General features: G+C 32.7%; 10 protein-coding genes and 1 non-coding gene across 16 annotated transcripts; 4 read left to right on the plus strand and 7 right to left on the minus strand.

Annotated features, from left to right (window-relative positions):
• The first annotated feature begins 9,191 nt into the window (after positions 1 to 9,191).
• On the plus strand, positions 9,192 to 10,692 carry LOC107902627 (uncharacterized). The gene is made up of 2 exons (XM_016828775.1): positions 9,192 to 9,845; positions 10,006 to 10,692. The coding sequence occupies exons 1-2, from the start codon at positions 9,192 to 9,194 to the stop codon at positions 10,690 to 10,692; spliced, it is 1,341 nt and encodes a 446-aa protein (XP_016684264.1).
• A 25,219-nt stretch (positions 10,693 to 35,911) lies between these two features.
• Positions 35,912 to 37,707, plus strand: LOC107905345 (putative homeobox-leucine zipper protein ATHB-51). Its single transcript, XM_016831991.2, has 3 exons — positions 35,912 to 36,308; positions 36,402 to 36,748; positions 37,235 to 37,707. Exons 1-3 carry the CDS (start codon positions 35,957 to 35,959, stop codon positions 37,481 to 37,483), a joined length of 948 nt encoding a protein of 315 aa, XP_016687480.2. The 5' UTR covers positions 35,912 to 35,956; the 3' UTR covers positions 37,484 to 37,707.
• A 2,210-nt stretch (positions 37,708 to 39,917) lies between these two features.
• On the minus strand, positions 39,918 to 41,788 carry LOC107905344 (60S ribosomal protein L24). Its single transcript, XM_016831990.2, has 5 exons — positions 41,602 to 41,788; positions 40,925 to 41,000; positions 40,736 to 40,837; positions 40,354 to 40,502; positions 39,918 to 40,262 (listed from the first exon to the last, which is right to left on the minus strand). The coding sequence occupies exons 1-5, from the start codon at positions 41,610 to 41,612 to the stop codon at positions 40,106 to 40,108; spliced, it is 495 nt and encodes a 164-aa protein (XP_016687479.1). The 5' UTR covers positions 41,613 to 41,788; the 3' UTR covers positions 39,918 to 40,105.
• A 2,076-nt stretch (positions 41,789 to 43,864) lies between these two features.
• On the plus strand, positions 43,865 to 50,791 carry LOC121214031 (SRSF protein kinase 2). The gene is made up of 5 exons (XM_041087639.1): positions 43,865 to 44,326; positions 44,731 to 45,699; positions 47,608 to 47,655; positions 47,749 to 48,173; positions 50,407 to 50,791. Exons 1-5 carry the CDS (start codon positions 44,117 to 44,119, stop codon positions 50,630 to 50,632), a joined length of 1,878 nt encoding a protein of 625 aa, XP_040943573.1. The 5' UTR covers positions 43,865 to 44,116; the 3' UTR covers positions 50,633 to 50,791.
• A 4,079-nt stretch (positions 50,792 to 54,870) lies between these two features.
• LOC107905341 (probable glycosyltransferase At5g03795) lies at positions 54,871 to 59,287 on the minus strand. Its single transcript, XM_016831986.2, has 4 exons — positions 58,720 to 59,287; positions 56,991 to 57,268; positions 55,719 to 56,067; positions 54,871 to 55,636 (listed from the first exon to the last, which is right to left on the minus strand). Exons 1-4 carry the CDS (start codon positions 59,032 to 59,034, stop codon positions 54,953 to 54,955), a joined length of 1,626 nt encoding a protein of 541 aa, XP_016687475.2. The 5' UTR covers positions 59,035 to 59,287; the 3' UTR covers positions 54,871 to 54,952.
• Positions 59,288 to 66,774: 7,487 nt separating this feature from the next.
• Positions 66,775 to 69,521, minus strand: LOC121214032 (pentatricopeptide repeat-containing protein At5g03800). Its single transcript, XM_041087640.1, has one exon. It carries the CDS (start codon positions 69,470 to 69,472, stop codon positions 66,821 to 66,823), a length of 2,652 nt encoding a protein of 883 aa, XP_040943574.1. The 5' UTR covers positions 69,473 to 69,521; the 3' UTR covers positions 66,775 to 66,820.
• A 1,711-nt stretch (positions 69,522 to 71,232) lies between these two features.
• On the minus strand, positions 71,233 to 74,059 carry LOC121214033 (adenylosuccinate synthetase 2, chloroplastic). Its single transcript, XM_041087641.1, has 4 exons — positions 73,669 to 74,059; positions 72,155 to 72,847; positions 71,747 to 72,058; positions 71,233 to 71,647 (listed from the first exon to the last, which is right to left on the minus strand). Exons 1-4 carry the CDS (start codon positions 73,960 to 73,962, stop codon positions 71,477 to 71,479), a joined length of 1,470 nt encoding a protein of 489 aa, XP_040943575.1. The 5' UTR covers positions 73,963 to 74,059; the 3' UTR covers positions 71,233 to 71,476.
• Positions 74,060 to 77,303: 3,244 nt separating this feature from the next.
• Positions 77,304 to 81,008, minus strand: LOC107905337 (UDP-glucose 4-epimerase GEPI48). Its single transcript, XM_041087642.1, is given in 9 exon segments — positions 77,304 to 77,670; positions 77,770 to 77,861; positions 77,941 to 78,023; positions 78,107 to 78,185; positions 78,262 to 78,489; positions 78,572 to 78,701; positions 78,818 to 78,952; positions 79,038 to 79,087; positions 80,217 to 81,008. Coding segments are annotated over 9 exon segments (1,074 nt in total). The 5' UTR covers positions 80,400 to 81,008; the 3' UTR covers positions 77,304 to 77,576.
• A 5,278-nt stretch (positions 81,009 to 86,286) lies between these two features.
• TRNAA-CGC (transfer RNA alanine (anticodon CGC)) lies at positions 86,287 to 86,359 on the minus strand. The gene has a single exon. It is a non-coding gene; the product is annotated as a tRNA-Ala (tRNA).
• Positions 86,360 to 95,610: 9,251 nt separating this feature from the next.
• On the plus strand, positions 95,611 to 104,330 carry LOC107905334 (E3 ubiquitin-protein ligase UPL7). 6 transcript variants are annotated; one of them, XM_016831976.2, is made up of 15 exons: positions 95,611 to 95,745; positions 95,884 to 96,006; positions 96,105 to 96,345; positions 96,489 to 97,081; positions 97,770 to 98,747; positions 98,827 to 99,161; positions 99,425 to 99,703; positions 99,796 to 100,048; positions 101,105 to 101,275; positions 101,355 to 101,447; positions 101,589 to 101,696; positions 101,810 to 101,926; positions 102,159 to 102,248; positions 102,386 to 102,495; positions 103,789 to 104,330. In XM_016831976.2, exons 1-14 carry the CDS (start codon positions 95,722 to 95,724, stop codon positions 102,467 to 102,469), a joined length of 3,489 nt encoding a protein of 1,162 aa, XP_016687465.2. In that variant the 5' UTR covers positions 95,611 to 95,721; the 3' UTR covers positions 102,470 to 102,495; positions 103,789 to 104,330. The 6 variants fall into 6 exon arrangements, 5 of the variants coding, with proteins under 5 accessions (XP_016687465.2, XP_016687466.2, XP_016687467.2 ...); XM_016831977.2 differs by having other exon boundaries at positions 95,624 to 95,745; positions 103,794 to 104,330; XM_016831978.2 differs by having other exon boundaries at positions 95,624 to 95,745; positions 103,815 to 104,330.
• Positions 102,929 to 105,466, minus strand: LOC107905335 (GDSL esterase/lipase At5g03820). Its single transcript, XM_016831980.2, has 5 exons — positions 104,965 to 105,466; positions 104,739 to 104,869; positions 104,393 to 104,626; positions 103,803 to 104,058; positions 102,929 to 103,390 (listed from the first exon to the last, which is right to left on the minus strand). Exons 1-5 carry the CDS (start codon positions 105,206 to 105,208, stop codon positions 103,197 to 103,199), a joined length of 1,059 nt encoding a protein of 352 aa, XP_016687469.1. The 5' UTR covers positions 105,209 to 105,466; the 3' UTR covers positions 102,929 to 103,196.
• Between the last annotated feature and the right edge of the window lie 1,764 nt (positions 105,467 to 107,230).

The raw sequence follows: 107,230 nt of genomic DNA on the forward strand, positions 1-107,230 counted from the left end.
CAAAATGAATAGAAAAGTTAACATCTGTTAACTTTGTTGATGTGATTGTTAAGAGTTAGTTAGTGTTCAGCTAAGGTAGTTAGTGAGCTGTTAAGGGAGGTAGTTATTTTCTAATTCTATAAATGTATCATCTGAAGGTTGAATGAAACTAAGCAAAGAATTCTGTTTTCAAAGAATACAAGTTTTCTTTTAAGTTTGCAATTCTACATGTATTTTTTCATGGTATCAGTTGCTCGATGATTATTGGGTATGGCTATTGCGACTTCTACTGCGTCTGACACCGTTGAGCAGCATGGTGACGTCTTTGTTGCGGATCGTGTTGTCAACTCCTTCCCACGCCATGATGTGGTAAAGCTTGATGATAACTCGTTTGTGCAATGGAAGTAGCAGGTTAGGCTTATTGTTAATGGTTATGGTCTGTTTGGTTTTCTTGATGGCACTGTTGCGGCTTCGTCGCGATTTGTTCAAGCCTTTGATGGTGCGCTTGTTGTTAATCCGGCTGCCTCGGTATTTCAACAGTAAGATAACTTATTGACATCGTGGCTTCTCTCCACCATTAGTACGTCTACCTTGTCTTTCTTCATAGGTGTGCAGTTGGCTCCGGATATGTGGATGATGGCGGGTGCGCTTTTTGCGGCTAATACGGAGGTGAAACAGTCTAGGTTGCATCACAATTTACACTTTTCAAAAAGGGGAATCTTTCTATTTGTGAATATATAGCTAAATTGAAAGGCATCTGTGCGATTTTAGATGCGTCCGATTCTCCTGTTTCTGCGACTAAACGCACGGTGGTTTTACTTACGGAGCTTCCATCGGAGTTTGATGCCGTTGTCTTCGTTGCCTCTTTTTCGTCGACTCTGGTGCCATTTCAACGCATTGTTAATACTCTTCTTGACTACGAAAGTTGTCAAACGAGAGCCATACAAGAAATCGCGTTTGCCGCGAATCTCGTGGAAGATTCATCGCCGTTGGTTCTGGATGGGTCTGTTCGTGGTGGCCGCTCGATGTCGCGGGGTCGGGGCAGGGGTTTTCGGCCTCGTCTCCAGTATCAAATTTACGCAAGATTTGGTCATGTTGCCCGACGATGCTTTTATCAATATCGACGTGATGACCCTCCGGTGAGTTCTCCAGCAGGTTCGGCTCGTGATATTCTTGTTCTGCCGATTGGTCTTTTCCACTGCACACACGGCCTAGGGTTTCAGATCTTCAAGTTTGGTAAAGTGGGGCTGGTCAGCATGGTTTTGGTAACGGTCAAGCTTGGCAGGCGGGTCCTGGTTGGGGTTTTGGTGAGCCGAATGTTGACTATTCTACATGGTGTGGGCCAAATGTTGGTCCTTATGCTGGTGGGCAGTTGATGCCGCAAGCTTCTAGGTCTCCTCATAATGGGTCGCCACAATTTATGTTTAATAGGGGCCGTCTAATTTTGTGTATAATAATGGGCCAAATGGTGATATTAGACCTGATCATGGGCCTCAACCATCTGCTCCTTTAGTGGCCAATGAGCCTGTGTCCAATAATGTTCAGTTTGATCATTTTCGTTTTTTCAGGTCTTCGGGTTCGATGTCAGGTGATGTTGAGGTTCCGTGGCGTACTAAACTGCAGGCTCGTGTCAATGTTAGGCTTCCTCGACTTGGTGATCTGCATGCTTCTGACTATTCTGACCCGACTATAAACACCACTCGTTATGGGACTAGTGATGATGGTAATGCTCCTGGACCGGTTGGCACCACGTCTTGGTACCCTGATTTTGGAGTGAGTAATCACGTGTGTCGGGCTTCTTCTGCATTGCGTGATGTTATTCCGTATTCAAGTAAGTCTTCTCTCTTGATGGGTGATGGTTCGCCTGCTATGATTTCGTCCATTGGTCAAGGTATTTTACCTACAACTTTTAGGATGCTCGATTATCTAATATCTTGTGTGTTCCAGCTATACGCAAAAATTTATTGTCAGTGTCTCAATTTGCAACTGAAAATAATGTATTTTTTGAATTTCACTCTACACATTGTGCTATTAAGGACAACATGACGTAGGAAATTCTGCTGACGGGGCATATTTATAATGGGTTGTATCAATTTTCTCTACCATAAGGGCCTACTCCAAATATTATTGATCCATCTACTGTTCAGGTTAGACTTCAGCATCGGACTGATAATAGTGAGGTTTTGTTGTTATGGCACAAGTGTCTTGGCCATCCTTCTACTTCGGTTGTCAAGACTGTTCTTAATAATTATCATATAAAATTAAATAAAGTTTCTATTGATTGTATATGTATTACGTGTAAAAAAAGGGAAATTTCACAAGTACCTTTTTTTTATTCAACTACTGAGTATACTGATCCATTTACTTTGGTTGTTTCTGATGTTTGGGGACCTGCGTCTATTGTCTGTGCTAACAACTGGTATTACGCGACGTTTATTAACATGTGTACTCGGTTCACTTGGATCTATCTCATTTGGCAGAAATCTTAGGTTGTGGAGTGTTTTGGTTAGTTTTGAGCTTTTACCTCAGTATTAGCTTCTCAAGGTATCATTCATCATCTGTCTTGTCCTCATACTTTTGAACAAAATAGAGTTGCGGAACGTAAACATAGACACATTGTGGATATGAGACTTACTCTTCTGGCACAAGCAGGCCTGTCTATGGAATTCTAGGCATATGCGTTTACTTGTGCTATACATCTGATCAACCTTCTTCCCACTCCGGTGCTGCACGGACAAACTCCGTATAAAGCTCTTTATGGGCATGATCCCAAGTATGATTATTTGTGAGTCTTTGGTTTTTGTTGTTATCCTTATTTGAGACCATTTTAGCGTCACAAGTTAGAGTTTTGGTCGCAGCCTTGCACTTTCTTGGGATATAGTGCTCGACACAAGGGATATCAGTGTCTCTTGGCTGATGGTAAAATTGTAATTTCTCGTCATGTAAAGTTTGATGAACAACAATTTCTCTCTTAACATGCACGGGTCTAGTCGTGAGTTGGTTTCTTTACCTACGTTTGTTCCTCTGGTCAAGGCCATCAATTCTCGGTCCGAGGTTCCTGCTCATCAGGGGTTGTCGAGCAGATCTCCTGTGGTTCAGGATGGGGCAGTTCAGGATGGGGCCACTTGTAGTCCAACATCTATCGGTGGTAGTTTGCCAAACACTGACATTATTGGTTCCCATTCTACGAATGGTCAATCTGATTCGCCTGTTATTGAGATTCCATCTGCTCCAACATGACCTGATCTTTCTATGCCCACTATGAATGTTCATCCAATTATTACTCGGTCCAAGGTTGGTGTGTTTAAACCAAGAGTCCTAATTGTTGAGGCTGTGGAGCTTTCAACGATTGAGGAGGCATTTGCTAGCTCTGAGTGGCGTGATACAGCTCAAGCTGAGTACGATGCACTTGTTCGTAATAATACGTGGGACCTTGTTCCTCTACCGTTGATGCGCAAGATTATAGGATGTAAGTGGTTGTTCAAGGTCAAGAGGAATCCAGATGGGTCTATTGGTCGTCATAAAGCATGCTTAGTTGCAAAAGGATGTTCTCAAGTTCCAGGTTGTGATTTTCAGGAAATATCCAGTCCAGTGGTTAAACCTGCCACTATAAGGATTATTTTGTCTATTGCGGTATCTAGAGGGTGGTCACTTTATCAAGTCGATGTGAACAATGCATTATTAAATGGTGATATTGATAATAAAGTGTTCATGCAGAAGCCTCCAGGTTATGTGCGCTATAGTTCTGATGGGAAACCTTTGGTATGTCGTCTTAAGAAAGCTCTGTATAGTCTTCGTCAGGCTCCACGAGCTTGGTTTGAAAAGCTAAAGGCATTTCTTGTGTCTGTTTGGATTTGTTGGTTCCAAGTCGGACGCATCTTTGTTTGTTCGTGTAGAGTCCAATTCTACACTCTATGTGCTGATCTATGTCGATGATATTATTGTTACTGGAAGTGAGTCTGCTTCTATTGACTGGTTTGTGAAAATATTGAATGATGAGTTCTCGTTAAAAAATATGGGTGATCTTCATTATTTTATTAGGGTGGAGTTTACTCGGTCATCCTCAAGCTGCCTTCATCTTTGTCGAAAGAAGTACATATGTGATATTCTTGATCGAGTTTGTCTGTCTACGACTAAGAGTGTTCATACCTCGATGGTTAACTCTTTGGCTCTTTCCAAAGATGATGGTGATCTCCTGTCTGATCTGACTGAGTATAGGAATCTTGCTGGTGCATTACAGTATGTTGTTCTTACAAGGCCTGATATTGCGTATGCGGTAAATCGGGTTTGTCAGTTCATGTGCAGTCCTACGTCTGTTCATATGGTTGCTCTCAAACGAATCTTACGCTATCTGTCTGGCACGATTGATTATGGGGTGATTTTTCGCCCGTCTGATCGATTGTCTCTAGTTGGGTATGCTGATGCCAACTGGGGGTTGGATTTTGATGATCGCCGATCCACGTTCGGATATTATGTGTTTTTTGGTTTGAATCCAGTGTCTTGGTCATCCAGAAAGCAGCAGATGGTTTCTAAATCTACCGCTGAGGCTGAGTACTGGAGTCTTGCTGCCGCTACTAGCGATGTCATATGGTTGGTATCGTTACTTCAAGAGTTACATGTTAAGTCTACTGATACACCTCACATTTGGTGTGATAGTTCCAGTGCAGTAGCTGTTGCTGCCAATCTTGTGTTACACTCCAAATTTAAACATGTAGAGTTAGATTTGTTTTTTGTTCATGAGAAAATTGCTGATGGCTCAGTATTAGTTGGTGAGGTCCCTGCGTGTGATCAAGTTGCTGATGTTCTTACTAAACCACTTTCAGTTTCTTACTTTACTCGGTTTTAGAGTTTTCTTCGGGTCTTACCTGTCGAGAAGATGGATGAATGTTAAAAGTTAGTTAGTGAGCTATTAAGGGAGGTAGTTATTTTCTAATTCTATAAATGTATCATTTGAAGGTTGAATGAAGCTAAGCAAAGAATTCTGTTTTCAAAGAATACACAAACAATTATAGTGTTTTTTAAGTTTGCAATTCTACCTATATTTCTTCAGTGATCTACATGTGAATGTCATATTAGCAATTAATTAATATTTTTAAATATAAAAAATTCAAAAAATATAAAAATTATTTAAAATTTGTAAAAATAATTTTTATTTTTTAAATTTTAAAAAAAATTAATTATTTGTTAATGTGACATACATGTAGACTTTCGCGTGGATGCCACGTCAGCGAAATTTAAAAGACGTTAACTTTTTTATCCATTTTGAGTGATTTGACAAATATTAAAAATTTAATGGCTAAAAAAACAAAAAAAATATGGAAGGCTAAAATAATTTTTTTTATAAATGCATTTTTTTATAAAGTTGAAAGGCAGATAAGTCATTATGCTTTTTCTTTTTCAAGAATGAAATTTCTACTTTTAATGGAATTAGTTTTTATCATATGTGATTTTTTATGTGTTTGTTTTTTAATTAATTAATCACATGTAAAATAATATTATTTAATTATTAAACATAAAAAATATTAATTATTTTAATAATTAATATATTAAAACAATAAAAATATTCAAACCATACTGTAGAAGCCCAAATTCACTGGCCTAGTAAAAATAAAAACAATGGCCCAAAACAAAAATTAAAAAACCTAGCCCAACTAAACCCAAAACCAACAGCAAAAAGATAGCAGAAAAAAAAGAGAACCCTAGGTGCGCTGCACCTAGGGCCACCCTTAGGCCTGCCATTGCCACTGCCTCTGTTCGTCGCCGCCGCACGCCTCCTCCACGCGTGTCTGACACCTGCAAGAGACCACAAAACAAAGCAACAACAATAATAAATGGCAAAGGACAAGGATTAGAAACAGAACGGTTTTTGTAATTTGGCTATAAAAAAGCCACAATATCTTTTTGTACTTTTTTACGAACACCCATCAATAAATCGAAAATCAGAAACTGAAGTTCCAAAAGGTTGTTCTTCTTTAAAAAAATTGTTCTCTTCGTTCTCTTTTTCATAGTTTTTGTTTTTTTTTTCTTTTATTTTATTTCAAATCTATTTAAAAGTAATTAAAAAACAAAAAAGGGAAAACAAGAAGGTTACCTGAATCGGCCCCTAGGCCCGCCGTCGATGGTGATTCACCGTCGCCGGATGTGGGTTCAAGGAGGGGCCGAAGTTCTTCTCTTTCCCCTCGTCTCTTCGTTCCATGGCCTCGTCCCATGAGCGCGTTTCAAGGCGCCGATAGGAGCCGTCTTCGCACGGCTCCGATCACTGGACAACGGAGGCATAGCGGCAGCGGGGGGTTTCCCTTTATTTTTTCTTTTTTTCTTGCGTTCTGTAAAGAATAAAGCAGCAGAAAAATAAAGCAATTTTTTTTAGTTTTTATTTTGATTGCGATACGGTGCCGTTTAAAGGAGGAGATTTAAGCATGCTTTGCCCTAAAAGGGTAGTTTATGCATTTAGTCCCTCCGTTTTGCGCTGAAGCGCAATCCAACTTTCTGTTTCTTTTAGATTTGGGCTGCGAATTTTGTTTTTTGTTTCAATCAGGTCCTTTGACCATGTGCAGTCGTTTGCATTGAAACGCTACACTCCGGGACTGGGGCATATTGCCTGACCAGTCCTCCAGCCTTTAGGCACATCCAAGTTCAGTCCCTGAGCCTTTTTATATACGATTTAAACCCCAGATTTCGCGTCTGTTTTCAAGTCAATCCTTAATTGTTTTTTATTCATTATTATTTATTTATTTATTTAAAAAAAAGGCTTTATTTAATATTTCATTTAATTTTTATGTACTTATCTATTTGCGATTTTGGTCATACTTACATTAATTTTATTTATTTGTTCATTATTCTTAATTTGGCTTGTTTATTTTATCTTTGTCATTATTATTACAATTTTATTTCATCTTTTGATCCTTTGTTATTTTTTAAATACCCTTCAAAATTTAGATTCATTAGTATTATCTTTATTATGGTTGTTATTATTGTTGTTTTTATATCGTCATTTGCATTATTATTATTATTCATGCATGTAACATTGGGATTTATTAGTATCAATGCTTTGTGAATATTTTGTATTATGTGATGGATTTTAAACGTATGTTGTATATTCATTAATGGTCGTGTACGACGTCCTTCCTTTTTAAACAATTTCCTTGCAAAAGTATAATCAGTTTTTTTTTTCTTTTAAATATTCCATTAATTCGCACCCAAGTCAAAAGGGTAAAATTTTAAAAATAAAGGCAATATTCTAAATTTAGAAAATTCAAGAAATCGTACCCTAACTTATTGGGTCTCGATCTTCTCGTTAAACCTAAATAGCAAAATATTCTTTTAAATTTCCAAAAACATAAAATTTCCAAAATAAAGGCAATATTCTATATTTAGAAAATTCGAGAAAATTGTGCCCTAACTTACTAGGTTTCGATTTTTTCTCGTTAATCCTAAATAACCGAATATCCTTTTAAAATTGAAATAAATGAGGTTTAAATAAAAAATAAAAGGCAAGCTTACACTCAAAATACGAGATGTCGGGTCCTAACTTACTGGATGTGACATCTTGTTACTTCGTGATAAGGAAGCATTTTCTATTTTTTATTCAAGTAATTTTAAAATAACACAATAAAGAGGGATCGTATTTTTAAATTCTTTTCGAATTTTAATTTTCGACACCAAGACATTAAGTAATCAACTAGGTACCAATTTTGGGCGTATCAAGGGTGCTAATCCTTCTTCGTGCGTAACTGACTCCCGAACCCATTTTTCTGAATTTCGTAGACCAAAATCGTTGTTTTAATAAAAAATAAATCGTTTATTAAAAACAACCACTTTTCGGTGACCCGATCACACCTCATCAAAAAAGATTGGTGGCGACTCTCATTTTTGTTTTCATTTTCAAAATCCAATTCGACCCCGTTTTCATCAAAAAAATGGTGTCAACAGCTTGGCAACTCCACTGGGGATGAGAAAGAGAGTCAAGCCACGGTTGATTAATTTTTTTCTTTTTGTCGAAAATTAAAATTTGGTTTAAATGTACGATCCTTTTGTTGCATTTTGTCCGTTGTTTCTATGGTATTTGATATGCTACTTTTTTATTCAAGCCGTTTGATATTTCTGCACATTGCATTGCATGCCCGCGGGTCACACCTTTTAAGTGGGAGCGAGAAATTAGTCCTTCGTGAGGTTTTCACCTCCGTGCAGGATAGTAGATCGTTTTCGGGATACATCCGTACCTATGTCTTCGTGAGATTTTCATCTCCGTGCAGCCATAGGGAAATGTATTCCCCTGAACTGAACTCGGTCCATATGAGCCTATAATGGGTGAAGATCGAGGAATCTGCTGGTTCGGGTACCTCGACTTTAGAACCAAACCGCACATAGTGAACCTAAGAGGCTACCCTAGGTAGAACCACTTCAAACCCCTAGTGGTCACCCGAATAGACGTTTCATTTATTCTTGCCTGCTTTTGCTTTGTACTAACCTGTTTTCTTTTTTGTTATGATTGCATTGCATTTTCATCATAAAAAAAGAGAGATGTTGATTCACGTTCAGTTGCTAAATAGAGAGCTTGTCATAAGAAAATGGGTTTCTTGATAAAGTGGATGACAATACAGTTGTCCTAATATGGTCCAAGAAAGCGTGAAAAGAGAATAATGATAGTTTACTGGAGGAGTATACGACCTTGCCTTGTTGCCCGAAGACTCAAACTAACGAAGATTATTCAAGAGTTACTAACACAGCTAATGACGCAAGGACGAATGACCAATGGGGCCTGACCCAGATCAAGAAAACATGGAGATAGAAAAGGCATCCATTTAGAGAATTCGCGAGATTTGATCTTAGCATTTAGACATAAGGATCGATGTCTTCTCTTCGAGTATTAGGGAAATATATATATCTGCTTTATGTAAAGAGATTTATTTTCTAGTAAAGTTGTTCTAATAGAACTGAATCAGAATCAACATCTCTTTTTGCATTCATGCATCTACATTACATTTCATTACATGCATTAAGGTTCATTAAAAGGGCCCTAATTAATCAAAATTGTCACAGTTACCCTGGAAACCAACAAAAATCCAACCAGATATCACTACGATACTCGACGTCAAACAAAAGCAATGGATCAGAGGTTAGAAAGGCTGGAACAAATGCAAAAAGAAATGCAAGATAAGATGCAAGAACAATTGGATAAAATCCAACAAGATGCGCTGGAATCCCAAAGAATTATGAGCCAACTAGCACAATTATTGGCTGATAAAGGAAAGAGCCCTGTAATTAATTCGGGAGTTGATCAGGAGGACCCTGTTTATCGTCCAAGTTTTACCCCGACAAGCGCCCAGGCACGACTAGATATGTGCCCCCAAATAGCACCTGTCAGTATTAGACCTCAATATCGGGTTGGCGCCTCGGTACCAATGCACTTTCAAGTAGGCTCGGGTTCTAATCCCGGGGACAACCCTACCAACCCTGTGGTCCCTGATCTCGATGACATGGCAGAAATGGAAAAAGTAAGAATGGACCTGCCAAAACAACTCGAGGACCGGTGTAGATGGCTAGAGGAGAAATTTAGAGCCATGGAGAACACCGACTATCATTGTGGAGTTGACGCCAAGGATTTGAGCTTGGTCCCTGATTTAGTGCTCCCACCTAAGTTCAAGATGCCGGAGTTTGAAAAATATAACGGGACTAGTTTTCCTGAAGCTCATATAACTATGTTCTGTCGAAGAATGACGGGATACGTTAATAATGATCAACTGTTAATTCACTGCTTTCAGGATAGTCTGATCGGGTCTGCAGCTAAATGGTACAACCAGCTGAGTCATTCCAACATCCATTCATGGAAGGACTTGGCACGAGCTTTCATGAAACAATACAACCATGTAACAGACATGAAGCCTGACAGAATCACACTGCAGAACATGGAAAAGAAGCAAAGTGAGTTTTAGGCAATATGCTCAAAGATGGAGAGAAGTGGCAATGCAAGTCCAACCCCCACTCGTGGAGAAAGAGACAACCATGCTTTTCATCAATACTTTGAAGGTTCCATTCATTAACCACATGTTGAGAAGTGCTACTATGGGCTTCTCAGATATGGTAATGTCTGGCGAGATGATTGTAAACGCCATAAGAAGTGGGAAGATAGAGGCGGGGGAAGGTGCCAAAAGATCAACCCCAAAACACAAAGAAAATGAAGTGAGCAACCTGAGCTTGTATAATAAAGGGTATTCAAAAGCGGTCACTGAAGGCCAGCTGAGGGTCGTAACCACTGGCTATCAAGATACTTCAAGGCAAGAATCCAACTCGAGGCCTAATACAGAAAGACTCCAGTTTACACATATCCCAGTGACGTATAAGGAGTTATATCAGAAACTATTTGATGCACATGTAGTAGCTCCCTTCTACTCAAAACCCATGCAACCTCCATACCCTAAATGGTACGACGCGAATGCCAAATGCGAGTATCACGCAGGAACTATGGGGCACTCAATTGAAAACTGCACTACATTTAAAAAGTTGGTCGAAAGGTTCATTAATATGGGCATCGTGAAGTTTGACGATCCATCTGGACCTAATGTGGCAGGAAATCCGTTACCCCGTCATCCAGACCCAAGAGTAAACACGATAGCTGCGAATGGAGGAAAAAGAGCCAAAACCAATGTTGCAGAGGTAAAAACCCCACTGAAATGGGTTTTGAAACAAATGATAGACGTGGGATTAGCCATTTAGAATTTGGAGAAGAGGCCAAAAGGAATGAGGAGCTACTGTGAGTTTCACGCTAAAGAAGGCCATAAAATCCAAGAGTGCACCGAATTCAAAGCCTTGGTGCAAAGTCTAATGGATAATAAAGAGTTGGAATTCTTTGAAGAAAACAAAGGCCCGAAAGGAGTGTAGGGAAATTCAAACACTAACGAGGGAGCTGGAGAAGAGAATTTATGAAGGGTCTGCCCTTAACACACTTGGGAGTGTTTTGAACAATAGGACTGTGGAAGAGATACTTGTATTTTAGACCTAATTCAAAGTAATGTCCAGAACATGCTTATTGCTCTAAGCCTAGGAGCAATAAGGATCCTTTTGTGAGATAGGCTTATGTTCAATATCTTTGTTTCAATAAAAATGCATCTTCGTTTCTCACTTTGAGCAAATATTCTTTCACTATTTACATTTCATTCATAATCATACTGTACAGATAAATATTCTTAGATTCTTTTATTCTTTGATCTACTTCCGTCCCTACAACAGGTCTCCAGATATCAAGGACATGAGCGACACTGCTATTGACTCAGAATCTCCTTTTGAGCAAGATATGTGTCCAGATGAGCCTCAGGACTTTGAAGATGACTGAGATTGTAGCTCATTCCCTGATTTGTTAATAATGGTAGAACAAGATCTTACCTTACAAAGAATCAATGGAAGTCATGATTATTCTCTATGTGGGGCACGAATATTATTGAGCCAATCTCGTCTAAGGTTTTGGTGATAATCAATTCATCTTTATGGTCGTCGATTATCACTAAGTGGGTAGAAGCTTTCATATGCCGATGTCACAAAGTCGACGGTCAGCAAATTTCTGAAAAAGAAATCATATGTCAGTATGGAATGCCAAAAGGCTCATATTAGGCTATGTATTAAATTTAAGCAACAGCACGACATCAGAAGTTTGTAGTCTGTTCAAGATTAACTCCATGTCGCCCCAAAATGAACAGTTCAGTGGAAAAAAAAGAACAAAAAAATAAAAAACCAAAAAAACAAAAGCAAAAAAAAAACAAAAAAATAAAAAAATAAGAGAAAAAAAACCTCTACCGGGGCAACTCATTTCTCAATGGCATATAGGGACAGTTTTACCCATCGAAGTTGATATTCCTTCCCTTCGAGTCTTGTCAGAGCTGAAGTTGGATAAAGCAGAATGAATCCAAGCACGATATGATCAGTTAAAATTTGATTGAAGAGAAAAGTTTGAAAGCTATCCGTCATGGTCAAATGTAACAAAAGAGAATGATGCGAGCTCACCAAAAAGGTTTGCCCCAGAGAATTCTATGAGGAGAACCTAATATCGAGAAGATCCTTCCTATACAAAGGGGACTTCAGAAGAAAGTGGATGCCAAGCCTGAAGGACCTTATGTGGAAAGCCTTATCTGAAAAAGCATCGATATTGACCAAGATGGATGGCAAAAACCTGCCTAATCTTGAGAATTCTGATTCAAGCAATAAATACTTCACTCAAAAAAAAGAAACGAAAAAAGAAGAGAAAAAAAAGAAGAACAAAAAGAAAAAGGAGAGGCCAAGGTGAAAACCCGCAAAGGGCGCCTTGAGACCAAAGGGGTTTTGAATTGAAAACCCAAGAATGAGCAGTTCAAATTTTGATCAAATGTGGGGCATGCAGTAGTCTTGCCCTCTCCAAATTAATAAGAAAGAGAGATGATATATCTTGGGGCATCAACAAAGTCTTCTAGGACTTCTAAACACATATCAAGTTCAAAAAGGGTCCTCAAGAAGTTTGTGCGGAGAAGCTCATACTGCGATATCTGGGGCACCTATTTTTATCTTATTCATTTTTATATCTTAGCAAAATTTACTATTTGTTCATTTAGAGCTTTGCTCTCAATAAATTTCCATCTTATCCATTGTGATAATCTTTTTCATCTTATTCATCTCGTATCTCAGCAAATTTTGCTATTTTGAATGATTCATTCGTTTCGAGCTTTGATCTCAACAAAATTTCATCTTGTCCATTTTGATAATCTTTTTCAAGCATTTTGCATTGAAATAACGATTACTGGACTGACAGTATTCAAGCAGAAGGAGTTCTGCATATTACTCTGAAAGTTTCTAAATAATACGAGGACCTAAAACAGGACTACTGTTTAGAACTGACCAAACCTGAGGGTTGAAAACATTTGAGAAATGATAGTCTAAATTGAGACTATTTCTTTGAATCTTCTGTCAAAGATACTTACTGAACGAGAAAACATCAATGATAGAACCTTGATGAACAATGAGGAATGACAACCCAAACATTAAAAGGGATCATTCTCATGACATTTTGCATTCATACAAATATCATTCCATGTATATATCATACATACACATCTAGTTAGGAGCATTTGGTTCATTTTGATCATGACATCCTAATCACTAGGCATAAGTAGTTCCATGAAATGGATTCTACAGGTCATGTTCCCCAGAGAACAGATCAATGAAGTTACCTTTCCTGGCGATGCAATGGATCAGATTGAAGCTACAACGGCGAATCTTGTTCCCCGACATTGCAATTAAAGAGATTGAAGTCACAACGGCAAATCTCACTTTTTTGGCAGTACAGTAGAGCAGATTAAAGCTACGACGGTGAATCTTGCTTTTCTAATATTGCAATTAAAAAGATTGAAGCCGCAACGGTGAATCTTACTTTCCTGGTGATGTAGTGGATCAGATTAAAGCTACAACGGTGAATCTTGTTCCCCGACATTGCAATTAAAGAGATTGAAGCCACAACGGCGAATCTCACTTCTCTGGCAGTACAGTGGAGCAGATTAAAGCTATGACGGCGAATCTTGCTTCCCTAACATTACAATTAAAGAGATTGGAGCCACAACGGCGAATCTCACTTCTCTGGCAGTACAGTGGAGCAGATTAAAGCTACGACGGCAAATCTTGCTTCCCTGACATTGCAATTTAAAATATTGAAGCCGCAACGGTGAATCTTACTTCCTTGGTGGTGCAGTGAGACTGATTGAAGCTACAACGGCGAATCTTGTTCTCCGACATTGCAATTAAAGAAATTGAAGCCACAACGGTGAATCTCACTTCTCCCTAAGTAGTAGTGGAGCAGATCACATCCAGTCTTATCTCCCTAAGCAGTAGTGGAGCAGACGGAAGAAACCAATCCTATCTCCCTGGAGTTGCAGTGGAGCGGATTAAAACCACAGATCTTATCTCCCTAAGCAGTGGTGGAGCAGATCACATCCAGTCTTATCTCCCTAAGCAGTAGTGGAGCAGACGAAAGAAACCAATCCTATCTCCCTGAAGTTGCAGTGGAGCGGATTAAAACCACAAATCTCATCCCCTGAAGGCACAGTGGACTTGAATGAAGCTACTTGAAGAGAAGCACCCAAAGAAGTCAAGTCTCGGCGAGACCAGGCAAATTTGGTCCTTCTTAGTCTTTGCTTTGTTCTCGTTACACGAAAACGAGCAAAGAGGGGCAGCTGTAGAAGCCCAAATTCGCTGGCCCAGTCAAAATAAAAACAATGGCCCAAAACAAAAATTAAAAAACCTAGCCCAACTAAACCTAAAACCAACAGCAAAAAGATAGCAGAAAAAGAAAAGAGAACCCCAGGTGCGCCGCACCTAGGGCTGCCCTTAGGCCTGCCATTGCCACTACCTCTGTTCGTCGCTGCCGCACGCCTCCTCCACGCGTGTCTGACACCTGCAAGAGACCACCAAACAAAGAAACAACAGTAATAAATGGCAAAGGACAAGGATTAGAAACAGAACGGTTTTTGTAATTTGGCTATAAAAAAGCCACAATATCTCTTTGTACTTTTTTACGAACACCCATCAATAAATCGAAAATCAGAAACTGAAGTTCCAAAAGGTTGTTCTTCTTTAAAAAAACTATTCTCTTCGTTCTCTTTTTCATAGTTTTTTTGTTTTTTTCTTTTCTTTTATTTCAAATCTATTTAAAAGTAATTAAAAAACAAAAAAGGGAAAAAAAGAAGGTTACCTGAATCGGCCCCTAGGCCCGTCGTCGATGGTGATTCACTGTCGCCGGATGTGGGTTCAAGGAGGGGCCGAAGTTATTCTCTTTCCCCTCGTCTCTTCGTTCCATGGCCTCGTCCCATGAGCGCGTTTCAAGGCGCCGATAGGAGCCGTCTTCGCACGGCTCCGATCACCGGACAACGGAGGCATAGCGGCGGCGGGGTTTCAATCTTGGAACCCTAGCAGAGAAGGGGGGTTTCCCTTTATTTTTTCTTTTTTTCTTGTGTTCTGTAAAGAATAAAGCAGCAGAAAAATAAAGCAATTTTTTTTAGTTTTTATTTTGATTGCGATACGGTGCCGTTTAAAGGGGGAGATTTGTGCATGCTTTGTCCTAAATGGGTAGTTTATGCATTTAGTCCCTCCGTTTTGCGCTGAAGCGCAATCCAACTTTCTGTTTCTTTTAGATTTGGGCTGCGAATTTTGTTTTTTGTTTCAATCAGGTCCTTTGACCATGTGCAGTCGTTTGCATTGAAACGCTGCACTCCGGGACTGGGGCATATTGCCTGATCAGTCTTCCAGCCTTTAGGCGCATCCAAGTTCAGTCCCTGAGCCTTTTTATTTACGATTTAAACCCCAAATTTCGCGTCTGTTTTCAAGTCAGTCCTTAATTGGTTTTTTTTATTCATTATTATTTATTTATTTAAAAAAAGGCTTTATTTAATATTTCATTTAATTTTTATGTACTTATCTATTTGCGATTTTGGTCATACTTACATTAATTTTATTTATTTGTTCATTATTCTTAATTTGTCTTGTTTATTTTATCCTTGTCATTATTATTACAATTTTATTTCATCTTTTGATCCTTTTTTATTTTTTAAATACCCTTCAAAATTTAGATTCATTAGTATTATCTTTATTATGGTTGTTATTATTGTTGTTTTTATATCGTCATTTGCATTATTATTATTATTCATGCATGTAACATTGGGATTTATTAGTATCAATGCTTTGTGAATATTTTGTATTATGTGATGGATTTTAAACGTATGTTGTATATTCATTAATGGTCGTGTACGACGTCCTTCCTTTTTAAACAATTTCCTTGCAAAAGTATAATCAGTTTTTTTCTTTTAAATATTCCATTAATTCATACCCAAGTCAAAAGGGTAAAATTTTAAAAATAAGGCAATATTCTGAATTTAGAAAATTCAAGAAATCGTACCCTAACTTACTGGGTCTCGATCTTCTCGTTAAACCTAAATAGCAAAATATCCTTTTAAATTTCCAAAAACATAAAATTTCCAAAATAAAGGCATATTCTATATTTAGAAAATTCAAGAAAATCGTGCCCTAACTTACTGGGTTTCGATTTTTTTCTCGTTAATCCTAAATAACCGAATATCCTTTTAAAATTGAAATAAATGAGGTTTAAATAAAAAATAAAAGGCAAACTTACACTCAAAATACGAGATGACGGGTCCTAACTTACTGGATGTGACATCTTGTTATTTCGTGATAAGGAAGCATTTTTTATTTTTTATTCAAGTAATTTTAAAATAACACAATAAAGAGGGATCGTGTTTTTAAATTCTTTTCGAGTTTTAATTTTCGACACCAAGACATTAAGTAATCAACTAGGTATCAATTTTGGGCGTATCGAGGGTGCTAATCCTTCTTCATGCGTAACCGACTCCCGAACCCATTTTTCTGAATTTCGTAGACCAAAATCATTGTTTTAATAAAAATTAAATCGTTTATTAAAACAACCACTTTTCGGTGACCCGATCACACCTCATCAAAAAAGATTGGTGGCAACTCCCATTTTTGTTTTCATTTTCAAAATCCAATTCGACCCCGTTTTCATCAAAAAAATGGTGTCAACACATACAATTTTAAAGATTTTTTGTTATGGTAAGTTATAGTTTTATATTATTAAAATACTAATAAAGTGTAACTCAAAATTAAATATTTTTAAATTATAGTAAAAAGTAATTTAAAATGGATATAAAGTATAATTTTATATTTAATAAATTATTTTTTAATATTTAAAATTAATGATAAAACAAAAATATTATTCTAATGTTAATGTAATAATATAAATTTGAGAAAGGATTGTATAAAACTATGATTCCATGTCATCCCTATCCTTTTTCAATAGGAGAATGACAAATCAGATTTTTCTTCCTGATTTTTAGCAGTTTTAGTTGGATTTGAATTTTTTTCAGGAGGAAAAATCTGATTTGTCATTCTCCGAAAAGAGATAGGGATGACATGGAATCACAATTTCATACAATCTCTTCTCCTCCAAATTCATGCTTTGAGCTATTTAAAGCGGAAGAAATATATATACTATTTTTTAGTGATTAATGAAAAATAAATAATTTAAATATAAAGTAATTCAATATAAAGTAATAATGATATGATATTATATTTTGTTCACAAATAATACATAAATTGTACGTTACCAATGCATTAAGTATTAACTCATATATTTATATATTATCAAATATTAATAAAGTACTTTTAGACAAGTATGTTTATTCTTAAATAATTAACGTTGCTAATAAATTGGGGTAATGTGTGTAATGGAATAAAAGTTCGTGTATCAGCTAAACACACAAAACAATACCTATTAAATACTTTTAGATAAATTCAGGGCTTAACTTCGTATTAACTCAAATTGGTTTAGTCGATACTCTATCCCTAAACTAAAACAATACCTATTAAATGTAGGTAAAAGAAGTCTTTTGTATTAAATACAAATGTTAATCCATCAAAAAGCAGTTAAGCAAGGCATGGGAAGAAATAATCGTGGCAAAGTTAGAAAGAAAATTTTTTAAGGGACGAAATTAAATTATATATTTTTATGATAATAAAATTTTAATTTTGTCATTTTAATAGCTTATATTTTTATAAATTGTAGAGAATTAAATCAAATTATTATCATTTTTGGGAGGTTAAAATGTAACTTTGCCATTATTAAATTAAAATTTTATAAATTATAAATAGTCTAAATGAAATTTTTTTCCATTTTATTAGTCGTACCGGCCCAAGATCCACCCCTGAGCAAAAACATACTTACATGGCAACTTCATAAATTTTAGTATAAAATTTTTTTCCTTTCTATATTCTTTAGATTTTTTAATTTTTATAATTCTTTAAAAAATATAAATTTTAGAATTTTTATAAATATTTTGAATTTTAAAAATTATTTTGAATTTTTGAAAATTATTTTGAATTTTTTTTGTAATTTTTGTTGAGAGAGACAAATTTGCTCATTTTCAAAATTGGCAGGGACCAAAGGGGTATTTATACCAATCTATTATTTGAGTTATTTGAATTGTAAAATTTAATTCTACTCAAACTCGAAACTCGAATTACTTCGATTCGATTAACTCGAAATTTGAATTTTTTTATTTTTCGAACCAAATCGAGTTTTGCTCACCCCTAACCATCATCATCTTCCATCTTAAGTTCTCATCCATGCTTGAAGAAACTTTCCAAGCTTTTCTTCCATACATTCGACCAAAATTACTAGAGGTAGCTAAACATTTTCTTGAATTTTTTATAGATTTTGAATCATGAGAGCTTGAGTAAGCTAACCATTCCATTAATTCTTTAGTATACATTAAGTTACCTTTAAAGAAATTGTTAGATTCAAAGCTTAGAGATGACAGGTAGTTCAATCCTAAGCTGAAACCATGTAATATTATGTTAATGGGTAGTGAAATTAGCTTAGATTTAAAAATTAAATTATATAGTTGGTTTTGATATTAAGGACCAAATTGAATAAATTGAAAATTATTAGAAATTATATCATGAACTAAAAGCTAGAGGTCTCTATACTATATTAATTAAGTGTGGATCTACATTTGATCAGATAGATTGTGCAATATAGATGTTTCGAATATTAAGGTTGTAAAAGACTAAATCGAATTAAATGCACTTATGTTTGATTTTGTTGAACTGTGCGGCTAACGACAATTCCATAATTGTATTATCGAACATAGCCAAAGACGACGCTGGAACATCAAAGGTGAAAGGAAAGGAAAATACGAACATCATCTAACTTTTGCAGTTTGTGCTTCTATAATTCAATTTCAATTTGCTTTCATAAACTAATTAATCGTTATAATCAATGTGACTATTCGTCGAGGTAATGGTATCTTTCTCTATAAATTATGAATAATGGATTCGATTGGTGATATTTGGATATGTGATAAATACTCGAATCGTGTTTGCTATGTATATGAATGTTGATGTGTTGATATTATCATTATACGTGTAAAAAGATGATTATGATGTTAATGCCTCGTTAAATGATGTTAAATGTAGTTCGAGTATAGTTGGCATGCCATAGGGTCATAAATATAGTGATTTACTAGCCATCGTTGCTGGGGAATCCGAGATGGCAGAATGAACAGTACATACAAATAGTAAAACCCATCATTGTTGGGCAATCTGGGTTGGTAGAATATTCAAATTCTAAAAGTCATTGTTGTCGGGCAACCAGAATGAAAAAATAAAATAGATCTGAGTATCCATCTTTTCGTCCATTGTCAAATAATAGGGGCCAAAATGAATAAACAAAAGAAATTCATATTAAAATGTGAAATTCAAAAGAAAGTTGGATGATTAATATGGTTAGTTAAAGTAACAAATATAAATGTAATTGATACTTGTGAATTATATTAGCATAACTGAGTATGCAATACTCAGGTACGATTTTGTTTATTTTTGTGCGCAGGTCTTGAACGAAGATTTTCGTAGGTTGAAAGTGTCAAAGCAACCCATTCTCAATAACTCAGCTTGGGAATCATTTTGCTACCTCTTTTGTATGTATATAAGTGTTTAAGTTGGAATAACATGTACCTAGGTTGTTTTGGTCATGTTGTTTAAATGGTCATTTTGGCATCTTAATATTTAGCCTATGAAGTTTTATAAGTTGAATTTTGAGCTTTAATTAGTAGATAAAAATGCTAGTTTATATAAGTTTTGTATGAGAAACAAATAGTTAAATGCTGATACATTGGTGATTATGATTTGATGTTGTTTGATTGTGTTTAGATGTGTTAGATTGATGGTGCAACTTTGATGAAAAGTTTAAGTACACTTAATGTGTCATTTGGTTTAGTTTGGACCTTTGAAAATGTACATTTAGGGTAATTTTACCATTCTGTTTTGAGATAGTATGATCATGTCTCAAGACCATTAATTAGAACAATTTTTACATTTATATTTAGACCTACATGCTTAATGTCTTGAGACTTGTCAAATTAGTCTTGAGACAATCCTATTTAAGTCTTGAGACAAATGGCCTTTGTCTTGAGATAAAGAAATTTCGAAGCTAAATTAGTTTTGTCCTGCTACAGGTTTCAAGACAATTTTGTCTCGAGACATCCAAACATTGAAGCTAAAATAAGAAAACATGGGTGATTGGTCTCAGTACCCAGTCTCGAGATATAAGGGGTCTTGCCTTGAGACACCACATCTAGTGTCTCGATACATGTTGACATAAAAACAAAAAAAAGTACCTAAAATAAAATGAGACCTATCTGGAGAGAGACAAGTAGTCTCTGTTTCAAGACAAAACATTGAAATTTTATAGTTGAGTTTGGATTCGAGTCCTAACTCTAAAAATTAACCCGCATAACCCTGTAACATAATGATTTTGAATTCTAAACAATATAAATGCGAGTCTGAGCATGATTGATGACTAAATTGGTTTTAATGATAATATGATCTAAATTTTATGATTATGTAATGAGATAGCCTTAATTGCTTTGGCAATATAACGTGATATCACGTATTAAGATCCGACAATCAAATTAGGTGTGGAATACTAAAATGGATATAATTCATGAGCCAAATAGTAAATAAAGCCAAAAAAATCCAACTTCATTACAACACTATTAATTATGAACCATTCGAAATCTCATCACCTTATCTTGCACCAACAAATAACAATGGGTTTCGTTAAGTAACCATATATACATGACTATTTTATTTTATTATTCGAATCATTAAAATAAATTTGTGGTTAGATTTTAAAATGGATGCTCGATAAAAATGTTAATCATTTTTCTATATAAATTAAAAAATTTATTATTGTTATTTTATTTAGTAAAGCTTCGCATACATAAAGTTATTGAGTTTGAGGTGTTACACTAAATCATCTAAAAAATCCAATAAATGCGAAATTGGGCTGAATAGTAGAGATAATATGGAGCATCTCTTAGTGGGTCAAAACAAATCATAATGGGGCCGAAGATGTTGAGAACATTGGGTCCTGTTAAGAGCTTGAGACCAGTCTTGGTGTTAAGGTTAGGCCTACTAAAGTCATCATCAAAGAGGGGAGAGCAATTGGTTTAATCGGTCGGTTTAGTTGATTTTTTTACTTGACTTAATCGACTTTAACATAAAAAAATTTAATCCAACCAAATTTAATGTTTGAAGGAATTATATATATTATGATTAAAATATTTCTTTTTTCCTGTGGCTACTACTCATAATATTGTTTTCAAAATTAGAATTTGACTCTTTTTTTATTATTATAAATACTATATGTTTTAGAGCTGCACCCAATTTTTTACTGGTTTTGACTATTGCTATATGAAGGAATGGTAGGAGAAATATTTGGTGATGTTGATAGCTTGAAACAGGTGTGTGTCTAGTTGTTTTGGTGTTGTATTTAAGGTAAATAAAAATTTTGGCACTTGATTTTAGTTTTAAGTTTTAATTTGGTACTTTAAGGTTTTTTTTTCTTTTTTGGTTCAATTAAACATTTGAACTTGTTTTTAAGGTTCAATTTAGTACTTAAAGTTTTTTTTTATCTAATTAGATACTTGAACTTGGTTTCTTAGTTCAAATTGGTACCTGAACGTGGCTTTTTAGTCCAAATTAGTACTTACAGTAAATGACATATTTAAATTAATTTGAACTGCGAAGTCAAGTTCAGGTGTCTAATTAAATCAAAAAGAGTTTGGGTACTGAATTAAACCTTAAGAGCAAGTTTAAGTATTTAATTGAATAGAGAAACTAAGTTTAAGTACCAAGATATATATCTACCCTTGTATTCAAGTATGGTATCTCAGTTGAAGACACTTCAAGCACTTTGGTACTCCTTTAATATTTGGAATCCTTTTTTCCTTTTGGCCGACAAAAGAAAGCTGTAATGTCTTACATATGTTGAACTATTATCATTAATTTGCCGGATTCTAGCATAGATGTGACCTTTTTGACATTCAAAATAATATATAACTTGTTTTTTTTTTCTTTTTTTTCTTTAAATAGCACTTAGACATTGGTCCACAATCGGCGCTGCCGCCCTAATTTTCATTGTCATTTCTCAACCCATCGGCCATGAAATTAGTCCCCCGTAGGTTCAAAGTGTAGCATCTAACAATACTCACAGGCTCCATATAATCTATAAATTAAAGTAATTTGCCTACATTTCAACCACTGCCACTCACACAACTTTGTGTAACCTATTCAACGGCTTACTACCTTATTCTTGGTGTTTAACACCCTCGGATGATAGCCAACCTAATCCCCATTCAAGGCCACTTAATGGATGAAAATTTTCATGTTATATTGTATTCTATCATAAACTTTTGGGTCTGTTGTTTATATTTAATTTTTCTACATTCATTAAGTTTTGGGTTAGAATATATCATCAACTAGTCTCATAAATAGTTAAAGGTGGTACTTACAGAGTATCCGTCACATGACACTACTAATGAGACTCAAACCCTGTTACTTGCCAATAAATTAATGAATATTTAACTAATTAAAATATATCATATTCATGTCATTTTTTGATTAATTTTTTGATGTTGGGTTTTTGTTTATATTTTGATTTTTCTAGATCACTAAGCTTTTGCATGAAATAGAAAGCAAAAAAAACACTTATTAATGGCTACCATAGAATTGATGAATTTGGTAGCTCCCGAGTCCATCAATTTGGCGTCTAAATTTTACAGCTAGAAATTCAATTAGGTCCTCCTCTACATCTACTTAGGTTTTGAGAGAACCAAAAATATTTATGCTCTTTGTAATTAATGTTGGTGAACTATTTTCAACTAATATTTGCAAGAATGAATAAAGTCATCTACATAGCTAGCTCATGGTGCCAAAAGCAGTATCCACATCTCTTAGGAATCTTTGTACTTTCTTATTCTGGTTTCTAGATTTCTCTTTCAAAGGTCAAGTTGTTTTCATCAAGTGTTTTGATGTATTTATAATTTTGTCACATATTTAGATATATTTAAACAATCTTATTTTTTTTCAAAAAAAATGGTATTTTTATAAGTAATGAAAAGCAGCTGATTGAGCTCTAGCTAAGTTGATATCATTGTTATTGTAGCAATTAGTAAGACATGATTTGAGAGTGCTTAGGTGGGTTTTTGCTCCTATTTAAAGGTTGTCGAGTCCTTATAATATGAACTTAAGAGTAAATTAGTTCATCTATTATAACTTAATCTTTATTCATTTAATTTTGAAGTCAATAGCTACAAGTGTAAACTACATGAAATTCAATGGTAAGGCATATTGTATTTCAAGGAGAGATGTAGTTTCCATCATTGAAGATGACATTATTGAAAGGGACCGTCACAATCCTCGAATATAGACAATTTTAAAATGATATGAAAAAAACAATGAGCAATTTAGTCCTTATAATGTTTAAAGAACGGTTAAACATCGATTTATTTTCTTGTATCTATAATAGAAAAATTAATTTGCACTTCAATTTCGGGTAAAATGCCCCCTAACCCAGCGGATAAAGTATATTACATAGTCCGTTTTAGGGACTGGCGACTTACTCATTTCGTGACTTTGACACAGGATGTTACAAAAATAGGTACTATCGGGTCGAGTGAATTCAATAATAGATGTCTGGTGGCATTTCAGCTTTTCTTCTCCTTTCAGGACATATTCGAAAGAGAATCTAGTACTTCTCGATCGTGAATATTCGAAAGGGAAACCAATCAAGTGGTTAAATATTTCATGTGATTTAATTAGGTTAAAAAAATTTCAAAACTAAACTCAAATTTAACCCGACTCGATCCGTCCGATCCTAATTTAATTTTATTAAAATGAGGAAGGAAATAATAACCTCGGTTCCATCTTTTTGCTTAAATGCAATCATAACAGTTTCAGACTGAGATGTTTGCAGTTGGTTTTGTAATAAAATAAGGAAAAAGGCATTGGGGACGACCACACATTGTTTCCAGCCTCTCTCTCTCGTGTGTGTATATGATAAAAGCTAATTGAGAAGCTCTGCCTGCAATTGCTTTAAATTGATTCGTACCCCTACTATGAAACCCCTATTGTTTTACCCTATTGTAATTAGCTTTACTGACATTCATCCCGTATCTGTAAGGGAAAAAACCCAACTTTTTTAGGTAAAAAGGTGAAGTTTTCATTTGATATAACATATATTTTACCGAATAATGTCAAGGAAATTAAGTTTAATCATTGGGGTAAATTACATTTGTAATCAGTAAGCTTTTTTTGTTATTTAATTATAAAAAGTTATAAAATAGTCCTTCAATTATTCAAATATTTTCCTTTTTAGTTACCATGGTTAGTAGAAAGATGATGTGGTACCTTTTAAAATTGACATAATAACAAATTTAGCCCTCAATAATTACATATTATGTCAATCTAATCTTAATTTTTTTTTAAATTTAACCCTCAATGTTTATATATTACCTAATTTTATCCTTTTTTTTGCATGAAAATATTTTGTTTAAAGAAATCCGTTTATTATTAAACTAGACTATCCTCAAATATGTTACTTTTTTTTATATTCCAAATGACTAAGAACTTGATATCTTTCAATAATAATTAATTCATTTTCTCTGAGTTGATCACCGCCATTGATGAAGCAAGTCAAAGATTAATTTTTTTTTTAAGTTGATAGACTTATAATTGGGTTGAATTAACAATGCGGTTTTTTTTCAAACAATTGAATTGACTATTTTTCAAATTTTGGGTCGTTTTGTTTCTTGTTGTTGTTTAATTTTCCCATTGACTCAAATACAAAGACGTCAAAAAGGGTCACAAAGAGCAAAACTGCAAAAGGATCAAATTAACAATGTGTAAATTTTGAGTGTTCATTTTTTTAGAATCAAGACTAAATTGGCTCAACTTATAAATGTTGAGGGTTAAAGTTATTATTATGTTAATTTTAATAGTTACCACGTCAACTCTGTGTTAGTCATTTAACGTATGGTGACCAAAAAAGAAAAAAAATCAAATAGTTTAGTGATCATTTTATAATTTTTCATAGTTAGGTGACCAAAAATGAATTTTTTTAATAATTGAGTGACTATCCATATAATTTACATAATTATTTATTATATTTGAAATAAACCCTAGAAATATAATAAATGAACAAAAAGGTGTGGTCCAAATTGAAATTTTAAAATCTTTTGGGATCCATATTTATGGTTTGTATCAAATCTTTAACCACAAAGAATTTCAAATTTTGTCTGTGCATTTGGTGTACATCTTTATTGTACATAAACAGTTTTTGAATATATAAAAAATATCCTAATTTAATTTAATTTAATTTATTTCTTCCTTGTTTGCAGATGTCATAAATTCCCAATGTTCATGGGAATTGAGAATAATGACTTTTGTCTTCATTTGGAAGAATTGTAAATTACTTTCCCCCATGATAAAAACTTGTCGATTCATAATTGTGATTCAAAACATGGCGAAAAAAAGTTGTTACACCCCACTAGATGGTTCGGGGGGTTAGGTCCGTAAGCAATACAAGTAGATTCCATAGATTTTCATGAGTGTTACGTGTCAACCTCTCGTATGAATTTTTTTACTTATAATTTATTTGATAAATGAATTCATTCATTAACTGTCATATTAATGCTTAATTATCACGTTCCATCTAAGATAACTCAAGACACATCATAACACTATTCTACTTAAGCTTATGACACCAAATCACTTGTCATTTATCTCTAATCTACCAATAGTGAATCAACACGTGACACCTCGAGACGAGAGACTCAAGGCACGTCATAGCACCATTCTACTTAAGCCTATGACACCAGATCACTTGTCATTTATCCCTAGTTTACTAATAGCGAATCGACACGTGACACCTCGAGATGGGAGACATGTAATAAGGCTCAAGGCTTAAGGTCAAATGCAGGCAACCTACGCTCGACTTTCTCCTCCTTACCTCCTATTCCGGCCACTTAGTCTTCTTTACATCAACTGAAGTGTTACTAAATATTTTTGGTACTGATTAAATTCAAATTTGAACCGGGTCAGATCTCTAGAAGTAGGGTAAAGTCCTCTCAATTATGTTTTCTCCATCCATAAAATTCAACCCAAACTTTACTTAAACTACTCCATCCAGGAACCAACCAATAAGACCCAAAAAAGAGGTTCCAAAAATCTCTCCTGTTTACTGAAGTTCAATGCTTGATTTCATTTTTGAGGAATTGACTTTGGGATTAGAGGATCCGGCAAGGTATCTAGAAAGAAGATATAGTTGTAAAACTGTAGATGTTCCTGAGCTTTGCTTTTATGAAAAGTGCAAGTTTCTTGCTATTAAACTAGCAAAAAAGGACTGAACATAAGCATTTAAAGCACGAAGAATCCACATTTTTTTTTTCTTTTTATTCTCTCAAACAAAATCTCTTGGGTTTTTCTTTCTACTATCGTTAATGAATATGAAGTGTTGTTGTCACCTTAATTATAATAAAATAAATATATACTTTTTATATATAGTAATTAATTTTGGGCTCAATGAATATATTATGGGATTGAGTAAACAAAAATTATTATAAATTAATGCATACTATATTAACACTGTGTATAATATGATTAGAGGTAAAATATAACGTATTATTACACTCGACATTTTGTCGAAATTAAAGTATCTATCACCGACAACAATAACTAGAAGTAAACATTTTTCATGAGTGAAAATCTATCCCTAATCATATTATTAAAAGACGAAATAAACTACATCATACCACATCTCCTGATTGTATTTCTGATATATATAATCAAATCTTAGTTCTTACCGTTAACTTGTATTCGCAGAAAGACACTGTCATTGCAATCTGCATGCAGTGATGATAGGTATAGGGACGAGCCCACACTAAATCATTGATTTCAAATTGACATTTGGGTTTCAACCAAATCCAAACCCTACCCACTCATCCGTACAAGATCACTGAGGGAAAAAAAAAAGTAGAATGACAGATTTCTTGGATCTACATACAATCATTTTTAATTTGGTTTATACAATCATTTTAGGGTTAATATTACAATTGACTCCTAAACTTTTATCCAACGTGCAATGCGGTACAAATACGAATAAATAAATATCATGTGTCATTATATGATTTGTTCTGTATTGTGAATATAATTTTCGCCATTTAGTTTTCAACGGGTAAGTTTTAGGCTTTTTTTTGTTTAAAGTTTATTTTCTTTAGCTTATTGTTTGAAAAGAAAAATGGAAGGAAAATATTAAATAATTTAATCAATTTGTAAAAATCATATTCAAAACCCCAAACCAATCAAATAAATGATAGAGTTGTGTGACCCGAATCCTTGTTAAAGAAATAAAATACCACGCCGCACAAGTTGACTCCGTATAGAACTACACTTCTTCTATTTGACATTGATTAGAATAGGGCTTTTCAACTTTTAAATAGATGAAGTCAAAGCTACTCTTGTATCATTTAATTCTCAACATTAGTAAATTTCTCCTCCTCTGCTCGTGGTTTTTTTCCGAAAGGGTTTCCACATAAAATCTGTGTGTTTTATTTTTCCTTTTCTTATTGCTTTGCGATCGTTCTATATTGTCATTATCGATATTTAGTTTTAACAATAAAAAAAACATTGTATTCATTTATTTGTTGTTGCCAAGTTAGCATATAAATTAAACCATGTTAAAATTTTGGGATACATTGATATATATGGCAGATTCGTATTAAATTAAACATTTTCTTTATACAGTATCAAATTGCACATTAAATGAAAGTTGAGAGGCGAACTTTGATACAAACCTTGTTTATCTTATTATTAATGTAAACTCCACGTTTCTTTGTATAGAGAAAAGAGAGATTTATTTTACATTAATTAAGGTGGTATTGGAAGGTGAGGTGAAAAGTATAGGATGAGCCCAAGTTATTTATTTATTGTGCTTGTCTTTGTTCTTTATTGTTTGCAGCAAAGACTAGTAGTGTATTGAATTTTCAAGCCACCTCCTCTATCTTGAGGTCGCTTCCTAATGTTGTAATGTGGCCTCACCTATGCCTCTTTTGTTCACTTTTCTGTCTTCACATGTATTTTCTCTCTAATCTTTTTTTTTAATTTTAATAAATAATATAATGTAATAAGTTGATATTCTATGGTTTTAATTCTTCTTTCTAGACTTAAATGTATCATATATATATATGAGAAGAAAGATTGCACGATATTGTTTACTATTATAAAAGATTATTTAATTTAAAAGTGGTTAAAATGAATCTTTTGTTTAAAAGATTAAAATTAGTTAGGTTTATGTTATCAAATAAAGTATAGGTTGAATATGTATAGATACTTGAGTAAATAATTTCTAATTGATGATAAGATAATTAGAAATTAATGTAAATGTGTAAGTGTTACATATTAGGATTGTGGTCTCCAAATTATGTTGGAAAAAAAATCTCGGTGTGAAAACATTTTTGTTTCACAGCGGAAAATTAAATTAGTTTGTGATATTTATAGTAATAAACCTTAACCGAACTTGTACCTGTGTTTTTGCCTTAGTGGACGTTCGTTGTTTCCGACTTTCAACCAAACGATTTTCTCCACTATTCTCGTACCACGAACTATTTTGAGTGTGGGCTCGAACCAATTGAATCGAAACACAGAACTAGAAAAGGTTTTCTCTCCTTTTGGGGTGAAAACGAAAGTTCTCTTTTCTTTAATAAAAACCGGTAAAATTGTTATTCTCAAAAAATATAGATGTAACAATTGAGAATAAATTCTCTCTATTTTTCGGCAGAATAACAATCTCTCAAAATTGTGTAAATAGCTCTATCGGTGTCATCTATTTATAGGAAGAGAAGCTAGAACTCTTATAAAGTTGTAAAAGTTTATTTCCACTAGAAAAACAATATCCTAGTTTATCTAAGATATAGGGGTTGACAACCCTAGTTAATGATACTAGGGTTTTGTTGTCCCACCTCCTTACATAAGGGGTTTTGGGCCTTTCTCACATCAGGTCCAATTACGAGTACTTCTTGGGTCTTTCTGACCTACTACTTTATAATATGATCCAACCCGATTCAATTTTTCTATTTCCCAAAATAAACTTTAATATCTACATATTAAATAATTTTCTCACCCCAATTTTACCCCAGTAAAATTTTGACAATTTTACCATCGATAAGATTTTGACGATTTTACCCCCAATAAAATTTCGAGAAAATTCGTTCAATATGTCACAACTCAACATGTTCACTGTGATAGGATGATTTATTTTCATTTTCAGGCTTCAAAACAGTCCAAAACATAAACTCATTCTTCCATCATTTTTTAAGTACTCCTATATAGGATTGCAAGTTTCTATTTCCATTTCCATTTCCATTTTTGGAAATCTACATTCATTTTCAAATGTTTCCATTTCTCCATTTCGGAGAAAACCATAATCATTCCTGAATATTTCTCATTTCTCTTTTTCTATTCATTTTGTTTATTTCTATTCAAATACGCAATTCATTTGTGGTTTCAACGAGTTAATGAAGGGATCAGTTGGATATATGTGGTTGAGGCTCAAATGATTTATAATTAAGTTCCAAATTTTCACCTATTAATTATAAACTTATTTAGTCACGAAGTCATTCCACTATAGTATCGTGACTAAGCTCTCATCAACGACATACCATTACGAAAGCAACTACTCAGTGTCTGTCCAATGACCTTGTCATAAGTGTGTTACCCTCATAGGATATCATTGATCTCTTTGGGATAATATTTGTTCTCCCAATATGATCTTATTTTACCTCATGGTAACAATTACATCTTCCTTCATAAAAAGTCAATTATAATCAAATAATGATCAAGTCATCCATCACAAAGACAGACGGCCCGTAACCACATTTACTTTTCATCAATCATGTAATGCAAATAAGATGATATCATTTACATATGTTTTGGACTATGAATTCCACTATTATGAATGGCACTACATACTACAGAAGTCGTACACCCAACGTACCAGCTTTTGATTCCTTATCTATTTGAACTTAGACTTTTACTTCATCAAACTGTACGAGCCACACATACATAGTCCGTCATCCATTCAAGATTTAGGTATGTTACATCATAAACGTCACAAGTGAATAAATCCATAAATGGATTCAGGATCTATTCTTCTTGGGTCATGTCTGATGTACTAATGACATGTTTAGGTTCGTCTACTAATACAAATTGTCTTTCTCTATTACGATCCGACCACGTAATACTGCTTAGTATTAGTTAAACTTTTAGACAACCAATGAGCAACATTTGCTTCCATTTTGCTTTGCGTGCAAAAATCATATGAGGAAAATTATACAAAGTATATTAATGTAATCAATGAATTTGTTTTATTAACCAATCTATTAAAAAAATTACAAGTGTATATTTACGAAAATATTACACTTAGGGCACCAAATCCAACAAATTATATGTAATGTTTCTAACATCCCGTCTTCATAAAAGAGAGAGCCACAATCTCTAAAAAAATGTGTAGAAAACAATTGCTTTTTTTAAGTTTTAAAGGAGCAATTATAATTAGCGCGTATAACAACTAAAGAACATCAACATAAAAATAATTGGTTATGTAGTTTGGTAAATACCTATATCTTTTGGGCCTTACCCAAAGAGTTTTCTCCTTAAAAACTTAACTTGTAAAACCAAGTAACCTGCTTATTTTACTTATAAAAAAAATGCATTCACTAAACAAATACATAATGAACAGATTAAGTGCTAAAATGAACAAATTAAGTGCTAAAACTCTCATATCTTTAACCTATACAAGTCTTGAATATATAAACCATGACAACTAATATTCTAATAAAGTCAAGGGTAACTCAGAGGTCACCAAGATATTCCTTTAAGCAAGTTGTGCCAATTTCCCTCAAACAAGGGATTTGATTTACTTGATCTGGATTGATTCAATGTTTAACGATTTATTTTTTCAATAGACCAATCTTCATAGACGGGCCAACATACTTCCATGAAATCAACTTTAAGTCATGCCCCAACTATTTTTGGTTCAAAAGATTGCCAACATCAAATGAGGGAAGTTATGAATCTTTAGTATTTGGCATGGACATCCAGCTTGAATCGTTTAGCATGAGTCTTCAACTTCTCCACAGCTTTCAACTAATTCTTCAAGTAAGTGATGGCCTTGACATGTGTTGCAATCTTAGCAACCAAGTGCTCAATCAATGGCGCCCCAAATATTGAATTGTAACAAGCATTGGCAGGAACAATTATAATTAGTCTTGTATTAGCTCTCGTAGTTGTCTCTTGATTTGGTTCCTCCTCACTAGCTACAACTTTAATGTTCACTACAACATGTTTTTGACACCCCACATCTGACCCAAACGACGAGTCTGAATGCAAGATGTCACATTATGTTGCCAAAGTAACTTGAATGTCTTTCGTTCATTAATTGGACTAAGAAATTAAATTTAAAAACATTTGTACAAAATTATGGAAAATAAATAAAATAAATTATAGGACTTTAAAATCATTTTAAAATACTTTAGAATCATTTTCTAGGTGTGTAACACCCCTTTCCCAATCCTATTATTGGGTTTGAGCTACGAAATGCTACAATCATTGCCGGAGCAACTACGGACAATTAACAATCACATTAAAGCATAATTCATGAAAACACAACCATTATAGATCATAAATTCATTATACAATCTTTCTCAGGTCTTACACGAGCTTATGTATGCTTTAGAATTAACCCAAAATCACATTAGGACCAAATTGCAACATTTACAAAATTTCAAAATGATGTTGCAACATGAGGAGTTCCTCGTCGTGACGTGACCTCCTGTTTTCTCTTGTTGTGATGACGGGGTTTCTCGTCACGCTTTGGCCCAAAAATCAGATCTCGTCGCGATGACTATCGCCTGACGTCGCGGCGTGAACTCTGTTTTTGGCACAAAATAGGTCTTTTAGCACCTAATTCAAGCCAACTATACCATTAATTCATTTGGTGCATAATTACACCTTTATTCCTGCACAAAACCAACTAAATTGCATACTATATCATCATTTAATCTTTACCAAAATCATTCAATTCAACATGCCTTAATTTGGCACCAAAACACATCAAACAACTTGTTAAAACACAAACTAATTTTCCATGCTTCTAAGTCATTCAAAACAAAATTTAACCATATCATTTTCATGTTCAAATCATACCATTGCACATTTAAATGTGTCATTTAAACACTATCCATATGGTCTCAACATATGACCAAATCATGTCATAATACATGTATAAGCATTAACATCTCATAATTCACATGCTAGACAAACTCAAACCAAGCTAATAATTCGAAGTTAATACATTTACAGCACCTATGTACATGCCACAAAATCGAGCCTTTAAAATGTTTAAAAGACTATCGAATCAATAACAAGATAATGTGAGCTTCTCGTAGATCCAATCAACACATTTCGCAAAATGGTAATTTGACAAGGAAAGTGGAAAACAACGGGATAAGCATAACAAATGCTTAGTAAGTTCATATGTATTTAAACGATAAACTTATCTCAATTTACAATTTAACGACTCAAACTAATAATTTTGCAAAGATTGTCTAACATAAAATATCACAATAACAAGGTGAGTGTTAATACAAAATCAATCATGTAATGTACCAAATTTATGATATATATATATCAATACATTACATTTGAGTACTCATAATGTATACCAAAGCTTTACGTTCAACCCATTCTTTAATATTATCTGTATTACTCGATGAAACTCAGTAAATGAACTCGAATATACCGGCGTTATCACATTTTTTGCTCGTTCGAGCTGAACATATAATCATGTCAGGTTACACGTTTGAGCTAAATCTTTATGTTGACACATCAAATAGCTTGGCCAAAGCTATACATGTACATGACAGGTTACTTGTCCGGGCTAAACCTGTGTCACATGTATCTTTGAGTCCGCAACAAATGCTAGAGCTCAATAATCACTGGTAATTAATCTTTATCTGTATCCATGTGTATGATAATTTTTCAAAGTTTCATCAAGGTAATTTCAACATTTAAGTTCATACTTACTTCTTTACAATATAGTCCAATTCTCACCTTTTGTACTAAATTGTAAACAATTCAAATTTAAATAAATTATACATATATTCACAATATTAAATACATAAAGATTTAAACACAATTATACCGTATGAACTTACCTGAAAAAATCAGCAAACAAGTTGAATTGCAAGGACTATTCGATAATTTTACTTTTTTTCGGTTATCCTCGATTTTATTCAAATCTTGATATATATAATAATTCAATTCAATTTATCAATTTCAAATAGTTTATAACAATATACTAAATGTATAAATCAGCTCAATTTTCATTTTGTGAATGTTCCTAAAGTTTTACATTTTATTTAATTTAGTCCTTAAAATCGAAATTGCCAAAACTTTCAAATTTGAGTTTCGATTTTGAAAATTGCTCTCAAATTTATCCTTCTACAGCCCTCTATTATCTATAATTATAGAAATTTAACATCAATTTTGAAATTCTTGCACTATAGTCCCTATGTTCAAAAACTAACAATCAAACTTTACAAATTAGTCATTTTTCATATCTAAGTTTAAAATCTAAAAAATTAACACCAATTTCATCACTCATTCAATAGTGACAACTTTTTAAAACTTTAATAGTTTTGAAAAATAATGTTCGGATTAACTAAATCAAGCTTCCACAATCTCAATTGTGGAGATGATGAAACATGAAAAGAAATGGCTTTGTTCATTTTTATTTCATGTTTTTTAAATAAAATAATAATATAATTATAATAATAACCTTATTTACATATAAAACATCACCTAACCCTCCACTACCTTCTGAAGTGGGCTAATTGCCCTTTTAGATCTTGATTTAATTACTATTTTAGTTCTTTATCAATTAAAAATTTATAGTGATTGAACTTTTACCACTTTTATAATTTAATCATTATACCTTAAATTAACTACTCGATTGACAAAATTAAAGGGTCAAACTTTAATTAAACCTTATACTAACCACATAAATATCAAATAATAATATTTACAGACTCACTCATCGAAAACGGGGTTCTGAAACCACTATTTTCGACACCATTAACTTTTGGATCGTTACAAGGTGTACAAGACCAAATATGAGCCTTGAAGGGTCAAAACAACTCAAAACTGGGGAGGAACCCTGTTCTACCGTATATGTATCAGTACAAGTGGGGAGATGTACCAATACATCTCCCTACTACTATAGCAATTGACACACTGCTTGACTTGTTGTGTTACAATTGGGCCCAAGTATCAATACCTTTATGCCATGATCTAAAAATTGCCTTAAAACTCACTTTTTTTTACCCATAACAACTACATACAAAACCTTGACTTATAAAACTCAAAAATCAAGTTTAAAATATCAAAAACACATACCATGGCACTTCCAAACATGATGAACATATCAATATTCATCTTAAGACATGCTCATCATTTAAACTTACATGTAATCAATAAATAACCATCATTTACACCATGTTAATGTTTCATTCAAGTGCTCCAAAACATTAAAAAAGAAAAAACTCTCATTGTAACCTATACTTAGGTACATGCTAAGCCATTAACTAATTCAAAAAGAAGATTACATTGATTTGATTGAGCTGAGGAGTGAGCCTTTAAATGCCACGTCGATTTCACGGGTGTGTGGTAGGTCGCTTCGATTTCACAAGATTACACACCGAACAAAAAAATCACAATTTTTAGGTTTTTCGGACATTCTAAGACATATATATGATAAAAAAAAAAGAAGAAGATAGGAGTGAGCCGTTAGAGAATATTAAAAAAATAACTCGAAAAATATCATTGAAGCTAATTTTTTGAAGCAGATTTCCGTCAAGATTGAAGATTCTCAGTTTATTTCTTAGTAAGTTATCACGAGTTTCTTTATTTTTTTCGGTTATATTGTATCTTGGATGTTTCTATTTTCAAGCATTAAGTAATTTTCTAAATACCTAAGGGAGATGAACCCTATGATGGATTCTATCGCTTGATTTTTATTTTATGCAATAAATATTTAGTTTCTTATTCTCAATTATGTGTACTTAATTCTTGGTTTAATATTTCTAGAGTATTGATCCATGTTCAATGTGCTTAAATCGGTGGTTGAATAAACCCTATTTAAGAGTAGATCTTGCATAATTGAGAGGAGTTGCATACAATCCTAAAAATAGGGTGATATAAATCTACCGGATTAGAGTTAAATCTAATAGGGGAATCCATAGCATGAGTTATGCGATAATAGAGGTTTTAATTAGAAATGATTTCAATTAATCAACTTAGAATTAGTTGATCTTATGTCATAATTTAGGTATTTCTATGGATCAATGTGCTAAGTAAAAGAAATTGTGTAATTTAGATTAATAGTGATAGATGAAATCTAGGCGAATTATTTCCCGGGTATTGTTTCGCTTATTGGTTGTTAATAAACTATTTTTCTGATTTGTTCTTTGTTGTGTTCGTTAGTTAATTAAATTAATTCATTTTAGTATTTAAAGCAATCACTCGAATTACTCGACTAAATAATAAAAAGACAATAATTATTAATACTTTTAGTCTTCATAAAAATAATATATTTATTCACCATAACTATACTACGTGCAATTCTCTTAATCAAATTTCTAGTTATTTTCGTCACATTACGAATTTAACACTTATTACATACTTTCCAGCTCTAATAAATAAGACCTGATTAAAACCGATTCGATAACCGGTTGGAGAGAGCTAAAGACAGGTAAGGGTGACGCGTGAGAAAATGAAGGCATAATGTCAGTTTTGATGGAGGCAGGTTTACGGGACCAGATGGAGACCTGTGATTGCACGTTTCCATTTCTCTCTCTCTCTCTCTCTATCTACCTCTTTCCCCCATTTTCACTTCTTGTTATTAGCCGACAAGAGTCCAGCTATTTGCCCCCCCCCTTTTTCTCTCCCTTTAAATTCACACACATTAGCACATATTGGTTCCATGCACCCCAAAAGTGAAGTAAAACCCCTGCAACCCCCCCCCCCTTTCAGTCTCCCCCTCACGCATTGTTGCACCCCCAAAAGCCAATGTTTTAGACACTACCCTTTGTTAACTATCACTTTCCATGCTTCTTTAAGCTCACTCTTTGGTCTCTGCTGCTCTGGTCTGGTCTCACTTGGTGGTCCTTTTATATATATATATATATATTACAAACGGAGGATACTCTTTGGAATATATTGGAGAGAAAGCAAAAAAGAAATGGATTGGAATGACACTTTTCGACCCTTTGTTTCACGACCAGAACCTTCTCTTAACTTCCTTTATAGTAACTATAATTATGATCAATATCCAGGTAATATATACATGTACATATATACATATATATATGTACTCACTTTCTTTTAATTCTATAAGTGTTTATGTTTCTCTTTTTTTTTTTGGTAAGGTATGGAGATGAAGCAACATCAAGGGTTTATGGAAGTGGGTAATGAGATGGTTCTTCCAGGTTTGAATAAGAACAGCTTCAACAACAACGTTAATCAAGACAAGAAGAAGAGATTGACAAGTGATCAGTTAGACTCGTTGGAAAAGAGTTTCCAAGAAGAGATTAAGTTAGATCCCGACAGGAAAATGAAGTTGTCTAGGGAACTTGGACTTCAACCAAGACAAATCGCTGTCTGGTTCCAAAACAGACGTGCTAGATGGAAAGCTAAACAGCTTGAACGCTTGTATGATTCGCTTAAACAAAAGTTCGATGCTATCTCCCGGGAAAAACAGAAGCTTCAAGATGAGGTATGTCGGTTTTATAATTCATAATTCATGTTTGATATTCGTAATAAAAAAATTGACATAGGAAGCATTTATCATACAAATCATTAAACCCTGTCTTGGGGTTTAACCTATTTCTTTGCTTATACATATATATATATATGTAACTATGTATGTATATGGAGCAAGTACTAGAATTGTTCATGAATTTTGAGATCTCCTAGTCCTTGGATCTTGGAGGATATTCATTATTAAGTAAGAGACAATTTAAGATAGAAACTTTCACTAAAGAAATTAAACAATAACCCTAATTATTCCTTTTGAGTATGATATCTATTACTATTATTCAAGTAAATACATATACATATTCACATCTTATGTATAGCTTTATCCAATTTTATTTAAAATATTCGTACAATTGAATAAATAAAAACTTAAAAACATTAAAATATTTTATAGGAAAAATATATCTATAAAAATAAAAATAATGCAATATCTTATTATATGCAGGTCATGAAATTGAAAGGAATTCTAAGGGAACAAGTGACAAGGAACCAAGTCTCCACAGTTTATACCGAAATCTCCGGCGAAGAGACTGTCGAAAGCACCTCAATCCGTAGCTCGAACAAGCCGAAGATCGCCGGAAACAACCACCACCCCCACCCAGTCGCCGCGTGCAACTATCTTTTCAATGTAGACGAGTATAACCCAGTTTCATCCCCTTATTGGGGTACTGTTCAACTGCCTTCTTATCCCTAATAAGCTAATTAGTGACTTAAATTAATCTTTAATTAGATAATTAGCTTTAGCTTAATTAGTGTTTTGTTAGTAAGATGAGGGAAGATATGTAGTTGTTGAAAGCCATTGTTGAAGGGCTGACATAACATTAATGAGTAATATATATCATATGTATTGTATGTACTAAAATGTTTTAAAAAGCCAAAAGGCTGCTTTAATGAATATTGGATCAAGAGCTTGAACTACTTTTTTTTGCATGAATAAGGCTGAATTTTTGTTTCTTTTTGTTTTTATACTCTTTTTTCTCGTTTATTGTGCTATTTTTGGAAATTTGAATGAACACTGTGTTGAGAAAAAATTTGTCGTTTGAAATTTATGAAAATTTAATCTTATCTTATTATTATACTTAAAATTAAAATCTTTTTATATAAAAGTAATGTAGATTAGTTAATAAATGTATTAAGAGTTGAATTGTATTTTGCATTCTTTACTTAAGAATTGTTAAGTTAATTCCTGTACATTAGATTAAAGAGCAAACCTGCCATACGATCCGTTATATAAATTGGCAAATGTTCTTTTCCATTATGGATAGCGATAGTATGGTCGATCATTGTGGGTATAATGATAGATGTCCTGGACCAAGTTATTTCGATTTTTTTTAATAAATGATTTGCTACGAAAAGATTTTTTTTAGTGAACGTGTCATTTTTTTTACTTTAAATATATATATTGTCTTTGTAAAGACGAAGAAAGAAATAATCTCTCCTAAGTGGAACTTGACATGTCACGCATACCTCGTGCTGGCATGGAAGGACTAATTCAAGTAAAATGGATGAAATTTTTAATAGATAGTAAAGTGGATGAAATTTTTTATGTGGAGGGACTAATTCAAACAAGCAGACAGTAATAGGTCATCACTTAACAGTAGAAATGAAAGGGATTTGAAATTTTTAAAAGGGCTAGCTTGTTAGATAAAGATTAATTTACTCATTTTTTAAAATAAAAAATAAAATACAATTTAATTTTTAATACAAAAGTTCTCATAATACTTTTACTATAATTTAATACAAAATAACAAAATATATATAATAAATAAAAAAATCTAAAAATTTAGCAAAAGTGGGTCACAACTCCTATAATTTATGTTAGTAATAATCCAACTTCATTTCATTGGCTTTTCGCCCAAACATATCGACACTTCCATTGTCTTTTCGAAGGACATGAAAATATAGTCATCCCTATAACTTAGACCAAAGTTAACAATCAAATAACAACTCGAATAATAAATCTAATGACTCAAGTGAGTTAATCCGATGTTTAAAATCGAGGTTTAATCTACAAATTTGTCTATGTGAGTGTAATATGTGTGTACGTAGAACTTATACAGTAAAAAGAATAATCAAATAAAAAATAATAATAATGTTGTAAATACATTAAATGAATGTCTGTAAGCCGTTAAACATATTAAAGTAATGAGATAAAACTCTTTACTTCATTTATAATCAGGAGATCATTAAATGGGGTAATTAAGAAAGCTTAATTCATGGAATGTAATACATTCACTAATTGAATGTAAAGAAACTTATAAATAGCACCTTGTAAGTGAAAATTAAACAATGAAAATTCTCCCGTATTTTTCACCCACTTTTTACTTATTATTATTTTATTAAATTTTCTATAACAAATATCACATTTGATGCCTGTATCTAAAGTAGTATATGAACTTTCATAAATTGATCAATATGGTACATAAATTATCAATATATATTTTATTATGGTACGTGCTATAACACATTAGTGGATGGTTAAACCAACCAATGAAAACTCGACACAGAATTTTGTATTATTCATGCGAACTTAATAGTTTGAGTACTACATTAAGTATTTTCACAGTACAAATATCACATTAGACATTTTATGAAACAACATTTATCAAATATTAAATTTTAAAAAATTAGGAGAAATAACCAATATTGAATTTGAATTAACACAATAAATTTAGATATTAAACTAAAGCATCAAATATTAATCCCTTTTTAGCCTAATTGAGTTTTTTTAAATTATTTAAAAATTTTAATACAAATTGAGTACAAAAATCCTACTAACTCGATAAAATATTTGAACAAAATTCAAAATTTAAATCTAGAATTGAGCTTCCTTGTCAAGGTTATTTGAAATGGATTCAACAAATTGATCAAAAACTGACCAAAGCATCAATCCAAATTAAATCAAGCAATTAAATCGATTGAACTAATGAAACTAATTTTTAATATTTTTATTTTTTTAATGATTTATTTAATCAAGATCCAATCAAACTCTTCGAACAATATATATATTTACATGTTTGGAGGGGAAAAAAATAAAGGACTAAGGTGTAAGCTGAAAAACAAAATAAATCACTGAAAACGGCATTCTCAACTTGGTACAAGACCAAGTATGCATGGCTGAAAAAGTATAAATTCAAAATCCATAAAAGCACTTCATCACAAAACTTCCAACACTGGGTTCATAGTATAGGATCAAGCATAAATGCAAAAACATCATGGCCATCAATGCCATTAACTCCATAAAATTGGCTTCAAAATAAACATACTAACCCTATTTTTATCTGGCTAGGGAAAAACAGATAATAACTTTAGCAACTTAACGCTTTCCACCACCGCCACCAAGCTTGGGGCCTTTCGGTGCTCCACCCTTTGGAACGTTACCCTTGCCCTGAGTCTTTTGTTGCTTTGCCGCTACTTCTGCTTTCTTTGCCTTCTTTTCATCCTTAGTTTTCTTGATTCTTTCCTTGATTTCTCTGCAAAATTAAGATAAATATACAGATTATTTCCCATAAATACAAAGCTTAATACATGTGAAAATCAGTGATGAAAAAGATGGACACACACCGGAGAGCAGCTTCCCTGGCAGCATCACGGACTTCGGGTTTCTCACTTCTCTTCTTCTGGATAACCTCTAAGGTGGCACCAACAATGGATCGGGAGTAAGGCTTCTTTGCTGCACGTCTTCTCTTCTTCACGGCCTCTTGGGCAATATCCTAAATGCAAGTAAACATGGAGATAGATAAATGATAGGGCACAGAAATGATAAAATATAAACGGTAGCAATTTCTAATTCAATCAACTAATCATTCAACCTTGCCCCAACTTTTATCGTATCGATGAGACGTAGAGGAGATGCACAAATTTGCTCAAAAGTTACAAACTCATATAATTACTTCAAATGCAGAAATTTTCTATATAAACTCGGATTTGCAATGTTGAGACTAACCTTCTTATGCTGCTTCCTATACATGGCTGTCCATGTAAGTTTTGAGGGCTTCAGACGGTTGTGGAAGTACCTCTTGCATTTCGAATTGGAAAAGAGGAAAACCTAAAAGAATCAATAAAGATGATTATTCGTTACAAACACAACAAAATAATATTAACTGCTTCAAATCATAACACAATGAAAATTCACCTGAGAATCTCCACGAACAAATCTGATGCCTTTCCCAGGGTATATCTTGGCACCACTAAATCGGCAAAGCTCCGTCCTAACATGCCAACATCACGCAGTTTAGTAATGCAAGAGCATCAATAGATAATAACAATTTCCACAAGGTAATTTTAAACTGAATCTAATGTATCCAAGACACGAGCCTAATCTTTCACTCGATTATTACTTAATCTGCAGTTGAAATGAACACTAGCATTTTTCAGAGTAACATAAGCTGCAAAAATTTCGATGCCAGAACTAAACTAAAACTCCAATTCCACTCTCATAACACAAAATTAATTACATTTCCTGTTTCCATCAGATATTTTAGTAGCCAATCAATCTATTTTATTTTCTGTCATTGATTCAAAGCATTTAGCTTCATTAACTTATCAAATGGTATATTAAAATTAACCGATTTAAAATATAATAATACTTCAACAACAGAAATTTCTGGTTTAATGTTCTGACTAAAATCAATGAACATGAAACCTTCAATCACATTTTCAAAATCAAATCAAACCAAAAGCAGATCCGGGTATAAAAGATTGTTTATCCATAATGAAATGTAATTTTTTTTTTTAAGATCAGATCATTAAATTTCGATTAACGAACAATTTCAAAGAAAAACGAAATAGAGAAATAGAGAATAAACGTACTTGAGAACCATGGCTGCTGCTGCTGCTCTGTTCCTTTCGTATGGAAACCCTAGAAACCCTAGCGGGCGTTGCTATGTATGTATATAAGGGTTTCGTATAATCGGCCCTTATATCATTTTAAAATTACGAATTACCCATCACTGAGAGGGCTTGCTAATGGATGGGTAACTGGAAATGGACCAAGCCCAATATCTTAAAACAATTTTTTTTCTTTATTTTAATGTTAATACAAAGGGTGAATTGCAACCAAGGTTACTAAACTATCAGTACGTTTACATTTTGGTCACTTAATTTCAAAAGGTTTCATTTAAGTCATTGAACTATTCGAAAATTATTATTTAAGTCATTGAGTTATTAAGTTTTTTTTTTAAGTCTGGCTAACAAACTCCAAGCGACTTCGATGACTAATACGATGGATCAGTACTCATTGAAGAGTAGAAGAACATACCTTCGATCCAAGTCGATCTGACAGTCAATGTTTAAGATCAAAGAAGAAAATTGTTTGAATTTTGGTTCGTAAATTTGTGGCACTTAAAGTTGTTTTATGAAATACAAATTGAACTGTAGAAGAAAAGAGGAAAGAAGGACTTTTGATTAGTGCAGGTGTTGCGAATAGAGAATGACATACAATAGCCATTTTACAAACCCAATAATTTAAATAAAAATTTTCGAATAGTTCAATAATCATTTTGTAACTTTTAAAGTTAATTGACTAAAATGTAAACTTACTAATAGTTTAATGATCATGGTGTAATTTACTCTAATTTTTATTATATATTTTAATATATTAATTTTTTTTGAATAATCTCATTATAAGTTCTGATCATATCTGCTATTTTTGACACAATGCTTAGAACTGCTCATAACTTCTCCTCAACCCATAATATAAGAGGATAATGTGCTTTGACGCACTCGAACCCAGCTTTCTTACATTGACAATAATATTTATTCCAATTAAATTAAAACTCAATCGGCTAAATTTTATTATTTAATATTTTTTTAACTTGACAAGCATATCATTAATCTCCCTTGTAGATATAGGGAAAAAAATCCCACTAATGAGATAATTATCCTTTAGAATTACTATTAAAATGATACACGGCCGATATTATTGAGAATTCCCTACCTTGACCAGGAATCTCAATTATTAAATTATTAAATATTTTGAGAAGATGGCGATGACACCTCACTCAGCCAATCTCATCATCACGAAGGATCCAAGCCCCTCCTTAAACACCACTTGTTAAAATTTAAGGTAAATTACACTCAAGATCATTCAGCTATTAGATAATTTACACTTTAGTCACTTGATTTTTTTTTATAAGTTGCTAACGGGAATTAGATGTGGCGATGAGTAAATTTACAATTCGATCACTCAATATTAGTAATTGTACAAGTTGGTCATTGATTATTAGTAAATTCGTAAGTTTACACATTTGTCACTTAATCTTTGCACTGTCACTCCCTAAGTTGATAATCCAAACAATATTGACAACAATTCAAAGCCACAATCAAAGAAAACAAAAGTACAAAGAAAGAAAGAAATAAATTATATGGTTTTAATAAGCCCCCAGATAAGACGTACAAAAGGAAAGGGATATGATAAGATCATGGAAAAGAGAATCGAAATATTAAAAAATGAGACTCAAACATATCGAATTTAGTCAAGAGTTAGTCGGAGAATTCCAAGCAACGAGCCTCAATCCAAAAGGTCAATGAGAAAGTCTCGTTGAAAAAAGGAACATATTAGAGTTAGGTAGTCATCCGACGAAGATGTAAGGAGATCGAAGTGCTTCTTCATTAGGGCTTTGAGCTTAAACTAACGAAGTTTGAAACTATTTTAAGAAAAATTAAACCATAAGGTTGAAAGAGAGGGAAAAAGCTCTGGTTCAGTGTGTTTCTTTGTTGGAAGAGAAGGCTGGACGATGGCGAGATTACTGGAATATAACTGTGATGGAGTGACCTTGGGTGTGTTTTAGTGACAAACTTGTAACTTTTTTGAAATTGAGTGACCATAGTGTAAATTTACTAATAGTTGGTTAAAGTGTAGTTTACCTCTTGATGAGTAGTCAAACATCAAATATAGCAACTTAATGATAAATGACTTAAATGATAACTTTTGAATAGTTTAGTAATTAATTTGTATCTTTCCGAAATTAAATGATCAAAGTGTAAACTCACTAATAGTTAAGTGACCTTCCATGAAATTTAGCCTAAAATTTTAAAACAAGTTTAAGAGGAGGAAGAGGATCGTAAAATCAATAGAAAGGAAAAGAAAAACACCAAATTTCAAAGTCCCTCGCACCGGGGGAATTAACAGTAACACTCCCGCACATTTTCTTTTTCTAAATTAATTTTTCCTTCAATCCAAACAGAAAAAGAAGAGGAAATTTCCTTTCTCTTTCTTTAACAGTAGCTACAAGATCTACTAATCCAGCTGAATTTAATCGAAGAACTGTTGATTATTTTTTTGGTAAAAAGATAGTTTTTACTTTTTAGATTTGGAAGAGAAGGAATGGGGGACAAGAAGGAGGAAGAAGAGTGGAGTGGAAGTGAGAGTAGCGATTACACGTCGGAAGACGAAGGAACGGAAGATTACCGGCGGGGCGGTTACCACGCTGTTAGAATCGGCGACACTTTCAAGAACGGACGTTACGTTGTGCAAAGCAAGCTCGGTTGGGGCAATTTCTCCACCGTTTGGCTCGCTTGGGACACTCAGCTCTCTGTACATCTCTCTAGCTTTATCTTACTCTATTTCTGTACTTGTTCAGCTTAATTACGACATCGTTTAGTAAATCTGTGTACTTTATTCGAGAAGTTAGCTGCTGGCTTTTTAGCTGTAGTTCTTTTTGTTTCTTTCAGTAGTCAATCCTGTAGTTGAAGAAATTTATCTGAAAAAAAAAAAAGCAAATTATTCCTCTTTATTTTTTAGCAATATTTTGATTTGACTTAATGTTTAGAAATATACAAGAGGGAATATGCAGGAGTACAAGAACCATAAAACAGTGGAAAATCAATAGGAAATTTAATTTATTCTTTTTAATAGTTAACTTGCTTTTCTTTATGTTGGATTTTAATAATTCGCTGTTGTTGTTGTTGTTTTTGTTTTTTTGTTTTTTTTAATTACAGCGTTATGTAGCTTTGAAAGTACAGAAAAGTGCAAAGCATTATACTGAGGCAGCAATGGATGAGATAACAATCTTACAACAGATTGCGGATGGGGATAAAGAAGATAAAAAATGTGTAGTGAAGCTTTTAGATCATTTTAAGCATTCAGGTCCAAATGGACAGCATGTTTGTATGGTGTTTGAATACTTGGGCGATAATCTTTTGACGCTCATCAAGTACTCTGATTATCGTGGAATGCCTATTCATAGGGTTAAGGAGATATGTTTCCATATTTTAGCGGGGTTAGATTACTTGCATAGGGAGCTTTCCATTATACACACTGATCTGAAGCCTGAAAATATTTTACTCTTGTTGATGATAGATCCGTCTAAGGATCCAAGAAAGTCAGGCACCCCTCTTGTCCTTCCTAATAACAAGTACAAGATGTTGCTGGACTCTTTAAATTCAACTAATGGGGACTTGAGTAGAAATCAAAAGAAAAAGATTCGTAGAAAGGCTAAGCGAGCAGCTCAAGGGTGTGTCGAGAAGGAAGTTTCTGCAGCTGCCGGTATGGATCCTGAAACGTCTGGTGCAGCTGAGTCATCTCTGAGTGAATACACAAATGTGGATTCTATTGAAGAACGTCCCGCTTGTTCTAGTAATGCCAATAGATTGTCTGATGCTGATACTACCAAGGATACTGATCAAGCAAGTGTAGGTAATAAGAGAGGAAGCCGCTCCACAAGGAGGAAACTGTTGGCATCAGTTGACTTAAAGTGCAAATTAGTTGACTTTGGTAATGCATGTTGGACATATAAACAGTTTACTAATGATATTCAGACAAGACAGTATAGATGTCCGGAGGTGATACTAGGATCTAAGTATTCTACGTCAGCGGATCTTTGGTCATTTGCTTGCATTTGTTTTGAGCTTGCAACGGGTGATGTACTCTTTGATCCTCATAGTGGTGATAACTTTGACAGAGATGAGGTATTTTATTTACAAAGCTCGTATCTGTTTTATGTTTGTCTTGGCACTGCATATGATTGATGTTTTTGTTTTAATGGTCTCTCTTATGTACTTTTCTTATTCATGCTATTGAAAATGGGGTTGGGGGGATGGGGGATTTTCTTTGGAGTCATCATTAATACGATAATCTTATTCCTTTGATTTAGTTCCCAGCTGAAATCCTGTAATATGTTATTAAGGGGACACAGTACTACTTTGTTAGGTTATTGTTTTGTAGAAGGATAGAAAATGAGAAGAGTGAAAATAATAGAGGTGTCTTGTTTCTTCACTTTTGGAGGGATCTGTAAAGTTTAATAGTGGGAAATCTTTCATTGTGCTTATTCACGGTAAAAGTATCATGGAAGCCCTTGTACGAAGAGTCAGATAGCGTTTTGCTTCCTCTACTAAAAAAAGGGCAAATTAGTCCATATACGTTAGATCAAATAGCAAATTGGTTCTTCTTTTACATATTCCATCTATTTCTACTATTAAAAACTGGTCCTTGTACGTCAGAAAGAGGTACATGTGGCACGCCACATGTAACTGTTTGGTTATTCTATCAGTCACGCCAGTTTTTTAACAGTAGAAACAGATGAATTTTTAAATGAAATGATTAGTTTTTTCTTTGATCTAATATACAGGTACTAGTTTGCCTATTTTTTGAGTAAAGGTGGCAAAATGCAATTTGATTATTAGTATAAGGGCCTCTATGGTACCCTTACCGTCTATTCATTTATATTTTCATTTATTTGTTATACTTCACCTTCTTCACTTCTTTTTATCCAAGATACTTTAAATTCTGGTGTTCATTTCCACTGTGTTGTAACCGTAAGTTAGTAATTAGTGTCTTTGTTATTTAGACTTGGGTGTGATGGTTGGATACGGATAAGTCAGATATAAGTATGTTCAATTTTTTCTTTCTTCTATTCATTTGGAGAGTCATATCCATATCTATGGCCCAATATGTATTGGACACATGTATTCCAAGAAAAATAAAGAGTTGGAGGAGTATACTTTAGTATTATATTATTGGAAATGATAGCTGAGCAGAATGTAAGCTATTCATGAGCCCAATATGTATGCATGTACCTATGTCTGCATATGTATACACATATTTTGGCAGCATTGTAGAGTTTATCTTACGTTGTGCTTAGGCATGAGTTCCATTAAAAAAAAGTATGCTATTCATGTTTGAGATAAAAGTTGAATGATCAATATGGTCTTTTTTTCTGATCTAAATGGTTTGAAATGCCTGTATTTTTGCTTCCTTTTTCTGGACCCTAAACTCAATTTCATAAGAATAACATTTTTTGGTGTACGCTTATAAGCTTATGATGGTGCAAGGATATTGTTTCCGAGCACTATAATGAAGAGTGTTCCTTACTTTGGTTATGTGCTTCTATAACTTTTTGTTTTTGGTATATTTGAAGAGTAGTCACCGGTCAATGTAACTGATTCAGCTTTTAGTTTTGAAAGTGCTCACGAAGCGTTGAACATGCTAAATGGCTGAATGCCATATGTGGATTACTTTTAATTGTTGTTAAATATCTAGAATTTGCCATCACAGTTTATGATATGTTAATAATAATTTTCTGTATTTTGGAATATTTATGTTATGCATATGCCTTGTGTATGCATGTACCTATGTCTGCATATGTATACACATACTTTGGCAGCATTGTAGAGTTTATCTTTAGTTGTGCTTAGGCATGAGTTCCATTATAGAGGACAAATGAACTATGGGGAAAAGCTTGAACTCGAAAACTTAAGAAAATAAATGGGCCGAAAGTTGTTTGTTGTACGGATGTTTTGATTTTGCTTTCATTTAAACAAGCACCGATCAAAATATATGCTTTACATGAATGTAATGTTATTATCCCATCTGTTCAGGACCATTTAGCTTTAATGATGGAGCTTCTAGGAATGATGCCACGCAAGGTGAGAATTCTCATTTCGACCTATTAATATTTTTTTGCTTTCTTTTAAGACTCCTGCATTTCAACTTAAATCATGTATTGAATTAATGCGCAGATTGCCTTGGGTGGTCGTTATTCACGAGACTTCTTCAACCGATACGGTGACTTAAGACACATCCGTCGGTTGCGTTTCTGGCCATTGAATAAAGTCCTTATTGAAAAGTACGAGTTCAGCGAGCAAGATGCAAGTGACATGACTGACTTCCTGGTTCCAATCCTTGATTTTGTGCCCGAGAAACGGCCTAGTGCTGCTCAGTGCCTTGTTCATCCATGGATTGATGCTGGTCCCCGACTTTTAGAGCCATCAGGGTCTTCATCGCAAACCCAAGTAGCGGTTTCTGAGAAAAAAACGAAGGAGATGGATGATATGGAGGCAATGGAGGTTGCAATGGGGAATATTGCCATAAGTGCAGATTCTAAACATGCCAAAGATCACCAGCCTCCTTCGAAACCCTCCAACGCAGCCATTTCTTCTTCCAGGTAGGAGCTTGCCTCTTTATTTTATATATGCGTAGGCTAGTTTTGTGTCTGTATCTATGCACGGAACATGTAATTCTTTAAAAAAACATATTTTTTATAAAATATAACTGAAAATGAAATTACATTCATATGCACTGGAAATTTGCTCTTTCTTTTTAAATTATTTTTCATTTTCCAGAATGTTTTGTTTTCTTTCATCACTAGAAATAGATTGGATAAGTTATAATAATTATTATGGTGGTGTGGGAAGATAACAATAAACAAAGGTTTCAACTTTCTATCATTTTCTTTGGTTTTATTTTTCATCCTTGTATATTTTGGTATGAAAAAGAGTTACAATAAAATCATTGAATCTTAAGGATACAATAAAATCTAATGATTGTTTACCTTTTGTATCGATAAAAATAATTCATCGAGCATTCAGCAATGTATAACAAAGCTATTAATTTTTAGGGTAAACTATCATGTTAGTTACCCAACTTTCATAAATTTTCATTTTGAATTCCGAAAATAAAAAATTTGCAACTTGAATATTGTCCTTATATAGTTTTATCATTTTAACCATTTGTTATTAATTTGTCATTACATACTTGCCAACTTCAATAAATTTTTATTTTGGTCATTTTTTCTTTAGAAATATATATTTTTTTTAAATTTGGGCTTTTAGAGGAAATTGAGTTGTTTAGCTCTTGAGATGAAACTCAAGTTTACTAAATTCCATATAAATAGACCTGATCATAGGTCAGGTTGATACAAGGCATCTAAGCTTATTTTTTAGGCTTGGGCTGGGGTTTGTCCCAAAAAATAGGCAAAAAATTATGCTCAATCTCGGTCTAGATTTAAAATGTTAAACCCGAACTCGATTTGACCCGTCTATATTAAATTATTTTAGATTATTTTTATATAAAAATAAAATTTTTAAAAATATAATACATCAAATACATTAAAAATATTAAAATAAATGTTTCCCAACACATTGAAAATGCATTAAAAAATTATGCTTAAATAAGACTAAGATAGTTGTAACTTAGTAAGCAAATGTCTTTAAAATAGTAATAAAATGAACAATAAAACAAGAGCTATACAATATCTAAACAACAACAATAAAATAGTGACTATAATAGCGAAATAACAATATGACAGCAGCAAAACAACATTAAAAGTATCAGTGATTAAGATTCGGAGGTTGGGTAGGTTTTTTGGGTTTTAACTTTTGTGTAATAGATTTTGTTATAATTGAGTTAGTGATTTAGTATAATATATATAACTATATATAAAATTAATATAATTATTTTTTATAATATAATACATTTAGGTCAAGCTAAAAAAATTTTACTCGAACCTTAATTTTTATTCAAGTTCATTTTTCATATTTATATTTTTGTTTAAACTCTCCCACTTTTCAAAGGGGTCTTTCATTTTGAGTGAGTAGCTTAATCCATGATCAGGTCTAAATGTAAGTGGCCAAAAAAATTTCATGTAAAAAATCATTTTTTTCCTATAAAAATTCAAGCAGTTAAAACACCATACTTTTTTCTTTTTACTAAAAAAACTAAAATTAATTTTAAAAAATTAAAAATAAAATAAACTTTCTTGTAAAAAGTCAAGTTTTTCAAATAAAACCCCAGATAATTTCTTATAAAACCTCAAGTTTGTCCCTCTTACTAATAAAAACTAAAATTAATTAAAAAAAGAAAGAAATTGAAGAAGATAAATTGGTTCTTTTTTATAGTTTTTCTTGTAATTAAACCTCGTATTTTTTTTACACCTCTTTTTTGTATTTTACAATTCATGATTTTATGTTTAAAGTTTGCGGTTGTTCCTCCTAACGTCTTCTTCAAGGATTGAATTTGTGTTCTCTTCTTAAGAGTGTAATATTCCTTACTATTAGACTCAATACTCATTGAACTTTAAAAAAAAATTGAATTTGATATTCTTACGCAAGATATATTTAAACAAAGATATATTATTATAGTTCACCAAAAATCCTTTAAATATATGAAAATCTTGAAAAAGAAATAGTATACACCCAAGTTTGACACTCTTATTTAAATTCAGTTACCTAAATCCGAGTAAAAGAAAACCCATCACCAAAGTCTAACATTTAATCTTTTCAACCAAATAGAATGAAGTATCATATGAAAAACATCATATCTCTTTGGTGTAGAATTCAACTCAAAATGCCTTTTAACTTGAACAACTCTTTTTTGCATTCTTTTATATTGCCTTTCAGGTATCCCCATCAATCTTTTCTTCAACTCCTCGATTTCCTCGATCGGAACCGTCACCGAAAACGTTTTCCAATCCAAAACATCGCTAAACGGCGGCACGTAATCTTTCGATATCAAAATCGGGACGCATCCGTTGTACAAAGCCTCCACAACCCTGGGGCTTGCAACTTCGTAGCCACTGGGACAAAGGCAGTATTTACTTTTTCTCATCAAGTCAATGTAAGATAATCCTTTCGGAAGGTACTCGTAAACTTGGATGTCTTGATCTTTTCTTTTCCAATGCTTGAACAATATTGGTCTAATGGGACCATGGTTCCCTCCTGCAAAGAAAGCTAAGATCGAACGCTTCGATGGAGATAGTCCACCGTTATTGAGCCCTTCGAGTTTATTGCCTCTGATATTGATTTCTGGGATCGATACATCTTTCATCGGATCGAACCTTTCAGAGGTGTTTGCGTTGCATAAAGCACGAATTGAGTTTCTCACTAGCTCCGGAACATAGAAGCTACTATAAGGCCCCTGAAACACAACTGAAAAAAGTATTTAGAAATAGGCTAATTCATTAGAACTTCTATCAACCTAGCGCTAAATGTTAATTCGAATATAACGTAAAAAATATTTAAAATATAAGAATAAAAATTTTGAAATGTATGCTTATTGCATGAATAACTTGAATCTGGTGTATTAAAACTTAAAAGTAATAACGTTCCTAAGTTTTAAAGTTAAAATATACTTTAAGTCTCTATACTTTTCATATATTTAAAATTTAATCCTCTTACTTTCATTTCAATGAATTTAGTCCTTCTACTTTTCAGATTTAAAACTACAAATTCAATTGTTAACATCGTTAAAATTCTTTTGTTAAATTCAAATTCATTACAACATAATTTTTAAGTTATATGGTTATCAAGTAAGTATTTTTTTTTTAATTTCAAAATGTCACACCAATAAATTTAACAAAAAAACGATATTAACAATTAGACCTGAATTTTGAAATTCGAAAAGTTGATGACTAAATTCTTGGAAATAAGCGTACATAGATTAAATTCCAAGTTTACGAAAAGTACAAAAACTTATAGCATGTTTTAACCAAGTTTTAATAATACTATATGTTCTTTTAATTGGTTGATACTTTAAATTGATCCCAAATTTTAAAATGTTCTAACCGAGTTATCAAATTATTATATCAGTTAAAAATCCTTCTGTCAACTTAGGCTTTAAATGTCAAATTGATTCAGACATGGATCATATTTAGAAACATATAGATCAAATTTTAAACACATGTATCCATTGTATGGACAATTTAGCTTCAAGTATTTTAAGCACATTAGAAATCCAAATTGTCTATACATCAAATATACATGTGTTAAAAATTAGTTCCACATGTCTTACATATGATTAGTATCATATCCGAGCAAAGCATTTAATACTCAAGCTAACAAAAAGATGTGATTGCTTAAATCGATAGAAAACATTAACCCAAAATCATAAATGACACAAAAGGTAAAGTTACCCAATCATGGCAAGCAAGGATGAAGTGATCGGCGCCAAGGCTCCGGTTCCAGTGTGGGTGTTTAGCGGTGATAATGTTGACGTAGTCGGCGACGATCCTCCCAAAGGAACGCAAATCATGAAGGAAATGGCGCATTCTTGTGACACTGTAAGGTAAGAAGAAGGCATGGGCATGGTGGGGATTGTGGGTGCGAAATTTTGTATTGATTTCCATCTTATTGATGAATTGTCCTTCTATGGTGTATATCATCCTGCATGGACCGTCGTGAAATAATGGAACCTCCCCTTCTTTGTACACGAATATCTTAAACTGTTTCTCCATTTCCAGGTAGCTCCTATTTCCATATGGTGATTTTTTAATTAGTTGGCACAATAAGAAGGTGAACTCAGAAGTTATTTTAGGGAGGGTCGAAATTGAATTATAGATTTTTTTGTGAAATTAAAGTGTAATTTTATTTTATATTCACTAATGATTTCATCATTTTTATCATATAATAACTTTTAATTCTATCTTTTATTAAGGGACTAAAAAATAATTTTTCCATTTAAGGAGGGAGGACAAGGCCGATACCTACCCTCTAAATTCACCCTACATAACAAAGGATAACAATGTTAAAACAAGACGGGATATACTATAATGATAACCAACCTCATCGGCAATGCTCATTTAGTGCCTAACTTTTGTCTTGCCAATACGATTATCTGAGTGGCACTATAAGATAAGGAGTGACTCATTGTATAAATTCAGGAGCACAAGGGAGAGCGGGATGGATTCCACAACCTCCCTGCCTTCTCATTTTTTATGGCTCCTCGCCCATATAGGTAAATCAGCCTCACTTTGATCACCTCCTACTCTTTGTTGGCACTTGATATCAACAATATGTAAGAGTTCTCAAAGTTTTTATTATCAACATTGAATAAATTACATATTATGTGAATTGGATTGGTCAAACTAAAGTCTCGTTTTAAATTCAGAAATGTTTAAATAAAAATATTAATCAAATTTTGGTAATTGAATTGGTCACATCATCAATTTTCGGTTCGATCAAATAAATTATTAAAAATTTATAAAAATAAAGTATTATATAGAATTTGAGATTTAGTCTATGTGCTCTAAAAGTTAAAATTTCAATCCTCCTATGTTTTCAATTTAAAATTCCTAATTCAATCATTATCATTATTGATAGTGTCTATCAGAATTTGTTACTTTATCATGTTTACTTTCTGTCATTAATCATATGTATTATCATTTAAGGACAACTTAATCAAAATTTCAAGTTGACAAATTTTGACAGAAAATTCTTTACGATTTTAATAATTAGACGGAGACTTTTAAATAAAAAATAGAACTTATTTTTTAATTTTTTAAGTAGAATAACTAAATCTCAAATTTCGTCAAAGTATAGGGACTAATAGCATATTTTAACTAAGAAAAAACTGTTTCAACCAATTTAAGTGGTTTTTTAGCTCAGTTCAATCAATCCGTACTAGTTTATAAATCAACTACTTTAACTCATCTTTTTGAATTGATAACCCGACTAATTTTCAATCCAACTCATCCGATCCGATTTATATGGAAGTGATTGAAAAGGTTGTAAGATGCACACTTTATAAAGTTAGAAAAGAAAGAGAGAATAATAATATGATAACCTAATTATTAAAGTTAATTAGTGATGAAAATATATGAGTACCTGTGAAAGACTTTAGCATTCCAATAAATAGGACCATCTGGGCTATAATCAGGGTCTTTTAATCTACTCCCATTCATAGCTTCTTTAATGGCAGCTCTTGCTCTTTGTAGACATCTTTCCAACCTATCCAAATCACTCCAATACCACTGTCTTCTTCTATGCTTCAATGGCCGACATCATTTAACTATGAAATAACAGTTAAATCAACAACGAAAAAAAGCTTGTTTAAAATCAACAAAATCAAACATACCCTTTTTGATATACCACAAGTTGCAGCCAAAAATGAAGAGAGAAAAAAGTATAAAAGAATTGTTTCTTACAGTGTATTGAACATGTAGGAGCTGTTGCTGTTGAGCAACACTTGATGAAGAAGAAGAAGAAGAAGAAGAAATAGAGTTGTTTTTAATGGGGGTCTCATTTGAAAAACCTTCTTTTATGGTTTTTGAGTAAGGGTTAGTGGAACTGAAACCCCAAAAGGACCTTTTTGAAACTAATGAAAAAGATAGAAAGCTTGTAAGCAAAATCAATGGTATCGCCACTGATAATAATACTACTTTCATGGATGATGATGGTGATGATGTTTTAATGGAAGAGCAACAAGTTTTGAACCTTATCACCATAGCTGAAGCTTTAATGGGTTTTTTTAACTTATGGTGATTGCCAGTTTCTTTCTAGGAACTTGATCTTTGTGTTGGGATTTTTTTTTCTGAGAAAATTAGCTGTTTATGATATTCAGCCAATTACTGGTTCTAGAAAAGGATAAATATATTTATCATTGTGCAGGACAAAGGCTTTTTTACTGTTTTGAATGGTGATAACGGGGACCATTTTGCAAATATTTAAAACAGTATTATTGAGTTTGATTATAATTTTATATGTTTTTTGACAAATGAAATGATTTTCTATTTGGGTTGAAATGTATGGTTAGTTCTTATATTTAAAATTTTAAATAATTTTTTCATTTAATAGTTAATATTGTTAGTATTTTCAGTCAAAATTTGTCAACTTGACACGTTGATTAGGTTATTTTTGTATGATATAATATTTAATTGACGAAAAATAAATATAGTAAGTTGACAAATTTGACTACCAATAATGATAATGATTAAACTAGGATCTTTAAATTAGAAAAATAAGAGGATTGGATTTTTAACTTTTAAAATATAGGGATTAAATCTCAAATTTTATAAAATATAGAGACTAGTAGCATATTTTAACCTTCTATTTGATAGGGAAAATCAAAGAGAAAATCAAGTTTGCTGATTCCAGAAAATAAATCTTTATTTTAACTAATTAATCTTATTTTCTTTAAATAAAAAATTAATCAAACACGAATATATATTTATCAATTGGGCATAACATCGTTACCATCACTGACCCTAACATTCAATCTTCTTAGCCAAATGGAGTGAAGGATCATATGGAACACATCGAATCGCTTCGGTGGCGAATGAAACTCGAAATGTCTCCGAACTTGCAACACTCGCCTCTGCATTCGTATGTATTGCCTCGATGATATCTTCATTAGTATTTCCTTCAATCTCGGGATATCCTCGACCGAAACCACCACCGAGAACGACTTCCACCTCAGCACGTCACTGAATGGTGGCACGTAGCTTTTCGATATTAGCACCGGGACACATCCGTTGTAGAGTGCCTCGACAATCCTCGGGCTCGCAACTTCGTAACCACTAGGGCAAAGGCAGTATTTACTACTTCTCATCATTTCGTAGTAATTAATACCTTGCGGAAGGTATTTATGTACTTTGATCTCATCATCCTTACCTTCCCAATGCTCAAGTAGGATGGGTCGTATCGGTCCATGAACCCCTCCTGCAAAGAAAGCCAAGATTGGTCTTCGAGATGCCGATGGCCCGCCGATCAAACCGGTTAATTTTCCAGTTCGAAGGTTCATTTCCGGAATGGACACATCCTTAACCGGGTTGAATTTTTCCGAAGTGTTTGCATTGCAAAGAGCACGGATCGAGTTCTTTCCTAAGTAAGGATTCGAAAAGCTAGCTTCCGGCCCCTGTATTTTTCAAGTCTCGGACTAAATATCTACAATTTCTCTATAATATCCAAATTTGAATTAAATGAAGTCAACAACTTACCCAATCATGGCAAGCAAGCATGAAATGATCAGCGCCGAGGCTCCGATTCCAATACGGGTATTTCTCCGATACAACATTCACATAGTCGATGACGGTCCGTCTGATGGGACCAAAATCACGCGAGTCGCGCAAATAAACGAATCGGACCATCTTTGCTACACTGAACGGAAGGTAAAAAACATGAGCTTTTTCGGGATCGTTAGTTCGGAACTTCGTGTTGACATCCATTTGGTAGATGAAGTTTCCTTCCATTGAATATATGCTCTTGCAAGGACCATCATGAAACACCGGGGGCTCCCCTTCTTTGTATACAAACACCTTGAATTGTTTCTCCATTTCCATATAACTCCTACAAAAAATTACCAAGACATTAAAAACAAACCAGGGGCAAGATTGAAATTAAATTATATATTTTTATGAAAGATAATATGCAATTTCACCCTTATTTATGATTTTTAAACATTTTTTAGAGGCCAAATTATAATTTTACTATAGATTAATTTCAATGGCATGGGGGACGTAAACAGCAACTTAACAGTGTATTAGGCCCCCACTACCTCTACAAGTATAAAGGAAAATGACTATTCAAGTGTCAGATTATTCATTTATCTCAGCATATATTCGACTCATTTTACTATTCATTTAATAAATAAATATTTCGAACTTCAACTCGACTCGATCTAACCATGAGTAATGCGGTTTAACTGTGTCTATAGCTAGACCCGAGCCAAGTTTAGATTAAGTGGTATCCATGTTACCTATAGGTGCTATATAAAGTATAAATCTCACCAATTTTCTTAACGGGTGAAAGTGTTTTCTTTTTGTAAACCCGACGAGACTTTCAATGAAAACAAAAGAAAAATCTTATCGAGAACAATACCGATCAACCCATCGACGGGTTTATCGACTTCCCTCAACAAAGTCCAAGTTTAATATGGTCCCTATTTAGAGACCCAAAACTCATGTAATCATGCTTATTGGAAGATCCAGTTCAATGATGATGACTAATGATATCAAAATCATGACAGAGGAAAAATATAATTTCATAATGATACTGAATTTTGAAATTTAAAAAATATAGAGATTAAATTTTAAATTTATAAAAGATACAGGGACCTAAGGCATATTTTAACCCATATTCTTTTCACATGGCTGGACAAAAAATCATCAAATCAAGGTCTATGTCATTCCTTTTTCCACATATTTCTAATAAGATTAGAACGAAGAGTGGTAAAAAAGATGATACGAGAATTCTTTTGTTTTCCTTTTTACCTGTGAAAGGCCTTAGCATCCCAATACATGGGACCTATCGGAACGTAGTCGGGATCCAGTAATTGACTCGAGTTTTTAGCGTCTTTGATCGCGGCTCGAGCTCGTTGCAGTCCTGCTTCGAGCTTATCCAATTTGGTTCGGACTCGTCGGTTTCGTTTTAAAGGAAGAGATATCGACTCGTTCAGGGATATCGTAGCGTTCGGGACACCGGTGACGGAAATGTTTAAGTTGTTTAGCTCGTTGGTGGTGATATTTAAGCTAGCTTCCTTTGTTTCATCCTGTTGGATTCACCCAATGGCGGAGTGTCACAAAAATTCAGTGATAAAAATAATAAGAGCTTTATATTTATGTAATGGTTCAATTCGGACAGATAATATACAGTATTATAAATTTTTAATCGAAATTATATTAAATATCAAACATAATTGAACCGAACCGAACCAAACATTTCAGTTTAAATCGATTTTCAATTTTTTATTCAAATCTTTTTGCTTAACTTACCTCATATTTGTTGAATACTTGAATTACAACTTACTCATATCAATATTTTTCAGAAAAAGTATTTTTTTTATACAATATTGAAAATGAGAGATGAATTGATAGGGTTTGAACCCGTGTCAAACGAGTTTGTCTCATAAAAACTTCAACCATTGTTCCATACAAACCAAAATTCAAGAAATATTTTTATAGATCTAAATTCATATTAAAAAGAATTGTTTTTATTTAAATTTAATTATAAAAAAGTTCATGTCAAAAAACTCGAATTCGACTAGATCCCCGACTTAATTTTACTATTCATATATTATAAAATATTAAAAAAATTATAATAATAATTAAATAAAAATATTTCTTTATTATTTAATTTGAATTTAATAAAATATATTATATAAATCTAAATCGAACCTGAGAATCCGACTGGTGGCTCGGACAATATAAGTAACAAAATAAATAAAATTAAAAAAAAAACACCCAAGAGAAATGTTTGACCAGCGGCTGCTAAGGGGTATAATTGTACTTTCTCACATTTTCAATGTCAAATGCCAATCTTAGAAACCAATTAAAGGCTGCCGAACTTATGAAATAAAAATTTAAAGGTAAAAATATGTAATAAGTTCTTATATGTTTTATAAATTTAAAATTTAATCCTTATATTTCTATTTTCAAGAATTTAGTTCTTTTACTTTCTAAATTTTAAATTTTAAGTTCAATTGTCAATGATATTAAATATTTTGAAATAAAAAAATACTCATTTGATAGCAATATAATTAAAAAGTACATTATGCTAAACTTGAATTTAGCAAAAATAATTTTACTAGTGTTAATAGTTAAAACCTAAATTTTGAAATCTGAAAAAAAATTGAATGGACTGAATTCTTAGAAATAAAAGGTATAGAGACTAAATTTCAATTTTAAAAAAAGTATGGGGAATTATGACATATTTTAACCAATTTAAAAAACCCATTAAAATAAAATAAAAAACTAAAAAGAAACTTGATTATTAAGAGTTAATTTTTTAACACTAATTATAGCATGATTTACCCAATTGTTTTCTTTATATATATAATTTTTTCCAGATTAAATTATTTATTAAATTATATATTTTTTCCAAAAATTTAAAAAAATTAAAGGAAAGGGACATGCATTATATCCATATTAAGGAATATTAGGAATATAATTCCTGATAAGAATATCAATAAAAAAAATTTTGCATGAAAGAGAAATCACTTACAAATTCGTGAATTTCCATGACTTGAGCTTCAACATCAAGTGACTTATTAGTTGACCGATTAAGCGTCGCCTCACCCGACACAGCCACCGCTTCCGCCGCCGTTGATACTTCTTCACTAACTGCACCGAAATTCCCAGTACTGCTATTTCCAGAAGGAGAAACATAAACCCAATACCTTGAATTCCTTGGAACCAAAACGAAAATGACGAACGAAACAAGAATCAATGGAACTGTAATCATCAAAAGCTTGATCGCCGTTGATGAAGAACCCGCCGGCGTCGGAAGAAAACAGTTTTTGAACCTATCCCCATTCATTTCTTCCCTTTTTTTTTTTTTGGGTATTTACAATCTGTTTCCTACCAAAAAATCATCTTTCAAAGCTTTAAAAGGAGGTGATTTCTTGTTTTGTTCTTTATAAATTTTTGTTTTTGATAAGTAAGAAACAGGTGGAAAGAAAAACCAAGAAAAAGGGTATTAAAAGTACAAACATGAATGACAAGCGTCTTCCAGTTTATGTTCTCTTTATTCGAGTTTCTTCATGCAATTTTGTTTTTAATTTTCCAATTTCACCCTTCTCCTCCAATCACCGATTCTCTCTACTTATTTTGCCTTCACGCGCTCTGTTTTTTTCTTTTCTTTTTTTTCTTTTTGAGTTAATTAGCTAGTAATAAAGTGAATTTACTTTTTATTCAATGATTTCAGAATCGGATCGGTAGTCGTAACTCACAAATTCGGTTAACAAATTATTTAAAAAATTATAAAAATAAAAATAAATTGATTTAATCTGTCTGTATCGATTCTCAAGTCAATTAGATAAATACTTTAATCCAAATTGATATCTCGACCAATTCGATCCAGTTTAAACAACTTTACATTTTTCTTTCCAAGACTTCGATGTTACTTTTTCATCTATAAAATCTGAACTCGAAATTTTCCTTAAAAAATCCAACGACTTAATAGACATTAATGTAGGTAGTGGACTTATTTGTATGAGATTGGAATAAAACAACATTTAATCTTTAAATTTAGTAATTTTTTTTGTTCGTATTAGTTTTAGAATTTGACTTTTTTTTTTCAAATTTGGTTCCTACAATGATATGACACTTTAATATTATGTGATATTAGTAGCTAAAAAATAAAAATTTTAGGTGATAAGATGTCGTAATTTCATAGGGACATGTCATCAAAAGAACCAATCCCCCTAAAATAGAAAATTTTTCATTTAAGTTCTTTAAAATTTTAACTTAGTAAAGGAAAAATTGCACTCTGGCCCCCTAAAAATATAAATTTTTGATTTAATACTTTAAAATTATAAAAAAAAAGATATAGGCTTTTAAAATGATGAAATTATATTTTTACCATCGTAAAAATTACAATTTAATTTTGTCCCCCTAAAAAATTTTTCTGGTTTCGCCCCTAAGAACCAAAATTGAAAATTGTTATCAAGTTCCAAAACTAATTTGGATCCAAATAAAAATGTCAGTGACTAAATTCAAAAGATATTATCAAATTTAAGGATTAAATGTTGTTTTATCCCTATTAAATTTTTATTTTTAATAAAAAAATTTATTTAATTTTCAATAATTACAAAAATTATTCAATTTTTTGTACAAAATTTTTAAAAGATACTATATAAAAATTAAATAACTAAGGCTTCTATTAATTAAAAAAAATATTTTATTCGTTATTTTTATAATTTTTTTGGTAATTTTTTTTATTTTTTTTTGAACGTAAATAAAAGGTAAAGCATTAATAACACTTCCTATATTAAAGATTACATTAATTAATGTGATTAGGCAGATACTTTTCACATAACATAAAGTAAAGGAATTTATGAAATTAGGTCATACATAAGTTTCCTATTTTTTGGTATATTTTTATCTGGTTAATTTCTATTGTTAGTCTTTGTACTATGCATAAATTGTTAATTTGGTCCTTTTTAGTCTTTATACTTTTTAAATTTTAAGATTTTAGTCCTAACTCAATGGTAGTTATTAATTTCATTAAGTTGCGTTATGCTATTTTCAAACTTTGATGCGGCAAACAGTTAATAAATTTAATGATTGTGGTTTGTATTAATACTGAAATTTTGAAATTCGAAAAATATAACAACTAAGAATGATCTAATTGGAGAACATGTACTAAATCTATAATTTTATGCAATTCAAGATTAATAGCAAAACTTAATCAATCAGATTTAACTATAATTTTTTTATAGGGGCTAATAACAAAATTGATCAAAAGCATAGATATTAAATCCACAACTTATGCAAAGTATAGGGGTTAATAGAAAATTTTGACCTTTTCTTATTTTTACTACTGAGAGCCTGAAACAGCACGTGGGTCGACTTTCACCTTCATTATTACTTTATTGCACTTAACAGATTTTACTTTTACAGCTCCCAGCCATTCATCTTTAATTTTTTTTAATTTCGATATTGAGTAAATTAATTTTTTTTAAAAATTAGAGTAATTTAATCTCGTTTATTTCGAAAATAAGTAATTAAGTATAATTAATTATGATGCTAATGTTATTCATCAATTGTACATAATTTATATTAGTATAATAATAAATTTAGTCTTCGATATTTATATATTTTATATAAACATTGACAGAATGTGTAACTGTTGCAGGCTAAATTTATTAAATTAGAACCAAAATTGACAAATATGTCGACTTTAAAAATTAAATTTATTATTATATCAATAAAATATGTTATAATTGAGAAAAAAAATTAACGTTATGACTAATTACCCTCAACTGCTCGCCCTCAAAATTAGAAAATATTAAATTGCTCTAATTTTTTTAGAGGGACTAATTTGTTTAATATAAAATTAAAAGGACCATAGATGTTGTTTTACCTATACTTTTCACATTACAGACATTGATCAAACTTCTCACAGCACAGATCATTAAATTTCACATAGGAAGGCTATAATTGTCCTTTTCTTGTTATTTTTTGTTTGTTAGTACCACTGTCGAGAAAAACATGCAAGGGGTAGTTTGGTCTTTCAGACATGATTTTAATTTTGCATTATTTATTTATTTATTTATTTTTGCAGTGGGCAAATTTTATATTCAGAGTACAGAAGAGAGCCAAATTTGAAGCATTGAACTTCAAGCATCAGCACCCTAAATTTGTGCACTATTATTGCCTTTCTTACATCATACCCCTCACATGCAATTTCTTTTATTTTCCAAAAAGTCCACATGCAATTTTCAACTATAGAGGAAGTAACTAGTCCAACCTTTCTCCGAGGCGAAGTCAGAAAATTATTTTGGAGGAGGTCAAAAATAAATCATAAAATTTTGGAACATCGAAGTGCAAGTTTATCATTATATTAACTTGTAATTTTTTAAATTTTAAAGGGGCTACAAGTTAATTTTACCATTGGGAGGATGCCATCGCCTACCCCCTTGCCTATGCCTCTACCACATCTCATTTGAGATAACCCAATGCACATCATAACGCTATTCTATTTAAGTTTATGACACCGAACCACTTCCCTTCACCTATCAATAGCAACCCAACACATGGCACATCGAGAGAAGAAATTAAGTTCAACAATACATCTCCACCAGTTATCATTGTGTCAACAATGTACTTTTTTTTTAAAATATTATCAAACTTTGAAATTTTCTATTAATTTTTTATTTCATTCGAAATTTTGGAATTTCTTTATTAATTTTTGAATCTTATGATTATTTGTATTTTTTTTCAATTTTAAAAAAATTAAAATTCAACTAACATTGGTTGGATACATGTGTACTTTTTTTTAATTTTAAAAAAATTAAAATTCAAAAAAAGGTGAAGCCCTTTGAAGAAAGTAGCGAAGATGAAGGACATGATTAGACGATGTTGGATGTGGAAGTTAATTTGATAGATAAATGTATGATCACACTATAAATCTAAAACGATGAAAGTATCATGGTGGTTCTTATACTAAGACTCAAATTATATTTTGTCTCATTTACTCAAAAAATGAATAAATTACTCCTTGTACGTTAGATCAAAGAGTAAATCGATGTTTCTGTTAAAAAATTCATTCATTTCAACATGAGGTACACGTAGACGACACATGTCACTAGAGGTGCTCATGGGTCGGGTCAGGCCGGGTTTAGGTTGAGTCTAAGCATGATATTAACATACTTTATGCTTGCCCAAGCTCGGCCCGACCTAAAATTTTGCCCAAACCCGCCTATATTTGCAAAAGACTAACTAAAGCTCATTTTAGGCCCATCCATTTTATTTTTTTATTTTTTAAATGTTTATATTATATTATTTTAATATTTAATAATTTTTTATTTATTGAAACTTTTTATATAGTCATCTTAACATTATTTTAATGTTTACATTAGAGTAGTATTATATATTTAGTATAAGTTTTTTTTTAAATGTATTCTGAATTACATAATATATAAAAATAACATAATATAAAGTATTATAAACTTAAAATGGGTCGAGCTCGGGCCTTGAATGTTCAAGCCTGAGCCTGATCGCCTAATTTTTTTGCCCAAGTCCATTTTTTGGGCCTAATATTTTTATCCAAACCTTCCCAAATTTCGAGTCTGGGTGGGTAGCCTGGCCCATGAACAGATTTACATGTCACGATTTGGTTATTTCGTCAGCCATGCCAGTTTTCAACAATAAAGATGGATGAAACTTTTAACAAGAATGACCACTCTGCTCTTTAATCCAATATACAGAGACTAATTTACCCATTTATTAAGTAGAGAAGCAAAATGCAATCTAACACCTACTACAGGGAACTCCATGATATATATTTTTCTGATCTTAAACATAAGGAACTTAGAAAAGAGATGAACCAATATAAAGTCGAGTAAGTAAAACAAACAAAATCCTTACAACAATGCCAGGATGATCTAAAACGGTACATATACGATTTACCGAATTAAAATATAATAACATAATTTAACCCATAAATAAGATAAATTTTCTATTTTTCATCATAGGTAGTTTTGAATGGTACATCTCACCTTCTTATTTGGTGAAACATTAAATATTTTTGCAAAGAAATAGCATAGTATTGAATTGGGTAGTATCACAATTAGTGGAGTTATTTCCATTTATAGTCCCTTTGGTATTCGTTGTTTTCAAACTGATCCGGAAGTACATTTATAGAAGAAATAGCAAATCACATGATAATGTCACCAACAACACGACACTCTTTCTAGTAAGTACATCACATGCTTATTATCAGCATGATTTATAAATGTTTGAATATATACCAATAGTTGTGCTTCTAGAATTTGGATTTATATTTTAAATATAATGTAAATTATTCGAAAATTTTTATTTAAATCATTGAATTGTTAAAATTTTAAGAACGATTGATGTGGTCGTTAAATTATTCTTTAGCATATATAACATAATATATAGTAGACATGCAATTTCCACGTGATTTTTACAGTCACGACTAAAAAGACTCGAACTTTATCATGTATAATTGTCATGTGCGGGTTCTTTTAAATTTATTTAATATTATTTGTTATTTGTAATATATTTATACCTATAAATTATATATATAATTAATTACAAACCAAACATGAAACTTTTGGCAATTCCTTTCTAAAATTAAACTAACACAACATGTTACAATATCATTGAAAAATGAACTTCACAATCAAATTAATAAATTAAAATACAACTAATTAACTTTAACATAAATATCAATTTAATTTAGATAAGACTTCTCATGAGATTTTAAAAATAGAATTTCTATTTAACTTGTTTAACTAAATGTTTTGACTATTAGTATACATCCTCTTTAAAATAAAAAAAATTATATATTTAAGGTTAAAATGCGTTTTTAGGCCATGTACTTTTTATACATTTGAAAGTTAGTGTCTTTACTTTTATTTTCAAGCACGTAGTCTTTCTATTTTTCAAAATTTAAAATTCAGGTTGAATTATTAACATTGTTAGAATCAAGCTAAATAGGCAATATATGTCGAATTTTTTTATTTGGTCAAATAGGTTGTTTTTTTTTTTAAGATTTAAGGAAATAAGTCGATTTTGGAGAGAGTGTGTGAAAGAACGTCTAACTAGGTGAGTTTTATGCTAACATGTTGGGAGAGTACGCACAGCTGGAAGCGTTTTCTGAAAATTCCAAAGAAAACGTGTACAGCTGTACGTGCTTTCCCTGACATGTCAGCAAAAAGCTCGCCTAGTTGGAAGAGCTTTCCTACCAACTGTGTAGAAAGCGTGTCCAGCTGGACGCGCTTTCACGCACTCTCTCCAAAATAGACCTACTTCCCTAAATGCTGAAAAAAACGGCTTATTTGACCAATTAAAAAATTCGGCATATATTGCCTATTTAGCCTTAAAATCTTACTGTTATATTTGTTTATACGACATTTTGAATGAAAGAATACACACACTTAGCAACCATCTAACAAAAAAAATACATTGAATTGAACAAATTATTTTAAGCTATGTCAACAATTAGACTTACGTTAAATTTCAAATGTGTAAAAAGTAGAGGGACCTGAAGCATATTTTAACTAATATTAAAGAGTAATCTTTTTACTTTTTTGAAAAAAATAGAGCTTAATCAACTCTTAATTATTGAAGAGAGAGAAAAAAGTGAGTGTGTATGAAGCAAGCGTGGCATGGTTGCCACGTGTGATTGAAGCCAAATAAAGAATAAAGACAACACGTTGTCTCTCTCTCTCGTCGGTTCCCACACACTTCGTTTTCTCCGAATCGCTAATTATTTTGGTTAAATTATTTTATTGATGGAGGCTTTATATTATATTATTTTATTTTATTTTAAGATTAAATTAAATTGATTTTTTTATGTAAGTAAAATAATAGTTTAGAAGATGATAACGTGGAAAATAAGAATTTTTTTAAAAAATTCAACATTTTCGGAACACGAAAAGAAAAGAGGGATTAAAGTATAATTTTACTATTTATTAACTTAAAATTATATAAAATTTAAAAGTTTAAAAATTAAAATTTTCATTTTAGGGGCGGAGCCTCTGTTAGCCCCCTTCCCTCCGTCTTTGTTTCTAAGTTGATTCTCGATTAACAAATGATACTAATTTAATAAAAGATTTTATAATAAATACAAGTAAGAACTAAATTACTGGATTTTTTTTTTCAATGTCATTCTAAAATTGGAAATGCTAACATTTTTTAACTCCAACCTTATTGCCATTTACAATTTTACTTGTTTGCTTTAAAATTAAATCATAAGGATTAAATTGTTGACTTTAGGGGGATTAATCTACTTTAAAATTTATATTCAGGGACTGCTAGATAATTTGACCTTTTTCATTTTGTCGGTAATTTCTCAAGCTACTAAGCACGAACAAGCCTGACCGCGAAAACAAAAACACATGAACAAGCCTATTTCTGATATTTGAATCGGCTGAATCGGCTGAATCGGTTTGACCATCAATTCTTAGTCCATTCAGTTTAATCTATCGGTTTATCTAGTTCAATTAAATAAATTATTAAAAAAATATAAATATTAAAAAAAATTAATAAGTTAACCAGTCCAACCCTTTAGTCCAGATCGATACCTCCATAGGTTTCCAATTCTATTAGTCCGGTATGGTAGTGAAAGCAGTGGTAAAAACTAATAGGGTAAACTACACTAGTAACCACTCAACTATTGGGATGTTTCTTTTTTCTTTTTGCCACTCAATTATGAAAAATTACAAAATGATCACTCAACTATTTGATGTCGTCTTTTTTTATCATTAGCTGTTAAATGGCTAACGAAAAAATGATATGGCAGCTTTTAAATTTAACATAATAACAGCTTTAACTTTTAACATTTACACATTGTGTAAAGGTTTAAATTTTTTTAAATGAAAACTGAATTGATACAGTGTATAATTGTTGAGAGTTAAAGTTACTATTATACCAATTTTAAAAGATTCCAATTTATTAGAGGCTAGTGACCAAATAAAAGAATTTTTGAATAGTTAGTGATCATTTTATAACTTTTTATTGTTGAGTGACTGAAAAAAAAATTTACTAATAGTTGAGTGACTACCGGTGTGATTTACCCGAACTAATATTATGTATATTTCCATTGGAATCAATATATAGCAAAGATAAAATAATCACCAATAATCCTTACAACAACACTGCCCATTTCTAAAGCAATGAAAACCAGAAGCATCCCTCACTAAAATCTCTCTCTTTGTAATAATGGATACATATTTCATGAATGTATGGCAATCTCCACACATATGGATGTTCTTCACTATCCTTATGGGTTCCCCATGTTTGGTCATTAAGATCCCATATGTTGCTGCTAGTTTTGCACTATGATACAGCAAGAATTCCTTCTTTTGATGCTCCTCGACCTCGTGAAGGACGAAGCTTGTGTCTGGAACATACCCAGCTTTTTGGCATTCCATCACGAGTATTTCTAACCCCCGATAGATGTCTTTCGTTTGGGGATGTGATTTGTCCCTTGTGTAGAATGGGTGTATGTTGTTTTGATGAATGATCCAACTTCGAGCTGGGTTTTTCCGGAAACCCTTTTCTCTCATGTCTTCCCTGACTGTCTCGGAGCAATGCCATCTCCCTGATGCAGAGTATAGATTTGATACGAGTATGTATGTTGATGGATCTTGTGGCTTCATTGCTAGTATGCGCTTTGCTACTCTTTTCCCGATCGTTGTGTTCAAGCGAATTCTACAACTGTCAAGCAATGCACGCCAAACGTATGCTTTAGGCTCGACAGTCATATTCTCGATTGTTTCTTCGGCTTCTTCGAGAAGACCCCATTGTCCTAAAACACTAACAAAGGAAGCATGATGCTGCGAAGTAGGCTCAATGTCGTAATCGGTTCTCATGGAGAGAAATAGTTTACGACAATCATCAACTAAATCCAAGTTAGTGTGTCGATAAGCCGAAAGAACTAAAAACAAAGTAATCGTATCTGGCTGTATCCCTGCTTCCTCCATTGCGGGCCAAACAGCCAACGCCTCATCACCCTGCCTATGAAGAATATGACCAGCAATCAAAGCATTCCACGAAACTACGTCACGTACAGGCATAATATCGAAAACTTTGATCGCATCATTCATGTTCCCACATTTGGCATACATGCTAATTATGGAATTTAACACTCCCAAATCAGTCACAAACCCGGTTTTAAGAGCATAGCAGTGAATTTGTTCTCCCATCCTTTCAAACCCTAAAGTTCCACATGCACCGAGTATGGAAGTTAAAGTTACTTCATCCAAATCCATTGTTCCTTCTAGTCGGCATCTTAGGAAAAACAAAACTGCCTCATCAGGTTGCCCATTTCGAGCATACCCACATAACATCGATGTACAAACAACAGAGTTATCGTGTTCAACTGGCCATATCCGGAACATTTTCTCAGCATCCGCCATCCTTCCACACCTAATGCACATATCTAACAATGCTGCTTCGACACAAACATTTGATCCAAAACCAAACTTGAGACAAAAGCCTTGAATTTGTTCACTAGCTTTCACATCCATGACCAACGCACATGCGTTAATAACGCTACTCAAACTGAAATCTGTTAACTCTAAACCTTCCTCCACCATTTTGATAAACAACTTTACCGCCTTCAAACCTTCACCATTTTTGCAAAATCCCGCCATAAGAGCATTATAAGAAATGCAATTCTTCTCCGGCATCTCATTGAAAACCTTCATAGCCAAATCCACTAACCCGAATTCCATATAGGCAGTAATCATTTGAGTCCAAGTAATAACATCCCTAATCGGCATGCTCTCAAACAAAACCGCAACATCTCGTACTCTACCAAATTGAGTATAAAGTCCGATAAGCACATTATTCACACTCAAATTACCCTCTAATCCAATTCTAATAGCGTGAGCATGAACTTCTTTGCCTTTCATAAAAGCATTACTTCCTTCACAAGCACTCAGAATAGAGGAAATAGTGAAAAAATCAGCTCTAAAACAACCAATTCCTTGCATAACACGGAAAAGTTCAAATGCTTTTTCATACATCCCTTCCTTCACTAAACATGAAATCACGGTATTCCATGATGCAACATCTCTTTGAGGCATTTCATCGAACACCTTAAAAACAGGCCTCAAATTCCCAGTAAATTTCCAGTAAATCCCCATTAAAGCATTGGCTACAAAAGTACTATCCAAAAAACCCATTTTAACAACCAAACCATGAATTTGAAATCCCAATTCTGACTCCAAAACCCTAATACAAGCACTTAAAATTGCAACGAAAGTGAACTCATTAGGCTCAATACCTTCAGTCCTCATCTTCATAAAAAGTTCTATCGCTTTGCTTCCTTGATTCGATTTCGCAAAACCCGAAATCAACGAAGAGTAAGTTACTAGATTAGGGCAACAAAGAGAGGCAAAAACGTTGAGAGAATGGTTAAAAAGACCCAATTTCAGGTAAGCTAAAACAAGAGAATTCCCTAAATGGGTGTCTTCTTGAAGCTTGAGAGAACAAGCATGAACAGCTTTTGCCAATTCAGCGTCGGAGTACTGAACTGAAAGGTTAAGCAAAGTGAGTAAGGAATTAACGTCATTACAAATGTGGGGTTTGTAGTAGAGTGTGTGACAAGAGACAGCGGTGGTGGAAGCGAGGAGGAGGGGGCGGTGGTGATGGGATTTGGGTTTGGGGAAGGAGAGAGAAGAGGAGCACGGTGGATATGGCGGTGGTTTGGTAGGGAAGAGGTGGCGGTGGTGGGGGAGTGGGACTGGGTGGTTTTGGGGATGGATAATGGTGGACATGGATTCAGACAAAAATTAGAGGCGCCAAACATACATTTCTACTATAGTTTCTTTTAACTCTTGTTTATATCGTTTTATTGCTCGTTAAATTATTACTAAGTATATTTTATTCCTTCTAACTTTAAAAAATTATAAAATAGTCATTAAAATATTTAAAAAATTTTATTTAAGTCATTAAATTATTTGAAAGTTTTTATTTAAGTTATTAAAATGTTATTCTTTTTAAAGTCTGACTAACAAGCTTTAAGTGACAAATTAATGATTGGTATGATGGATTAGCACTCACCGATGAGTAAAAGAATATACCTTAAATTTAAGACGATTTGATAGTCAATGTCAAAGACAAGAGAAATTTTTTTTAAAAATTTTGATTCGCAGATTCATGATGTTCAAAGTTATTTAATGCAAAAAAAAAAATTGAATAATAGTAAACAAGGAAAAGGACCACTTTTAATTGATATAGATAATACAAACGAAAAGAGCTATACAAATAACAAATTTAAAAACTCAATTATGAAAAATTAAAAAATAATCATTTAACTATTCGATTTTATATTTTTTTTATCACCGATAATAAAATGAGTAACAAGTATGACTACTTTTTAAATTGACATAATAATAATTGATGATCATAATAGTAATGGGTAATAAAATTACACAATGTATAAATATTAAAAATAATTTTTTAAGGGTAAACTATACCCATGGTCACTTTTGTTTATCTTAGGTTACATTTCAGTCACTTATGTTTGAAATGTTACGTTACATTTTAGTCACTGACGTTATTGTGTTGTAACATTTTAGTTACTGAGCCGTTAATTGTCGTTAATGGTGTAATGGTAAGCTGACGTGGCTGTTAAATTATCATTTCAAACAAAAACTTTAGGTTAAATTATACAATTTGTTCCCATAATTTTTCGTTTTGAGCAATTTAATTCTTTTATGTTCTTTTAACTTTCTTTTCTTTATTTTCCATTCTCTTCTGCTTCTCTCTCTGTTTTCCTACCTTCTTTATTTCTTTTAACATATCAGGAAGTTGAATTGGTAATGAAGAAAAAAGCATGGTATGGGTTTATGGGTTTTAGTTATAGGGTTTTGGTTATAGGCAAATGATGACAGTCGACTTCCTACTTTTTTCACTGCCAATTCGACTTCCTAATATGTCAAAAGAAATGGGAAAGATATGAAAACAGAGGGAGAAACAAAAGTGAATGAAAAAAAAAGGAAAGTTTAAAGAACATAAAAGAAAAAAAATTAAATTACTTTAAACAAAAAAAAAATGGGGATCAATTGTATAATTTAACCTAAAATTTTGTTTGAAATGATGATTTAACGTGTCACGTCAGCTTAACGTTACACCATTAATGACATTTAATGGCTCAGTGACTAAAATGTTGCAACATGATAACGTAAATGACTAAAACGTAACATTTCAAATATAAGTGACTAAAACATAACCTAAAGTAAACAAAAATGGCTATAGGTGTAGTTTACCCTTTTTTTAAATCAAGACTAAATTGGCACGAATATCTAAAAATAACAAGTTAAAATTACTATTATATTAATTTTAAAAGCTATCAAATTATTTTATTAACTCTTTTGATCAGTAATTTTACATTTGTTAAGAAAAAATTGAATAATTTTATAACTTTTCATAATTTAATTTAATGACTAAAAATAATAATAATTGGTTGACCACAAGTGTAGTCCACCCTGAAAAAAATACACTTTTTAAACCATGGAGAAGATTTGGATGGGGGTTATTTCAAGAGGGAAATTCATTTCAATCAACATATTTAAGAGTCTAAAAATCTAATTGCCTCACTTGGCTAAAAGAGAACATTTGGATGTTGAATTATGCAATTTCCCCTAATTTATGTTATGGGAAATTTCCCCATCGTTCTAAATATTTTTTCTAGCACAAACAGTATGGTACTGCCTGCGTGCAGAGAAAAAGAAAATCAACTAGCAATAGCATGAGCACCAAAAAAAAAAAGTGATTAATTATTTGTATATGAGAGCATCACGACCAGGTCCGACACCGATGTAATGGATAGGCACACCAACAAGTTCCTCTATCCTCTCGACATATTGTCGTGCAGCTTTCGGAAGATCCGAATAATTTCTGATAGAAGAAATATCGGATTGCCATCCAGGCAAAACTTCGTATTCCACCTATACACACACAAAGGAAAGGAAATGAATTGCAAATTGCTTTGTATTGACCTTCTGACAAGTATGTAATAAGCTATTAAGGTAGAAAAGTTTACCAACCTTCAACTGTTCGAGAAGCTGAAGATCACCTGGGAACGATTCCACCGGTGTACCATCAACATGTTTATAAGCAACGCCTAATTTAATTTCCGGAAGATCAGATAAAACATCCAATTTGGTGAGGTTTAGAGAAGAAAAGCCATTAATCTGACAACAGAACTTGAGAGCAACTACATCAAGCCAACCACAACGACGAGGGCGGCCAGTTGTGGTGCCAAACTCCTGCCCGGCAAACCTAAGGATATCACCGCCTTGACCCAGGATTTCGGTGGGGAAAGGACCAGAGCCAACTCTTGTGGTATATGCTTTCACCTGCACACAGTGTTTAAATTTGATGAACCATTTGATTTTATGTTTGCCTGTAATTCAAGCCACCAAGAAAAATAATAAAAAAGAATATTCACTTACAACTCCAATTAGATCACCCACAACTCTAGGAGCAATACCGAGCCCAGTACAGATTCCACCAGCTGATGGACTGGAGGAAGTTACGAAAGGATAAGTACCGAAATCAATGTCGAGCATAGTAGCTTGACCTCCTTCCACCAATATCCTCTTCTTCTGTGCAATCGATTCATTCATTACGTGCACAGTATCAGCAATGAAAGGCTCCAACCTCTCGGCATATCTCTTGTAGTTTTCAACCTCTTCTTTGAGCACTTCTGGAGTATAATTAAAATCCGGGAACCTTGAATTCACGTCAGATAATAGATTATGAAGCTTCTGAGGGAAAGTATCCATGTGCCTCAAGTCACTTACTCTGATACCATTCCTGTTCATCTTGCTCGAGTAAGCAGGTCCAATCCCTCTTCTAGTTGTACCGATAAATGACTTGTTAAGTTCAGCTTCCCTTAATCCATCAACTACTTGATGAAAATCAAATAGCAAATGAGCACGATCAGATACCAATATCCTCCCTTTGCAAGAAACCCCATTAGCTTCCAACCCATCGATTTCTTTGAATAAACCTGGCAAATGTACTACCACCCCATTTCCGATAACACATAGGGTCTCCTCGTTAAGGATGCCAGAAGGAACAAGGTGAAGGGCAAACTTCTTTCCCTCTGAATTGTAAATTGTATGACCAGCATTCGCTCCGCCCTGACATCAGAAAAGAATAATTAGAAACCACAAATTTGAGCTGGCTAATTAAACTCTTTATATTATCATTACACGATGTACTTGCACCCTATCTAATGACTGTAATCTGACTCCTAGTACAAGGGTCACCATGGTACTTTTACCAACAATCAAACTCGTATGATATGGAAGGGCAAGTCATACCATGTTACTTATGATCAGTAAACGAATCAGTAAGTAGTCCTGACTGTGATTTGAACAATCGAACCCATATGCAAGGGCAAGTCATACCACTTACTTATGTATGAACTGTAAAAGTTCCTAAGACTACCTAAGTCATATCAGAATATATATACACATAATATATATCTGCTTAAAAAAACGCAAATAGCTAAAAGCTAAATATTCAAACATAAATGACTAATATAGAAGTATAATCATACAAAATATATTTCAGTCATTATTCAATAAAAAAATCAGCTACTATATGTGATATTCCGAATAACAACAAAATTAATAAGATTCCATTCCACCTCAAGCATTTCGTCGACTTGCTAAGTTACATTGCAGAATCAATTAAGCTCATTATCCAAAAATTAACAAATAATAACACTGATAATTAATAATTACTCTTTTTTCTAGAAAATAAATGAAAATTTTTTTTCTAAATACATCTAAAATGTTGCCAAAGCAAAATGATATTATAATACATTAATTAAAATAATAATAAAATGGCTTAATTTGCACATCAGTTATCATCTAATCTTCCTCGGCGACATTGTTTTAATCATCAATAATTCAAAAATAAAATGCATATAAAAATAGGCGTATAGGAGTAGTACCTGACAGCGAGCAACGATGTCGAAGTGTTGAGCCAAGATATCAACAAGCTTGCCTTTGCCTTCATCACCCCATTGAGATCCCAACACACCGGAAACCTGACTCAGCGAACCGATTCGATTCAGAGACTCGCTGGAAGCTGACTCGGCAACGCTCAAAGAAGAGGAGGCGACGGGCTTCAAGGAACAGAAAACGAAGTTACGGCGGTGGTGTTGAAAGTGGAGAGTGGGCCGCCGGTAGCAACACCGGGAGGTGGCAACTGGGGTGGGGTCGAGTACGAGAGATGAGCAATTCATTGTTAAATAAAAACAGGCAATGAGGCGAGGGTTTTGGTTTTTGAAGGTAACAGAGAGAATGAAGTTTTAAAGGAGTTTTTACGCTAAAATTTAGGTCAGCTCTTGGGAGCCGTTAGATCTAATATTTTAAAATCTGAACCGTTTAAATAAAGAAAAAAAATCTAAAAAAATAAGGGTACCCTACTTGCTATAATATAGTCACTTAACTATTCAATCGGTTCTATTTTAGTTATTTTAACTATTAATTTTTTCGATTTAGTAACTTAATCTTTTTGAGTTTAATATTTTAGTCACTTTTCTCTTACTTGTGGATAACTCGAAAGTCGTACTGGGCTTTTTATTGGCTCAATAATAAATTTAGTCTTCCAATATTTATATATTTTATCAACTTGATCATAAATAAAAAAAAATTAACAAATTTAACATTCAATGTTTACAAATTTTTAGAATTAAAATTAAAATGAAAAATTCTCAGGGCTAAATTTGTTGAATTTTTTATATTTAGGATCAAATTGATAACATTTAAGGGCTAAATTTGTTATTAAACCAATAAAAAAGCTCACGTTAACGGTAACTAACAGTATGTAACTAAAATATTTAATTTCAAAAAGTTGAATGACTAAATTAAAAAAATTAATAGTTAACTGACCAAAATAAAATCAATTGCATAGTTAGGTGATCGTTCTTGTAGTTTATCCAAATAAAGATAAAAGCATAGAAATCTCAGTTAAAAGAAGACTTAAATTCCGTCGATACGGATTTAATCATTACACTTTATTTTGGTCATTTTTTGTCTGGTTCTTTATGAATTTTAAAATTTTAATTTATTATTTTCAAAATTTAATATGACTAACGTATTATCACATATATAATGTCATGTCATATTGCTATTTAAATATATTACTCATAAAAAAAAGTCAGTTATGAATTTAAAGACTAACGCTTGTGTTGATGCCGAAATTTCAAAAAATATAGGGACTAATAATCATATAAATGAATAACATGGACTAAATCAACGACTTTAGGCATAGTACCAAGGATGTTTGAACCAAACAAAACCGGCCGACTAGGGTCCCAATCCAAAGAATGGTTCTGAATCGATTAGATCGAGAATCGACACAGAACCAGTTGAACTAGTTAAAACAAATGGTTGAATCGACAGTTAAACCGGATTTTTCATTTTTCATTTTTAATAATTTTTAATCGAACCAGTTGGACTGGTTCGACTACCAATGTAGTCTAAAAAACATTGTACACGGCTAATAGCAAAATTTAACCAAACAAATTTAATTTCTATTGTTTGACCCGCATTAAAATTTTAAAATTTAGAAAGTAAAAAGACTAAAATTGATTAATTCAAAAAGTACAAAAATTAAAATTGAACAAAACCAAATTAACAACTTATGCAAAATAGAAAGACTAATAATAGAATTTAACAAAAAAAAATCCAAGAAAGTACCAAAATAAAATCCAACCGTCCAAGACAAAATTCGATTTTTTGTTGGCAGTTGACAAAAAAAACTTAAAAAAAACAAAATTATTTGAATTATTACACTCGGAATTAAAATATTTATAACATATAAAACTTAAAATTATTTGAATCCATCATAACCCGCTTGACTCGATTTGAACTCAAATCCCAAAAGTTTAAACCTGAAAAAATTCGAGTTTTAAAAAACTCGAGTCCGAAAAAATTTGAGCTTGTAACAAATCTGAACTCGAAAAAACTTGAACTTGAATTAACCCAAACCCGAAATAAACTCAATCCGAGTTTGCCCATTTTTTAACTCTACTTGATATTAATTAAAAGGGAATAAAAAAGATAAATATCAATTTATAGATGAAATTTATTGCAATATAATTTAATCCACGAATTACTAACATTATTATTCCATATTTAAGTTATAAATGAAAATAAAATGAATATATTATTTTTAAATTCAACATAAATATAATATAATTAAATTATTTCACATCTACTGTATGTGTGAAAAACAAAATTATATAATAAATATATTTATAAAAAATTGATATGAATAAAATATTAGCCTTTTTTTTGTTAAAAAACAGGTTAATTTTAGTTGAGATGGTAAATTATAAATTTTAAAAATTATAGAAGTTCGGGTTCAAACTTTAATGGGTAAACTACAACATAGGTCATGATAATTTTTTTTTTATCACCAATTATGGTTATGTTTTAAATTGGTCATCTAACTAATTGAGATTGTATTTTTTGGTCCATTTCTATTAATTGCACTAACGGGAGAGTGACATGGTAGTTGAAAATTGATATAATAACAAATTTAGCCATCAAATTTGATATATTATATCGATTTAGTCATAATTTAAAAAAATTAACCTTCAAGATTTACAAATGGGTTTAATTTGATCCTAATTCTAAAAAATTCAAAAAAAATTACATAAATATTTAACAAATTAAAACTTATATTAATATTAAATAAAAATTAAAAAACCTCTCTCCCACTGTTTCTTCCCTAAATTGGCCGCCTAACTAATCTAGAGTGTATTTTTTTATCCTAATTCAAGGTGATGGGGAGGGAGGGGGGACGGTGGGGGAAGGGTTTTTTAATTTTTATTTGATATTAATATAAAATTCAAATTCAAATTCAAATTTATTATTATTTTTTAAGATATTTATGTATTTTTGAAAATTTTAGAATTAAGGTCAAATTGATATCATTCGTAAATTTTGAAGTTAAGTTTTTAAAATTATGATTAAGTCGAGATAATTTGTAAAAGTTAAGGTTAAATGTGTTATTATTCCAATTTTTCAACAGCCATGTCACCCTCTTGTTAGTGCAATTAATGTAAATGGACCAAAAAATACAATCTCGATTAGTTGGTTGACCAATTTAATAAAAAATCATAGTTGAGTGATAAAACAAAAGAAACAAATTCATAGTTGGTTGACGAATTTTAAAAAATCAATGTTAGAGATTAGAGAAAAAATTATTTAAATTATGATTAGCAGATTCATGATGTTCAAAGTTGTTTAATGCAAAAAAAAAACCTATAGAGGAGAAGAGGAAAGAGAGTCTTCGATTGATGTAGGCGGTGCAAATGGAGAAAGTCATACAACAACGATTCGATTTTCCCTTTTTTTTGTCCCAAGTAATTAAGTAGCTAACGAAAATATGATATGACTACTTTTTAAATTATCATAATAACAAAAATTAGAATCATTTAAAATATGTTTTTTTTTCACGTATAACGTATTCATTCATGTAGTTATTAAATTTATTAAAAATATATAAATTTATGCTTTGTACATTATTAAAAAAATTAGATGCCAATTAAATACTTTTAGATAATTTCGGTTATATATTAACCTAAAATATAATATGTAAAAATTAAAAACCAAACTGAATGTTTACATTGTATACAAACAGGGTACTAATATAAGAGTAAAATGCAAAATTTAATTCTATAAAAAATGACAAAAGAGAGTGTTTCCAAATTAATTATTGGAATCAATATTGACTTTAACAAGGTTAAAAAACACCTGTGAATAGTAAAAAGAATTAGGAAAAAAATTAAGCTAAAAAAATGGGATAAAAAGAATGATGTGGGTATGAAAAAATTATGTAGGTATCCTATTTTTTTGACTCAAGAGATCCATATCCAAATGGGTTCTTACTGGCCCAGTTCCATTGATCCTTGCACATCTCTTCAATGCCATACTTTGCTCTGTGAATACATCCAAAGTTCAACAATATGAGTGGTCTTTGACAACAGGATGTATGCAAGCAGATACTGAAGCTACAATAATATATGTAAAGCTCTTACTTCCATTTCAATTCAGTCTCGGCCTTTTTTATTGAAGCATAAACGACTTCGGCATCGCCGGGTCGACGTCCGGCTATTTGAAGAGGGATTTTCTGATAAATACCATGAATAACAAAAAGTACAAGTCAATATATGAAAATGATAAAGAAAACTACACAAGGAATCATTTACCTTCCCGGATGCCTTTTCAAATGCAGTAACCATTTCTAAAACTGATGTTCCCTTTCCTGTTCCCAAGTTGTATACCTCACAACCTGTGATTGAATAGGTAATGAGGACCAATTCTACTGAATTTTGAACTTCAATATGTATACTATGTTATATAATACAGATATACCTATTTTAGGATCAGATAGTTTTTTTAATGCAGCAATGTGGCCATCTGCTAAATCAACAACATGGATGTAATCACGAACCTGAAAAGACACAAGGAATATGAATGAAACAAGATTCATTGGAACCTAAGAAGGTGTCATACAGAAAAAATCTTACCCCGGTACCATCCTTGGTTGAATAATCCTTTCCAAACACTGTCAATGCTTGCCGCCTACCAACAGCAACTTGTTGTACAAAGGGCATGAGATTGTTTGGAGTACCCCGGGGATCCTCACCTATGTGGCCACTGGGATGAGCACCAACCGGATTAAAATATCTTAGTAGTATGATCTTCCACTGAGAATCAGAATTCCGGAGATCGCGGCAAATCTCTTCAATGAAAAGCTGAACCACCATGTCAGGTATGATTAGATGACACTATTCCTTGAGCTGCTAAATAGTATGCACTTAAATGCTCATTGCATACCTTGGTTCGTCCGTATGGATTCACTGCAGACAGGGGGAACTCTTCTGTACAAGGAACCTTCTTTGGCCAGCCATAAACAGTAGCAGATGATGAAAAGACAAGCTGCAATGTATCATATTAGATCGATCAACTTGTAAAACTCAAGAAGCCAAAACAATCCATAAACTGAATCTTGGTTCAATCTCTGGTGCTAAAGATGCCAAAAGGGAAAAAAGAGAGCAAAACAAGGAAGGGAAAGAAATGTACATTTTACATCCATGTGCAGCCATGACTTCCAACAGGGTAATTGTCCCAACGATATTGTTGTCATGATAGAGCAATGGTTTACTTACACTTTCACCAACTGCCTTTAGTCCAGCAAAATGAATCACAGCATCAAATCTGATAATGTAATAACCTTTGAAATTTGAGCAAGTAGACAAGGCACAATAAAAAACCAACATATAATATAAATTCCTGACAGTACTTTGTCTGAGCAAATACTTTTTGAATGGCTGCTCTATCACGAAGGTCCACCTGCAGTTCAAACCAGTGGTCCAAATATTACTTAATACATCAATCACTTCATGATTCTTGTTAAATTTGGGACAACAATACAGCAGCACATGATGGATTTGATTTATGCAGACAAATCCCAATGTGTATTAATTGAAGCAAAAACATAATAATAAAGACCCTTCAACAGCTTTCCAGATGCTAACAATTAATTACCAGAGAAATAATTATGTTTAAAGCTTTTAAATATCATCAAGAAAAACAATCAATAGATCTAATCATTTCCCAATCAAAAGAGTCCTTCCATATATAATATATTTAAAAAAAGGTAAAATACAGATCAAAAGACATAGGAAAAAACACTTTTTGGGTACCGACAATAAAATAATACTATTGAAACAAAAAACAAAACCAAAAGGACTATATTATTATATTTTTATATTTAAGGAATATTTGTGAAATTTTTTAATTTAGTAAGTAAAAATAAAAATTCGCCGAGTCTCTTTTAAACTTTTAAGTATTACTATTTAATATATTGATTGACTCTTAACTTGATTGACATGGACATTATTTGCGTCGAATGTAGATTTAAATGTGTACTTAATTCTAAACATGTCACCGAAATTAGTCTACTATTTGCAATTATTTCAACAATTTTTTTTTTTGGTGTGTGTAAAAAGAATTAAACATCATATCACCGAAATTTTACAACGCAACACGTTGCCGGCTATAGCAAATTCGATTAATCAAATTTAAACTAATTAGACTCCAAATTAACAATGAATACACAAAGATTAAATGAGATTTCTTTGTCTGGCAAACCAACTAAGCAATCTAGCCAGCGGCGGAGCGACCAGGGGCATGGCCCCTAAAACTGTAAATTTTCAATTGAGGTGTTCTATAATTTATAAAAATTTAAATTAATAATGGTGAAATTACATTTCGACCCTTCAAAAATGATAAAAATTTAATTTAACATTTTAAAAATTATAAAAATAATGAATATAAAAACATATAATTTAATTCCCAGAATTTTCTGCCTGCGCTACTAAATCTAGCATTAACATAGTTACAAAACTACACCTCTTCAAAATTTTTTTATTTAAATGAAAACAAAACGTAAATAGGTGAATTCAATCGTTCAACGAACCTGATAAAAGGAAAGGTTCCTGCCGAATTCACCGGCGAGTTCTTTGACTCTCTTGAGAGCAACATCCGAGGAATTGTCGAGATTATCAACAACCACTGTTTTGTAACCGCTTAACAACAACTGCAACACCGTGTGGCTCCCGATATAACCGGCTCCGCCGGTCACCAAAATAGTCTTCGACATATTCGATCCAATCAAAACCAAAAAAAAGGAAAGAAGAAGAAACTGAGAGAAGAGGCGCACCTAACAGAAGGCTAATAATAATTCTTTGAAATTAAAAGGGTTTAATCTTATTAAAGAGTGAAGAGAATTAAAACGAAAAAAATAGAAGAAAAAAGAAAAGAAAGAGAGATTCTGCGAACGCTTCCGTTTCAAGAAGATGGGAAAAAGAGAGTGAATGAGAAGAATGGCCACGTGGAGTGAACAGGGCGGAAATATAAAGGCCGGGGAGGCTCCTTATGACGTGGGGATTTTGGGTGGGATGGGTTTTTGGAGTAAACTATTCTTCTTCTTCTTCTGCTGCTGCTGCTGCTGCTGCTGCTGCTCTTACATTTATCGCTGCTAAAATGTAAACCTTTATTGTGTAAGGTGTGAGGGAAGGAGGTAAGCTAAATAAAAGGGCAGAGGAATGGACAAGTAATAGAATAGAAGGTGAAGAAATTCACAGCTCATATTTGGTATGCTTCATTTTGTCTTTATAGTTACAGCCTCCTTGATCCCCCATTATTCTTAGAGTAAAGAATCTGACAGCCATCGATAAGGACTGGGGGCGGTCCATTTTCATGCCTATTAATTTAATATCTCCGTATTTTAGTTTTTTCTTGGGTAAATTACGTCTGAGGTTACTAAATTATTAGTATATTTACGTTTTGATTATTTAATTTCAAAAAGTTACAAAATGGTTATTGAACTATTCGAAAACTAGCGAGCTCCAAGTAATAATTCAACGATTGGTATGACGGGTCAGTACTCATCAACGAGTAGAATAATATACCTTAGATCCTAAGTATATATATCACTATCAACCTCAGAGATCGGAGAAAAAACCTGTTTGAATTTAGGTTCGCGGATTTATGATGTTCAAAGTTGTTTCATTAAACAAAGCGAACTAAAGAAGAGAAAGGAAATGAGAAAGTTCAATTGGTGTAGATAGTGCAAACAGTGAAGGCCATACATTAATAATTTTAACAGTCTAGTAACTTAAATGAAAGCTTTCGAATAGTTCAATGACCATTTTGTAATTTTTTAAAGTTAAGTAAGCAAAATATAAACTTATTAATAATTAAGTGATCTTGGGTGCAATTAACCATTTTTTTTAAAGAAGGAAAAGAAATTATGATTCTCAAATGTGTTATAAACTCACTTTTAGTTGTACCGACGGGAAAGTGCAAAACCTGTGAAATAAATAAATAAAATAAAAAAGAGCTCCACATGGTTTTAGAAAAACAATGAATATTTGATTGAAATAAAAAAAATAAAACATTAAAAATAATTTTAAAATTAAAAAGTTGAAGCTATGAATTTTTAATTTTTAATTTAATTAATGAATTGAAATTGGTAAAAGAATAGAGAATTTTAAACAATGAAAACCTGTGGTTTTTTTAGGATAAAAAAATTAAATTATTATTATTTATTTGCACTAAAAATATTTTGTAAAATTAAAAAAAATTAAATTAAATTGATGATATCTAATTCAATATTTATTTATACATCTAATTATTGTTCAATAAAATTGAGTAATTAATTTTTTAAAAATATATATCGTGAGCTTTTATTAACCAACATCAATAATTTGTATATAATCATATTTATGAATACAATCGAATTAATTAGTGTCAAGCAGATTGAGTTTTAATTCAATTGGCATGGGCATTGTTGGTAATACAGGAGGAAGTGAGTTTGAGTACGGTGAAGCGCATTATCCTCCTATTTATGAGTTGGGGAGGGACTATAAGTAGTTCTAAATATTGTGTAAAAAAGAACTAATATAATCAAAACATATAATAAGATTATTCAAAAAAAAGAACACGTGTCAAACAAAATCTTAATAATCAAATAAAAAAATAAAAAAATCCCAAACCACCATATTATAGAAATATAAATTTTGAGCATCAAGAATCTCATGTCACATCACATGATATAAAATTTATAATACCACCAAAAATGAATGATTTAATGGATGACAAAAAGAAGGTTCATTGGACCTTTTAAACTCAAATTTGGCATTCTTATTCTGAGGAGTTTTTTACCAAATTATTATAAAAAAATAAAAACATATCAAAATATTATGTATATTTTATTTACCAAAATATAAAAAAAAAAAGACTGATGGAGGGAAAGAGAATGGCGGCACCAATGGTGCCATTCTCATTGGCACCACTAAAGTTTAAATGTGACTAATTGTCTTCTAAGCCCTTTTTATTTATTATTTTCTTTTTATTCCCTTTCAACTCACTTTTTTATTTAATAAACAAGCCCTCAACCTATTTTTGTAGTTAAATAAGCTCTAAATCTATGATTTTTACTCATAAAAGCCCTTTATTTTATTATTAAAGTAAATATATTTTATGTTTATGTGAATTTGATGAGAATAATTTATTAAATAAAAAAATTTACTAAATTTGATGAGAATAGTTTATAATTATAATTTATTTTTTCTATTTGGGTTACATTTATGGGTGATCGGTTTTATTATTACTTTTGGTTTTTCAATAAAGTATGCCTGGTATTTCTATTAATTTTTTTAATTAAATCTAATATTAGTTAAGTGATAATTAAGATACTTAGAATTCTAATTAAGTAATAATTAACTCTACTTTACTTTAATAAAAGTAGCATTCAAATTTTTTAACTAATAACAATAAATTATAATTATAATTATCACAATTTTTTTTGTCTTTTTTCCTATATTTTATGCTTAGAGTTCTATTTAAATAACAATTCTATTTTAAAATTAGCACAATATTTTTAATAATAATTTCAGTTTAAATTATAATTATTTTGAAATATATAATTCTCACAACTTCTATTAAATTATAATTATTTTTAAATTTATAAAGATATTTATATATAAAAAAATATTATTATTTAATTAAAAAACTTGAATTCTTATTATTTTAAATTCATCCAATTATATTCAATGATTTTATAGATTTATAGTTTTATTAATTAATAATATATTATGTTTTTTTAAGTAGAGCCTTTATAATATATGACCAAATTAATTAATTTGACATTAATATATTATTATTTTAATTAATCTTACTTTTTATTATTATATAATAATATTAATAATTTATTATTCTAATGTAGTTTAGTAATATAATTAACAATAAAGGATATTTTTGTCAGCTCAAAAGTTTTTTCAAGACTCGTGCTTTTATATATATTATAGATAGATATTTTTATGATTTTTATCGGAGATATGAAATTAAATCACAACCTGTCATATTTCGTCATCTAATTGGTTCGTTAATTGATTTTAATGGTTAATGTAACGAAATGTGAAAATTATTAATGCAAGAGCTTAGTTAATTTTCAGGTTAATGATAATGGCTCAACTGGGTTCAAATTAAGTCAATGGGCTTAGTAACTTTTTTTTGGTTTTTTCTTAAGGGACTATTATAGCTATAAGCCTTTGATAAACATAATTTTTTTTTATTTAATAAATTATTCTCATCAAATTCACATAAACATAAAATATATTTACTTTAATAATAAAATAAAGGGCTTTTATGAGTAAAAATCATAGATTAAGAGCTTATTTAACTACAAAAATAGGTTGAGGGCTTGTTTATTAAATAAAAAATGAGTTGAAGGGGAATAAAAAGAAAAAAAATAAATAAGGAGGGCTTAGAATGCAATTAGCTACATTTCAACTTTAGTGGTGCCAATGAGAATGGCACATTGGTGCCGCCATTCTCTTCCCCTCCACCAGCCTCTTTTTTTTTTGTATATTTTTTTATTTTTTATAATAATTTAGTAAAAAACCCCTATTTTGAGCCAATGAAAATTTTAAAAATTGAAATAGGAAGCTTGTAAAATTAATTAATTTGGATATTAAGTATTTGTTTTTATTCAAAAATTGGTTGATGATTTTATTTTGAAAAAATTAGAATTTTTTTTTCTTTAGTGAAAAAAATTCCAATTTTTTTTTTAAATTAAATGGTCGATCAATTTCTTTTAATAAAAAAAACAAATATCTAATACATAAATAATTAAATATTTTAATACACTTTTCAAATAATGCTTTAGTTAAAATTAAATGTTTTAGATTTATTATGTCTTGAGGTCAAATCTCATTATAATTTAGTTTTTATTGATTTTATATAAAATATAAAAAAATTATGATAATAATTAACTTAACCTATTTTGTATATAAAAGGATATTTTAATGATTTTTAGTTGAATTGGTGCCCAATTAACTCATTACACCAATTTAGTCAGAGGCCTAAAAAAATTATGTAATAAATATATTCGTTAAAAGTTTATATAAAAACCAAATAATCCTATGTTTGAATCTATATAAAAACCAAATAAACCTATGTTTGATTCGATATAAAATCAAACCAAAATAATTGAATTGATGCCTAGTTGATTATATATACTCATAATAATATAACTTACATTAAGGGTGAGTAAAATCCGATTCGATTCGAAAAATTTGATAAAAATTTTAATTTTTGAATTAAATAGTTCGAGATATTCGAATCAACTCGAATAAAAAATCAAAATTTTCTGTTTAACTCGAATATGAATTACACAATTCGAGTTATCTAAAAATATGAATAAGAAAAGGCAAATTTACGTCGTTCTGATAAATATTTACCTATTAAGTTAAAAGACAAAACCATTATATTGTTTATATATATAGTTAAATAATATTGTACTTCGTCTACTAGTTAAATAATCGGTCCATGTAAACACAACATTGAGTATAAATAATAGGATTTGTTAACTCAATTCAAAGCTTTTTGACTCGATTCGGAAAAATTTAAATTGAGTTCAGTTGCTAAAATAGGATTTATCAACTTGACTAACTTGAAAATTTTCCTCGACTCGATCGATTGCTCAATTCTAGACTATAGATACACAAATATATTAAAATCTATAAATATAAAATATTCACGTATGAAAATTAAAATATAAAAAGAGAAATTATAGTAGCAACCTGTAATCCCTTTATAGGCAATGATTAGGGAAGTAAGGTGGTATGTTGTCCATGTTTTTGTTGCCACCCATGTTTCCCGCATCTTTATCCAGCTGTGTAGTTATTGAAATGTTTCAAATGGTATTGAACTATTGTTTAAATTTTTCAAAGTTGATGCCCCAATTTTTGACCAATCCAGCCAGGACAAGAATGTTATGCACAGCCTAACTAACTACATGTGTCGCCCATTGGTTAGCCATAGAAACTGAGTTCTTCAGGGCACTGAAAACGGAAAAAATTTGGAAAATATTGTTCACATTTGGCCAGAAATGCAAATAAAATATTTCAGGCTTCCTCAGCAGAAAAGCTTGTCCTGTTTAGAAGCTCAAGTTGGGGTTGGCTGAGCAACACCAGCAGCAATGGACAATGGTGCAGAAAAGCTTGTTGTTTTTACAAGCTCAAGTTAAGTTGGGCCGGGTTGGCTGAGCAACACCAGCAGCAATGGAGAATGGTGCGGAAAAGCTTGTTCTTTTTCCAAGCTCAAGTTGGAGTCGCGTGAGCAACACCAGCAGCAATGGACAATGGTACAAATGGGTGCATGTTACATTACAACTTTCTCAAAAAAGACCCAGAATCAGAATGATTAAAAAAAGGAACATATTTTTTTACGGGTATTGAAAACCTGGTCCATACATAGTCCATATACCTCCTAACTGGAAGAAACTCCAACTCTGGCATATTTATCGATCATTCTAAGAGTATCAGATACCCTTAACGATGGTTGCCAAGGCAAAGCTCTAACGGGAGAGACAAAAGGAAGAGGCGTTGTTGTATACAAAATTTTGGGTGAAAGTTTTCTGTTTGGAGGAGAAGCGAGACAACAAAGATGAAGAAATGCTAATTGAAAATACAGTGAGGGCATGGAGGTGCGGGGAATCGAACCCCGTGCCTCTCGCATGCGAAGCGAGCGCTCTACCATATGAGCTACACCCCCTCATTGTCTGATTTGAAAGCTACGTAATTTTTTAATATAATCATTATGGGTAAGTTGCCACAAATCTTATGTAGTGCTTTACATTAGAGTTGGCAAAACAAGCACGAGCATGAAAGCTCACCCGTGTCGATCCAACCTATAACGATTCAATTTTAAGAAAGCTCAAGTTCGTAAGAGATCTGAGTCTGAGAAAGCCCAAGTTTAAGAAAACTCGAGCCCATAACAGGTTCAAGTTCGAGATTAATTTGGCCTGAGCCCGATATAAATTCAACTCAAAGTCCAAGAAAGCCCGACTTTATGACTGAACAACCATAATAGACATTAATAATTAATATAATTTTATCATATTACTTAAAATAAAAATAAAATAAAAATAAAGGATAACTTTTTTTTTGAAAATGTATTCATACATATTGCATATTTATATTAAAATTTTATTAATAGAAAAAAGTAAATAATAATTTTTTATATTAAATTATAAAGTGAAATAAAAATTGAAAAACATTGATTTAATATAATATTTTTTTAATAATCTCATTTTAAATTCTGATCATATCTGCTTTTTTTGACACAATGCATATAACTACCCGTAGCCCCTCCCCATCTCATAAATAGGAGGATAATGTGCTTTAGCATATTCGAATCCACATCCTCCTACATTAGCAACAATGTTCATGCCAATCAAGTTAAGACTCAATCGAATTGAGTGAAATTGTTTGAGTTAAATTAAAAAATTAAACATGTCAAATTAAAATATTGTTACAATATAAATAATTCTATGTTAGAGAACATAAATTTGAAACCACATATATTTGAAAACTTAAAAAAAAAACTTTAATATGATAAACATGAATCATTAATTAACTTATTTAGGTGGTCAAAATTATTATTTTAGAAAATTTTTAAAATTTTAACTTTCTTTATATATTCTTTGGAATTTTTTTAAAAATTTTTATATATTTTTTAAAAGTATGAATTTTGAAATTTTTATAAATATTTTGAAATTTAAAAATTATTTTGATTTTTAATTTGTAATTTTTGTTGAGAGAAAGACAAATTTATTCATTTTCAAAATTGACAGCAATCAAAAGGGTAATTACACCAATTTGTTACTCAAATTATTTATTCAAGCTGATTCGAAAAAATTGAATAACTCAATTCCATTAACTCGAAAATTAATTTTTTTTTCTGATTTTTTCAAATTAAATTTTGATCGCCCCTACGTGGTGCAATGTTAATTAGTCATCTGCGTATTTGGCAGCTAGAAAAGATACTTATCCTCTACAAACACCATTAAGGTATTAACACTTCTCCCAGTGCTCTAAGAACCAATATACAGCTGGTTTGCCACAATTTTCACATAAAAGCTTGAAAGTAAGTTTATGTCCACTAGCAAGTTCCAGAAAACAAGAAACCGAGCTTGCATCTGCGTAGGTAGGCAGAGTTTTTGTCAAACAGCTTGTCCTATCCTTCAGTTGCCAAACCGGCTTCTTCCCCAAGGCATTCTTTGTTGACCACCACCGTTGCGTTGAAAAGCGTTGGTCTGACGTAACAATGCCCTATTCCGCTGCTCCTTCATATTGGCAAACAGTGAGTCCAGTGTTTGAGGTCTATGCTTTCTAACTACATTTCCTTGCTACTCCTGCTGTTGCTGTAAAGATAAACAAATTTCTCACTTGGCAGTCGGCATCAATTCAGTATGACTACTATAACTGTTGTTCCAATAGGGTCGGAAGCGTGTAAATTATTGTACTAAAAAATCACACAAAGTTCAATTCCCAGGGAAGAGAGGTGGATCACATGGATCTCTTAAATACCAAGTCTTTCCTTAGACAGAATATCCCTTCTATAGTAATTTAATAGCACAATTAAATACTACTATTATACCCTCAAATATTGAAAGAAAAATAGGACAAGAAAGAACACAAGAGTTTTAACGAGGTTCGGTAAATTATACCTACGTCCTCGGGCACTAACACCAGATGATAACTTTACTATCTCCAAAGTATTACAAACAAATAGAATTCCTTAAGAATTCTCAAATGGGAGAAGAGAGAAAACTAAGGGAGAAAGATTGGTTGGGATGATTGAAATGAGAAATGAGAAGGCCTATTTATAGTTGAGGTTCAAGGACCAAACAATAAATAGCCCATTATCTCAAGGACCAAAAAAAAATTATCCCATGCCACTTTTTCAAAGTCAACTTTAGGGTGCTAAACTTGCACCACTTTGTATTGTTTGCCATTAATGTTGTCTCCCATTAATGTTAACAATCTCCACCTTGAAGATTTGATTAGGATAATCACATCTTCACACACTTCCTTCAACTCCCCAAATTCGATAAAGTTATCTTTTGTAGTGCCTACAAATGCACTCTCGAGCGCCATACACCTGAAGGTGCTCAAATTCTCAGGATGTTAATCAAGTTCAAACAATGATTAAACTTGATTGTTGTTACCACCTTGGTCATCATATCTGCGGGATTATCTGCTGTCGGAATCTTCTGAAGTAGAATTTTTCCTTTTTCAAAGACTTCCCGCACAAAGTGATATCTTACGTCGATATGCTTGGTTCTTGAATGATAGACTTGATTTTTCGCTAAATGAATAGCGCTCTGACTGTCACAATATAAACTTATGTGACTTTGAACAACTCCTAAGTCTTTCAACAATCCATTAAGCCAAATAGCCTCCTTAACAGCTTCTGTAACTGCCATATATTCTGCCTCTGTAGTAGACACAGCTACTGTAGACTGTAAGGTAGACTTCGAACTTACTGGGGCTTTCGCAAGAGTAAACAGATACCCCGTAGTTGAACGAAGTTTATCTAAATCACCAGCAAAGTCGGAATCAACATATCCAACTACAAACTGACCAAGTGCTTCATCCTGTTCAAAAATTAAACCAACATCTACGGTTTTTCGAAGATACCGTAGAATCCATTTCACAGCTTGCCAATGTCCTTTTCCAGGATCATGCATATACTTGCTCACAACTCCAACAGCTTGTGAAATGTCAGGCCTCGTACACACCATCGCATACATCAAACTCCCAACTGCATTAGCATATGGGACTTTCGCCATATATTCTCTTTCATCTTCAGTCTTCGGAGATAATTGAGCACTAAGTTTCAAATGAGAAGTAAGTGGGGTACTTACATATTTTGTGTTTTCATTCACACCAAAACATTGTAATACCTTTTTCAGATATTGCTTCTGATTTAAACAGAGCTTGCCTCTCGGTCTATCTCTACTTATCTCCATGCCGAGAATCTTCTTGGCCTCACCTAGATCTTTCATCTCGAACTCTTGATTCAACTGAGCCTTCAGCTTATCTATCTCATTTTGGCTCTTCGAAGCGATTAACATATCATCAACATACAAGAGTAGATAAATGAAAGATCCGTCATGCAGCTTCTGCAAATATACACAATTGTCATATTTGCTTCTTGTGTACTTCTGCCTTCTCATAAAGCTATCAAATCGCTTGTACCACTGCCTCGGGGATTGCTTCAATCCATATAGCGATTTGTTAAGCTTACAAACCCAATTTCTACCACCAGCATCTGTGTATCCTTCTGGCTGAGTCATATAGATCTCCTCTTCTAACTCAGCATGCAAGAAAGCCGTCTTAACATCAAGTTGAGCTAGCTCCAAATTTAACTGTGCTACCAAGGCCAACAAAATTCTAATGGAGGAATGCTTCACAACAGGGGAAAATACATCATTGTAGTCAATTCCCTCCTTCTGAGCGTAGCCTTTAGCTACCAATCTTGCCTTGTAGCGAATATCCTTCTTGCTAGGAGATCCATCTTTCTTTGTGAATACCTACTTGCATCCGATTGCCCTTTTACCTTTCGGTAATTGCGCCAACTCCCAAGTATTGTTCTTCCGGAGAGACTGCATTTCTTCATCCATGGCGCTTTTCCATTTATCACTTTCTAAGCTTTGCATTGCTTCTTGATAAGTGATAGGAATATCATCAACAACGGGAAGGGCGTAGGCCACCATATCAGTAAATCGAGCAGGTTTGCGAATTTCTCTCCGTGGCCTTGCAACTGCAACTGGTTCTGGTGTACTTAGTGGTTCTTGGGTCAGAACCTCTTCAACCTCTAATTCCTCCATTGTGGCTGGAGAATTAGACTTATTAACTGGGCAAATCCCCATCTGCTCAAACTCCACCTGTTTTGGAGTACACTCCACCTGCTGTGGAGTATTACTCGTCTGAATATCTTTATCTGCTACATTTTTCAATGTGGCAGATTCATCAAAGGTAACATCTCTGCTACAGATCATTTTCTTTGTGCTTAAGCATCAAAGACGAAATCCCTTCACTCCAGAAGTGATTCCCATAAAGAGAGCTTTCTTTGCCCTCGGATCTAACTTTGACTCCTTCACATGGTAATATGCAGTGGTTCCAAACACATGTAAGGAATCATAATCTGTAGCCGGTTTTCCAGACCATACCTCCATATGAGTTTTTCTTTCTAATGCAGATGATGGCAAACGATTAACAAGATGGCTAGCGTATGTCACAGCCTCAGCCCAAAATTGCTTGCCCAACCCAGCATTGGACAACATACATCGAACTTTCTCCAGTAATGTTCGATTCATACGCTCTGCCACTCCATTCTGTTGTGGTGTATCCCTAACTGTGAAGTGTCGAACAATACCATACTCTTGGCACACATCGAAGAACGGATCACTTTTATATTCCCCTCCATTGTCCGTCCTAAGCCGCTTGATTTTCTTGCCAGTCTGGTTTTCGATCATAGTTTTCGATCATAGTTTTCCATTTAAGAAAAACTCCAAGCACTTCATCTTTAGTTTTCATGGTATACACCCAAACTCTTCTGGAAAAGTCATCAACAAAAGTAACAAAGTAGTGTTTTCCTCCCAACGAAGGTGTTTTGGAAGGCCCCCACACATCTGAGTGAATATATTCCAAAATACCTTTTGTATTATGGATAGCAGTGCCGAATTTCACTCTCTTTTGCTTTCCCAGAACACAGTGCTCACAAAATTTTAATTTGCAAGCCTTTGCACCTTTCAACAATCCTTGCTTTGCCAGAATTTGCAAGGATTTTTCGCTGGCATGTCCCAACTTCATATGCCACAACTGCATTGAGTCCAAGTCTTTGTTACCGGAAGCTGCAGCGACTGCTCCAATAACTGTACTACCTTGGTAGTAATACAAGTTATTTTTCCTGATGCCCTTCAATATCACAAGTGCGCCAGATGTCACTTTCAAAACCCCATCTCTCATAGTAACAACTGAACCATTGGATTCCAAGGCTCCCAATGAGATGAGATTTTTCTTCAAACTGGGCACGTACCGAACATCAGTCAGAACTCTGGTTGATCCATCTTTATTCTTTAATTGGATTGAACCTATCCCAACAGTTTTACAGGCATTGTCATTGCCCATATAAACAACTCCTCCATTTAGTTCTACTAAATCAGAGAACCACTCCCGGTTAGGGGACATATGATAGGTACAACCCGAATCCAATATCCACTCATCTGAATGGAACGACGATGATGATGCAACCAGTGATAGTTCAGAGTCACTAGTATCATGCTTAGCAACACAAGCATCTACAACAGTTTTTCCCTTATTCTTCAGCTTTGGACAATTTTTCTTCCAGTGGCCTTTCTCATGACAAAAAGCACATTCATCTTTCCCGAGTCTGGACTTTGACTTTGATCTCCCCTTTTGAGTTTTCTTCTGAGTGTATGAACGACCTCGGACTACTAAAGCTTCTGTATCTCTGATTGAGTTTTTCTGTTTGTCATTCTTTCTCTGTTCATAACTGTATAAGGCCGCACAGACTTCGTTCAGAGATATATCACTCCTGCCATGAAGTAGAGTAGTTTCTAGGAACTCAAACTCCTCAGGAAGTGACCCCAACAGCATCAAAGCCAAATCTTCATCTTTGAATGTCTCATCCATATTCAGCAAATCAGTGACTAACTGATTAAATTTGGTGATGTGATCATTCATTGTGGTACTTGGGACGTATGTGAAGCGAAACAGTCTTTTCTTCAAGTGGAGCTTATTTTGACTGTTTTTCTTCAAAAAATTTTCTTCAAGTGCCACCCACAACTTATTTGCAGAAGTCTCCTTTGAAAAAGCATACCTCTGCTCTCGAGAAAGGCATGATCGAATTGTGCCACATGCCAACCGATTGATCGCCTTTCAATCTTTCTCCTGTACATCATCTGGTTTCTTTTCATCAATGGCAATGTCTAGACCCTGCTGAAAAAGGGCATCTAGAACCTCACTTTGCCACATACCAAAATGGCCCGTGCCATCAAAGATCTCCACGGCCAATCTTGCATTTGCAATTGTCGGTCTTGTCCACATGGACGATGTTGAAGCTCCTACACCGACCGTTTTCTCCATAATCTTTCAATATACCTAAGGAAATCTTTTCTGATGTGGAAGATCAGTTCAAACTGCAACCACGGAGCATACTACGATTAACCTTCGGCTCTGATACCACTTGTTGTTCCAATAGGGTCGGAAGCGTGTAAATTATTGTACTAAAAAATCACACAAAGTTCCATTCCCAGGGAAGAGAGGTGGATCACATGGATCTCTTAAATACCAAGTCTTTCCTTAGACAGAATATCCCTTCTATAGTAATTTAATAGCACAATTAAATACTACTATTATACCCTCAAATATTGAAAGAAAAATAGGACAAGAAAGAACACAAGAGTTTTAACGAGGTTCGGTAAATTATACCTACGTCCTCGGGCACTAACACCAGATGATAACTTTACTATCTCCAAAGTATTACAAACAAATAGAATTCCTTAAGAATTCTCAAATGGGAGAAGAGAGAAAACTAAGGGAGAAAGATTGGTTGGGATGATTGAAATGAGAAATGAGAAGGCCTATTTATAGTTGAGGTTCAAGGACCAAACAATAAATAGCCCATTATCTCAAGGACCAAAAAAAAAATTATCCCATGCCACTTTTTCAAAGTCAACTTTAGGGTGCTAAACTTGCACCACTTTGTATTTTTGCCATTAATGTTGTCTCCCATTAATGTTAACAATAACATCATGTTTAGACATTAGACTACCTTTGGATAGGTGGTGCTCCAATCCTGCACGCAGAGATGAAAACCATAATTGGATGGATGGTTGAAACCGTATAAAACGATTAGAGAGTTCAAGTCCAACAATAGCTTTAACCCAACAAGCCTAGCAACCAGCAGCAAATCTTACCATCAAATGCAGACTATATCAGTTTCCAATAAATGCAAAGATAATACAAACTTCAACAACATAATCATGACTCTAAACCCCAATCTGTAAATGCTTTTCTACCACAAAAAACCAGAGAGAAAGCCCTCAAATGCAGTAGCAAAAATGAGGAAAACTGTAAGGGTAAATGCTCCAGACTGTCAAAGAAGCAGCAAACTTCCATTTGAGTAACTTCCCCAAGTCCCATCTTCTGAATAAAGTCAACATATACCAAAGATGACACAAAAGGTAGCATTAAGATGTCAAATTTACTCTGAAGAACAAGATAGAACCAACTTAGTCTTTCAATACTCCCAAACCCAATATTCTTCCTCTTCCTTATTTCTAGCTCAGAGATTTCAATATGGCACCAGGATGTTTAATTGGATCTTCCTTAAAGTAAATTGGGTGTTGTTTATAAACAAGTTGACCGTACACCGGTGGAAGCATTCCCAGCTTCTTCAACTGTTCAAGAAGATGAAGATCAGCTGGGAATGATTCCACCGGTGTACGGTCAACTTATTTATCTAATTTAATTTCAGGTTGATCCGATAAAACATCCTATATATTTATGTATTTTTTTATGATTCTTGAAATAAATTTATAAAGTAAAATCATGCAATATTGTCCTACTAAATTCATGCTCTCTATATTAATTCTCAACTACATTATTTCTCAATAAATATTGCATTCTTTCATTTAATCACTTCTCACTTTTGGTAAAATTGTAATTTAATCAATCTTAATTTTTCACTTATTCAATTTAGTCCTTCATGCCAATTCCATGTCATAACAAATTGAGTTATTTTCATTCTTGATCCTTTAACTTACTTATTTTTACACTTTTACCCCTCAGATTTTAATTATTTACACTTAAGCCACAAACTTTTCACATATTTACAATTTAGGCCTTGTTTTAAATTAATGTATCACAACATACTTCTTAATTAAAATTTTTCCTTGGTATCACTCAACCTTTCTTTTATCACCTTTATATACTTTTCTCACTTTATCGAAAAATCAATTATACATTATTCAATTTAACACCCTGTTCAAAATTAACAAATTTAGTTATCAATATTTACAGATTTGAAAAATTAGAACTAAATTGACAAATATTTAAAATTTTGAGGGCTAAATTTTTTATTTTTTTTGAATTAAAATTAAAATGACAAATTCTCTAACACGAAGTGCTAAATTTGTTGAATTTTTAAGATTTAGGATAAAATTAATAGAATGTGTAAACATTTGAGAGCTAAATTTATTATTAGACTAAAGGAAAAGCCCACGTTTACGACAACTAACGGTGTAGTCACTAAAATATTTAATTTCAATTTCAATTTTAATTTTAATTTTTTATAGTTAATATCTTTATAATTTTTAAAAGATTTAAATCAAATTTTTATAATTTTAGGGGGCCAAAGTGTAATTTTATCTTTACTAATTCAAAATTTTAAAATTTTTTAAAATGTCAGCCCCATGGATTCGCCTCTAATTGTTTTCAAAATTTAGTATGATAAACATATTATCACATATATATAATGCCATGTCATGTTGCTATTTCAATATATTACTCATAAAAGATGTCAATTATAGATTTAAATACCGACATTTGTGTTAAGGCTGAAATTTAGAAATTCAAAAAAATACAGGTTATAATAATGATTTAATTGAAGAACATGGACTAAATCAACAACTTTACGCATAATACCAAGGATGTTTGAACTAGACCAGACCAATTGACTAGGGTCCTAGTCCAAAGAATGGCTTTGAACCAATTAGACCTAGAATCGATGCATACCAGTTGAACTAGTTAAAAAAACGGTTGAATCGACAATTGAATAGGGTTTTTAATTTTTAATAATTTTTTAATCCAACTAATTGGATTATTGGTCAGGGACTAAATTCACAACTTGTGCAGAGTACAGGGACTAATAATACAAATTTAACCAATAAATCCAAGACAAGAACCAAAATAGAATCTAACCGTCCAAGACAAAATTCGATTTTTTGTTGGCAGTTGACAAAAAAACTGACAAAAATTAAGGAAAAAAAACAAAAATATTTTAGCTTCGATTAGCTTCCTTTGGATAATCATCTCTCAGTGATGGAGGAACCTCGAAAACAACAGGTTAGGGGCCTTTCGCTTGATCTATCAATTCGATTAGGGCTTTCTAATGATTCAGATTTACAATTAAAATCTTTGTATTTTCTTCTTTTCTGACTTCATTAAATGTTAAAATCCTCGATTGGGTTACCCCAAATTCAGGTATCGTTGAGAGGAGCAAGCGCAAGAGAAATATCAAGAGATGCGCTGCTTGAGAAAGTTTCTCAAGAAAGAAAGCATCGCAATTATGCTAGAAAAGCTGCCTCCGCTTCAATCTTTATCCAGGTTTACTTTTCACAATGTTTCTGTGTGTTTTTTCTTCAATTAAGTTGAGTTGTATTAAAATTTCTCTGGTTTTTTTTTTAATTTATATATATTTGTAGAAAGTTTGGAGAAGCTATGGTGAGACAAGGAAAGTGGCTATGAAATTTCAAGAAGAATGGGAAAGTTTGGTGAAGTATCAAGCTGGAATTCTGACTGGGGAATTGATTTCCAGCAGTGTTTTAAGGCCTTTTATTTTCTTCATTACACGTTTATCCATTCGGCAACGGAAGATTCTTGCCAGAGAATTAAAATGTATGCAGACTTGCTTTGGGATTCTCTTGGAAAGCATAAATTCAACTGGTATGCTAATACTTTTAAATCGAATTCAATTATCCTATGCTCTATGAAATGTGCTGCTGTGTATTAGATGTAGGACCTCCTTTTCTTTTTATCTTGGCTAGGTTAATTGACAGTTTTTATTGATTTCCTTGTTCGCTGGATAGATTCAAGGAAGAATATTTGCTCCCTGATTGTTGGCACGACTGAACAGAGAAGAACATCCATGTACCAAATGCGAAAGCTGATTTCACTCTGCTCATTTATTCTCTCTGAGTGTGATACGTCTCGTGCAGGAAGTCAAGATATTGTTGTTCTGACATCTCTTGCATTGCGTTTTGTTGTTGTCTTAACTGATCTGAAAAGTTGGAAGATTGTTAATGATGAGAATATTGGGGATGCAGATGCTGCAGTGAAGAACTTTGTTAGCTTTATGGGTAGTTATAGAAGTGGTCTTTATGCATCTCTGAGAAGATATATAAGCAGAATGGATGCTTCTTTTTCTGCTAAAGTGAAAAGTATTGTCCAAACTGATGATAAATTCTTGATCAGCGCAAGTGCAATTACTATAGCTATTCGCCCATTTAGTCTGACAACCTTCAACCCAGCTGATTGTATTAAGTTTGATGTGCATTCTGCTGCTGAGCTGTACTGTTTGTACTTACTCACAATTCCTTGGCTCACTCAACGTGTACCAGCTGTTCTTCTACCTGCTCTAAAGCACAAGTCTACTCTTTTACCATGTTTGCAACTTTTACTGGTAATACCCTATTAAATCCCAATCTCCCTGTGTCCTCTTTCTCATGCATTTTCAAGAATTTTGCTTTGCAATCATGCATATGACCATTAGTTATGCTAACGGAAATTCATACTATCCAAGCATTTGATGCTATTTTTTTTCTTTTTGTTTCTCAGTCATCATTACTTGTCTTTGTTGGCAGTTATATAAATTTTTTTTTTCTATGATTCAATTCAGTTCATATATAGCCTACTTTTATTGTTACTCAATATAGTACTCCTTTCAAGGGCCATGTACCGGCTTCCTATATAGCAAGCTGAAATCAATGAAGCCATAGCTAGCATTAGTCTTACTAGTTAAAATAGAGACTAATAGATGTACCCTGGGGCAAGCTGCGGTTATTTTCACTAATTATTGCATCTGTTGGAAGTTCTATGCAAATGTGCAAAGTGCTACTAACTTGGTTCGTTTTGTATTCAAATGAAAGCATAGATTTGCTTTTATTGTCTCTAGAATATCATATTTTATAGAATGTGGCTTTCATATAAATCCATTACTTGTATACTAGGTTGCCTTTTCATTTATGCTCTTTTACTATTTATCCTTCAATTCATGTTGAAAAACCCTAAATTTCAAATTGTTTTACTTATTAGACAACTCTATGATTTGAGGCATGTGGAACTGATCAAACTATGGCAGGTGATGACAGATTTCAAAAGATAAAATTGTCAGAATGATGTCAGACATTGATCAGTTTAGCAGGGACTGTTCTCTGAATGCAGTTCCACCAATTGGTTGGGCTCTTGCGAACATTATAGGCCTAGCTGCTGGGAGTGAGAATGACTTTTTGCATTCTGAAGCCTTAAATCAAGGTCTCGAATATGCATCCTATGTCCATGTTGTAACCATTCTTGCAGACAACTTATTGTCATGGCTTCATGATGCTGGGTGGAACGAAAAGGGGAATCAGAATCTTGAAGGCAATGATGGAGCTTATGAACCACCTGTCAGTATGCAAGAGAACAAGACAATATGTGGGTCCTTAAAGACATCCTTTATTGACCTAATTAGACCTGTTTGTCAGCAATGGCATCTTAAAAAGCTTTTGGAAAAATCAAAAACATATGCTTATACAGATGAGAGTAAGACCAAGATCCTACCTCCAAACAACTTAGAATCTTTGGAGAACTTGAGATTGCTTGATATTGCATATTTTTACTCATACATGCTTAGGATATTTGCGGCATTCAATCCCATGATTGGACCGTTGCCTATTCTCAATATGCTATCTTTCACTCCTGGATTTCTTGGCAACCTTTGGGGAGTGCTAGAAAGTTCCATTTTCCTAGGAAATAGTCACACCATTGGAGATGCTAATTATGCCAGAAGCAAAGTTTCAGGGAAGAAAAAAGGAGTTGATAAAAAACTAAAACAGGCCAGTAATGACAGAGTCAGTAAATGGGCTAATGTATTGCAGAAGTTAACTGGCAAATCACAAGTTGATTTTTCAGATCCAGCTGATGATCATCAGGTTGATGAGGATGCTTCTGATGTTTGGGACGTAGAGCCTTTGAGGCATGGTCCTCGAGGTATTTCAAAAGATATGTCATGTCTGCTTCATCTGTTCTGTGCCACTTATTCTCATCTGCTGTTAGTTCTTGATGACATAGAGTTTTATGAGAAACAGGTAAACTGGTTATTTAATTATCTCTCAGTTTTCTATCTTTGTCTCTGTTGTTCATTGGAGTATTTTGTGCATGATTTAGGTTCCATTCACCCTGGAGCAACAACAAAGAATTGCTTCAATGCTCAATACACTGGTCTATAATGGCCTGTCTTGTAGCGTGGGCCAACAAAATGCTTCCCTTATGGATTCTGCCGTCAGATGCTTGCATCTAATATATGAAAGGGATTGCAGGCACCAGTTCTGCCCCCCTGCTTTGTGGCTTTCACCAGCTAGAAGGAGCCGACCTCCCATTGCAGTAGCTGCTAGAACTCATGAAGTTGTATCAGCTAATATCAGATCAGAGGATGCTGTTGTTGTTCACAGCACGGGTTCTGTAATCACCAGTATGCCACATGCATTTCCATTTCAAGAAAGGTACTAAATCTTAAGAAATTTAATTGCTATACCATGTAATTTAGGTATGCACTTTTAACTCACCTTGTTCACCAGAATTTCATCTACCACAAAGTCAATGGTTCTATTTTGAATGTGCTCATAATGTTGTTGTGTTCAAATGAGAAGTTACATCGGACATATATTAGATGATCACTAAATCCTCCTATTACTAGATATAGAATGGCCTAATTTATTTGATCGAGCCAAAGCCTTTTGGTTGACATAGTTTGTATCTTTGGCAGGGTTCAAATGTTTAGGGAGTTTATCAGCATGGATAAAGTCTCTCGGAGAATGGCTGGTGAAGTAGCTGGACCTGGTTCCCGATCAATTGAGATAGTAATTCGTCGAGGTCATGTCATTGAAGATGGCTTTCGACAATTAAATTCACTTGGCTCAAGGTTGAAGTCATCAATTCATGTTTCATTTGTTAGTGAATGTGGCCTCCCAGAGGCTGGTCTGGATTATGGTGGATTATCTAAAGAATTTTTAACTGATATATCTAAAGCAGCTTTTGCTCCTGAGTAAGTTGTACTGGTTTTTATGCTGAAAAAGTTGTTTTATTCTTCCTTCTTTTTTAAACTTTTTAAAGTTAATTTATTTTTTCTATCTAAAGGTATGGATTATTTTCCCAAACATCAACTTCAGACAGACTTCTAATACCTAATGCAGCTGCAAGATTTCTAGAGAATGGTATTCAGATGATTGAGTTCCTTGGAAGGGTTGTTGGTAAAGCACTTTATGAAGGAATCTTACTAGATTACTCTTTTTCACATGTTTTTGTGCAAAAGCTGTTAGGCCGATATAGCTTTCTTGATGAACTGTCAACACTTGATCCTGAGCTCTACCGGAACCTTATGTATGTCAAGGTTAGCCCTCATGAAGATCACATGTGTGATCAATTTGATCTTTATTCTTTTTTGAAGACGACTCTCCTAGTATGGCTAAATTATCTTTTGACTAGAGAAATAGCTTTATAGTTTTAGTTCGTATGCCACTTGATGTTTATGTTGCATTTCGAAGGGTTAATGGAAATGAGTTTTCTGGGTCTGCTTTGCATATTGAGCTCATTGTTGGGCAAGAATTAGCAAGATACTGCCATGGGAAGGTAATGAGGTGGGATATGTGTTTAATCTGCAAGTGACTCCTGTAAGTGATAGGATGAAGTATATAATGTCTGCATTTTTCATCTATTTGATCAAGTCAACAAGGACTGAAACCAAGGCATGAAATTCCTCTAGCTTGCTTCCTGGATATTTGATGATATTTCCTTGTTATCTTTTTTGGAGGACAAAATTTTTTACTTTCTTTCCGTGCTCGTTATAACATGGATTCTCCATAAACTACGGGGAGAAGGAAAATGGGAGAAGATTTTAAGCTTCACCAATCATTTGATCAACGGTGAACATAAAGAATGACGAAGAGGCTAAAGAAGAAACAATAGACTTTTTAAGATGGAAAGGCAAGAAAGCATTATATATTCAAAAGGGGGGAAAAGAAAAAAACTAAAAGAGAATGTGATGTTTATATGTTCTCTGTGCAGTATTTCTCCATCTATATGGTTACATACCCAGGCTCAACTTGTTGACTTTTTCAAATAGAAAGTTTTGCCAATCTTTCTGCTCATTGCGATTGCTTAAATATTCCTCAAGGGAGAACAGACTGCAAAACCTATATCCCATCTTATGGATGCTACATTCCATTTTTTCCTACATCACTCTTCTAGGATACTGGAAGTATTACCCCCTTTGCATCATGATCTAAATTCTTTTAGATTAAGGATCTAGTATTTGCTTGTCTTGTCTGCTTTAATGTAACACATTTATTTATTTTTTTCCTGTACACGAAGGTCCTAATGTTTGAGATCTATGCATGTAAAGGAAAATTTTACAACTTTTTAATCTTGTTGAATACTTTAACTGCAGCACTATGAAGGTAATGTTGAGGATCTCTGTCTAGACTTCACAGTTACTGAAGAATCTTTTGGTAAACGGCATGTTATTGAGCTTAAACCTGGTGGCAAGGATGTTTGTGTGACTAATGCGAATAAGATGCAGTATGTTCATGCAATGGCATTTTACAAACTCAACCGACAGGTCTATCTTTATTTATTTCATAAATATTATAGAAATATGTCTATGCATCTATTAACTTGTTTTCAATGTTGGATTGCAGATGCTTCCCTTTTCAAATGCATTTTATAGGGGGTTAACTGATCTTATATCTCCATCTTGGTTGAAGTTATTTAATGCAAGTGAATTTAATCAGGTATACTCCTGATGCTTCTTTGTGGAGTCATAATTGTGAATAGTATTAATTAATGATGGGCTGATTAGTTTTCTTTTTATCACTTACTGATAGGCTGACTAATAGCACACAATGCTGACCCACATTACTGCCTGTATGCAGTTGCTTTCTGGTGGAGACCATGATATTGATGTTGATGATTTAAAAAATAATACACGGTATACTGGTGGCTATTCTGAGGGAAGTCGAACTGTTAAACTTTTCTGGGAGGTATTAGCATAATGGAAGTTTAATTGATTTTTCTCATGTTTGACTTAGTTCCTCGAATGTTTTAATCATGTAAACTGCTGCATGAATACAGTTCTGTTTTAAATTTCATTTAGGTTATGAATGATTTTGAGCCCAAAGAACGTTGCATGCTGCTAAAATTTGTGACCAGCTGTTCGCGAGCTCCTTTATTGGGGTTCAAATACTTGCAGCCGGCTTTCACAATTCATAAGGTACGCTGTTATATCTGTTAAAAGTTTTCCCAGTTTCTACTTAATTAATTTAGTGAACTAGATTGCAACAAACAAAAAAAAAAAAGGAAGAAATTTCCCAAGATTTAAAAGAAAACTCTATTGTAAAGGGCAGGGATGAACGATAACTGTAAATGGAGAAAGGGGTACACGACTATCCTAAAATCTCATCTACAATTGAAACTAAGTCAGGAATCTTCTTGATCTTGTATAGGTTGCAAGTGATGCTCCTCTTTGGGCTGCAATCGGAGGTTCAGATGTGGAGCGACTTCCATCAGCTTCTACATGCTATAACACTCTCAAGGTACAATAATGGGGGATGGATGCTCTCCAGTTTAATAATTACTATGTTTAAAGGCTCCATAACAACATCAAACTTTAACACAAGTGATTTTTTATCATCTCATATCTGTGTTTTCTTTCTCTATTGGATGGTTACAGCTTCCAACATACAAGCGGTCAAGTACTCTGAAAGCAAAGCTTCGTTATGCAATTAATTCTAATGCTGGATTTGAACTTTCTTAAGGACCTGAGATTTTTAACTGGCGCAGGTGAATTTTCTTATTATCTAAATTCATTTCTATCTACCATAAGGATTTTAAGATATTAAAAATTTTATGTATGTCTGTGCTAAAGGTCAAGTGTCTTTCAAGTTTTAATTGACATATAGTTTATTTATGGTTAACATTGGAGACTGTTCGGATAAACAGAGAATTGTTACAAGAATGGAAGAATTGATTAAATAGAAAATGAAGCCTGCTTGTGGAAGACCTTAAATATCTTGAGCATAATTAAATGATTTCATCATTCACAAATTTTGATTATGTAGGAATATGTGATAGATGTGAATCCCAAAGTTGCATGCTAAATAGGGCAGACTATGCTATAGATGTGAATCCCAAAGTGCAATGCTTACACTATCATATGTCTATATTATACAACAGCCTGCATTTGCTGGCATGCTTGAAGAAAGCTATAACTAAATTATTCACAAAGCAACCATATCATTTTTTATTGAGGCAAGGATCAATAAATTAACTTCCCTGGCAGAAATGCTGCGATATACCCCTGCTAAAAGCATAAATAAGGAGTTTTTACATGTGAAAATATCCTATTAAAACAGTCGTACCAACGAAGTACATATTTTAGACTAATAGTAATGTCAATATCCTCCATATGAGAAGATTACAGGAACAGGTAATAGTGTTTTCCTTTTTCTTTTTTCCTTTTACCCCCTTCCTATGACATAGCTTCAAGATATGAGGGACACTCCCTGTGCTAGCAAATCGCCTGCCAAGACCTGGTTAGCTGCTTCGGAGGGATGGAATCCATCCCAAAATACATATGATGTAGCATTGGAGCATGTCCCTAGGGCCCTGGAATTGCAAAGCAAGGAGGTCTCTAGTGTACCTGTTCCACAGCAAGCTCTTCTTGACTCAAAGAAACCTGCAACAATAATAACTCCAAATTCTCAGGGAAAAAGTATATTAATGAATAATGAGTCACTTCATTCAACTGCCAAATCATGCAAGTTTACTAGATAATAAAACAATGGAAGGATCCACATCATTATGAAGTTGATATACATGACTAGATAATAACCCAAAATTTTACTAGTGTCATGTTACTATTATTAGTAAAACTTTATCTTATAATACTAGGTTTTCCTTGGTTAAAGAATGAAATTTGGTAATTGAAAATTACTTTCGGAAAATCCGATCTTGTTGATTCAGTTCACTTCAAGTTTGCAGCGGAGTATATTTCACCACGGAAACTTTATCTTTTAATTTTTCCTACTCATACGGAAGGTTGATTCATTGTATTGACTAACTACTCTATTGCAGAATAGGTGGTTTACCATTATCACTAGGCTTTGTAACCATGTCCAAGAGAGGCTGGTATATGTCGAAGACCACAAGTTTGAGACCAGGCAATCTGTCCTGTAGGCTTAGTGACGTGCTGTTCAGTTTATTGTTGAAGGCAATGGCATCTTGGTTTAACCTTGCAACACACTGATTACTTCCAGCACCAAATAGGGTGATGGCTGCAGGTAAACAACCCGTTGGTGGTAAGGTTGTCACTCCAATCCTCCTTGCTCCCAGTCCATACAGATTCTGTTTCAATCATAAAACAGTTGTGTGCTTTAAAAAAACCAGTATGTAAGAAGCTCGCTTCTCTCTTTTTCTTTTGTCTTCAATAAATGTTGTTTTGAGCTTCCATACAAAAATTCTTTTTTTTTTTTTTACAGTTCACAAGTATATTATTTCTTGTAACATGGTGTCTACTTTCCTGAATGGTTAGAGATACATACAAACATGATTCACAACAGACATGAATTTCTCATGTAAATGGTCCAGATATTATATATGTTAAAAGTTGCGTGATCCTCATAAGCGTTTTCAGAAAACATAATAGCCCCTGTAAGTAAATACAAATGCTAAATGATACCTGAATGAAAGTAGTGTAGGATCTTATGAGAATATCAGAGAACTGATCGGGTGTATAGATTCTGCTAACTAGAGGATTGATGTAGTAGTTCTGAATATAATCACTGCTTCCTGCACTCAAAAGATGTATGGCACCAGAGATTATGTTGTTGGCTCCATTGTTTCCTGCCATGTTCACCAGTTTCGTTTGGTACTCCCTGTAGTAGTTTAACTGCTGGGTCAATGTTATGGCACGCTACAAAAACCAATAAATCAGCTTATCTTGTTAGATAATCAGGCTTCAGAGTCAAAGAGCATAGAGAGAAAAAGAGGGTGAATTGAGGGGTTAGGGATCTTAATTGTTTTACATATAGGTTTGCAGTACTGTCATATAAACCAGAGGCAGCTGAAGCAAAATTGGCTCCAGTCAGGAGAGCATTTCCTATGGCATCTCGACTAAGGTAAGCCGGTGGGTATGAAGTAAACCCAAGGTACTCAGCTGTGCATGCAAGAATGAAAAAGCTCCATGAGAGAAGAAGGTGAAGGAACCTAAATTAATGAAAAAAAAGGTACGGGTTCTCAAGGAAACATTACCAGTGAAATCTGTAGCAAGTTTTCCATTGCAGAATCTTCCAGTTGGCCTGTGATTAACAAAATCTCTTCCATATGGTGGAAAGTTTGATTTGATAAGTGTGTTGAGATTGTTGTTATTCCCCACATCAACAACCGAGTCCCCAAAGATGATGAGTGCAGGAACAAGGGGATCTCCATGAGCCACTGAAGAAACCGAAACCAGCACAAGAACCAAGGTAGCCAAAAACTCACTTGAAGCTCTCATTTTCCTTTTCTCTTTTGCTCTTTGACTTAACTGTAAACCTCACAATGCATGTATACTAGAGAAAGAGAGAGAGGTGTAAAAGAGAAGTGAATGGGGTGAAAGAAGGGGCAGGTGAAGGAGAATTTAAGGAGAAAAAGCCATAGGTGAAAGTTATGGTCAAACTGAAACAAATGTCTTTATGAGAATGGTTCCATTAAAGGTGCTTATTTCTAGGAGAAAGAGGCATGTTAGCCTTATAAAAACAAAGTGACAATCATTTTGTATGTGTTCTAAATTTTTTTTCTTTAGGTGACATTAGAATCAGTTAAAAAGTTCTATTTACTTTTTCGAAAAAGAGTTTTGGTTGTTGCCCCTTCGGTGTGCATCCACACATTTTGCATAACGTTCAAGAGTTGGCGTGTCTTCAACAAATTTTGCCATTTTTGTTCAACTAGCATGATCACATCGGCCATCCCAAACAAATCAATTTGTTTCTTGAAGTACTCTAGTGTCTCACACTTGTCTCCGTAGTATATCCTGATCCCAAAGACCCCAAATACATGAAGTCCTCTGCGTCTCACACTTGTATCCGTAGTATATCCTGATTCCAAAGACTCCAAATACATGAAAAATCATATGCATTACATGTCTGACATTTTCACCCAAGTTCGATTAACATAGCATAGAGGTTGACCTAATTGGTTAAAATCCTTTTGAGTTGGACTACAACGTAAAGGGATAGTCTTTCTCTTTATCTCCTTTTACCTATATTTTTAGTGTCAAAATTAGGTCAATAAATCTTAAACTTTCTTTGCATTTAAAGGCATGTTTTTCATCAATATTGCACATTAGCCTAAACAAACCACATTAAATATGAATCCTTCCTTTTAAGAAGGATCTTTTTGAAGTGAGGGTTACTATTATCCCAAATAATGAGGTCACTTCACTAGGGTTTGTTGATGTACATATAAGGGATAAATCAACATTTAGCCTTTGAACTTGATAGTATTTCCCAATTTGGTCTTTGAATTTTTTTGGGTTTACATTAATCTTTGAGTTTGATAATTTTTTCCATTAAAGTTCATGTATTTATACTCAGTAAATCATTCATTTTAATCGCCACTCTATTCGATAGAGAAATAAATTAGATAAATTTAATCTATTATATAAATATTTATTAGAAATAAATAGATATTATAAAAAGAAACTAGATTATATTAATAATACAAAGTATAAGATCAGTGATTGGTTTAACAAAAACATAAAAAAGGAAGTTAACTTTCATTTTTTTTCACTTTCATTCATTGATTCACTCATTATTACGACGAGACAGATATGTTTCTATCTCACACTAAGCTGGTAAATTAACAAAAAGCAAATTGAGAATTTTTGGAAGAGACAGTAAGAATTTATCGAAAATCATGTGATATGATACTTTAATATTGTGTCATGTCATCATCATTTATATAGAAAATTTAAGTAATGATAAAGTACATTCTTAAAATGTCACGTTAATTGAAAAATTTTGTCAAATTTAATAATTAACGGGAAAAAGAAGTTTAGAAAATTAACAAATTGAGAGACTAAACTATATCTTATCCTCGCATAAATAAAGGCCTCCTATCTTCTAAACACACCCATAAAAAATTGCAGAACATATGCCTTGGCTTTACCCATATTTGTTTCTGGACACGTATTATGGACTATATTCATCATATTCCTCCTTTAAAGGAATATGGAGTTGGTTAGTTCAAGAAAGGTGATAGTGAGGTGGATATGATAAATCACAAAAAGGAGGTGAGTACTTTAAGATGTGTTTCGATACTTAAATTAATATTTAAATTAAAAATCTTTGAAACAGTGTACAAAAATCGAACATTAAATAACATGTCAAGTAAATTAATAATCGATAAATTTATGAGATTTTTGTCTTTACTTAAAAAGACATTAGATTTCTTATCACTCGACCCAATATAAATTTCTCTTTTTCATTATGTTTATACAAATTTTATCCGCTCTCACCTGACATAAAAAAGATTATTC

The sequence above is a fragment of the Gossypium hirsutum genome, chromosome D01 (genome assembly GCF_007990345.1).
Source record: "Gossypium hirsutum isolate 1008001.06 chromosome D01, Gossypium_hirsutum_v2.1, whole genome shotgun sequence".
Taxonomy (NCBI): domain Eukaryota; kingdom Viridiplantae; phylum Streptophyta; class Magnoliopsida; order Malvales; family Malvaceae; genus Gossypium; species Gossypium hirsutum.

Coding starts and splice junctions, on each gene's coding strand:
- LOC107905345 (XM_016831991.2), top strand. CDS start 35,957: ATGCACCCCAAAAGTGAAGTAAAACCCCTGCAACCCCCCCCCCCTTTC. Junction 36,309..36,401: donor TAATTATGATCAATATCCAG/GTAATATATACA, acceptor TTTTTTGGTAAG/GTATGGAGATGAAGCAACAT. Junction 36,749..37,234: donor AACAGAAGCTTCAAGATGAG/GTATGTCGGTTT, acceptor TATTATATGCAG/GTCATGAAATTGAAAGGAAT.
- LOC121214031 (XM_041087639.1), top strand. CDS start 44,117: ATGGGGGACAAGAAGGAGGAAGAAGAGTGGAGTGGAAGTGAGAGTAGC. Junction 47,656..47,748: donor TAGGAATGATGCCACGCAAG/GTGAGAATTCTC, acceptor ATTAATGCGCAG/ATTGCCTTGGGTGGTCGTTA. Junction 48,174..50,406: donor GCAGCCATTTCTTCTTCCAG/GTAGGAGCTTGC, acceptor ATTGCCTTTCAG/GTATCCCCATCAATCTTTTC.
- LOC121214033 (XM_041087641.1), bottom strand. CDS start 73,962: ATGAATTGCTCATCTCTCGTACTCGACCCCACCCCAGTTGCCACCTCC. Junction 72,848..73,668: donor ACATCGTTGCTCGCTGTCAG/GTACTACTCCTA, acceptor TTCTGATGTCAG/GGCGGAGCGAATGCTGGTCA. Junction 71,648..71,746: donor AGCTTCTCGAACAGTTGAAG/GTTGGTAAACTT, acceptor GTGTGTGTATAG/GTGGAATACGAAGTTTTGCC.
- LOC107902627 (XM_016828775.1), top strand. CDS start 9,192: ATGAGCCAACTAGCACAATTATTGGCTGATAAAGGAAAGAGCCCTGTA. Junction 9,846..10,005: donor TCATGAAACAATACAACCAT/GTAACAGACATG, acceptor AATACTTTGAAG/GTTCCATTCATTAACCACAT.
- LOC107905344 (XM_016831990.2), bottom strand. Junction 40,838..40,924: donor TTGTTCGTGGAGATTCTCAG/GTGAATTTTCAT, acceptor TGATTCTTTTAG/GTTTTCCTCTTTTCCAATTC. Junction 40,263..40,353: donor GCCAGGGAAGCTGCTCTCCG/GTGTGTGTCCAT, acceptor TTAATTTTGCAG/AGAAATCAAGGAAAGAATCA.
- LOC121214032 (XM_041087640.1), bottom strand. CDS start 69,472: ATGTCCACCATTATCCATCCCCAAAACCACCCAGTCCCACTCCCCCAC.
- LOC107905334 (XM_016831976.2), top strand. CDS start 95,722: ATGGAGGAACCTCGAAAACAACAG. Junction 97,082..97,769: donor CATGTTTGCAACTTTTACTG/GTAATACCCTAT, acceptor AGGTGATGACAG/ATTTCAAAAGATAAAATTGT. Junction 101,697..101,809: donor CTGTTAAACTTTTCTGGGAG/GTATTAGCATAA, acceptor AATTTCATTTAG/GTTATGAATGATTTTGAGCC.
- LOC107905341 (XM_016831986.2), bottom strand. CDS start 59,034: ATGAATGGGGATAGGTTCAAAAACTGTTTTCTTCCGACGCCGGCGGGT. Junction 57,269..58,719: donor TCATGGAAATTCACGAATTT/GTAAGTGATTTC, acceptor TGAATCCAACAG/GATGAAACAAAGGAAGCTAG. Junction 55,637..55,718: donor TGCTTGCTTGCCATGATTGG/GTAAGTTGTTGA, acceptor TGAAAAATACAG/GGGCCGGAAGCTAGCTTTTC.
- LOC107905335 (XM_016831980.2), bottom strand. CDS start 105,208: ATGAGAGCTTCAAGTGAGTTTTTGGCTACCTTGGTTCTTGTGCTGGTT. Junction 104,870..104,964: donor ACTTGCTACAGATTTCACTG/GTAATGTTTCCT, acceptor TTGCATGCACAG/CTGAGTACCTTGGGTTTACT. Junction 104,627..104,738: donor ACAGTACTGCAAACCTATAT/GTAAAACAATTA, acceptor TGGTTTTTGTAG/CGTGCCATAACATTGACCCA.